Source organism: Coffea arabica, chromosome 11e, assembly GCF_036785885.1.
Source record: "Coffea arabica cultivar ET-39 chromosome 11e, Coffea Arabica ET-39 HiFi, whole genome shotgun sequence".
NCBI lineage: Eukaryota > Viridiplantae > Streptophyta > Magnoliopsida > Gentianales > Rubiaceae > Coffea > Coffea arabica.
In genome coordinates this window covers 59,901,466-60,025,933 of record NC_092331.1, presented here as the reverse complement: position 1 = coordinate 60,025,933, position 124,468 = coordinate 59,901,466, and the positions used below count along the sequence as shown (strand labels likewise).

At 36.1% G+C, this 124,468-nt stretch overlaps 13 protein-coding genes and 1 long non-coding RNA gene across 34 annotated transcripts; 6 read left to right on the top strand and 8 right to left on the bottom strand.

Moving 5' to 3' along the window:
- Window positions 1-4,637: 4,637 nt before the first annotated feature.
- Window positions 4,638-5,946, top strand: LOC140021425 (putative F-box/LRR-repeat protein At5g02700). Its single transcript, XM_072072189.1, has 5 exons — window positions 4,638-4,697; window positions 4,861-5,032; window positions 5,089-5,314; window positions 5,503-5,680; window positions 5,809-5,946. The coding sequence occupies exons 1-5, from the start codon at window positions 4,638-4,640 to the stop codon at window positions 5,944-5,946; spliced, it is 774 nt and encodes a 257-aa protein (XP_071928290.1).
- Window positions 5,947-9,203: 3,257 nt separating this feature from the next.
- LOC113717395 (protein JINGUBANG-like) lies at window positions 9,204-10,768 on the bottom strand. Its single transcript, XM_027242227.2, has one exon. The coding sequence runs from the start codon at window positions 10,707-10,709 to the stop codon at window positions 9,435-9,437; it is 1,275 nt and encodes a 424-aa protein (XP_027098028.2). The 5' UTR covers window positions 10,710-10,768; the 3' UTR covers window positions 9,204-9,434.
- A 3,630-nt stretch (window positions 10,769-14,398) lies between these two features.
- LOC113717394 (metalloendoproteinase 2-MMP-like) lies at window positions 14,399-15,956 on the bottom strand. Its single transcript, XM_027242226.2, has one exon. It carries the CDS (start codon window positions 15,785-15,787, stop codon window positions 14,660-14,662), a length of 1,128 nt encoding a protein of 375 aa, XP_027098027.1. The 5' UTR covers window positions 15,788-15,956; the 3' UTR covers window positions 14,399-14,659.
- A 14,937-nt stretch (window positions 15,957-30,893) lies between these two features.
- On the top strand, window positions 30,894-32,643 carry LOC113716453 ((1S)-1,7-diacetoxy-luvungin A aldo-keto reductase-like). Of its 3 annotated transcripts, none has more exons than XM_072072308.1 (4): window positions 30,894-31,436; window positions 31,590-31,833; window positions 31,939-32,118; window positions 32,194-32,539. In XM_072072308.1, the coding sequence occupies exons 1-4, from the start codon at window positions 31,105-31,107 to the stop codon at window positions 32,290-32,292; spliced, it is 855 nt and encodes a 284-aa protein (XP_071928409.1). In that variant the 5' UTR covers window positions 30,894-31,104; the 3' UTR covers window positions 32,293-32,539. The 3 variants fall into 3 exon arrangements, with proteins under 3 accessions (XP_071928409.1, XP_071928407.1, XP_071928408.1); XM_072072306.1 differs by having other exon boundaries at window positions 30,897-31,436; window positions 32,201-32,643; XM_072072307.1 differs by having other exon boundaries at window positions 30,908-31,436; window positions 32,210-32,643.
- On the bottom strand, window positions 32,635-36,917 carry LOC113716452 (uncharacterized). The gene is made up of 7 exons (XM_027240786.2): window positions 36,398-36,917; window positions 35,355-35,495; window positions 34,899-35,264; window positions 33,949-34,191; window positions 33,561-33,653; window positions 33,178-33,378; window positions 32,635-33,095 (listed from the first exon to the last, which is right to left on the bottom strand). The coding sequence occupies exons 1-7, from the start codon at window positions 36,701-36,703 to the stop codon at window positions 32,883-32,885; spliced, it is 1,563 nt and encodes a 520-aa protein (XP_027096587.2). The 5' UTR covers window positions 36,704-36,917; the 3' UTR covers window positions 32,635-32,882.
- An 8,808-nt stretch (window positions 36,918-45,725) lies between these two features.
- On the top strand, window positions 45,726-48,427 carry LOC140021721 (two-component response regulator ARR6-like). Its single transcript, XM_072073028.1, has 5 exons — window positions 45,726-46,156; window positions 46,275-46,351; window positions 46,462-46,539; window positions 46,666-46,736; window positions 47,807-48,427. Exons 1-5 carry the CDS (start codon window positions 45,871-45,873, stop codon window positions 48,168-48,170), a joined length of 876 nt encoding a protein of 291 aa, XP_071929129.1. The 5' UTR covers window positions 45,726-45,870; the 3' UTR covers window positions 48,171-48,427.
- A 6,588-nt stretch (window positions 48,428-55,015) lies between these two features.
- LOC113716955 (formin-like protein 4) lies at window positions 55,016-57,923 on the top strand. The gene is made up of 2 exons (XM_027241521.2): window positions 55,016-56,276; window positions 56,378-57,923. The coding sequence occupies exons 1-2, from the start codon at window positions 55,147-55,149 to the stop codon at window positions 57,660-57,662; spliced, it is 2,415 nt and encodes an 804-aa protein (XP_027097322.2). The 5' UTR covers window positions 55,016-55,146; the 3' UTR covers window positions 57,663-57,923.
- Window positions 57,924-58,292: 369 nt separating this feature from the next.
- On the bottom strand, window positions 58,293-64,209 carry LOC140020981 (uncharacterized). 3 transcript variants are annotated; one of them, XM_072071662.1, is made up of 10 exons: window positions 63,899-64,064; window positions 63,235-63,347; window positions 62,305-63,018; window positions 61,786-62,196; window positions 61,487-61,548; window positions 61,198-61,269; window positions 60,310-60,406; window positions 60,107-60,169; window positions 59,888-59,992; window positions 58,293-58,688 (listed from the first exon to the last, which is right to left on the bottom strand). In XM_072071662.1, the coding sequence occupies exons 2-10, from the start codon at window positions 63,274-63,276 to the stop codon at window positions 58,647-58,649; spliced, it is 1,608 nt and encodes a 535-aa protein (XP_071927763.1). In that variant the 5' UTR covers window positions 63,277-63,347; window positions 63,899-64,064; the 3' UTR covers window positions 58,293-58,646. The 3 variants fall into 3 exon arrangements, with proteins under 3 accessions (XP_071927763.1, XP_071927765.1, XP_071927764.1); XM_072071663.1 differs by having other exon boundaries at window positions 58,559-58,688; window positions 63,235-63,384; window positions 63,899-64,035; XM_072071664.1 differs by lacking the exon at window positions 63,235-63,347 and having other exon boundaries at window positions 63,899-64,209.
- Window positions 64,210-66,158: 1,949 nt separating this feature from the next.
- On the bottom strand, window positions 66,159-71,192 carry LOC140021561 (uncharacterized). 12 transcript variants are annotated; one of them, XR_011825438.1, is made up of 5 exons: window positions 70,786-71,192; window positions 70,490-70,639; window positions 70,039-70,114; window positions 69,577-69,608; window positions 66,159-69,490 (listed from the first exon to the last, which is right to left on the bottom strand). It is a non-coding gene; the product is annotated as an uncharacterized lncRNA (long non-coding RNA). The 12 variants fall into 12 exon arrangements; XR_011825434.1 differs by having other exon boundaries at window positions 66,159-66,587; window positions 67,296-69,490; window positions 70,490-71,191; XR_011825433.1 differs by having other exon boundaries at window positions 66,159-66,574; window positions 67,296-69,490; window positions 70,490-71,191.
- A 656-nt stretch (window positions 71,193-71,848) lies between these two features.
- Window positions 71,849-72,835, top strand: LOC113715338 (germin-like protein subfamily 1 member 1). The gene has a single exon (XM_027239521.2). It carries the CDS (start codon window positions 71,891-71,893, stop codon window positions 72,551-72,553), a length of 663 nt encoding a protein of 220 aa, XP_027095322.2. The 5' UTR covers window positions 71,849-71,890; the 3' UTR covers window positions 72,554-72,835.
- A 3,257-nt stretch (window positions 72,836-76,092) lies between these two features.
- Window positions 76,093-77,706, bottom strand: LOC113715545 (probable galacturonosyltransferase-like 9). Its single transcript, XM_027239772.2, has one exon. The coding sequence runs from the start codon at window positions 77,457-77,459 to the stop codon at window positions 76,293-76,295; it is 1,167 nt and encodes a 388-aa protein (XP_027095573.2). The 5' UTR covers window positions 77,460-77,706; the 3' UTR covers window positions 76,093-76,292.
- Window positions 77,707-93,246: 15,540 nt separating this feature from the next.
- On the bottom strand, window positions 93,247-99,423 carry LOC113716910 (pyruvate dehydrogenase E1 component subunit alpha, mitochondrial). Its single transcript, XM_027241462.2, has 8 exons — window positions 98,601-99,423; window positions 98,172-98,251; window positions 96,948-97,025; window positions 94,872-94,967; window positions 94,714-94,785; window positions 94,458-94,511; window positions 94,281-94,346; window positions 93,247-93,681 (listed from the first exon to the last, which is right to left on the bottom strand). Exons 1-8 carry the CDS (start codon window positions 99,283-99,285, stop codon window positions 93,637-93,639), a joined length of 1,176 nt encoding a protein of 391 aa, XP_027097263.2. The 5' UTR covers window positions 99,286-99,423; the 3' UTR covers window positions 93,247-93,636.
- A 1,319-nt stretch (window positions 99,424-100,742) lies between these two features.
- LOC140004087 (DExH-box ATP-dependent RNA helicase DExH15 chloroplastic-like) lies at window positions 100,743-109,647 on the top strand. Of its 3 annotated transcripts, XR_011825087.1 has the most exons (17): window positions 100,748-101,328; window positions 102,018-102,193; window positions 102,305-102,418; window positions 102,555-102,663; window positions 102,744-102,830; window positions 102,947-103,065; window positions 103,693-103,840; window positions 104,043-104,642; window positions 104,718-104,996; window positions 105,320-105,526; window positions 105,605-105,970; window positions 106,402-106,638; window positions 107,652-107,872; window positions 108,063-108,162; window positions 108,303-108,449; window positions 108,543-108,756; window positions 109,123-109,647. XR_011825087.1 is itself a non-coding variant. In XM_072071871.1 (16 exons), exons 1-16 carry the CDS (start codon window positions 100,813-100,815, stop codon window positions 108,639-108,641), a joined length of 3,525 nt encoding a protein of 1,174 aa, XP_071927972.1. In that variant the 5' UTR covers window positions 100,748-100,812; the 3' UTR covers window positions 108,642-109,054. The 3 variants fall into 3 exon arrangements, 1 of the variants encoding a protein (XP_071927972.1); XR_011825088.1 differs by lacking the exon at window positions 109,123-109,647 and having other exon boundaries at window positions 100,743-101,328; window positions 108,116-108,162; window positions 108,543-108,773; XM_072071871.1 differs by lacking the exon at window positions 109,123-109,647 and having other exon boundaries at window positions 108,543-109,054.
- Window positions 109,648-110,679: 1,032 nt separating this feature from the next.
- LOC140021113 (paired amphipathic helix protein Sin3-like 3) lies at window positions 110,680-122,165 on the bottom strand. Of its 4 annotated transcripts, none has more exons than XM_072071868.1 (24): window positions 121,934-122,163; window positions 121,794-121,838; window positions 121,532-121,687; window positions 120,830-120,985; window positions 120,534-120,720; window positions 120,353-120,451; window positions 119,998-120,171; window positions 119,677-119,926; window positions 119,086-119,222; window positions 118,697-118,769; window positions 118,056-118,330; window positions 117,808-117,962; window positions 117,340-117,455; window positions 117,008-117,262; window positions 114,981-115,628; window positions 114,772-114,851; window positions 112,697-113,335; window positions 112,478-112,578; window positions 112,258-112,396; window positions 112,007-112,159; window positions 111,720-111,883; window positions 111,540-111,651; window positions 111,258-111,435; window positions 110,680-111,168 (listed from the first exon to the last, which is right to left on the bottom strand). In XM_072071868.1, exons 3-23 carry the CDS (start codon window positions 121,603-121,605, stop codon window positions 111,268-111,270), a joined length of 4,155 nt encoding a protein of 1,384 aa, XP_071927969.1. In that variant the 5' UTR covers window positions 121,606-121,687; window positions 121,794-121,838; window positions 121,934-122,163; the 3' UTR covers window positions 110,680-111,168; window positions 111,258-111,267. The 4 variants fall into 4 exon arrangements, with proteins under 4 accessions (XP_071927969.1, XP_071927968.1, XP_071927971.1 ...); XM_072071870.1 differs by having other exon boundaries at window positions 110,985-111,067; XM_072071867.1 differs by having other exon boundaries at window positions 110,680-111,435; window positions 121,934-122,165.
- Between the last annotated feature and the right edge of the window lie 2,303 nt (window positions 122,166-124,468).

The window sequence follows — 124,468 nt, the reverse complement described above, 5'->3', positions numbered from 1 at the left end:
TTTTTTCCTTATTCGCTTGTATTGTACTACAAGTTAAGATATTTGAAGCAATTAAAAACTGATGAACAGTTTAGCGTACTCCAAAACAATTTGACAATACTTGGACTATAACGGAACACTGGGATGTACAAGAACAAATCATAAAACTCTACCCCCACTCAAATTTTGTACAGCAATATATAATTGGTTTGATTCAAGGTGTTTGGATTAGAGCATTTTGATGCGCACCTGAAAATTGTTGTTTCTAAAAGAATGGTCGGAAACAGATTGAGAGTGTAACAGTTTTACTGTTAACCCGCAGTAGATTTTCTCGAGAAACATCGTGGCAGAGTTATCTAAGTCTAATGCGAAATTAATTACGCAACAATATTGACTTATGACTGTCATTTGGTGGCAAAGAAGTAATTAGATAAGACGACGCGGGTAATTAAGTTGACAAAAATGGCATTAGACTGGCGTCATTTCTGCGTTATGCACAAGGCGTGTGTCATGCAATACAACTAATCCGACATATTAATCTTTGCTTATCCTAGATCGAGAAAAAGTATGAAGTAGCTTGTAGCTAGGTTACTGACGGATTTATCCCATTGACTTGCGCACCGCAAACAAATAACTCGAGGGGAGTAATGTGTTCGAACAATTTAAGATGAAAAAAAAAATAATTACTGATCCTATATATTATCCATTCGAATAATTTACAGTGCATATGCAATTACAACTTGCAAGCAGTACTATAAAACAAGAATGCATTTGGAAGTGAAAAAGGTGAAGGAAAGAAAACTGAGGAACTTGTGCAGAAGCTTGGGGATGCAGAAGTTGTAGAAGGTCAAAGGCGCAAAGGATATATAACCTTTTGTTGTGGGAGCCTCTTTTAGTCCAAGTACACTACATTAAAGGATCATCAATCAATGATCCTCCAATATGATATGCTTCCAATAGAGAATCCTTTTTTTTTCATGCCTGTCGATTAACTTTTTCATTTTCTGGTTGACCCTTGAAAAGTTACCACTTCCGCTGTCTGCTGTTTTGCATTTGGTTTTTCCTGCTTTGGAAGTCGCTGCTAGGGAGGTCTGATGGGTTATAGGTCAATTTGAGAGGCGGGGAGTCCTCTCAATTTGTTGCAAAAAGAAGGCTACATATGCAAAGGGAAATGCCAATTATCCAAAAACTCCGGAGGATGTTCCATAATCATAAGAAGTTTCAAGGGAGATTAACGTAATTTACTTTCAGAGCAATGAACCAATATCTCTATCTATCTATCGTGCATCTGCTATTTCGGAAAATGTTGCGGAATAGATAATTAATCTCATAATATTCAGTTAAACACCTGATGGCAGGAACCTTTTACCTTTTCTGGAGTATACTAGTATATCTTTTTGTAAGCATAGGTCATTAACTTTTTCGACTCATAATTATTGGAGCACGGACTGCACTAGATCTGAAGGCTAGCCAGGATCTAGCAAGTAAAACACTGGGAAAAAGGTAAGCTACATTAGGTCCCTGGCAGTGAAAAATTCAAGTCAATCCACTTCTACCCCAAGTTATCGTATCGCATATATAGTGGTGTCTATTCAATTTTTCATGCAATGATTATAGTTTCATGCAATGGGGCGAGCTAAAGTCAAAAATATTGGAATATTTTACTCTTTTGGCTTGTTAGGGTGGCACAGGGCCAACTGCCACCGCGTTCGACCACATCAACTGCTTCTATTTCTTAAGAACTAGCACTTAAAAGTCGGAATTTGCATCTGATAATTTGATCATCTTAATCTGGAGTTCAGCACAAAGAAAGCTGGAGGAGCGCTTGAGGTGGCAAACATTTCTCAGAATATGACATGATTAAATTTTTGTTACATTTTTTTTCTTGCTTTGATGACTTATCTTCCAAAATTAAATAAGCGTGTTTGGAACGAAGACTATTTGGGAAAAAAATTAGAATATATGATTGTAGTTAGAGATTAAAAAAATATATGATTGGAAAATGTGTCTTTATGGTGTAATTTAATTTTTTTTTGCAAATAATTCCCTGCCCAAACAAAAAAAAAATTTGTGAGTTTCGTTAATATTTATTAGTGATGAAAATAAGTCGGACTGTTGGAGATTTTTTCTGTATCATCTTTTGTTTCTTGTTCTTCACAAGTATACAGTATACTCTATCAGATTGTGCTTCTTCCTTCTCCACGGAGCACCAATATATCTTGGTCTTGAGCCCACAACCTTGAAAAGCATGAGAAACTCAGTTTTTGGAAAAAAAAAAATAAAAATTGCTAACTCATACGGGGCCTCAGATAATAAAGGCTGCTTTCCACCAAAAAGAAATTGCCTGCTCTCTGGGTGACAAAGAATCAGCTGTCCAGCTTGATAAAAATATGCTTGGATAAGTCAAAACCTATGCTATATTTTTGTCATTTCGGTTTCTAGAAACTCCAGTACCAGCTAGTAAGGCCTTTATCCGGGGGAAAAACTATTAAAAAGCCAGTATCGTCCCCGCAGTTATCGTCCTGGTAATTGCGGCAAATGCCACGGTCAGTTTCGTACTCTCATGACATGGAAAGTCTACTTCGGAATTGTGCAAAGGAGACAAATATCAATAGATACGACTCTTGAAAGCACAGGATTTTGAACATTTGTAGGATAGTGTTTGATGACCACCTCCTGAATTAGCTTCAGCAACTCCAACAAATTTCAGGACATGTTGTAATTTGCCAGCCTTGATTGCTGGTGCCAAGCCTCCAGGTGAGGGATGAAATTGGAACACAGTTTATTCCAGGACTGAATCTGATTGATAGGTATGTGGACGTCAGAACAAATTTATCACCAGGGATAAGTAACAGGGGAAATGATGATTGGGATGCCATCTGAAGTATTCTTGAGCACCTTTGCATAATATATTTAGGCGTGCAACTATGTATAGTTGACTCCGCTCCTTAGCCCGAGTCTGCCACCAGTTGTGTCGTTAATTAGTGCCCTCAGCCACGATGAAGAAAAGCAACTTGGACACAACATCGATCTTTGTGCTGATCATTCGGCAAGAAATTGGCTGAGAGAGTGAAGAAGGCAAGGCAAGAGAGTAGGATTATGCTCGAATTAAGTTGTCACATTGTTGGGATGTTGACATATTCTTGTATTTGTTTGTGATGAAGTATGAGAAGGGGTTGCTTTAATTTATGGGCCTCGATTGAATCTGAGAGTGGAATTTATGGTTGGAAATGGTCAGCGGAAAATTTTTTCTGGGACTCCTCAAAGTTTCGGCTACAGTAAGCTAATTTTCCAGATGCCTTCAAACATGGAAATATTTTAAAAATTGATAGAGGGCACTTTGCAACTCACCCCCAAAGTTCGTGGAGGTTCAATGCAATTAATCCTAAATTTTTTAATAATGTGAAAAAGAAAAAGCATCATTATGTTTTGTGGTAATCACAACTCAAGAGTAGCAATAAAGTAATGCATCTATTTTAATCTTTAGACAAGTGCAATTTCAATAAGAGCAACCCCTCAATTGATTTATCCTTGTAATGGTTACAGATTGAACATTGCTAAAGTTGAGAAATTTTATCATGGTTCGGACCAACTACTGGCTAGTCTTTGACCAATGAAATGCTATCAACTGGTCAAATAAATTACCCCTTACAATCTTTACTTGAATTTTATGTAACGTGAAAATAATGAATTCAAGAATCGTATATAAAGTATTTTTAGTGGACAAAAATCAAGCATTAAATTAGTGAAATAGTTGGTCTGAACCATGAGAAAATTTTTAGTTAAATTTAAGGGTGTGTGTCCACAATAAAAACTCTTAAATTGGGATCCACCTCTTTAAATAGCATATGTTTTCACTCAAAAAAAAATTAGTAGTTTTGCGTGAAAAGTAATAATGCACCCACTTTTATTCGAACCTATTACTTGTAAAGAGAGATTGTTTGTGATTTAGTAAAAGTTGAAGGAAGTATTTGTAATCAGACCAAACCTCAAGGGTGATCCGTGCAATTTATTGTTTTAACTGTTGGGTTGCCCACTTCAAAATTCAAATGTGTATTCCCACAGGAATCCAAGTCCACAACCATTAAGCAGTGCTAATTCCTAGTACCAAAAAAATTCCCCACGCTAAACAGTTTGATGGTTTTAAGGATCATTAAGCGTCGATTGAAGTTTGGCCATTCTAGTACGTTGCTTCTGTTAATGAAGACGTCTTGAAGACCATTCCATGCTTTGGTGGTTGCCCCAAAGATTTTCCTGTTTCTTTGGCATACAATTCCCCTGCTCTTGTCCTATTGTCTTCCTTCACGTAAAAGGGTACTTTCAGCCTTGTTCATGTACTTCAATGCTTACTGATTTTGCCTTTTTTTTTTGTGGGAGGCTGATAGCAAAAGAAACAGCTAATTGTGTATAGGGTGACATTGCATTCCATGGAGAAAATTGCGAAAAATGCACCAACACAGTCGAGCGAGAAGGTGAAAACAAGCTTCTCTCCCCTTTTCCTTTGAGATTGTTTATTTTTGAGTCTGTCGTATTGGCCACACTGCTGCATCTTTGAGCTTATCGCTCATCTCTTTTTAGGTTTTCCATTGAAAATCAATGCATGAAAGATGAAGTGTTCATTCTCCTTTGTTGCCATTTATCAAGTATTTCTTTGGAATATGAAATCACGTCTTCTTTCGCTTCTTCTAGAGCTACATCGAATATTGGCTATTGGCTGGGTAGGCATATTACTTATCAAGTTTGCACCTGAGTGTATTTGCACATAAATATCTGATCAAACTCGTATTTCTTGCTGTTCATTGGGTCTTAGATTAAGCTTAACTTTCTTTATCTACACAACTTTTAATTGTTCAAAGTTTTGGAAATATTATTGCTTTTCAGGATTGGATTAATCAGTTGCCCGAAGAAATTCTGAGAAACACATTGTCACTCATGGTGATGAAAGAGGCAGCAAGGACATGTATCCTTTCTCGTAGGCAGAGGAACCTCTGGAAAGTTTTCAGTAGCCATTTGGATTTCGATGCATTTCAAACAATGCGGCTCATATTCGATGGTAAAGAACGGCACATCGAAGCACCAAAATATTGAGATTGGGTTAATCACATGAAGGTTCATTAGTGGAACAATTGAGAATTGCTATTGACTTGGGTGAGTCATACGCAACTGCTGTTGATAAATGGATCAACTTTGCCATCGTGAGAAGGGTCCAAAGGCTTGAAGTGGATCAAACTGCAGCTGCCGGATGTTATACGAGCTCTGATAGTGTCTATACTTTCCCGTCTTGGTTGCTGGATTTGCCTTTTGATTTTCCGAGTTTTGACAGGCTAACATCCCTGTGCTTGAAGTCTCTTTTGATAAACTGAAAAACATCTTGCATGCTTCTCATCAACATGTCTCTTCCTCGAGCAACTATTCGTGGAAAGTCTTCCCCTCTACAAAACTTCAGAGTTTCTGGCCAGTCGCTCAAGTTGAAGCACTTAGAGATTGTATATTTCCAGAAGTTGCAGAATGTTGAGGTTTCAGCTGTAAAGTCTTGTACCTACCAAATAACCAGGCCACGATAAACATACGCTTTATAGAAGTTCCAGAACTCGCTTTAGTTTCCTTTGGTAATGAGTACCGTGAGAAGTTCATTACCAATTCTCCAAGTACTTTGTATCTCGCTCGGCTGGAGAAACTGGAATTGGATTTGAGGCTCATGGTAAGATCGATTTAACAGCTTCTGCATTTTTTTTTATATGTTACTTCTATCTTTGTTTTTCCTAAAATGTTCAATGGTGCTGGTTTAATTTTAACCATTCACTTGTGTGTTTAACACCTTGAATGCAGGATTCAGCAAGATGCGTAGGTTTTCCAACTAATTTTCCAGAATTCAGCAACCTCAAGCATTTTGGAATTGAAATTTGTAGTGCTAGAAGGAGTGGGAAGAGCAAGCTAGGAGATACAGTAACAAGTGTCTCAACATGATGGGATTTGTTGGTCGGGCTGGGATCAAGACTGATGCTCAACTTGCCAATAATTTGCTTGAGACTGCCATCTCACTTAAGACGATCATGGTTGATGGCCGTATTCCTCGTTATACTCGAACATCATGGACTGAAGAGCTTTGTCCAATTCCAGGGAACAGGGAAGCTGCTTTAGCTTCAGAGCAAACTGCCTCGCAGAGCACAGTTGATTGTAGTTTAGCGTTTGAAAAACCAATTCAACAGAACTAATTCTATTGTTCCACCATCTATTGAGGCTGTCATATAAGGTGCGCTTGTAAGTTGTGAATAATTATAATGTGTCGTTGCTTTATGTAAAATCATGTTCGTCCTGTCTCACTACTAATTAAGCGCAGGTCCTTTGAAGTTTGTTACAAGTTCCAGCAAAACAGTACATGCTACCCAGATTCTAAGACGATATGTGCAGTAACTCCCATTTGGAATGTTTGAGTCTCTCTGTTTTCTGTGCGTTTACATCATCCAGGCCCTATAGACAGCAGGAGAAGCATCTTTGCTTTTTTATTTCTACTTTCTAGTTCTAGGAGTTCTATTGTGCTAGTAGCAATAGATTAGGTGTCAATTCTCTTGATTTGACACACACCCGTTTTGGTCATATTCAAATTGGTAATCATCATAACTCGGCAAAAGTAGAGAGGGGTTTCTAATTTTTAAGGAAGAATTAGCATGATGTATTTATGTTAATTTAATCAGCTCAAGTTCACCTAAAACTCCTTTTTGGTGATGGCTCTTTTTAACGTGGCTACTTAATATGCATTTGCGAACCCTGTGGCAGGATAAAATAGGTTCATTAGAAAACAATAGGGATAATTTCACAAACCTCCCTTGAGGTTTCTGACACTTGCACTGAGACCCCTCTAGGTTTTAAAAATTTCACCTAGCTCCCTTGCTTTTCAAATTTGGTAACAATTCAGTCCAATTAGGATTAAAATATTACTATCATGATAGAGATAACATTTATATTTCATGAATACCCTCTTCCTCCTTATATTAGTACAAGATTGCTTGTTAATAAAAACCTACTAGTTTTCCTTTCGTAATAATATTAGTGTAACACTTTTTGAATTTCACTTATAAACATTTATGTATTTAATATAAATTAAATGATTCAAAGTAAAATGCTCATAAATTACTAGTACTTTATTCATATAATGGAAGAAACTCGTAAAGAATTGGTATGTTATGAACAATTTTTTTTTCTACTTTCAAATACTTCATTTATATTAAATACAAAACATACTAGTTTTCCTTTCGTAAAAATATTTGTGTAACGGCTTTTGAATTTTATTTGCAAATATTTATGTATTTAACATAAATTAAATGATTCAGAATAAAATACCCATAAAAATCTGGTACTTGGTTCATATAATAGACAAAGGCCATAAAGAGTTGGTACTTTATGGGATATTTCTTTTTGCTCATAAATAGCTATTACTTTGTTCGTGTAATAGAAGAAACCCATAAAGAGTTAATATGTTATGGGTAGTTTCTTTTTTTTTTTTTTTTTACTTTTACGTATTTAATTTATGTTAAATACAAAACCTACTAGTTTTCCTTTCGTAAAAATATTAGTATATCACTTTTTAAATTTTACTTACAAACATTTATGTATTTAACACAAATTATATGATTCAGAGTAAAATGCCTATAAATAGTTAGTACTTTATTCATATAATAAAAGAAACCCGTAAAGAGCAGGTAAAAAGTGGGTAATTTCATTTTTTACTTTCACGTATTTAATTTATGTTAAATACAAAACCTACTAGTTTCCCTTTCGTAACAATATCAGCGTAATACTTTTTGAATTTCACTTATAAATATTTATGTATATTAATATAAATTAAATGATTCAAAATAAAATACTCATAAATAACTAGTACTTTATTCATATAATGGAAGAAACTCGTAAAGAACTGGTATGTTATGGACAATTTTTTTTTTTTACTTTCAAATACTTCATTTATATTAAATACAAAACATGCTAGTTTTCCTTTCGTAAAAATATTTGTGTAACGGCTTTTGAATTTTATTTGCAAATATTTATGTATTTAACATAAATTAAATGATTCAAAATAAAATATTCATAATCATCTCTACCTTTTTATTAACAAGCAATCTTGTACTAATATAGGGAGGAAGAGGGTATTCATGAAATATAAATATCATCTCTATCATGATAGTAATATTTTAATCCTAATTGGACTGAATTGTTACCAAATTTGTAAAGCAAGGGAGCTAGGTGAAATTTTTAAAACTTGGAGGGATCTCAGTGCAAGTGTCAGAAACCTCAGGGGAGGTTTGTGAAATTATCCCAAAACAATAATGTGGCTAAAAAATGTACAACAGAGAGAATAATCATCGATTTACTGTTCTTCTAGACCCCCTTCACAGGTACGCTGTGATTTTGTTGGGGGGCTTGTCCCTCCTAGTCCCATGACTGTAATGCTAATTTCAAAGGTCAAATAAGGCAGGAATTGGACGTAAAACGTGCAGCAGGTTAAACTAACTTTCAGCCTAACTCCCAACCAAATAATAATCAATTTTCCAAATCAGATCTTGAAAACTTTTACTAAGAAACGTTAGCTTAATTGAGGATACGTAAGCGTAGATTTGCTGCTGCATAAAGCTGTGGTGGAGAATTATAAGTGGTAGTAGATACGGTAAAGAATTAAAAATTGTTCTCTTGGGTTATTGTGGAGGTCAAGACCTATTGGATTGCCTGAAAGGCTGCTGAGGGTATAGCCTGTAATGTATTCCTCCCCTAATTAAAATACTTGGTACTATTGTTGTTCTGTTGCACGTACTATTGGCATTTGGGTATGTCATTCCGCATTAGACTCTCTTGGGCTGGTTTTGTTTCGTACAAATGGCATCTTAATAAAATCATATAGGCTAAGCAGAAACAGACCTCGCATGCATGATATCATTAGATTGGTTTAGAATAATTAATCGAAAATTAGCCTGGGATCTTCGGATTTTGAGTTGACTTATAGATAGAGAAATCTTTTGCACTTCAATTACTTTTAAAGGGTTCTTCTTATGGGCTAATGACATCCTGGTTGATTGCAATGATGGTCTTCAATCTTGTGAAAATGTAGACCAATTTGTCTGAAAAACACAGCTGATAGCTGTAAAAAAAAAAAAAAAATCGACTCTCAAAATTCGATCTCACATTTCTTATAAGATTTAGAGTCTTCACTAGAAATAAAAAAAAGAAAAGGAAAAAAAAAAAACAGGATAATTTTGAACCACAGAAAAACCGATGTTTCATTACAATGCATTAATTCAACTCTCAATCTAATCTATCAGCACTAGAACTCGAGGATTAACAAGATTGTAACACCATATCTCATATGTAACACCATATGTACACATCTCCTATACAGTATACAATAAGAAAGAAACAAGCCCAATAAATGAGATAAAATACACAGACCAATTTGGCATCTAAATCTAAACAGAGGGAACCGAAATTTTCCAAACTTTAATATCGCAATCCAAACTGCCGCTGTAAACCAAGTAAGAAACCACAGCTGAAGAAGAAGAATTATTATCGCTGCTAGCATGATTATTCTCTGCAATTGCCGTCAAACATTTGACTGGACCCCTGTGTCCTTCAAAGACAGCCAAACAAGAGTAGCTCTTTCCAAGTCCTCGCCGCCAAACTCTGACCGTTTTATCCGCTGAGCCGCTACACAGTACCAAATCCGAGACAACAGTCAAACATAAGATGGCCTTTGTATGCCCTCTCAATGCACCCGCAACCACCATATGTCCACTGCTGCCGTCTTTTTCCCACACCACTATCGACCTATCACACGCACCAGAGTACAAAACAGCCCCATCTGAGCTAAGTGCCAATGCATTCACAGCTGACTTGTGTTTGTCTAGTGTAGCCACAAGACTGTGTTTCTTGTCTCCTTCATGTTTTTTCCAAACCTTAATCTTCTTGTCTGCTGAGCCCGTGTAAACAAATCCATCACTGGACAAAGCAACTGCATTAATGGCATCATCGTGTGCATTCCATACTGATTCCAAGCATTTGAAGTCCGAGGTTCTCCAAATCTTGAACGTCCGATCCCACGAAACGGAGTACAGCAAAGAACCATCTGTCGACAAGGCCAGGGCTGATACAGTGTCAACATGATGAACCCATGTGCACTTCTTGTGTCTCCTCACTTGTACATAATTCTTGGCCGAGAAAGCTCTCATGCAACGATCGTTCAACGTTGGCAAGGTTGCAATGCATTTGTACTTTCTCTGTGGTGTGTGATGATCGTTATCGATCTTCCACGCACGAATTTTGTGATCATTATGGGCAGTGAAGAGCTTGTCACCTAGGATTACTATAGATTTGATAGCACTGTTGCCTTGTGCTACCAAGTTACAGTTAGTACTACCATTGATTGAGTAGTCATCGGGGGAGGGGTCACGGCTCCATGCGCGAATTTCGCTATTGGAAGAGCCGCTGTAGAGGTGTTTTCCGGCGAGAGCTAGTCCGAAAACATAAGAGGAGTGGCCTTTGAGGGTGGCTAAAAGGTGGTGGTAGGTGTTTGAGGGCTGTTCAACATTTTGCGGAGGGGATGTTAGAGAAGGAACAGATGGTAAACTTGGTTGTGAGTATAGGGAAGAGTTGGATGATGGGTCTGAACGGTTAGAATGGGATTGATCAGATTCTGCTTCGTTAATCTTCAAATTGCCAGGTAAAGGGCAAGGGAGAACCCCCATTTTTTGTTGAAGATGGAGAGAGCCAATTCTTGACAGTGAATTTGAGATGGACTAAATATCTGAACTGAATTTGGCTAAATATAAAAACTAGTTGGCCCCGGTTGACGCGCAAGATAGAAGAATGGTGCTTGTTAGCAAAAGGCGGGACAGCGATGTACGAAAGGAAGGGTCCAGTACTACTGTTCAACATGAAAGCGTGGAATGGACTACGAGATTTGATACAAAGTTGCACTGAGCCACCTTATCTTTAATGATTTATTTAATTTTTGAGGTTTGCTAGTTTGTATCCTCTTTTAAGACCACTTGTTTAGCAAAATCCAGATTCTTCCCAAAAAAAAAAAGGGGGAAAAAAGGAGCTGGAGCAATTGTGGTTGTGTAAAAGGTATTTTTTCAGTTTGGAATTACTAGCTGATAGGATCAATGATGTTCAAATCAAATCAATTTCTTGCATCTTTGTTTGTGCTTCTACACAAAGCAATCCGGACCTACCACTATTTCACCATCCACGGTCGATAGTAGGCCAAGTATAAAGTGTATTAATCTCAATTCCTTTGGGTGATTTGAGAATTAAGGTGAATAATCTAGACTGAAGCTAATGTGTTATCTTAATTAAGATTATCTTGATGATAGATCCGTCACTGTGCATTCTTTCAATTGCCTTTTACTGTAGTCTGAATTTAGCATGGTAGACTTCACGTCACATCCATAAGCTGTTATCTTGGGCATGGTTAGAAGGGATAAGATATGTAATGTTCATTGTGTTTTTATTCTATCTTTTCTTTCTTTTTTAGGTCAAATTGATCAAAGTGGGCGTGGTCCCGGTGTATATATATCTCAGTGCATGAATTGAGAGTATGGACAAGTAGAAAATTGGAAGAGGAGAGTAATTAAGTATTGATAATCCTTATTACCGATAAGGAAGCTTCATAAGACGACAATTAAATTTTGAAGCACATAGGAGGACTCTCTCTTTGTCATTGCATTAGTTTTGCGACATTTGGAATTTTATGATGTAAGGACTCCCTGTTACTTAATTAAATAACGTAATTAGTAAATGTATATGTATGTGCATGCGCTAGCTTTGTCCGCTTTCGCATCTCTGATAATACTCCACCAATTGGAGATTAGTGCATGGACACCATTTTCGGTCGGGGGTCAACGTACTTCTTCAATATTTATATCCTGTGAATCTGGTCTGTATAATTTGACAATGTACGTATAATTTACGCACACATTTCTTTTGCTTTATAAGATTACGGGTGGGCTTGACTGGTTGGCTTGCTCAAGGAAACACGGTACCTATTACAGAGATATTAATCTTCCGACCCCAATGATTTTGTCTTCTGAAAAAAGAAACATCGGCACACGGTATTAGTTAAACGAGTCCAAAGCTTCCCATTCATTTCACGAGAGGACATACTACAAGTTCTTGGGTTGTCAACGTGCAACTTGCTATCCTTTCTGGATGATAAAGACGGGAGCAATTTGTGATGGAAACGGGAGAGGAAAAGTTTTCGATCCAGGAATCGACAAATCAAAAAAACGGACGTAAATTGTGAAGTCGCATCAGAATTACCCATTTTTGGCCTCTATCCATTCCATTGTGTGCAAGTGAACTATCTGAAGTACAAACGGATAGATGCTAAAACGTCCAGTGTTACTTTTCTTTCTCCCGATTCCGGTTTGTTTGATTTTGTTGCCATTTACCGGCCAGGAAATGATGGGACTGGATGGAAATTAATGGGGTTGGTGGAAGGTTTGTTTTCGTTCCGTACAAAACGAAGCACAGGGATACGCAAGTTGCCAGTCCCAGACCTGTTTTCTTTTTCCTTTCGGCATTTGTAGTGGTGGGGGACCTGAATTTTGGAAATTGATCGTCTAAATGGGTAAAAACTTGCTTTCAAGATTCAACAATTTGACCTTGGAAGTAGTAAGAGTTGTCAAGTTTTGGATAGCCGGCGCATACTCGTTTAATTATGACAGAACATGAACCATAGATACTTCAAATTTCAGTTTGGCTCGGCTGAAGTGTACGAGTTTTATTTAGGCTCAATACAAAACAACAACCATGGAAACTTCCAATTGGTGTCTGTTTGGCTCCATAGAAATTTACAAGTTTCAATTAATCTCAATACTTACCCAACCGTCCTTTGAACTGTTGGTCACCACCAAAAACTTTAAATCTTGGTGGAGTAGGAGGCTAGAGTTCAAATATTGCCTCTTATTAATGTGCCACTATATGTACCTTTTTCTAAATCCATACGGGTACGTTGTGCCTCCATCTGATCCAATGATGGTTCAATTCCCGTAAGTTTCTTTAAGTGCTATTGGACCTCCCCCCTCACCCCTAAAAGTGTATGTTAGGCTTCTTTAGGCCACGTTGGATCTCTCCCCCCCCCCCCCCTTAGTGGGGGCTAGAGTATGTTAGAATAACTGTTGCAGTCTAATAAAAAAATTAATCTCAATACTTTGTTTACTAGTTGGACTTTTTTTTTAAGAAAAAATAAATAAAGTTTGTTAAACTGCACATTTTTTAGGATTACTTTAAATGCTTAGCTGCTTAAGAGATTGGAGAAAAGCTCATTCTGGGTTAACTACAATACAAATTAATGAGAAGGTTAAACTATAGTTATAAAAATTAAACAAAAAATAAAATAAAATACTACTCATGGTGTTGTGCTTTTCAGTCCATTTCCTCACCCTTGCCGTGGGCTGGATCAAGCCATTGCTAGTTGGGACTGAGAAAGCTACAATTCCTTAAGGATTGTTAGAGGCCCACTGTCAAACCCATTTTATTTGAGATTTGCAAAGAAACAATTTGTAATTCCAAACATACTCTTGAACGAAGGAAAGCGATGTAAGAGACGAGTCGAGTTCGGGAGTTGAGTTCGACCACTCGAGGTCAACTTGAGTTACAAAATTTAGATTCAAAACTCGAGATTGAACTTGTCAAATTCTTGAAAGTCGAACTCGAGCTCAATTTTATTTTACCAAAGCTCGATCTCTTGCAAATCGATCCCAATCAAATTTAATTTGAGTTTAATTGAGCTTAATCGATTGTAATTGAGTTTGGAAATATATATTTACATTTTATATAATTTTAAACAAGGGACAAAATAAACATCTCATACTAATAAATAAAAAAATTAATATGTGTGTGTGTGAAAGTGAAACTTAATTGAGCTTGATTAAACTAGACAAACTTTCGAGTTTTACATATTATGTTTGAATTCAACTTGTTAAACAGCTTGAATTGTTTAAACTCAATTAACGCATGTTCGAGTTCAGACTTTAACGAATAACTGTGCTAGCTACTCAATTCAACTCGACTCATTTACAACTCTAAAGGAAGCTAATAGATTTGCATCCTATAATTTACGTTTTAGTATCAATTGTTCCCTCCTAAGATTTGCCATAATCATCAAAATCTTTACGTACATATTATCATCTTATTTTGCTGCACCAGTTAATTATTATACACATAACGTGCGAGTCTTTAACATTGCTCGCCAATTGCGAAAAATCATTTAGCATGAGTTTAGCAAGTTCAACCTCGCTTCTCATAATTGTAACTTGGAAACTTCTTTTGCTTTTGTTGGTTTTCTTTGTCGGCCTTTTCCCTCAAAGGAGCAAGGACTTGTTCAGACTCAAAGGAGCAAAATCCAAGGATGTCTTGTTTTAGTTTAAACTTTGGTCCCACTAAAGTAACTTTCTATGAATTACTAGGGAGCAAAACAAATAATGGAGTAGTACAATATTTACATGCTCGTTTTGCACATAGAAATGTAACAACTTTTCCACACGCCACAACAAACAAATACATATGGGCAAAGTCTCCTGTAAATACAATGAATGAACGGTAATCACTGAATTACTCCTAATCCGTGTCTATCCTTTAAAATAATCATGTAGAGAGAGTAAAAGAATACTACTAGGTAGTATGAAATTTACTACAATAGAATAATCGGCAACAGGAATAGCCCAGCAATCAGAAGAATCCGTGATGATTTCAAGCCCCAGGACCCGTTGGAGTCCCTCTCGTTACTGGGCGTCAAAGTTGTTGACCAATTGAAATTCGGGTTAGACCCGTACAACATCTGGATCCCCTGAATGTCATCTTTGGTGAGCTCCACTTTCCTGGTGGCAGACCCAATACTCGGGTACATAATCGCCTCCCCAACCGACGAATGACCCAAACCCAACAAATGCCCGATCTCGTGAACCGCAACTGACTCCAAGTCAACGGCTGAAGCCAAAGACGGGGCACTCAAAAAATCGCCGTCGATCACCCAATTCTCGTCGCCGTCCAGATGTAGCCTCCCACTCGGCGGCGAAAACGCGTGAGCCAGAGTCCCCAGAACCCCGTCAAAGGGCTCCCCATCGCCGTGGTCCCCACTAAAAATCCCGATTTTGATGTCCGCAAGGCTAAACGACGCCGTCTCGGTAAAATTCAGCGTCGTCACCTCCGACCATCGGTCGAATGCGTTTGCAAACACCCTTCTGACAACGTCTTCCACCTGATTCTCCGGAAGAAAAGCGTAGGTTAAGTCCGTCTTCCCCGCCGGCCAACGAGGCATGCCGGGGAAAAACGAGTAATGGGCAACCGTGTGAGGGCGGAGAGAGTTAGCATTTGCTACTTTGCCGGAGTTCATGGAAGTAGTACCGTTGACGATATCGGGATTGCCGCATCTCGGGCGAGTAATGTGCTGCAAAGTGGGCGCGTCGAGCTCACCGGTCTCGTTAAGGTTGAAGTTTCGCTGGTAAGTTTTGAGAGCAGTTCCCAGGTAATCATCGAAATCATCGGTGAAGTTAAGGAGAGAAGTGTTAATGTATCCGAAACGTTGGAAATATTGTTTGAGCTTTGCTAAGCCGTCCACTTTCTGACCCGTGTGGCAGCCTAGGAACTGATTAAATGCATCCCAAGAAGTTTTGTTTGGGATTAGAGATTTGGGAATGGAGGAAATGTTGGGGAAGAAATGAGCTGACGTTGTTGGAGTGAGCGAAAAAAGTAGCAGTAGAAGAAGAAAAGATGATTGGACGACGATGATGATGGAAGAAGAAGGGATGATTCTTTTCATTTTTTGATGGAGCTGCCTCCAGGCAATGGAAACTTAGCAGTGTGGATCTGGACGGACGGTTCATATATGTGTTTCGGAAAAGGATGCCAGGGCCAGGGGTATTGCTATGCTATTTGGCGGGTAATCATTATTGACTCTAATGGCGGACAATTGTCGTGCAGAGGCGCGTTTACATATATTACTATTATTTATTAATCCGAGTTGGAATTGTTCCGCAGATTGTACCCATTTTTGTTCCTTGGAGTTGGAGTGTTCATACTTCATGCTACTAGTCTTACAATTAATTGGACTTATTTTTTTTAAAAAAAAAAAAATCTAATCATAACTAAATAAGTTATTTTGTGTTTCGTTTGGTTATTGCATTTCAGTGTCAATTGTAATAATGGTACTGCAAATTGTTAAGATGGTATCTTCAATCGCTGCTTTTAACTAATCTCGTAAGAACGCATTTCTTTAATGCACCCTCAAAGGTATAACAACAAATGCAACTGAGGTTTCTTTATTGATTAATAATCTAATCAAATGCTCCAGTAAGAGACGGCAACAGACTGAAAATTCCAATGTGTTGCGAGGAACCAAAATACTAGTCCTTATGCTTGTAATGACTTGCAACCACACGCGCACGCGCACAAAGAAAAAAGGAAAAGGAAAAGGTTCCTTGGTGACTAGTTTCTACTTTCTACGATGCCTCGTTCACTCTTGCTGCGTAGCGAACTAAGCAAATTGGAAGTTCTCTTTTCTCGTTTGCAGCAGTGTCGTTTTGTCAACTCGTACATGAGAATGAGAGGCCGAGACATCAGGTGTTGATCTGTTTACTTTTCAACTTACCAAAATTTTGACGTTTTCATTGCCTTGTAGTAAAAATATATATTTTTTTATATTTATTATAAATGTAGGACTACGGTCAACAACACTGGAGGTTAAAACTGTTGGGATTTGTGGGATACACGTATATGATTGAGGCTGCGTTTCGATTGAGTGTTTTTGCACCTGTTTTTGAAAAACTGTTTTTCACATTTCAAATGCTACAGTAATGTGTATTTCAAAAACAACTTAAAAAACACCATATCCAAACAATATATCAAAAATAACTCCAAATATATTTCAATTATGTATATTTAATTTGTATATTTTAATAAGTATATTTCAATTTGTATATTTTAATTATGTATTTTAATATGAATATTTCAATTATATTTTAATATATTTTAATATGTATATTTCAATTATGTATTTTAATATGTATATTTCAATTATGTATATTATATATATATTATATTAATATAAATATATTTATTTCAATTATGTATAATATTATATATATTATATCAATTGAAATAAATATTATATATTTATATAAATACATTTATTTATATATAAATTTATTAATATATTTATTCAATTTTGTTTTATAATATATATTAATATATATTAATATGTATATTTCAATTATGTATATTATACATAAATTATATTAATAATAATGTATATTATATATATTATACATTTCTAATATTATATATTTATACATACATATTATAAATATTTTATTTTATTTATAATATATTTTTATTTATTTATAATATATTTACATAAATATTATATGTTATATAAATTATATATAATATAATATATAATATATTATACATTTATATAAATGTACATTTATACATAATATATAAATATTTATGTATATTTATAATATACATTTATATTATGTATAATATATAATATAATACATTTATACATTTATATTAATATACATAATATTAATTTTACATTTATACATAATATTAATACATGTATATATTTATATTAATTATAATAATACATTTCTACATAATATTAATATATATTTATAATTTATTAATTTATACATTTATATAATATTCATTTATAATTTATACATTTTTAATAATATACACTTATACATTTAAATATACATTTATATTATGTATTATATATAATATAATACATTTATACATTTATATTAATATACATAATATTAATTTTACATTTATACATAATATCAATACATATATACATTTATATTAATTATATAAATACATTTCTACATAATATTAATATATATTTATAATATATTAATTTATACATTTATAATAATATACACTTATAATTTATAATATATTTATAATATTCATTTATAATTTATACATTTATAATAATATACACTTATACATTTATAAATATATTTATATTATGTATTATATATAATATAATACATTTATATATTTTTATAGGAATATATAAATATCTATAAATGTATTATAAATGCATATTTGTATAACAAATATAAAATTTATAATTTATAATTTATACATTTATATAATATTCATTTATAATTTATTCATTTATAATAATATACATCTATACATTTGTAAATATAAATGTATTATAAATGCATAAATGTATATTTATATAAAAATATAAATATTCTAAATATTCTAAAAATACTCCAAAATATGTTTCAAAATTACCTCTAAAAATAATCCAAAAAAATCTACAGTAAAAGTTTTTCATATAGTTTTTGAAAAACAACCCCAAAAACAACTAATCCAAACGGACTTGTTTTTCAGATTCAAAATGCTACAGTGGTGTTTTTGAAAAACAAACCCAAAAACAGCTAATCCAAACGGAGCCTGAGTTTTTAGGCCACGCAAGTGGAGAGGAGATGCCCTGGGGGTTGGCTCGGGTGTCACCGGTAGCTTCTTTGAATCCTGAGTTCGCGTGTTTGAGTCGTCCCTCCTACAATCCTGTATATTCTTGGAGGTAATGTGCACAAAAGTAGGGAAATTAGTCTGACAAAATTGGAATACTCCCTGGATCGAAAAAAAAAAAAAAAAAGTGGAGACGAGATCATAGGTCCTCAATCATCTCTGGAGTATAGTTCAAGGAGATCAACTACTAGGATATTTCCTTTCTTGCATGTACCAGAGTGTAAGCCGTCCAGACCTCAAAGCCAGTCCTATTCTGTACGCCACTATTTTGGCTCAAGTACGGGTATCCGGTGCGGGTCTAATTGTGATATTAAGAACTTTTTAAAAAGCGAAGATGGTCAATTTTGTATCTAATATTTTTTTTCACTAGGGTCAATTTAGTTCTTTTTTTTTGTCTTTGCCTAATTTGCTCATAAAACTTAATTTTTGAGTCGAATTAAGTCCTTATGCAGTAACCCCACCTCTTAAAATCGATCAGCCTCCTCCTTTTAATTTGACTGCTAAACAAGGTATTTTGGAAACTTTGGACATGGGTCGTAATAAAACCATATAAATCAAGAAGAAATCATATACTCCCTCCGTCCCACTTTGATAGTCCTATTTTCCTTTTTCGTTTGTCCCAAATTATAGTCCACTTTCTAATTGAAGAATGTAGTTGTATTTTAATTTTCTAAAATACCCTTATTCAATGTAAGTTGGTTATTACTATAAAACTACCCTATTTAATGAGAGTTGATTCTTTTTTTACCATCATTTTAAGTTCCCATAAAGTTGTACTCTAATTAATGTGAGGATATTTTAGAAAAATAGTTACCTAAATTGATTGTTCCAACAAAGTTAACTACTTTTTATTAAATTGTGTGAAAAAAGTATCAGGACTATCAAAATGGGACGGAGGTAGTAGTATTTAGGGTACTTTAAAATTTAAAATTCTTTGAGCTATTTTTAAAATTTTTTTAATTTAATTGTTTACCCTTCCCCTGCCTCATCTTTCCATGCTACCGCTATCACCTCTTTCCTTCGCTCTCCTCTCGGTCGACTACTACCTTCTATCACCTCCTTCTTTGTCAACCCATAATTCCTTCTTCCTCAACATCTCTTCCTCCCACCACTGTTTCGCTTCTTTTTTCTTCTTTTCCTCCTCTTTCTTTTCTATAATTCTTTTACTAGCAGTCTTCTCCAACCCCTCTCTCCCTCCCTTTTCCCTCCCACTACAAGGCTCTCGTTTTCCTTCCTCTCGTAGATCTATTTACGAAGCCAGATCCAGTAGATTTGGCCAGATCTAATCTTCGCGGGAGAGAAAGAGGAGGGGAGAGGAATGTTGGTGAAAGAGGATATGGAAAGAGAAGAAAATGAGGAGGAGGGAAAGGTGAGAAAAGAAGGGTAGGAGAAGAAAGAGAAAATAGATGGTGTGCACTAGAGTTTGGTGGCAGGAGAAGTAGAGTACCCAAAGCTTAGGATTGTAATCGAGTCGAGTCGAACCCGAGTATCGCCATACTCAAGCTCGACTCGACATGCAAGAAGGCTGCTCGAGCTCGAGCGAGTACTATTATTGGAGCTCGAGCTCGAGCTCGATGCTTGCTCGCAATACTCGAGCTCGACTCGCATGGGCTCGAGTCCATGCGAGCCTTATCGAGCTCGAGTTATTAAAATTCATTTTCTTGATAATTTTTGAACTAAAAGACATTATTGCCCTTTTTAAATTTTTATATGACTTGAAATATTTCATAAATTCGATAATTCTTTTGGGTATAAGGGTAATTTTATAATAATAATATATTAAATAATTAAAATTAAAATGCTCGATAAGGCTCGTCGAGCCTTCGAGCATCGCTTCTGGATGCTCGAACTCGACTCAATAACCTTATTGAGCTGCTCGAACTCGATTTGACCAAGTTCGAGTCAAGCTTAGTTGGCGAGCAGCTCGGTTCGATTACATCCCTACCAAAGCTCTCAAAATACCTTTATTTAGTTATTAACTCAGAACTTAGATTATTTTTAGATAGTGGCGCAGTTACAGAGGCCTTACTACATAAATTTTTAGATAGGAGTTAGATTATTTTTAGTAAGATTTTACATACCAAAGGATGTATATATATATATACACACCAAAAGAATGAATGTTATTAATATAGTAGAACTATAATTATCTTGAGGCTAACTGATCCAAAAGTCGTTTGCTTCACGAGTTGACCGGTCAACTGGTTATTAATCCGATATTGAGGCCAAATTTGTTTAGATTTGCAGCATGGCTTGAATACATTGATTAGAAATGATCATCTTTTGTAGAGGGGTAAATAATGAACGGAATTAGAATGTAGAAACTAGAAAGGAAATAAAATGCCAAGCGGTCAACATTTGACATTTTTGCGAAATAGAAAAACAAATAAATACATAAATCCCAAAGGCGGAAGAAGTTTAAAGACATCGGGCCGTCGCTATTTTATTGCTGGAGCCACAGGAAATGAAGTTTTGTTTCGACCACGTAAGTGGTACGTAGCGTAGGCATGGAGAAACTTTTAAACAGAAGCATCTGCGTCAGGACTTACATGTGTTCCTGGTCACAATTCAAAATTTGCATTATATTATAGTCAAGGTAAAAGTCGAAGGGAACCAAAGTGTTATCCTCCTCTATTATCATACGCCACGACAACAACTTTCTAAAACTTTTCCTTTTTTTTCCATGGATCCTTATCTTCCTCCACCAGAAGCTTCCAGAGAAGATACTAGTAGCATTTTAGATGTATCGATTTTCAACTGCCCTCAAACTTCTGGAATGCATTGAAAAAACGAAAGGGACCTCCTATTTCCTATTATATTCTAGAAGTTAACTTCTTTCCATTTTTCAGGATACCAACTTTGAATTCCTCCTCCTAGCTAGTTTACACCACATAAGTTGTAAGTCTCAAATGGTGAACCCAAAAAAAAAAAAAGTCAATAAATAGCTACTTTATCTTATCCTAGTCGATTCCCTGCAGCTTCTTAAGAGACCGTCCAACTAAAGTTACCAAAACTAAGGAGATTTGGCTTAATTCAGAACGACAAAACAAAACAAAAAAAAAAACCAAGTTTGATTCGCTGCAAAATACTGTATTACGAGAAAGTTGGGTCTTCTAAAATTTGCTTGACACATAATCATAAGTTTTATATACGCAAAAGTTGCGATCTTTCCTCCAATGATTCTATATATATTATGTATCCAAATTTTACACATATATCATGCATCTAGAATGTTAGTGTACTTATTGTTACTGTATGAAAAATTAATCCTATTCTTAATATATATGCAAGAAGCAACCCTGTTTGGATTGTAGTTTTTAGAAAAAAAATTTATATCACAATTTTTTATATCACATGCTAAAAAAGCTCTATAACAATTGTTTCCCAAAAAGTCATGAAAAATTACAATCGAAATAAATTTGGACCCATTCTCGGATGGTTGCTGACAAAAATAATCAACCTTGCAGTCTTTTCATCTTCAAAACTCTGATTTTTCAACGCCTTATCGGTATCGCGTGTAGCCGCGGGTAGAAGACTGGGGGTCATGCATCAGGCAGCCATGAAATTAATATAATTGAAAACCGTCCAACATAGCCATATAAAAGACCAGCAACCCCATGAGAATTGGACGACCATAATCATTCAGAATCCTATTCGAATACCTCTGCCTCTCTTTGCTCTATCGCTCTTGCTTTCTAGTGGTGCCTTGTTCTAGTTTAACAAGAGAAACAAGCGAGGTCTTTACTTCAATGGAAAAACACGCAGTTTTTAACACAAGCGAGACCTCATGGGCAGATCAGTGGGATCCCGAGCCAGCTTATAATGGATATTACAACAGCAACAAAAGCAGTTCGACGTCCAAATTCTCGAGCAAGGTCGGTGACACGTTCGGTAAAACAAAGGACGTTGCTTCAACAGGTGTGAAGAAGGTCAAGGAAGGAACCCGTGCTGGCTTCCACTGGATCAAAGATAAGTACCAGAAAAGAGTCCAAAAGAATAATTAGTGGTAGTTTCTGCTACTATACGTCTTATGAGACATGATGGATCTTCTTGTATTATAATACTAATAGCAAATTGCATGTTTAATTTATTTTTGGTTTGGTTAAAGACAGATGACAATCTGATCTTAGTATATAGGAGTCCTTATATTGTATATGTGGCAGATTAAATTCTTTTCTTTGTCATGTACTGAGGTGTTCATTTGATACGTGACCTTTAGCCTTTTTCTTTCCCCATATTTTCATATTATTGCAAGCCTAATTTCTTCCTTGTTAGTTTTTGGTGTAGTTTATTCCAAGAAAAGTGGTCAAGTGATTTCAAATCATAGGTACCATTTTCCGGAAAATAGTACCAAAAATTCCATTTACCATCCATGTAGTCCAATGAGTGCTTCCAGGAATGCAATACTTTGCATGCAAAATTGCACACGATCCTTACCGTTGTCCAGTACTCATGTGGCTTACAGGAATATCCTAGATTGGATGCCTCTTGTGTAATTTGCTCAAAAAGAAAAGGGAGGAAGAAGCAAGGAAACGGGATGATGAGAAAAGAACCACAGATCCCTTGTTTCTTGACAGTATTTGATTCTCAAACGCAAGAATCTTCCTAGCTAGATTAATCGACCATCCTATCATCCCAAAAGAAAATAGAATACCGCTAGAAAGGGAAAAAAAACAGAAATATTACAAAGGACAAAGCAACAGCCAATCGTTTCGTCTTGGAGAATTTTTTTCCTTTTATCAGCCAACGAGTTACCAATTTTATTTACCAAATGGTAATTTTATTTGTGTAAGTCGTCAACATATTTTTCAACAATTTTTATATATTACATACATCACATAAAAAAAAATTAACAGATCTGATATCGGTCAGCACGGCAATCCAACCTCCCAGTAACGAGCAATTAACGACTTAAATTAAAGCCGACTTTACCGGCAAAAGCAAAGAAACTCCCAAGGTTTCTAAACAGACTTATCTATCTGGAGAGGATTTTGATATTAAATTCTTAATCAGAAGCTCTTTATTGTAGCAACATCTGCATCATGGCTTACATAATCTCTTAATCCCAATTGGCTAAATAATTTTGGTGCCTTCATCCCTTGGTCCAACAAACAATGGTTGCATAACATATTTGGGGAATTGAACTGGATTTCAGTCAAAATCTGAAACGGTCATGGGTACATATTTTTAGAGACCGCCGCAGATGTCATATGCTATATAGTCGTAATTCAAACCTGATAAATAGCTTAGAGTAAAACTCGTTCAATTTGATATTTAGCAGTGACGTTGAATTTTGTCAGGGATATTGCAAGAAGTGTTCTAACTGTATCGATGACCTGGTACTATATCTAAGCCAAATTAGTTTATTCTGTTTAGATCAGGGCCTTTTGGATGGTAGGTAACCAATTACAGACTATTTTATACTGTTGGAAAGAAGGACAACCTTTATTCAGACGTATCAATTACTACTATCTTCTATTCTGCAAGATTAGAGGACTCCTGCGGCTGCAAGACCAAGGCAGGCACCTTTCTGATGTGGAATTGCAAGAGGCCTCGAGCATGCAATTTTCTCCAACAAAGTCCATCGTTAAAAACAAAGAAAAACAGCTAAATTATGCACGAGCCCAAAAAGTCGTACGCGCTTGAGTTGAAAAAACCCAACCAGGCTAAACTTTTCCTTCTTGGAAACTTCCAAATTAGCATATAAAAACCCAAATCCGCCTCTCATGACCGAGAAAAATCTTTAAAACAAATCCCACGTACCTCTTCTATTTCTCTCAACTCTATCGGCGTTGTTCAGCTTTGGAAAAATCTGCGATATGGCTTCAAACAGTTCATACGAGAACTCGTGGGCTGATCAATGGGATCCAGAGCCACTTCATGATCATAACAACATCAACAAAGACTCAGGCGCCAAATCTTCTTCCAAATTTTCGAGCAAAGTTGGCCACAAATTGGATAAGACTAAAGCGGCAGCGTCCACCGGGGTGAAGAAAGTCAAAGAAGGGGCCTCCGTTGGTATTCACTGGATCAAAGACAAGTGCCAACGGAAAACCCAGAAATAAATAGTCGTGCCCTCGTGAGATCTCAACGGCATGGCTGGGTTTTCTTTTATTCCGGTTCCGGTTATAGTTATAATTAAGAGTACTTTTTGGGTTTGGTGATCATCCATGTGTAAAACTTCCCCGCGCAGTTTATATGATTCTTTTTTATTTGCGTTTGAGATCTTCTTATGTACATATATATATATATATACATATGCTAAACTAATAGAACCATTATACCATACCGAATGAATATAGAGTATTTGTTTCGTTGCCGCAAAGTTGCTTGCTTCTCTTCTCTGATTCTTCTTCTTCTTCTTCTTTAGTTATGATGTGATTTCCCAACTGGTCATAACTCAATGAGATAGTGGTATTATTCAATTATGGATTCAAATCTCCATGCACCAAGCATTTGTAGCGTTTGGAAGAGGAGGCCATGGAATAATAATATCAATCACCAAAACGTATATGTCCAAATTTAAAATTAAATTATCCCAGGAAAAAACCAGAGTTGTCAAAAGTATATGGAAACCGAATCAAATAAAATATGGAAATTACCTCAAACAATAAAGAATAATAAAATGTGGAAATTAACCAAACGGGAAGACTTGTAAAGGCAGGCCGGAATGACGCGCAATTGGGCTGTGTGCGTGGTCCGTCCTGTTGGTCAACAGTCAAACTTGGGCTGTATGAATCCGCAAAATTCATCAAACGACTCATCTTTCTAGTTCCTATCCAAACGCGCCCCGTCACCCGTGACCTAAAGTTGCATCATTACCTCTGTTCCTTCTAGATGGTTACAGGAGGACCAAAGCTATAATTTATTGTACTGATGATGAGATTAAATTTACCATTAAATATAAGATAAGAATTATTAATAATTAGATAATTTTTAAATGATTAGATGATGGAACTAAATTTAATTTGATTAGAATAATAAGTGCAGTACTCAAAAGGACTTTATTTGTGTTCTTAATTTCTAATAATGGTTGGGTTGCCAACTCTTTAATTTTCGGAAAAAAAGAGAGTCCTCCATAGATGCACAACATTCAAACTTGCCATTATATTTCTGTTAGAAAGAATGAATATACCTTTAGCAACTTGACTATTGCTGCCCCCCCCCCCCCCACCAAAAAAAGAAAACAACAAAAGGAAAAAAAAAAACCAACAAAAGAAAACCACAAAAAAGTTTTAGGTAAACTACTTGCGTCTTGAAAATTCATTTTTGGTCACCAGATCGAACAAATGAGAATTTGCACAGGCAGTAGTATTATTTATGAAATATTATTACCAGGTAAACGGTAAAACCAAGACCAAACAAAGTATATGACATTTTGGGTGGGTGATATTGCATGACTGAGAATTTTTTTGCCAGAGCAATTTTTTCATAAAAGATAATATTATTCTTGTATTTATATATTTTTCCTATTTGATCTTACACATTTTTTTTTGTATTTATTTAATTTTCTTAATTAATTTTACGTTTTCAAAAAATATGACACCTGAAATACAACGGGTGAACGGACCCCTTCAAATTATTGGACCAAGTTCATTAGTACAGCTAGAACAGCGAATAGAATGGGAGGAAACTAAGCACTATTTATGGCAAGTCATTGCATGCACGAAGCCACCAACATAAAAAACTTAGTATCATCTGTTTTATCACCCTCCAGCCTCCACTCCACATATACATACAAGGAAAATATATAAAGCAAATAACAACCCGTTGCAATTCACTGTACCGAAAGCCAAGCTAAATATTTGTGAGGCCGTCCTTGTATCTTCTTCTCTCCTTTTCTCTGGAGAATTAAACCTTCTCTGAAACTTTTCTTGAGGTCAGAAGTTATAAAGATACGACGATGGCCACATCAATTGACTTGCCGGAGAATCCCTGGTCGGCGGCCAATCAGAATAAGGCCCCTAAGAGTCCGCGTCAGCCTAAGAGACTTGGTGGTCCGTCCCCAAAACTGTCGAGGAAAGTTAGCGAGAAATTTGAGAGAACAAAGGAGGTGGCTTCTGCAGGGATGAAGAAGGTCAAGGAAGGAGCCTCCACCAGCGTCCATTGGATCAAACTCAAATACAATCAAACCAAGCTGGCTCAGAAGAAATGACATCCTACAAAATTTTCTCAAATCGTACAAAATAGCTCGTGATTTTATGCACGCATAATTTCTCCATTTTCTTTGATTTACGAAGTTGTTTAATTTAAGGTGTTTCTTCTTTTTTCTTTTTTTTTTTGTCGGTGAGAATTTGATTGTGTTGATTATAGTACACATATTAATTATTTTGGTTATTCGCTGTATTAGTCTCGTATTCTACTTCTATATGGTAAATTAGGAGATAATCATTCGAGCTCATACGTCTCATTTTGTTTTTATTTCATTTTGCTTTTATTCGGTCTGGGTAAATGTTTTGACATCGTTGGAATTCTCATTTTCGTTATATATGAATGCTTGTTTATCGAGCTATATTTTCTTCACTCGGCATTTTGTTTTCTTGGTGAGTCGATCGAGAAGTGGACCTTTGCTGTAGATTTTTTTTTTTCAAAAAAAAAAAAAAGTAGAGGAAGAAATCCTCATTGATCATTTGAATGTGGAATGGTTCAATTGCCGTTGTCAAATGATGCAGACACGAATAAACAACAATATTTCCAACTTTCCACGTTGAGCATTCTAGAATCTAGATAGTTAATTAGTAAAGGTGACAAGAACATAGTATCATTTTCTTTTTCTACACCATCACGTTTCTGTGAATTAATAAATTACAATCCTCCAAATATATAGATTTTCTTTCTCATAATTTTCCTTCAAATTTAAAGCACACGTTCAAGTATGAAAGGAAAGAAGGAAGAAAGAAAGAAAGAAAGACTTGAGAGGTTGTGACACCAATTAAATTCATGTCTCTTACCGGACACGATTGACTATGAATAAAAATTCTTGGTTTTTATTGTACTCGTAACGTATCATTTATGTCCAAATGCCCATAGAAATGGAATTAAAACGTGCTTAAGAGAAAAATCAGTTGGTCAAGCACGACACATGCAGTGGATTTGAAGCAATGGTACGTCCAAACTAAGCGTTTCTCCAAATTAACAGCAGGAAGTCAGGGCTCAATTAAAAAGTAGTTTACATCCAGCAGGACACCGAATGATAAAATTTGAGGAAAAAGTAGAAATTCTTATGGATTTTAAATATATGGGTATGATACCCCCAATCTAAGCGTTTCTCATGAGACGGTGTTCACGAAATTTTGACAGGTTTGATGGACGAAATAAACGTTAATGGAAATAAAAGAAACGATCCCAAGTCAACTCAAATGTCGATAATGTAGCTGGATTGTTCACCTCTATATGGTGGGAAGTTTCCCTTCAGAATCGGAAAGCCCACCAAATTGATAATCTTGATCAACAATTATGCTTCCTTCTTCCTCTTGCCCATTTTCTCTTTTTCCATCGTCATTAAAGAAAATATATTAAACAAAAGAGAATGAGGGAGATCGCTTTCTCATGATTGGCTTAGCCTAGTAAGTGATTTTCCTCCCTCCCTCCCTTATTATGGGCTGGTTATAGCCACCGAGAGAACACCATGGCCTCTACATCGGATGGAATATTTGAGTGGATTCTAGGAATAACCTTGCTACTTTTGATGTTAGCCCTTTTGATTGCCCTTTTATATTTAGCACTTAGCGTCTTCTGTAAAACCATACAATTGATCAGCCAAGAATGCTCCAATAATTCAGGTCTGCACAACAACAATGTTGCAAATGCAGCTGTGTGAAACATCGCTGCTGTCCGTCCATAAAGAGGAATTAACAACATCTCAACTCTCAGTGAACATCTTTTCATTTCCCTTATGCCAATCACCCTGATTGTCCCAAAATTAGATGTAGTTGTCAAGAACTTAATTCTTCATCTTTAAAACAAAGAAGATTCAATTATCAGGCTTTCCATTCTCTCTTCCATATCCCACCCTTCTTCATCCCAAACAATCCCCTTCGAATATTGCCTGATTTCTTGCTCTTTTGAAGTGTATATGACTGCAATAGATGTCATTCAGAATGTAATGATGTTCTTCCAATTTTATAGAGGTCAAAGGTTTTGAGATTTAGAGCTCATGCATCCATGGCATGAGTGACCAGGTACGTGTGAATATTAATTTAGTTGGGGCGATCAATGCATGGCTGTGGGTGCATGGCAAAATTATTGTCTGCAATATCATCATCATCATTACTTTACAATTTTGTGCTTTTCCTTGAGGTAATTAATATGAATGCAATTTTCCCCCCTTCTCTTCTCTAGAAAATGTCACTTGAACTTGTCATTTCCTCTAAAGACTAATTAATTTGCAGATTTTCTGGAGTCACTCCACGAAGGTAGTTTTATATGATTCTGCAAGTAGCTGTATATGATTTTCTTTTCTTTAATTTCTTTTTGAGTGTCATTCGTAAAGAGAAGCCTTCTGTTCTTTAGACATTTATCCAAAACCAGCTAGAAATCAGATGCCAATTCCAATTGTCTAAAATGCCTAGTTGCTGTTGTTCAGAAGTTGTGGCTTTGCATATGGAAGTCGTGGTCCAAACACTGCCCATCCATGCTGACCATTTTGGAGTACATGATTGAGAATTTATGCATATTCACCAGTTTTTCTACGCCTCGCCGCGCATGGTGGGTGCCCAAGGATAAAATTTTACATGGCTGCATAATGAATATAGTGAACATTGGACTTGATCCTGGATCCTGATCTGAAAATTGTCAACAAAACAAAAATCACCTTGTTGATATACTTTGATGAATGCTCCCTGTAAGTGAAAGAATGGAGGAAAATAATCATTAATCAATTAATTAGACCTACAATCAAATGGAATACTCGACTAATCTTCCTCCCCATTAATGAATATTTCAAGCTCGACCCGTAGCAGGTTTTAAAGAATGAAGCACTAAAACACAGAATACTAAAGTTAACAAAGGAATTAGGTGCCTCAAAGAGCAGGAGACGGTAAAGGCAGGGATGTTCGTGTTTATGAATGTTTTTATGTCTCTGATTTATCACAGTATATACATCATAGTGGATTTTCTTTACTTTTTTCTGTTATTTAGGTTAGGATAATATATTGACAGAAGAGTTCTTGATTGTTGTCAACACTAGTGCTTGAATGCTTGATCATCTTTTTTGACACCAAGTTTGTATATTTACGTGTGTTTCCGGTGCGGTTGTGCCGGTGTCGCTGCTACTGCGTATGAGGTTGTCCGAAGCCAAGGGTAGAACAATAATAACTCCTTCGAGTGGCAATGAAAACTAATTCATTCAAGCCCCGACACATCAATTTAAACGGTGCAAAACGATGAAAAAAACAATGTTGCACTTGCACATACACCGGTGCAGAGAGACGACTGAAGAAGCTTCCGGCGAAACCATTACCTACGACAACCAAAATTCCACCTATCACTGTCTTTAGCAGTAGCGAATTCCGCAATCGTGATCAACTCCTCCATTTTATCTGGTAGAACTCAATGCTGGATATGCCGTAGCATGTAGAAATCTCAAATTTTCTCGCCTAAAGTGATAATGATCAATAAATTTTCCCAGCAGACCTGGTATATATCACCTAAAAGTCAGTTTTTAGGCATCAATAATTTTTTTTTTATCAATGATACTTTAATCATATGATTACTTAATGTGACAAGCTAAGCTAAGGGTTTTTTTTTTTTTTTTTTTTTTGACCAAGCACTAGGTTATCGATCTCTAATCCTACTTGTTACAGCTTACCTTAACAAAACAGAAAACCACTAATTACATTTCATATATAACAACACACAATGATAAATTCCTCGCGAGAAAGCAAGACTTGTAATTGACTTCCCAAAGAACTGCCTTAATCAACTAAGGCGACAAGTCTTTTTGATTGGCTAATAATTGCATAAATGCATTAGAGAAGTTTTGCCAAGAATTTAACAAGACAATTGCATAAAACCAAGTTGCAGGATGGGAGCAATCATCCTAAAGATCTTTCCAAATAGTGTCAGCATATTCTGTTGTAGTCTGATCCCTAGGCTACACAATAAGAGAGAGAGAGAGAGAGAGAGAGAGTGGGTGCCAAACTTTTGTAACTGTTGTAACGTAAATGAACTGAAAAGTGAAAACGCTCATCTTATTCGCTAGCTCTTTGCATGGCTTGCGTTTCTTCTCTGTGGATCATCTGACTTTTAGTGCAAAATCAGTTTTTTGTTCACCCTCAAATTCTGGAATTTTTTCCTTTTCTTGATTAAAACGGACCAAACTGCAAACCCCCTAAGAAATCCTCAGCAGTTATCGCTGGGCCGCACAACACTGTGGTTTGCCTTGCCTGCTATAATAGTAGCCTTAGTGCATTGAAACACATCTCTTTGTTTGATTAAGAAAAGCACACACGTTAGTTTGACGGTAACTTATTTTAATATATACCCACTAGCGGGTCCACGGTCTAAAATATTAAACACTTGACTGAAGAGGAACAATGCATTTCTGTGCAATCTCTTTCTCGTCAGTCAATCATCCAGATGGCTGACAAGTCTCAAATTTTGGCTATGCCTGAAATCAGCCTCGGGCCTGAGGTCAGGGGAATGCCTGTTTTGGGATTTGGAACTGCAGCTGATCCCCCGGTAGACGCCGAAACCACCAAGCAGGCAGCCCTTCAAGCCATTGAGCTGGGATACCGGCATTTTGACGCAGCTGCTCTTTACAACTCGGAACAACCTCTAGGAGAAGCCATCATCGAGGCAATCAACAGAGGCCTGATTAAAAGCAGAGAAGAGCTTTTCATCACATCTAAACTATGGTGTAGTGATGCTTATGCACCAGATGTTGTTCCTGCTATTCGGAAAACTTTACAGTAAAAAACATCTTTTTACTCCTAATTCGTTTTACCTATGGAAATTTTTCCATTTGGTTAAAATAAATTTCTTGAGCACAAAATTTTTCATAGTTGGACAAATTGTGGGCTATCTAAAAGCTTTATTTGGCTTTTCGTTACCAATTGGCGCAGGAAATTGAAGATGGATTACATTGACCTCTATCTTATACACTGGCCAGTGAGTTCTAAACGAGGAATATACGAGTATCCCATAAAGAAAGAGGACTTTCGTCCTCTGGATTTTCAGGCTGTCTGGGCAGCCATGGAAGAGTGCCAGGGACTTGGCCTTACGAAAGCCATTGGAGTTAGCAACTTCTCCAGCAAGAAGCTCGCCGATGCCCTCTACACTGCAAACATTCCCCCTGCTGTCAACCAAGTAAGTTTCTAAGATAGACCCGCAGATAAGTTATTCAAGAGAAATGTCCTCTTTACCTAAGGTAAAAAGATGATGAAAAAGAACTGTTGAAATTCGATGTCATAGGTTGAAGTGAATCCATGTTGGCAGCAAAAGAAACTGATAAAGTTCTGTAAGGATAATGGAGTTGTTGTAGTTGCTTATGCTCCTTTAGGAGCTGTAGGAACCTTTTATGGAACTAACAGGGTTATGGAGTCTGAGGTGCTAAAAGAAATAGCTGAGGCCAGAGGAAAAACTGTTGCTCAGGTTCCCACACATTCACTCTTATCAGTTTGTTTTATCAATTCCTCAAAATTTTTGCAAGTCCATAGTTTGATTTAGAATAAAGAGCTTGCAGGTTTCTCTGCGATGGGCTTTGGAGCAAGGCATTGGGGTGGTTGTCAAAAGCTTCAACAAGGACAGGATGCAGCACAACCATGACATTTTTGACTGGGAACTGAACGCTGATGCATGTAAGAAGATAGCTGAGATCCCACAGGGCAGAGCTTGCCTTGGGATAGACTACACTTCACCCCATGGACCTTACAAGACAATTGACGACATCTGGGATGGAGATGCATAATCAAGTCATTTGAAGACACAACAGTGTTTTGACGTGAAGTCCTGCTTGTAGCAGATCTTTTACCATTATCATCGCTATGATATATATTCAGTTTATATGCCTTCATTACATCCTAAATTCCAGCATTATGTTCTGGAAATAACGAAGAATTCCATTGTAAACTTCATATGGCAACCTTTAAATGGAAAATAGACTAAATGTTTAAGAAAGAGCGAGACCCTTATTCCGTCGATGATAAATACGTTCACCAATCCTAATTGTGAAGAGCGTGATCCAACTAAACTATGTACAAAGGTTGATATTTCAGTAAGTACCGAGGAAGAACAGCACATAGAGCATTCACATGAAGCAATAAAAATAATGAAAGCTTGAGCGACAGGAGAAAGCATTTTCCGCGGACGTCACTACATATGAATAACACAGATAAATACGGGCTACAGCTGAAGTCTTAACAACGAACAGGCCTCTGATAAGTTGGAGGTAGCGAAGGACAATTCTCATTCATGTTAGCATATGGCTCTAAAGTGTTGTACTGTGGCAATTCCATCCTGTACTCCCCAAGAATCTGGCAGAACGGGAGCATGTCATCACCACTGTTGCACCACTTTGGAAGCCGTGTCTGGTTGTTCTCAAAAATCTTGAGCATGTAGGCATCTCGAATCTGTAAGGGCAAAAAGCCATCATAACAAGAGTATAACTTCGCAATGAAGACAAAATGCCCAGACTTTAGCCTAAATACTCACAGTGAACTCGGTTACTTGAATAGAGTCAGCAATAGGACCAAATACTCCAGCTTCCTTGTACATCGCCAGAATAAAAGCAACACAAGTCGTTGATTTTCCATCACTGTATACCCACTCATCTTGTTCTGGAATTGTAAGCAGCTGATCAAAGCTTAATCCACGCCTCTCAGTCTCAGCAAGAATCTCATACAAGTTTAGCTCCTGCCAAGAAAAGATCATCAGAAATCAGACATGTCATGTCCATAAGCACCGCTGCATAGCAGGTTAAGTCAAGAAGATGCACGAGGCAAAATTAAAATGCTTTCAATTAATTTCACCACTGCACAGTCAGAGCCTTACAGTTTGATCAAGAACTTATCTAAAAAAAATAAAATTTGATTCACCTCAGTCTCAAGACGCTTATTCAGAGCCTCGTTCCACATATTTGCAGCATAAGTTGGCTGCACTCTAGTCCACATAGACATGACAGACATCACCTGCATAAAGCCAGCTAATGAGGTGCAAAGTTCACCAATATATCATTGCTTCCATCATTATCTTTATTCATTTCAAAATGAGAGAAAAGATTTTTATATAGTGTTCTTATAAGACCAAATGAAATGAGCAAGAAGTTTCTACTACCAGTCACAATTGTTTATGCAGAAACATTTACATAATGAAAACTTCAAGAATGTGCCATTCTGTTAATTAACTAGTATTGAGTATGATTATATTTAAACACAAAAATCTTAAAAACAAAAGAAAAAGAATATTGTTAATGCATGTGCATACCAAGTGAGCATCAAGAGGCGGTGGGTAGTTGTCAGCTACAGTATCAATCCAACTGAAAATCATGTTATGATAACCATATGGTTTGCCTGACATTTTCCTTGCATACTCCCAAGCAGCAGTAGAATTAAACTTGGCACGAACATCAGGATGTAAGGGTAGCAAAGCTATATGAGGATTGGAATCATCCTTAAGTGCCAATTGCCACCATTCATCCCAGGGGATAACAACTATAACTTCTTCTCCCTGCAACAAAACCCAGAAATTACTTTGAGACAGACTAAATAAAAAGAATGTCACAATTCATATATAGTCAGAATGGTCGAGTACAAAGACACAATCATGCCCTTTAGATACAGGGTCTGCTCCGGCATAACATAAGTACAATATACAACAAAATATTCGGACTCAAACACCTGAACCAGAGACAAAATCTTGACAAGACAATTGGTGACATCAAGCTTTTAAGGGTACTCCTTCATGTAACCGAGAACATAAATTTTGAAGTAGGATTTTAACTAAATAGGGCTTGATATACACTATAAAAAAAAGGAGTGTTTTTCAAGGTAATGCTTCCCTGACAAGTCTAATTTCTTATTAGATTGGAACGATGCTATAAGGTTAAAATTCTGGATTCAGGGATGAAGAACTATGACCTCATTAAGTTAATCAGCTGTGCACTCTAGAGTTGCACAAACAAAACACAGTGGCTTCATTGCCAGATTTCAGATGACGACACCCATGAAAACATTTCTTAATTCTCTAAGATGAATTTAATAAGCGTAGAGGATTCCATTTCTCTCTCTGTCATGATGCCACTTATGTAACCACAAAAGGGTACACATTAGAATGGGTAAAAGTGTTACCAACAGACACACTGTTCTTCCATGAGTCTCCATGGCCTACTATTTCCCTTATTTCTGCCTGTTAAATAAGAATTGTCTTTTGCATACCTTTTCATTCTCATGTCCAGATTCACCCACCCAAAGATTACCCAATTCATCTTTCAAACAAACTGATGTATGACCAGCAAAGGCACCAGTGACCCACTTCTCAAGTGTTTCAAAACCACCCCAACGACCACGGATCTTTGACACAGCTAGGAAATCACCAGAATGAACATCATGTGGATTTATAGTCGCCCTCCATGGCTGAGGACGTCTTTCAAATGTTGCACCCATGTGTTTCTTTAGAAAATTTAGGTTAGCATTCTGGCCCCAAACCGTATTAGAGAATAGTGGCAATACATCAACTAATGAAAGCATCGTCCCAAGCATTCCCGAGGGCATGAGAAATACAGAAATTCCATGCTGCTTTACCTGCTCAATGTTTGATACAAGTTAACTTTACAAGGTATAAGGAGTAAAAAGCAGGTCTTTTCCAATTTAAAACATCCAGAGTGCACATACATATTCCTCTTCAGCATGTTCCTCCCAAGATTCTATTTTCAAAGTATGGTCTCGAGCAGAAAAATAGTAATCCCATGTAATCCTATAAGGGGTTGCAAAAACATACAGATCCATACATGTCCAGCTCTGAGCTTCACCAGTCTGCAGTTACACAATGGATGTGAACAAAATGAGCTAAACATCAAAATTAAGCACATAAATATATCTAATGAAGAATGCACGCACATAAATATATATAACGAAGAATACACAGCAAAACAACACAGTAGACCATACAATAAAAAATGCTAAACTAGCAAAACTTCCAAAGAAAAATACATTTCCTAAACGAGAGAAATCTGGTTAGCATCATATTATGTTGAAAATATAATATAGTGTTCCAGAAAGAAGCACGAAAATTTTCTTGTAAGAAAGGAAGCATAGACCAAAAGCTATTGGAGGCAGAAGGAAGCTATTCCATCTTTTCTTCACTTGGTCTTTACCGAGTTATATGCCATGTGATTTTCACCACAATGTTAACCAAACAATTGCACCTTTCATGTTCGGGAAATTACCATTCTTTTCCAGTTAAAGCAGCTAAGACAATTTATGGATACAACTGCAAGTCCTAACATGATCATGAGATTTTATAGTAGCATAACACAAAAAATCATCTAAATCTTTTCACTTCTCCACTCTCTGGAACAGATTGCACTAGCTTTAGTCTTTTTGTCCCTCAGAGTAAGCCAGCAGCAAGAAAATTATACTCAAGCACCTTCCACTCTCCAAAAAAAAAAAAAAAAGTATAAATCTTTCCCAGTAATTCCACGACTTACTGGTCTTTTAAAAAAAATGAAACTTTTCCAGTGATTCCACCAGTACTAGCTTACAAGTTACTAAACTCAATTACTCAAATACTCTCCTTATCTTGATCCTCAACCTATAGTGCTAACACAGTTTAAAAATTACAGATTCTGCAGAAACATAAGCCACAAATGAAAAAAAAACCAGTAAATCACAAATTTATTCCGTAATTTGTAGATGCACAACATAAAAGAACAGACCGAAAGATAAATAACGGCGCCGCCGATGTTGCGATCGCCAGAGCCGGTGAATTCAACCCGAGCTTTGTTGTCCAAAAAGCAAGCACCTTTCCAGTCAATTGACCCATTATGGGGAGCCAGCGACCCAAGGTAAGACGGCATCAAATCCACGGCACTGTGGATACTGTTCATCACCGGCCATGAAATCTGCCGGGGTAACACTGGAAGAACATCTTTGACCGTAAAGGGCACTTTAAAAGCATCCCCAAACCCTAACCGTAAAATCAATATAAAGCTCACTACCCACAGTTTCTGGTAGTTGATCATGGTTATTGTTGTTCAAATAGATTGAATTTTGAGTGGAATTTTGTTAAATTAATCGCGAAAATTCGGGATTTGAATCATTGGGAGTGGAATTTGGCGGATTAGGGATTTAATTGGGGATTGATTTAATAGTTTCAGCAAAAAGAATCTTCTTCCTAGGCGTTGTCGGAGAAGACTGATAAATATTGTCATTCTTTGTTAAATTAATTTTTCTTTTACTTTTCGTCCTGGGGCGTGGGGAGTTTGCTGTCCTAATCATTGGCCCTCTTTGGCATGTGATTTTTTCATGTGTTTGTATAAATTTTTACTGTAATTTATTTATTGTAGAATTTGTAAGAAAATTATTTGATGTGTAGCAAGTAGCAACTATTTGAGTTTAATTTCCTTTCTCAATTATTTTGTTTGAAAAAAAAAAGATTTTTTTTTTGTGATTGATGTTACTAGTGTAAATTAGGATTCTTTAAAGTCAATTAAGAGGTTGTCAGGAAAAGGGTTAAAAAAAAAAGAGAGTCAATTTAGGAATTGAAAATTGAATCATCATGAACCTTTTCCTGAATATTATCACATGTATCACCATCATCCGTAATGGACGGATATAACTAATGCAATCCATATTGTGGTTCATTTACCGAGTTAGGATAATTTCAGAAGCTTCCTCTAAAGTTTTTGACAATTTCAGTAACCTCCCCTAAAATTTGAAAAATTATAAAAACCTCTCCTAAAGTTAAGGCTTTTTTATAACAAAATTAGTCCAATTAGAAAAAGTACTTTAAAAAGAAAGATGAAACTTTTATTTCATAAATATTCCATATATATGTATATTAATTATATTAGTAAATGAATAAAAATAATTAATACACACATTTCATTATTCAAAAAGTTCACATTTAATAAATTAAACAGCACAAATAAGCAACAAAACTACACTAATGATCATAAGATTTAACAAAACAAACTGATCATCTCTTTTGACATGATGGTTTAATCTGTTACAACTTTTCTAAAATTAAGAAAACTTTTTTCTGAAGTCGCTTGCGAATTGGAATTTGTGAAACATGATACTATATTCCAATTGAAATAGAAACATTTGGCTAGTAAAATAGCAGTAGTGTTTTGGGGCCAAAAAAAAAAAGTGCAGGATAAATCATGTGCTTGATTTATTGTAACTGAATACTTATGCGATAAACATCATAGGAAAGACTCCTCTCAAAGGAGCTTGTGGTAAAAGTTTCTGCTATGAATTAGCAGTTGTAAATTTAAATTCTCCTACCTCATTTTTGTTTCTTAAATCTCACTCTCCTCTCCCATTACAAAAAATTAATAAATAACTCTAGAATCAGCTTAAATTCAAACTAATTATCTGAGAGCATTTTCTCTATTCTTTTACAATAATGTACTGCTTATTAGTTATCATCTCATTTTTAGGTAATGACTTGAGAGAAGGGGTCTTTGAGGTATGGACCTTCGGGGAAGGGGCCTCTGGAGAAGTAGGCTTGGGTGGATGGGTCTTGAAAGAAGGGGGTCTTTGGTGGATGTGCCTTAGGAGACTTGGGCGATTGGGGTCGAATGGTCTTGGGAGCTGGGGCATTTGTGGTATGGACCTTTGGAGGGTGGGAGGGAGGATGGTGTTTTGGTGCTTTTGGATGATGTTTGTGATGGGGATAAGGGGGATGGGCATGAAGCTGGTGGTGGGGATGAGAGGGACGGGGAGGATGATGTTTGGATTTGGGTTTGAGTTTGTGTTCGGGCTTGGGAGGTGTAGCCTTAGCAGGTGGATAGGCTTTAGTATTAGCAGGCGTGTGCGAATTCTCATCGTGCTCAGCTGCTGGGACTACCCCAGTTACGTCCAATCATGGACATTGTGGTGCTGAGGGTGGAAATGATTTTGTGGAAATGGGTCTGAATGCGGAGCCAATTTGGAAAATCCAGGCTCAAAGGAAACTGCATGAAGCTGCGAGGATGAAGCCACCGTGAAGTCAGTTTACCCATGTAATGTTGTAGCTTCGATGTTCAAATTAGTTTTAGGCTTTACCCTGAAGACAAATTGACATTGAGATGGTTCTATTTATACGTTCCCAACAGCAAAGTGCCTCGGCATCGCAGTTACCTTTGCACTAAATCCTGTTGTCTTGTCTTTAACAGTTACATTTAATTGATGTAATTAATTTGTTGCTTTATTGTCTCGTCTCTGGCACTTCAGCCATAACATTTCCAAATAAAAAGTGCAACGTATTTAGCCCTTCTCAAAAATAATAACAATAATAAAAGAGGCAAAAAAAAATTTATTTTTGTGGTATTTCAAGTAGGGTAATTAGTCCATGACGATGAGGTTTTTCTTGTTTTCCTACCGTGAATTTTTTATAAAACGTAGTAATTCCAATTTCAATTTTATCAACTTTCATGCAAAACCATACACAGACGTCAAAACTTGATGTAGCTTCTACTTTGTGTTTTGTTCAGCCATTCAGGACCAAATTGCTATCCGCAAATGGAATCATATCTTCTTCTCTTTTGCTGACTGAGAAAATAAATCATATATAAGTTTTTAACGCGTTTTTCAGATGCTTTTTGATTCTAATAGTTGTTCAAGTTTTCAAATAATATTGCTAAACATTAATTTATTATATGGCAGGGTGTTGACCTTTGACATGTCAAACGTGTTATTTTTCAACAAGTCAAAACCTGGAAAATCATTAATTTAATTTCTGTCTCCACTAGTTAAGTGAAGAATACAACGAAAGACATGAATGAACCAGTGGCGGACCAAATGTTTTTGTAACCCGATTGCCAAGTCTTTTTTTTTTTCTTTACAACATGAATAATGCATTTACATATTAGTTTCATCTTATATACAATAATCTTGGAACTTAAGCATAGGCCACCAGTTGATGAGAATTGGGAGAGAGGAGAGTTGAACTCCACCTTCTAGGCTTGACGGAGTCAACGTAGTTCTTCTAATTAAGTGATTCTAGAGTTAGATGGTTATGTGTCGATTGATTACATTGCTGGGAAATTCTGTCATCCTTTTGGGTATAATACCCGTGATTATACTTCAATAAACTTTTGACGCATCATTTAATAATTTAAACTTTTAAACTGTCAAAGATCTGATATTTCTTTTTGTACATTGAAACGATACATTGATACGTAACGGTATGATACCCGAAAAAGTATCGTAGAACTCCCCTACTTTACTACCTTAATATAACTAAAATTGTTGGACATTGCTAAAGTACATTATCATCTACTATTTTCATGCAAAATACATTGTGTGACCATAATAATAAACTAAGACATAAATCTTAGGAAATAGAAAAATATGATATAATTTGCTAATCGGTCCTATCGTGTAAACTTTAATTGGCCAGTATTACTATAAAACTGAGCTTTTTTGTTTAATGACAGTCACATGCCATTGAATTGAAGCAGTTGGAATTAGGTTCTCAATCGAATCGGCCCATACACCTTCATAATCAATATAATGTTCATCAGGACATTCAAATCAGATTGCTTTTATACAACTTCATAACTCAACTACATTCACCCTCCATTTGAAAATTTCTCATCCCTGTCATGCATAATTCATAGCATTACTGTTATAGCCAGCCAGCAGATCGCTCTACACTAGCATTGACTTTGATATCAAATGCAATGATCAAGCCGCGACGAACAATGAACTCTATTTTGTGGCCTTCAAATTTTTACACATCTCCTTTAATTAACAATAAATAGGAGTCACAAAGTGCTTTCTTCCATTTAGTAAAAGTAAAATTAGGCATAGAAATGACTTAAACTGATTGAAGTTAATATATGTGATTTATGCGATTTTTAAATGGTAGATCATGTGTATTAGCGAACTAATTGTTTGGACAGTGAACTTTTTCCCAAAAGATTTTTCTAACGAGCACGTCAGGAGCATTTACTAAGACACTAAATTTATTATGTGAATACACGCACTCATAATTATCTTGAAAAGGGATTTGACTAATGAGTGCCCTATAACATTTTCAATATAAAAAACTCCCTTATTTGGTATGCTTGTGCCAATAATAATGTTCTCCGTCCAATAAAATACCATAAAATGTAATCCTTGGATTTAATTATTAATAGTATGTCTATTAAATTGTACGAATCCTTAGTTCTGATAGAGTTAACGATAGAATTAGACGAAGTGGTCTAAAATTCGCATCTTTGATAATTTAGTAGATAAAAATACATTATTAATAATTAAACAGCCAAATTTTTTGATTATTGAAAAAGTTTAGTTACTAGTCGAATAATTTGTTCTTTTAAAATTAACCTCTCATGTGAAAGTGGTGTACTGCTATAGTACTAAACAGTAAAGAAGGGCACGTGGCAGGCAAAGTGGCAATTGTGAAGAAAAGCTGCAAAACGAGCAGTGAGATTAGCACTGAATTAAAGAGCACAACGAACGCCAAGAATTTCAATTTGGGCGATCTCATCTCGTCTGACCACGCCAAAGAAAGGAGGAAAAAAGGAAGGAAAAAATCAATCTTGGGAAACACAAATCGCAGCCTGCCCCATCACCTCAACCCCCCCAAAACACCCGATCTCATGAGATTTGATTTTGTATTTGTCCGAGATATTAAAATCGCAGCCACAGTCCAACGCCCCTTAAATTAAAAAGGAGATTTGTCGTGTGGCTGTGGCCCCGCCTCAAGATTTCCTTGCCCTCCCCAAATCTCTTCCTTCTTTATTACCCACCTTCGCCTTCTGTCCTCCTCCTCCTCCTCCACAGATATATCTCACTATTTAATTTAATAAATAAATTCACCCACCGATTCTAACTTCACAGATACAACTCCACTAGCTCCACGCCGCGGTTCTTTTTTATTTTCCACACCCAGATTTGCCATCATGGAGATCAAGCCAGCATTAACAATCAAACCTTGATCTTCTTATATATTAAAAAAATTGTCTTCTGCACGGATTGCTGTTTATGATTTTCTAGCTTTTTTAGATACGGAAATGGCACTAATTTATGTTATAATAATAAAAAAAATCTTATTTGAGCTTTCAATTCTCAAAACAGATTTAGCCCTTATTTAATAATCTAATTAAGTAATTAATATTTTAATATGCCCATACGCATTTGATAACAAAAAAATAAAACATATAAATTAATGGTTGCTCATTCTTACTGAACAGTATACTAGTATTGTTTAATGTAACGTATGAGGTGAAAAAAAAAAGGTTTTGACAACTTTTTTAGGAATAAAAATGCGACATAATTTATCACATTTTTGGCTGCTCATTCTTACTGAACAGTATACCAGTATTGTTTAATGGTTGCACCAATTTAAGTCGATTTTCTTAGTTAAATAAATGGACAGAAGCAATTTCTTGTGAATCGCAGTAAAGCGAGCGTGTAGAAGAAGACCACTGGTGGTCCGTCAGCAGGATGACTCCTGACGAATTGTTCCCTCGTTCACTGGGATCTCGTGCTTGTGCAACACGTTTTTAATATTCTAAACACTCAAGATATTAAACATAAAAAATCTTTGCTTCATCCAAGCAGGCAATTTTCTTTATTTCTTTTTTCACTTCTTGTCATGGTTCAAAAATTACTTAATCAGAGGGCAACTGGAGAAACGAAACTTATGCCAACAGTTGTGCTAGCCAGGACGACAGACCAAAATTTATTATTATTTTTTTAAATCATCACTTAATTAGTGATTTGTGAACATTGTTGTTTTATGTGCCTAATTTTCATTGGATTGAACAAAGCAGTTATTTATGTTAATAAAGTGACAGCTCTAATAATTATCGTTGACATTATTCAAAAGGTTCACTTCCAACCAGACAAGAAAAAGAAAAAATGACGCATGAAACCTTTTTTTTTTTTTTCTTTTTTGGCGAGCAAAGCGTGAAACGAGTCAAAACATGTTATTTCTTTTTGTTTTGTTCCTCACTTTTACACCTTCCTTTCTTTATTTTCTTCATTTTTTAAAATTTTATACGAAGCACTTATCATACTAATACAAGTATTAAAAGATAATTGATGAATTTTAGGCCCATTAACAACAACAATAAATCAATCAGTATTGAACTTGATATTTGGGTTGTTAAAAGAAAACTTTCAATCGTAGACATAAAAAGTAGACATTTGCTAGGATGCAGAAATGTGAGCGCTCATGAGTACGAATTGCACCAATCCATGCAGATACGGTTCTTAGCTGCTGCTGGCAATTCAATCGTTTAGAAATTTATGGCCTTGTTAGTAAGCAAATTTTTGGTTAATTTTTTGTCTGTTACAAGTTTTTTAACAACTCTAACTACAGTAATCTCAAAAAATTTATCAAAAATTTTAAACTATACACTTTAAAATATCTAAAAATTTATACATTTCAAAAATTTTTTCTACAACTTCTATAATAAAATACAGCAAAATTTTAAACAAATATCCAAAAAACTCACTTATAGCCTATATATTGCTACTTCAGAGCCATAGATATAAAGTCATGATACCAATAATCTCTTTGCTTTATTTGGGAAGCAATTTATTCTTTATTCTCCATCGAAATTGACAAGGACGATTCGCAAGCTTATAGCGTGATTGTTTTTTCACCATCACAGGACTCTGCCATGACGAAGAAGTACAAGCATCAATCTTTAAAAGCTTTCCCACTTCCTTGGCGATCCACTTTTTTGAACGACCCAATGGTTAAAAAGTTAAAAAGTGCATTTCCTCATTTTTAATTACTTATTAACCTTTCTTGATCGCGAGGGACGACGTTGTTCGATGGTAATTGGTCTACTGAAATACCCTATGAAAGCGAGAAACAAAGACAAATATTGGAATAAAATACCTGTGACTTTTTGGCGCTGGACAAAGAAGCATCATCATGCACCAAAGTCGTTTCCCGAATACAGCAAATGCATCTTTTGCTGTGGGCAAACAGATTCTGCGTTAACCTCTTGAACAGATTCTCTACTCTACTGACCTTAATAAAATGATGATAGGAGTAATAGCTGTTCCGTCGAGACAAATAAATATTAATTACTCCTACATAAATAAACAAAACAGATTCAATCAAGAAAGCAATAAAAAGACAAACCTAGGAATACAAAAAGGGAGACAGTTGGAAAAAAGTTCTTTTCTACAATAGGAAATTCGTCTTTGGTTGTGGAATCTCATTGATCAAATTATTCTGCACAGAAAAAAAAAAAAAAAAATTTCGGTGCATGGGTAATGCATTATCTGATTTAAGAAAAATTGAATCCATTATCCTGCTTATGTTGATAGGCGTATAATTCCATTTTTGCAGCTTTCATAAAAAGTATAAGATCAGCCTATTTTGAACACGTGCATTTGTAAACTAAAATCTACATAGTCAATGCGTAACAAATTTTTTTTTTTTATTTGTAATTTTGGAAATTAGCATGCTCAAGTGGAGATGAGCTATGGCTAACTAGAATGGCTTTTGTTGAGATCTGAATGTTGTTAATATTTATGTGAGGATCCGAGTGTGTTTGGATAGTAAATTATTTGAGATAATTTTGAAAAAAAAATATTATAGTACTTTTTTGATGTGATGTATGCGAGATAAAAAGGTGATTAAAAAATATGTTGATGATGCAAGCAAATCAATGCGTGTAAATAAAGTATAAATAATGTACATTCCAAACACATAAAAAGATGGTTAAAAATATGTTTATAATATAAACAAAATATTTTCTGAAAAAAAAAAAGAGACTACTGTGCATCTTTTTTTCTTTTTTTTTTTGGATAATAGACTACACTACTTTTCCAATTTTCACACGCCTGGACTCCGTAAACGTGTTTACAACAGTAGTCTGTCTTGTGTGTTTTTCTACTTTTCTCACTTCTTGATTTGACGGTCCAATTCTCGAGGTTGACCCCAGGTCAAACCCAATTCACTACAGAACTTTCCGCACGAATACCAAGTCGTCATAAAACAATTAAAATCAAATTAGCCTCCTGGTGTTCTCCTCTTTCTTTAAGATCTTCATGGGATATTGACAAATTGTTCCAGAATCTGATTTGAATAAGATAGGGGACAAAATTTTCTTCCATCCTAAATCTTTTTTGAAATTTGTAGTTGGGGTAAGTATTTCCAAGAAATGAAACCAATATGAAGATTATCTCCACACGTCCTTCTGGTGGGCTAAGTTCAAAGAATTGGCCGTCATAAATCCCAGCTTCAAATAGCTGGTTAGCATTTTCTTTTTTGGTGTCTGTCACAAAGGCAAACCATACTTGAAAGGGATCCTAAAGATTTTCATATCACTTGGGGTCGTGGGCTATGCCCATTGAATTGATGCTCAAAGTTGCATTCTGATACGCTGCCCAAAAGGGGGAAAAAAAATAGCAAATAGGATGGCTTCTATATATTTTTTATAGTCCACCTCACGGTGACCAATGGACACTGATTAAGATTTGATTTGATGTATTTAATGTAAAAAGATAATTGAAAAAATATTTTCATGAAAACATATAAAAATTTTTTCTTAAAAAATAGCAATCCCTTTTAGGAAAGCGTCTAAATATAAGGAGTTTATTAATTATAATTGTGTGTATTGATATGGTAAGTTAAGTATGATTTAGTTGTGTTAGCGAATATTCAATAGACACCGTCAAAAAAAGTTTGGAAATTAATAAGTGTCAAATTATATTCAGACTTGTGATTAGATCGAATCGAAAATAAATCGAGGAAGCTCTTATTAAACCTAACATGGATCCACGTACTTTCCACCCTCTACATAAAAGCAAATAGTACGAAAGATTTATTACGAAGAAGATGACACACGTCATTTTGTTAATTGTTACCATGTAATGACCCAGTTTTCCTTGCCTTCCAATCAATTTGTGGTCATCAAGATCTCACGAGAATAGATAAAATCTCAATTTCTCATAGTACCATGCCACATAGTATCTTGATATGGGAGATCAAATCATATCAAGCTCCCCAAAGTGGATATCAGAATCTGAGCCGTATGTCTTACTAAATATTAAAAGTAGATTTTCCCAGATTTGATTTTGAACTGTCTTCGCCACACAGTCATATATTCATATACCAAGAAAGTGACCCGAATCATATTTGATTCAGACAACAAAATATTTGACATTTCATTAACAAATACTCCACCCCCCATCATCAGACCTCTTCATGTGGAGTATATAACTTATGAGCTTCGCCAACTCCACCGAATCAAATTCAACAACACTCTTTACTTCTGCCTCTCTCATTCTCTTTTTTCTGACCTTTTTGGTGGCTTATCTCATCTGGGCTCTGAGCAATATGGCTAGAAATGGAGTTTTCTCTAGGCGAAGAAGGCCTGAAAGGATGGAGGAAGCTGGTGATTTGTCGGTTACTTCGTTAGGATCACATGAAGTTCATGTTCTTGCTGTTGATGATAGCCTTGTTGATAGAAAAGTTATTGAAAAGTTGCTCAAGACTACATCTTGCAAAGGTACAATCTTTACCAGTATAAAACTCTGGCACCCGACTATCTCTGTTTTCTTGAGGGATAGATTTAAGGATTTCTATAGTTTAAAATCTTAATGAGGTGTTTTGGAAATTGTAAACAGTTACAGCTGTGGATAGTGGGAGGAGAGCTCTGCAATTTCTGGGATTGGATGAGGAGAAGAGTTCCGTTGGATTTGATGTAAGCAAGATCAGTGTTTTTTTTTTTTTTGGTGGCAGATATGAGGTGGATATTTTATTTTATCCCTAAATGCTTGGTTTGCTGATTCGTTTAGCTTGATTTGATTATAGGGGTTGAAGGTGGATCTGATAATCACAGACTATTGTATGCCTGGGATGACTGGCTATGAGCTGCTCAAAAAAATCAAGGTATATATACGCATCCCTATCTTTCTGATTTGCGTTGTTCTCTTTTTTTCTTCCTTCTTTTATAAAGCTTTGTATAAATGTAATTACCTGCGTCAATAGGCTCATATTTTTCGATTTTGTGAACAGGGTTCTTCTACTTTCAGAGAAATTCCTGTTGTGATCATGTCATCCGAAAATGTTTTGGCGCGAATTGACAGGTACTTTCACGTTTCTACCTGTGAATTTAACCAATTTTGAAAAGGGAGTTGTCAAATGTTGATCTGATTAGCAAGTACAAAATCAATCTTGATTTTGCCCAAATCATATACATATATATGAACACAATAAAACCGATAACTTGATTGCATGCTGATGGTTAAAGTGGCAGAGTATAAATATGGCCTGCTTTATTGGTATCTCTGAACCATATGCGGTTTCTTGACTTTGAATATCATGTTCTTTTAGGTGAAAGTTGTGCCGGCTTATTCATGTTGGAAATAAACAAATAAGCGGTTTGCATTTGTCATCTAGACTTAAAAAAGTAACTTTTTCGTGTGCTGGTTGGAATGAGTTCGCATTAAAATAGAACTGTACAAGAATCATATCTACAGATACACCTCTTTTAAAGATTGCCTTTGTTATTTAATTAGGCGATGGTAATAATTTATCTGACTTGAATTGTGTAATACTAGCAGGGATCATTTTTTTTTTTGGGGCAGCTAATAAATCTCCTTAATGTGACTGAGATTAATCAATCGACAACCACTTTTTTCCCAGAGTGTCATATTAAATTGCATCTCTTAAAATGATGAAATACTAGTTGAATAGGAAATCATTTCCCTACATCTCTTGGTCCAGTTGTGGAAACAAAGAGACATGATTGGTGGGGTGATGTAAAATAACATGTCATTGGGGTCAGTGGTGTCCAACTAATCAATAAATTGGAATGTCTAGAATTTGATAGGGCTTGGGACCTCCTTGCTTGGTTGGGTTTGGGTTGGTATTGGAATTTTGCCTAATCAAGAATTTTCTTTTCATTGTTTGTCCTTTTCTCTGGTTTTGAGAGTCACGAACAGAAATTCCTAGACAATTCCATAGAATCATCACCATGAAGTCTTAAGAAAGTCAAGGGATGTCCTTACCTGTTTATTTTTTTCTGTTTAAGGTCCATAATTCGCTAAGAAAAAGTCAAAAACTACTAAGAGAAATGAATAACTGAGCCTGATTTTCCTTTCATTTTGAGTTGCCATTCTCTGTTGGCTGAAGTTTAGCTGCTATTTGATGACAGATGTTTGGAAGAAGGCGCTGAAGATTTCATAGTAAAGCCAGTTAAATTAGCCGATGTCAAGCGTTTGAAGGATTACATGTTTGGAGAGGATGGAATTCTTAAACAAAAAGGAGGGTTTGGCAAGAGAAAATTGCAAGAGACTTGTGTTGATGATCCATTATCATCCTCACCATCCCCATCCCCATCCCCATCCCCGCTATCTGATCTCTCATCAACTCCCTCACCAACACAAACGTCCACTTCCTCACCATCATCGCCCATATCATCCTTGCTGTTGCCTTCAGCAGATTCATCGCCGACTTGCTCGCCTGTAAGGCTTGATTCCCCAACAAGGAGGCTTAAAATGAGCAACACCGACTGCTAATAGCTGATAGCTGATAGCAGCGCAAAAGAACTTAAAAAAAAATTATTTTTTTGATTTCTTTTTACCCTAGGCAAGCTGGAGGCGCATGCATGGTTTACTACAAGTTTTTCTCTGTTTTCTGTTGGCTTTTGCCATTTTTGGGCCTAATCGGCAAAGCCTACCCACACCCTTTGCTTGTAGATTTCTATTGGCTTGCCATACTCTTTTCGGCCTCGTTAATTCTATTAATCATGTTAATACTGATTAAATTCTAGCAACCTAATCTACGTCTTAGGACATCTTCCTAATTATTAACTTTTTTTGTGATTAGCAATTATCATGTTGTCTTGTGTGGTTGCAAAAATGTAATTTTACCAATACAGAGCCATTCAGGCTTCAATTACAGATGTTAGTCAGAATGATATGTTGGCATTATGAGAATGATATGATTCGGATACGATTTTATTTCATGTCAATTCTTGTCTGCTAAAAGGAGCATGGGATTAGGATTTTGAGCTGGACAAATATGTTTGATGTGTTCCCTTTTTCTTCTCAGCATTTGGGTGGGTGTGAGGTTGTGGGGTTCCCCGGATTCAGCTGCTGTTTCTGTCCCGTCCACTTGTTCTCATGGGATTTTGTAAGATGCCTTTGTTTATGTTTCCCTTTGGTGTCACAAACTCTTACATTGGATTCATCCATCATCAATTCGGCAAATCTATCTGCCCCCTCTGCCTAACAATAACTGCATGCATTTGCGCTACCATCATCGAAATTCCATAGCTGGGGATAGGTTTTTTACTAACTAACAAACTAGTGTATTAGTATGAACAATTTGACCCGCTGGAACTGTTACTTGAAGGCTTCTTGAATGGTCTTTATCAATGAAAGAACCCAGAAACAAAGAAATCTCCTTGGGATGGTGTTTTCTTGAAAAGGGAAAGTGGCTTAGTTGGAAATATGCACAAATTGGTTTGGGTTGAAATGATCGGTTTCTAGAATGGCCTTTGTGGACCTTCGGCTGCCCGGTTTGTTTGGTGAGTTTGGATTCTAGAAGAGAGATTGGTGGTTGGTTATGTATTGTTTTTCCACGGAGGTGACGAGAAATTTGGACTTTTTTTTTTATTATTATTTTTACCTTCTCACTCCCCAAATATTAGGCACAGAATTCAAATTCTCGATGGGACCGAGACGACTCTGAGAGTCATCTCTAGCTACAAATTCTTGAAACTTTGCATCCTACAACAAAAATTTTTTTTTTTTGATAAAAGTGACAATTTTATTCCAATTGCGGCAAGTATATCAAACATGACACAAAATACATAAATTTGACAATCAACGATACAACAGATCTAAAAAATTAAATTTGACTATGATATTGAAATTTCAGGAGTATCTTCCAACCTAATAATTTCCAAATCAAATAAATTTGTGTGCATGTCATTTGATAAAAATTGCTTCAAATCAAAGAAAAAAATTTATATTTGACTCCCAAATTTAGTTTTTGAAATTTATCAAAATTTTTATTTCACCCTTCTAAAAAAAAAATACTCTCATAAGAATATTTTAGGAGAAAATAAAACTCCCACTAAAAAAAAAATTAAGGGAGATGACTAGGACTCGTGTGAGAGAATTTATTCAAACAAAGAAAATAAATATAAGGGGATAATTATAGGAAAAGGCTCCCTCTCATTAGAAATGATTAATAATCTGCTCTCTCCCATAGGAGAGTTTTATGAATTTTAGATGGTAGAGTTTTAGAGAAAAGGAAGAAAGAATGAACTTTGGAGAGAAGGAAGAGAATAGTTGCCACAGATTTTACCGTAGTGTCTAAGTTGAAATTTTTCTAGCAACAGTAGTATTGCTACTTGCGCTAAATGTTAGAAGCGGATAAAAGCCAAGCCACTTTAAATAGTAAAACTGTTAAATAGACTTAATTGGGACCTCAAAGGGACCTAGAGTAAAAGGCTTTGTCCCTTTCGTTTATTTAATTAATTATTTTTTTTTGTTTTTAATTCACTATCCCATTAGTTTAGCTTTCACAATTTCTTTTTTAATTCGGGTGAAAGAGCCATCATAATTTTTAGGGATAATTTCAGAAACCTCCCCTGAGGTTTATGACATTTACACTGACCTCCCCTGTGGTTTGAACAATTACACTGACCCCCCCTGAGGTTACTAATCCTTTGCAAATTTAGTTCAAACGATTAAAATATTGTTTTAGAGAGTGAAATTAGAATTTTGTACCAAATTTGCCCTTTGTACTACATGTCCAATGAATGTCAAAGTACTACAAATCAATTAATAATTAATAAACTTTAAGGAGTATAGTTTATAGGCAAATACACATTACCTATTTAAAGTACCGGTTCTTTACGGGTATTTTACTTTCAAACATTTAATTTATGATAAATATATCAATGTTTGTAAGTAAAATTCAAAAAATGTTACAATAATATTCTTGCAAAAAGGAAATCGTTAGGTTATTTATTTAATATAAATTAAATATTTTATTTTTAAAAATGGCCCATAAAGTATTAATTCTTTATGACTTTCATCCATTACATGAGTAAAGTATTGGCTCTTTATGGACATTTTATTCTGAATCATTTAATTTATGTTAAATACATAAATATTTGTAACTAAAATTGAAAAAATGTTATATTAATATTTTTACGGAAGAAAGATTGGTAGGTTTTGTATTTAACAAAAATTAAATATTTGAAAGCAAATACTAATCTGTATTTGAGCGTAAATATTTGAAATTCAAAAAATGTTACAGTAATATTCTTGCAAAAAGGAAATCGATAGGTTATTTATTTAATATAAATTAAATATTTTTTTTTAAAAAAGGCTCATAAAGTATTAATTCTTTATGGCTTTTATCCATTACATGAGTAAAGTATTGGCTCTTTATGGACATTTTATTATGAATCATTTAATTTATATTAAATACATAAATGTTTGGAACTAAAATTCAAAAAGTGTTATATTAATATTTTTACGGAAGAGAGATTGGTAGATTTTGTATTTAACAAAAATTAAATATTTGAAAGTAAATACAAATCTGTATTTGAGCGTAAATATTTGTATTAAATTAAATGTTTGAAAGTAAAATTTTCGTAAAGAGTCGGTACTTTAAATAGGTAATGCGTATTTGCTTATAAACTATACTCCTTAAAGTTTATTAATTATTAATTAATTTGTAGTATTTTGTCATTCATTGGACATGTAGTACAAAGGGCAAATTTGGTACAAAATTCTAATTTCACTCCCTAAAATAATATTTTAATCGTTTGGACTAAATTTGCAAAGGATTAGTAACCTCAGGGGAGGTCAGTGTAATTGTTCAAATCACAGGGGAGGTCAGTGTAAATATCATAAACCTCAGGGGAGGTTTCTTAGGTCACGTTATTTATACGTTATGCACGTCTTAGGTCAATAATGGCACAACCGTTGACCCCAATAAAGAAAAATGGATTCAACGGCATGATTCGTCAGTTGTCATCCGGATCCATGGCATACTGCATCACTGCTGTCTAATTTAATTTTAAAAAATTATTTGGATCACTTTAATTTCGATGAGAAAGAACAAGATGAACAATTTCTGTCATTGGGTTTGAAGGAGGACTTTCCAAAACTACTGGCTTCTGAAAAAAGAAAAAGAGAAGAAATTGAAGTGTTTCTAGAAAACAAAAGGAGTCTAAACAGCTTCCTTCGAACTGCAATGTGCAAGAGTATCCGTTTATTTTTCTTCGGCCCACCCCAAAAAAACCTTCCCAACAAAAAAACCTACCCCAACCACACACACACACACACAAAATTTGAGTGTGTTTGGACTGTAAATTATTTGAGATAATTTTGTGAAAAAATACTGTAGCACTTTTTAAATATGATGTATGTAACATAAAAAGGCGTTTGAAAAATGTGTTGATAATGCAAACAAATCAGTGTGTGTAAATAACGTATAAATAAAGTGAAATAATTGACAATTCAAAAATTGTTTGGAGAGAAGATTGTAATGTAATGTCACCTCATTTCACAATACTTTTAACCATTAAAAAAAGGGATAATTTTAGAAACCTCTCTAAGGTTTTCAACAATTTCACTCGATTTCTTTAAAATTTACATAATTGCAAGGACCTCATTTGGTATGATAAAAAAACAATGATGCCCTTCATTAATTGTCAACTCAATGAAATACTCTATAAAAAATTAAAACTTTTTTATATCTATTATCAACAAATAATTCAAACTATAGTTTTTTTATTTAACTTTCTGTTCTCTTCCTCCTACATCTATTTTTCTTCCAAACTCATTTATACCAAATATGTACTGCCGCTACTAACAAATTATCACACATATCATCCATCATTGCTTACCTATCTTGTTGTCTATTTCTAATTTTCTCTTTTTCGTTATTATTAAATAGTTACTTTGTACCCACTTTTGTTTCCAATTTTTGATAGACATTAGCAAATTAAAATTGTCAAATGACAAGTTGAGTGATGATTTCATTATCAAATTAGATGGAGATGAAGATAGCGGCAGTGATAAAGAAATAAAAATTTAAAGATAAGAATTAGAATAGAGACTAAACAAAAATTATATTATTAGGGTTGTTATGAAAAAAATGCTCCTTGTATATTTATAATTGCATTGTATTTCTATCTTTGATTTGAAATTATTCGTGATGTTTCTCTTATAGAGAGAATTTGATTGATTTTGACCTCTGTGCGAATGAAATTATATTGAATTTTGATATTAGTAGTGGTGGTTTAGACTATTTTGTATTAGGGTGAGTGGTGCGGGGTTCGTGATTTTGATTCCCCATTCCAACTACAGAATTACAAACCAAACACTCGATAAGTATTCTTCCTTTCTGCACGAGATTAATTCGCACTCTTGCCTGATGTTCTTTCTAAAAAATTTTTCTCACCCTTTAGATTAGTTGTATGTGTAGTAGGATCTGATCATCTCATTTCTGTTACTTTCAACACCAAATGAAGAAAGATAAAAGAATACCTGACCGTCGTACTTGGACTGAGGCCACCGGACGCCAGCATCATAACCACACAAATCTGAGTACGAACAAAAGGTAGAAGACAATGCACCAAATTTTCATTAGCAGTTAGCACAACGGTTTTGGAAAGAAATTACAGCTTCCAGAATGTGAACAGATAGGTGAAAAAGTGGAAATTACAAATATCCTTCTCATTAATCATCATGACATGTTTGACAGAAGGGAAAGAATTATGAGGACTGCTGCTGACTTTTCATATCATGACTCATTATTGAACGTTGGGACAACGGATCTATGCCTCAGCCTCGCCAACTCATTTCAGAGCCACAGGGAATGGGAATCGGGAGGAAGCCGGCGACGAAGTCTGGGTCAATCGGTAGCACCAGTGCCTATCGCCTGAGCGGTTTGACCGTTTACTTTGGTCCATCGACCAAACGGGTGACGGTGATAGGTACGTCATCAATTTATTACTCCCAACCACCTCGCAAAAGAGTAGATTTCATTCAAGTCCATAGCTAATATAAGTAAGGTGTAAGGTCGTCTTTTTCAACGGCCTCCTACCCAAAATTTAGTCAGTCTACTGACCAAATATCGTGGCCTACCTTTGGTCTTCTGCATTAAAGCACTTAGGTGAACCACTTTCTTCCTCTTTTCAACACAATTCTTGCACAATTTTCCAAAAATATATGTATGTTAATTCCTGATTTCACCCTTTTTCAGGTGGTGAAGGGGATTTGTGCAGATCATGGCACTAATTTCTTATTTGCGTTCATTAGAAGTTTCTTTTGTACTACGAAAATATTCTTCTGCTTCTTCGGACATAATACCTACTAACACTCTCTTGGCATTTTCGTTAATGAACAGAAGAAGCTTGCAAACTTTTACCCAGATGGCTGTTTCGATTACAGGTTATCATGCACTTTCTCCGTCCCATTTTAATAATCCTGTTTTCCTATTTCGTCTGTCTCAAATTATAATCCACTTTCTAATTGAAAAAATATAATTATCTTTTAATTTTTTTTAGAGTACCCTTATGATTCAACGTAGGTTGTCATTAATATAAATTACTTTATTTAATATAGCAGTAAGTTATTATTAGCATAAACTACCTTATATTTAATATAATACAGGAGTATTAGTTTCGATAGTACAATCTTGGTTCTGACTTTTCCAATATAACGTGTAGGATATCGCAACCCCTTCTTGTTTCCAGACACAAACTAATGATTTTACTTTTGACGCAACCTTGGTTCTGACTTTTATCGAAATTTACGTGTAAGATATCGTAATCCCTTCTTGCTTCCACACACAAAATAATGAAAATGATAGTGAGTTTGTTTGGACAATAAGAATTTGAAATAAAAATTTCAGATTTTGTTTTGCTTGCATCATACACACAATTTTCAATCACCTTTTTATTTCACATACATCACATCACAAAAAGTACTACAGTAACTGGATCAAATAAATCATCCAAATAAATTTTTATCCAAACAAACTCAGTGATAAACCAGTCAGGTCACATACAATTCGACAAGGCAAAGTGCGAAAGTCGTAGTCGTTCGAAAATTCTCCAAATTGGAATCAATCTAGGCCGGGACAGTGTAACAGACACATCTACCGTCCCCCCAGCTGCATAAATTTTCAAAATTTGGATTAATCAACACATGCCAAGTTCCTTAATTATCAAGATTCCCTTTAATACACAGTCATTAGTTAATTCCGTGATTGATTTTGTCATCTAGTGGGAGCATATTAGTCATTTCACTGCAGGGAAGAAGGGAAAAAAATCCCGGGAAGTCTTAAAATACCGGAAACGCCAACCACTCTCCTTTGAAAGCGTCATCTAAACCAAAAAGCCACACACGGTCCACGACACGGGAGGCATTTACAGTATTCAGCAATGCCCGAATTTAACCAAAATCTCCATTCGAACTCATTCGAGCTCTGTTCAATTTGGTTCAAGACATCACATTCATGGCCGCAACTCTTTGTCCACCAAAAATTCTTTATTCATTCTTGCTCATCATCCTTTCTTCCATCCCTCAATCTTCATCCCAATCTGCTTCTCCTCAGAACTTAGAGACTTTCTTTCCATTTCCTCTTACACCGCCACAAAATCAGCCGGTTTTGCCACCGCCCAGTCCGACCAGCCCGGTATCACCGCCGCCGCTGCTTCCACAGCCTCTACCAGCAAGCTCACCATCAACATCCAAGAAGACAGTTGGAGCTGCAGTAGGCATAACGGCAGCAAGCACTTTGGTTTTATCAGGGCTGCTCTTCTTTTTATTCCTTCGATACTCGAGGCGTAAGAAGGATGAAACTACTTCTAATCCATATGCAGCCAGCCCTGTTATGCCACAAAATGGATTCACGAGGTTTAATGGAAATCTTAAGGGTGTGATAGTCGACGAAGATGGCTTGGATGTGATTTACTGGAGAGACTTGGAAGGGGAAGATGGCAACAAGGGATTTGGAAAGCAGGTTCCCAAGAATTTAAAGGCAGAAGAAAAGGTGGAAGAAAAGAATGTAATCGCTAAAGATGATCACAAGAAATATGTTCCGCCTGGCACAGAGGTCCCTTTGCTTAGAGGAAAGTCTTCAACCTCCCAGAGTCCTCTTTGGAATGATACAAGTCAAGATAGTGCTTCAAGACCCTATGGCGGGGTTTCACTCATGGCAGTTGGTAAACAAGACTCATCAATTCAACTCGGACCACGTACAAAGCCAATACCATCAGCACCAGAACCAGCTCCTCCTCCTCCTCCACCACCACCACCACCACCTGCAGTAGAAGCAGCAGCACTGCCACTGGCCGCAGGGGCTGTTCTAAAGGGAAAAGGTCCTTTACAGCCTCCCCCTCCGCCAATCCCTCCTCGGAAGGGTCCTACTCCTCCACCCCCACCACTACCTAAGGCGAGCAGCTTGGGTTCTGTATCAAAACCCCCTCCAATTTCGAAAGGATTCGCAACCGATAGTAAAATGAAGCAGCCCTCAACAGGAGAAGGCGATGGACAAGTGAAACTGAAGCCGTTACATTGGGATAAGGTGAATCGAAATGTTGATCATTCCATGGTGTGGGACAACATTGAGGGTGGCTCCTTCAAGTAAGGATCAATTATCTTTCTAATATTGCCAACATTTTAATGGACCAACTTATCTAGTGGATAACAATTTAACCTTGTCTCCGTGCTTTATTCAATTTCAGGGTTGATGGTGATCTCATGGAAGCCCTTTTTGGATATGTTGCAACCAACAGAAAGTCTCCTCGAAGTAATGAATCAACCCCAAAGGGAGATAAGCAAGGTCCATCCCCTCAGGTTTTCATCCTTGACACAAGGAAGTCCCAAAATACAGCAATTGTGCTCAGGTCTCTTGCCATTTCGCGCAAAGAGATTATTGATGCTCTCGTGCAGGGAGAAGATTTAAATCTGGAAACTCTAGAGAAGCTCACAAGAATTGCTCCAACAAAAGAAGAGGAATCAGAAATTCTTGCATTTGATGGAGATCCTACAAGACTAGCTGATGCTGAATCTTTCCTATACCACCTCCTTAAATCTGTTCCATCAGCTTTTACTCGATTCAATGCAATGCTTTTCAAATCAAACTTTAAGTCGGAGACTCCTCACCTCAAGGAGTCTTTTCAAACACTTGATTTGGGGTGCAAGGAGCTACGTGCTAGAGGACTTCTATTGAAACTTTTGGAAGCTATCCTTAAGGCCGGTAATCGAATGAATGCAGGGACTTCGAGGGGGAATGCTCAAGCCTTTAATCTCACAGCTCTGAGGAAGCTTTCTGATGTGAAAAGCACTGACGGGAAAACTACATTGCTCCACTTTGTGGTGGAAGAAGTAGTGAGGGCAGAGGGAAAACGTTGTGTTCTTAACCGTATGAACCGAAACAGTAGCCAAAGCAGCAGCACTGACAGCTCAGGTCGCGAAAATTCTCAATCAAGAGAAGAGAGAGAGAAGGAATATTTAATGCTCGGTTTGCCAATTGTAGGTGGTCTCAGTGCTGAGTTCTCCAATGTGAAGAAAGCAGCGACAATCGACTATGATGGCCTTGTTAAAGCCTCTGCAGCATTAGCAGCTCAAATAGCTGAAATTAGGAAACATGTGCAAGAATGTGACAGAAATGGAGGAGGATTTGCAAAAGAGATGAAAACTTTCCTACATGCAGCCGAAGAAGAACTCAGAAACATAAGAGAAGAGCAGAGCAGAGTGATGGAACACGTGAAGAGAACAACGGAATACTTTCAAGCAGGGGCATCGAAGGATAAGGGGTGGCAGCCACTTCAAATTTTTGTTATAGTTACAGATTTTCTTGGAATGGTGGATAAAGCTTGTGTTGATATTACTAAAAGCCTGCAGAAGGGAAAACCTGCATCAGCTACTAGTGCTGGATCATCGTCCCCTGAATCTCCAAAGACTAGGCCATCTGTTAAGTTTCCAAAATTGCCTGCTAATTTTTTGTCATCTAAAGAGCAGTTCTAGTGATTCAGACGGTGATTGAATAAGCCCTTGAAAAGTTCAAGGAGGATCCAGTTCTGTACATAGTACATTGACAAACGGACAGCAGGAAGGCACAAGTACATTTAACCATTTATCAGGGAAGTTTCTTCAAATGTGAGATTCTTTTCCATTCGTGTCTTGAATTTTGGTTTCTAGTTAGGAATTCATTTTTTATGATAACAATCATTTGATCCATTTTATTAAGTAAATTGTCGACAAGGATATGGAGCTTTCCATTTTTCATCGACTTGCCTTTGGTGTGGCTGCAGCCATAGAGCCAGTAAAATGGTGGCATCAGCCATCAAGGGAGACGTTTATTTGTTATTTTTTGTTCCTGCAGAAGGGAAATCCATAGTATAGTCTGGAATACCTCCTGTGTCTACCACTTGATTCAGAACAGTATTTGTATCTACTGAAAGATGGAAATAAGAGGAATAGGGTCTCGAATGAGAAATCTGCAATGCGGGATTAATCCAATTCTGCAACTTAAAGAAAAAAAAGGGAAAACAACAAGGTGAAGGTGCGACCTCCGCTTCAATGCTGCAAGTCCTTTTCTTTTCTTTTTTTTTGGGGGCCGCCAAGGGAAAACTTCAAATTTTACACGCCAGGAAATGGGGAACTTTGAAGATTTTTTGCAAGAATGAATTCCAATTAGTTTAGAACTATACTTTAATCACTACAGGATTTCTAAAATTGTATGTAAACGAGTTATTCTGGACAAAACAGCCTCTACATCTATCTCTATACAATTTCTAAACAGCAGAAATACAATACATGTAGTAGCGACACAAACTAAATAGTTTCCCGTCTCCATTTAGCCTGACCAGCATCACCTTTTATCATAAATCCTAGCTGCTGTTTGCATACAGATTTACTCCTTTTGTCGGCTCCGCACTCTCGCAGTCATTTTGCACTTCAAAATTGCATTCACTGCCACTGAAAGAGAGCACGGTACAAAAACATGCTTCACCTCTTCGATGTAGGTCGATGAACAATCTTACTCTCCTCCTGAAAATTTATCGTTGTGTCGAACAAAGGGAGTGGTGCATCAGTTCAGCAATTTATGACAGAAAAAAGGAAAATATAGTAACATATGCTACATGCATAGCTATCCCCCAAAAGTAGGAATCAATTACTCAATCCTTCTCCTCTTATTCAGTTTCAACAGCCTCCCAAGTTGTACAAGGTGCGTCTATCAACCAGAAATCCCACAACTAATAGTTTGGGGGAACGTATTGACACCATAACTTCTATTATACGTCAAACTCAATTCCAAGCAAGCCTATAACTTTTAATAGCACGGTATACTTAAACTTAAAATCCACACTGTATATTAAATTACCAATCTCTCTGCACAGAGCTGAAAGTTCCTTTTGGTGGAAAAAATTGCCCCCCACTTGGTCTGAACCATACATCTATGATGTTTATGGAAAATATCATGTAAACCTAATCTTTCGCAACGAGTTGGCTAAGTAGTTAGTGTTGCATTTCTCCAAACCTATAATCTCATCTTCTCATCAACTATTTTTATCTGAAAACTTCCCCTTGCTACCTCTGAAACAATTCCCCTTCTTCCCAAATTTTCCTAACTACCCTTCTTCCCCATTTTATCACATGAGATAAAATTGAAAAGCAAACATAGATGAGAACAGGGAATTTTGTTGTTGTTCTTGTCATTCTCCGGGGAAAATAGGAAAAGGAGTACAGCCTAAACAGATTCACCAAAATTTGTACACTAACGCAAAATCAAGGCAGGGGATCGACATGGGCACCTGGCAATCATTGATACCAGGGACAAAGATGAATATAGGTTAGGTTACATATTCAAGAAGAAAGACATAAAAAAGACAATGGTTCTTTTAGACATCATCCAAAAAATGCAGAGAAAGTCCTTTACAGCCACTCTAAATATCTGAACCAAGACTCTCTAAAATATATGAGCAGTGTGTCTTCTTCCATACCTCCTCCTTATCCTTTTGGGAGGGCCCATAACTTACCTACTTTACCTTTGAAGTGAAAAATGAAATTCTGACCCAAATTTCATACTGATATCAACTAAGCCACCCTTTCCCATTGTATGCTCTTAAATCATCTTGATTTGCACCATAGTTCTAGTATTTCATGTCTTATTCATTAGAATTATACACAAAAAGAACAGGAAACAAAAGGCTAAAGCGACAAAGAGAAGTCAAGCTCTTCCAAATTACCTTTACTGAGGGAGTCCTGGCACTTCCTTGCCCCCTGTAAGAAACTGGCGCAAGACTGGCCTTGGATCTCAGTCCTTGTCCAGTATTTTTCACTCGGGCCTCCTCCTAAATCAAGTATGTCTTGTTGAGTTATTGTTCACATGTATTTAAAGCAAATAAATCAAGTGATGCTCAAAAAATGAGAAGAAGCATTCGCTTTAATTAGAAACTTAGGTCTACCTTTGTTTTAGAGCTAGAATGTGGTCTTTCAGCCTCTCTGACAAATGACTTTTCCCCAGGTTTCTTCAAAAACATCAGCAAATAAATAAAACACATTGCTCAATGGACACCAATAATGGAAGATGAAAATCTTAATTGCTTATTGTGAAAATAATTGTGAATATACATGTGAACTGTGAACAAATTTGGGCTTTAATCCATACCTCTTTCCATTTTTCAGCTCTGGCATCATGTCTCACACTGGTTGAAGATGAGACGGTTGTCACACCATTTTTGTCTACTCCTGAACCTCTAGTAGACCTGTTTATGACAGAGGTTATAATGAAATTCCAAGAAGGGAAACAAAAGCAAAATGGGACCAGACATTGAAAAGATATTTTATGGGAGCATTTATAGAGGTATAGAAAATATTCCTAAAGAAGTTGGACGGCCAAGCATCACTCCCCCCAGGACCAGTTGCATAGAATTGTTAGAATTGTAAAGTAGGAGAGGGTGAAGAGGCTAGAAGCATGATCAATTGATAATGTTGGTACCCTCAAACTTCACCGATCAATAGTTTGTATGGGGGCACAGCTGCAGTTTTTATTTCACCAAAGGGTCAAAGCCACAATCTCTCTAGCATGTCCATCTCAATCCAGCTAAATCCTATAGTAGATCATCCTTAATCTATCTTACCTTGTCTGCACCTAATTTTACTACTCAATTTAAAACAATAAATTTGGAAGTGTTTTTGCAGAATATAACATAGTAAACAGGTCCATCAAGTAATCATAGTCTTTATAAATATCCACAGAAGCAATGACAGGAAAGGAAGATATGAGATGGTATGTTAAATTTAAACCACATCAAACAATTACAACCACGAATTCTTGTAAATTCTAATTGCAACCTAGCTGTTCACAAGAAAAAAGCCACATGTACCACAGAACATGGAAAAAGGGCAGTTAAGAACGTAGCCAAGATACAACGTTGTTTGTATCCATGTAACAAAAGGGCAGCCAGAAAAAGTAGTCATAAAAACTGAGGAATGGTCAGAAAAGCAATTTAACACTAAGCACTCAAACTGAGAGCAAACGAGCACGGCATCTTACCAGGATGACACAAGATTTGAGGTGATCCCTGGCCGACCTCTTTGAATAGTCTTCTCTGCAGACTTCCTCAGTCTACAATCAAAGGCAAAAAGAAAAACATTCACTAACCAGATTGAAACTTAAATAGCTCACAACTCTCCAGCGAATGGCAGATTAATTGACATGAATACTAATGAATGTCAATAGAGACAGTAAAAATGCATGAAAAAAGTAGAGATATAAACACCATTGGAGGAAATTAAGGAATCTGCTATCTATGTTTTAGCTAGAAAGCATGATAAAGAATTACCCTTCATTCTCCTTTTGAGGAGTCATAGTAGAAATTTCCTTCACAGGACCCTTATATGACACCTGCCGAAACATATAAAATCAATATTCTATGTAACACACAAGTAAGCAAAACTGAAAAGGTGAAAATCACTCATATGTCTGCGTCATTGCATAGGCTAATATGTCTGTTAAACAAAAAGACTAGCATACTGTATCTGTATGAAACAAAAAGATTAGCACGCAGTAAGCAGATCTGTTTCATTCTCTCTTGGGATAACGAAAATAAACTATTGCACCCAGATATCATAAATGACAAACCTGCTTGGACCAACTAGGTAACCCATCATTTGGAGATTTTAATTCATTGTAACTATTTTGAAATGTCTTAAATGCCCGCCGAACAATGTCCTTATCCCCCATGCTCTCCATAATCAAGGATTTTCTGGTTGTAGTAAGAGAAGGCCCAGAACTTCTTGGATCCAAACTGAGAGACATATGAAGAGATGCCGGCATTGTTCTCCTTTTTTCTCCAGGAGTATTCTTGGCCCTTGGCAATGATGACCCACTGACTTTCTTTGTTGTGGATATAGACGCAGGTATCATTGTCGATTTTGACAATTTCGGAGTAGAAAGTTGTGGCAACTTGGTAACTGGTGAAGTTCTGGTTGCAGGTGACACTACTTTCTTTTTTGACCCAGCCGAGGTCTGCTCCTTTCGACTTGAAGTCATCTACAAAAAACATGGATTAGTTTCAATACACCAAATTTAGCTTCAATGGAAGTTCAACAAAATTGAAGGACTTAAAAATAGCCATAAGTAGCACTTTTCAATCCTCACCTTCTGAGAGACATTTCCTGAATATAACCTTGGGCCCTTGCTTTTGTTTAGTGGGGCTTTCTTGACCTTATGATCCACCTTCGAAAAAGGTTCTTCCACGACTTCCAGTGAGCCGTTCTGAGAAATATCTGCTTCAGCCAATACTGCTTCTCCTCCAGTGACTTCAGGTTTAGCTTGATTACCTATCAGTTCTTCATTGCCTGTTTCTACATCAATTGTTTCAGGGTTCTCAGTAGTTCCATTCAACTCTTCCATAGCTTCCTCAACTACTAAGCCTTGACAATCTACACCTACAGAAACATGCTCCTTTTCCACCTCAACAGTTGTGCTATTTGATCTATCCGTCCCAGCAACATCTGGCTCAACATCTGCAGCTGAGGTCCCGCCACCAGATAAACCAGATTCACCATTAGCTACAGCTGTGTGTTTGACAGGATCCTTGCTGCTTGGTTCACGTGAACTTGGAGGGACGGATTCCATTAACTTTTCCAGCTCTAATTGCTCAGACTTTCGAGCAGCAATTTTCTTGTAATGAGCTTCAAAATATGCCTTCTTTTGAGCAACTGACCCAGGAGTAGAACACTTCTCAACTTCTTCCAAATACTTATTTGGTGAAAAAGAAGACCACTTTTCCCAAGAAAGTGAATCACTCTCAAACCTACCAAAGGATACTGATACTTGAAGAGACGCAGAAGAGGACACAGATTCACCCATCTGATTGTTACAACACAAAATCATTACTTCAAACTAAAACGGTTGAAGCAAACTTAGATGATAACTCCATCTTGCAATTATGAATGAGAAATCAACCAAAATCTTTAATAAGAAAAAAGAAAAAGAAAAGGGAAAAAATTTAAAGCACAGGAATTAGCAACACAATTACTCAATTGGGCCATCTTCAATTGATCATCATAGGACAAAAGTTTTTACCTTTTTCTCAAAAGTTGGTCTTTCAATAACTGACTCACCCATCACTTCTCTAATACCAGTGAAGAATGACCCCAATTCTGGCAAAACAAGGCAATGGATTTGCTAACCTAGGCCTGAGAAAAAGCATGGGCAAACTGTGGATACAGCGAACTGAACCATACCGAAGTGAGCAACCAGAATAAGCAAATCATAATGAAGACAAAAAGAAGACCAGAAAAATTGCAGCCAATTCAGACAGGTCATGTGCCGAGCTTCTACTATTTTGTTTTTGACTAAAGATTATCGACTGAGAATTTTACAGTTATGAAAATTCTTGTCTGTTTCTGGGACTTCTAGATATCTCCTAAAATGATCACCTTAATCACTAACCATGAGTACAAAAGTTGTTGTGACTTTTCACAACAATGGGTCTTTCAAGAAACTTTTTCAAGTTAAAAACAGTTGAAAAAGTAGCAATTTTTGCTGTGCATCACATTGTAAAAGGAAAATTAAGGTTGAAGACTAAAACATTCACCAAATATTTAAATGGGTTTCTTTAGTTTAAACACTATCGGACAAAAGTTTGGAGATTAAACAACACAGAGTGGACTAATAATTCACTAATTGAAAAGAAAAAAAAAAAAGTGAAAGAACAGGAAAAAGAAGACTACAGCATGTTGTTTACCTGGGGTCTTAGTAGATTTTTTTTTCCCTTTTTTTTGTCTCCTAAAGACTGGAAACCCAAGTGGGGATGGAGGAGTTTGGTGATGATGAGCGGTTGATTGAATCGGGCACTTTGATGAGTTTGACGATGGGGATGGGGTACAAGCCTACAAGGCCCACTGGCTGGAAGTGTTGTGTGAATTGTGATAGTACATGTACATATTTGCAGTGGGCAAAACTGGGAATTGAAGAGAAAGACAGGAACAGGATGAGCGCAAGTGTGGGCACGTGACAGTCCTGTTGATCCACAATTATGTTGGTAACTAACATGGGACACGTGTGGACCCTCTGTATTTATTTAATTTAATTAATTGATCAGAAATTTGTTCAGTAATCAATTACAAAACTGCATTTATTCTCAAGAGAAAAAAAAAAAGACATTATAAATCAAAAATCAAAATTATGCCGTGAGGGATATGTTTAATTTAACCAACTCCTAAGAAGTAATTCTTCTGAACCGACAGCCATTTAATCTTTTGGTCACAACTCAAGAAGTGATACTCCTAACCCAACAGCCATTCTCTTTTTTTTTTTTTTTTGGCTGTCACATTTAAATTGATTATCACTAGGTGGAAAAGGCACACCTAATTTCTGTCCTAACTCAAAGAAAAATGTAAGGAAAAAAAAAAAGATGCAAAGTTATTGAAAGTATCACTGGTCCATCAAGTGTGAAAAAAAGGAGTAATAAATCCTCAAGAAATAAATGTTGTAGAGACTTTTCTCCATGATAAACTATACCATAATTTCCTTCAAAAAAAAAATTATACCATGAATGGATTAATCAATTGACTGCTTCCAAGTTGCTAACCGCGTTCATTATAATTGTTATATATACTCAGATCACTGTCAAGAGACTTATGGTTCTGGGTCTGTTTATCCCTCTTTGATGGGCCAAGATTAACTTAGAAGACAGGGAAGCATGTGGCTAATGGATAGACTTGGGCCCTACTGAACAATTTCCAGAGCGAATGCACTTTTAGCTCCTCAGTAAACATCAGGAACTGAAAAGCAAAAATTCATTTCAATCAGAAACCCAACCAATGAAATTTTTTTTTTTGCCCTCCTCCTTGGGGACTAAGCTAATCAGTCCCACTCTGCCAATGCCCAATTGAAAACCTTCTTCAGAGTATCCAATCAAAGCAAAGATGAATTAATTTACTAGCCGAATCGGGCGTTCAGATTTTGTTATTTGCACTCCCATCATTTGTTATATCATACTAGGAGGGGAACACCGCGCGATGCGCGGTGTAATTTTCAAGTTTGCCCAGAAATGTTCAATTATTTAAACTGAGATATTCAATATAAAAAGTTACGTGAAGGTGCATCCAAATGTTTGTAATTATTTTTTGTAATTTTATTAAGCAATGAAGAGAGGCACAATTTCAGTCTGGTTGCTAAATGACAGTCATTTTTGGTATGCTGACTGATTTGGACAGCAATGGCAATGTCATTAGTTTGAAAATAATATAACACTGTGTAATGCTGCCTTATATTTTTTATGTGCACCAAAATCTGTGACTTTGTAGCTCAAAAAAAAAAAAAAAAAAGAGAGCAGTGTAGTATTGCAGCAAGGCTTAGCCTTATTTTTAGACTCTGATACAACCAATCCACTATTTTCGTAATTGCATCAAATTAACCCAAAGACTGAAAGAAAGACCCATTACTTTGTAGTACAATAACCAAAATGGCTTCATTAGCTTGTAACTTCCAGAAATCTATGGAAAGCAAAAGAATTGTGCTCACATATCAACCGTAGTGAGATGAACTGCATTTGACCAAAAATGGAGGAGGATTACCTAATGCAGGTGTATCTTCTCAATACATCAATAGCATAGGGGATGGTCAACTACTCAATACACAAAAAAAAAAGGAAGTTTCACAGGCCTCGATGCAATTCTACCCTTGATCATTTGATGCATGTCAACAGCCAGAATCCCGTAAAAGGAAAGACAAGCACATGAGATAATGTAAAAGCCTGCATTTATGAAACTTACGACCAGTAGACTGCATTCCAGAGGTTCTCATTACACATCAAAGCTGTTCCAGCTCAAAAAGGAATATAAGAAAAAGAAGAAAAAAGAAATGCACAGTGTAGTATTGCATCAAGCCTTTTCCTTGTTATTAGAATCATACACTTCAAAATAACCGAAAGACCGAAAAATGCATTACTTTGTAGTACAATAACTAAAAAGGTTTTCATTAGCATATAACTTCAAGAAATCTAATGAAAATAAACTGTGCTTACATATCAACCTTAGTGGGATAAATTGTATTTGATCAAAAAAGGAGGAGGATTATTAATATAGGCCATACTTCTATCCTCTCAATACATCAGTAGCAAAAGGGATGGTCAAACTCTTGGCACAAAATAACTCATCCAGTTACACAAGATTTTAAACCAAATAAAAATATTATGATAACACCATCCACGTGAGATATAATGCATCAAGAGCTGACATACATATACAGCATGTAATGCAAAGATCAGATAGCTACAGTTAGTGCAAAATCTAGTATCCAGGGTCATACGCTTCAAGGCTTTGATCTTGATAAAGTTTCAAGGGTGGCCGATTCTGCTTCCCACATAAATAAACACGTAGTTTTGTTAATCAAATGGCAGAGGCATTCTTGAGTGGTACTGCAAAAATCCACTTCATACAGTTAAATATTAGTAACAATTACCACATTCTTCAAAAATATATCATAGATTTTTTTCTTTTATCATTGTCACTTCCATTTTAATCTAACTTTTTTCACTTACAGGAACATCAACATTAGCGCCTATCTATGCAATTACCTATATGGCAGACAAGTTTTTTCCATATAATTATCCCTGAAGGCAAAAGTATGGGGCAAAGGATTTTGTACAATTCATAGGTCGGGCCATACTGCACCAGTGTAGCCAAAGAATAAACGAACAATCTTCAATTACAATATAAAACATGCAATAACTACAAATGAACAATTTTCCATTACATTATTATATACACAATATAGACACTGTTGTAAAAAAAAAATTCCATTCATAGAGATGGTTATATTAAACCGAAAGGTGAAAGAAAAAAAGTTAGAATCAGCATCTTAAAAGTAGTAGAAGGCCATTATTTGCTTTATTATATGCCGATAATTTTAATACCTAATTCCATCATGAAGAGCCCGGTATCCATCTAATTTAACACCAAATAAGGACACAAAGAAATGGTTCGCAAGTTAAATAGTAGAAAAGATAATTAACAGAAACTTAATCATTTTCTCATAATTAACAGAAACATAATCAACAGAGACATCTACTAATTATTAGTATACAAGCACATCTATTTGACTAAGATATTTTTTTAAATAAAGTGTAAACAGCTTACTTGTCTAAAGCTGAATTATGCTAAAAGGCCAAAGCTTGGGCTTAGACTGACTGGTACTAAACGAAGCATTACCCCTATAAAATTCAACCCAAAAGTTAACAACAATAAACAGGAGCAAAAATAAATTGTTCATATGCAAAATGGAAACAAGTAGAAAAAAAGAAGGCTATAAAATGTTACACAAAGATAATCACCAAGTTTTTAGCCAAAGACATTGTGCTAAAATTTAAACAACCCATGAATCCAAAACTATATGGTCAAAGAAGGAAAAGAGATCTAGGGATTTTTTCTTCTAAATAATAGGTTTTTTTGGTAAACATACACCTTTCGTAACAGCATTTGTGGCCAAAGTGTTATCTACCAACCAATCTAACAAATTTTGCCACTTTAACCTCCTTTCCCACAATTAGTTGAAAATTATTCAAAACTATAATTAAAAACTTCAAACTAAAGTCATCAAAAGATGAAATAAGTTCAATTCCATTGGAAATTGACAATGGCAGAGACATGAAAAAGAAACAAAGAAAATTAACAATTTAAGTTATTTTGAAAATCCCAAGCAACAACTAAACAAGAGCTGGGAAATTTGAGCATATAACATGTCGAGTGATAACCAATGCAATCTTGATTTTGAGCTCCAAGACTCCAAATGATCAAGTAATATAGTACAGCATAAACTGAAAAGCATGAAACTTTTGCACTAAAAGCCAAAGCCAACAGATGAGATAACTTATTTATGGCTTGGTTCCTAAGCTTAAATGACACCACAAATACAGCAATAATAAAAAAACAACAGCCTCATCAATCCATTTTAGCTGCGAGGAGTAAAGACAAGTTACATTAAATAGCTATCAATGATACAGTCAACCAAACACAGTAGCTCTAGTATGGTAAAAGAATATTGAAATGGTCAAATAATAGTGAATTTCCCAAAGAATAGGAAACTTAAATGACCAATGCCTATGTTAGCGCCAAGTAACCCAAGGGTCTTTTCTTGAAACTCAATCTCTAGCTTTTTCTTAACATTTTAATCATTACAGTAATGACCATAATCATTTCAGTATCAGTATTTCAACTTGCACTTTTTCGCACACCTTTCTTCTTTTCTTTTACGTCCCTCCTCACACTGCCAATGCCTCTCATCCTTTTTTCAACAAGTTTATACCTATAAATATTGAAGTTCAAGAAATGAACCCAAAAGGTTAAAGATGAAATATACAAATTTATTACCAAGTAAAACTTACTCTAACAACAAAAGTGTAATCAATCTATAAAATTAATCAATGAAAAGAAACTAATGATTCGTTATTCAAAAGCCCATCAAAAGAAGATGACATTTTCACACTACAAAATAGTCTATCTAGATAGCCAAATAAGGAAGCTGACATGCTATGGAGTTCCAAATACGGATGTGCACAATATCTGCTCAACCAAGTCACCTAGTTTAAGGTATTCTCACATATCAATTAAACAGAACCTGAATTAATTAGAACTTATACTATCATTAAAACCCAAAAAAGGAAAAACAACAATAAAAGGTGAACAAACACCTACTTAAAGGCTATCTTCACCATTTGTTTATTCCTGGACCACAAATAAAGATTGCTTCTTCCTGTAGTGGATACCAGAAAAAGAAGAAAGAAGAAAGAAAAGGTCAGAGATAAAAATCTGACGGGGAAAAATTTATCCCTGAGAAATTGCAAAGGCAAAGTACCTTCGGTTGTGTAGACAATCATCTCTCTAGTCTTACTCTCAAACATATACTACTTTAGAAATATTGACTTGTCCTAAAAGATGCAGAGACAGAAATTGCATGAAGACCAGGTCTCATATTCAGTGAAAAAACAAGCAAAGAACAAAAGGATTCAACTTTTAACTGAGCAAAAAATGATTCCTGAACCAGCTTAGAGGTTTCTTCGGAAAATCTTTAAACTTCTCTGTAAAAGTCAAAGTGAAAAGTCTTAAACTCGACCCTTTTGTTCCATATTAGTTAATGTTATTTATCATTTAGCTTCTGATTTAACAGATGCACTTGATATAATTTTGGCAGATTTCATTTTGACAGGTAAAAGGATTCACTCAAAGCTAGTATTTAAGAGAAGAATATTAAAATCTAAAAACAAAAGGCCCAAAGTACCGTGAAAAAAATAGGAGCAAGAGTTTTACCACAATTTTTTGCCATCCTCCACAAATTTCTGTCATAGAGGGAAAGAGGGAAGGTCACAAATTGAAAAGGGAAACAAACCAGAGCAAAAAACTTGTGGGCTAAAAAGTTTCTTACCACAGAGGTTGTTCTTCCTTTTCTTCCTCACTCTGTAAAAATGCAAATTGTAATATGAAAGTATAAACGAAGTAAAAAGACGGGAAAAATCACAGATGAATGTGCGCCAAGAAAAGAAGCAATCAGTGTTTCTACAACAGGGGCTCTAGAATGCATAGGTGTTTTAGGGATTAAATGCTTCTAGAATGCTTTAAGAAACCACTATAACTGATACTTTCTGTCAAACAGCACCAGAAAAAATGTTTATAGAGGAAAACATTGATGTTCATGCCTATTTTTTAGCTAAAACCTAATAAATTCATCTTCCTTTCTATAAAAATAATAGTATAATCCAATAAAATAAAATATAAAATAAAAACTTCAAGTGATTTGAGAGTAGAGACCGAAATTAAAAGGACGAAGGTTTTATCGGCAAAAAATAAATAAACAAATAAATCAATAGATAAATAAAGCAGAACAGACCTTTGGAGGACAGAAAAGGATGGAATATATCCACAAGTACTTGCATTTGCATCCCATAAAAGTTTTCATCTTTTTCCTGCAAAGATAATACTATAAAAATTAGGAAATCGGATAAATAAAACATAAGAGACATAAAATAAAATAAAAAATCTTAAGATATAAAGATTAGAAGATCAAAGTTCTTATCGCTAAGAAAATAATTGACTAACAGAGATATTAAACCAAGCTTTATTAATTTTTAAGCAAATAAAGACCATTGGAAGAACAGAGAAAAGTTGAGTAACTCTACAAGTTATTTGTACCTCATCTCATCTAAAAAGATCAGAAACAAAAGCTAGAAAATTGAAGATCATCTGTGGCTGTTGTTGACCTTAATTTTTAGAGAAAACAATACAGAAAAAATCGGAGAGGTATGGAAGAATTGTTGGTCCGCCGGTGACTTCTCTCTCACCTTTTGCTCCGTTTCTACTTCCCTATTACACCTGCACACGAGCACCTGGAACTTCCCCTCTCCGTCGGAAAATGGGAAATAAGGTTACCATCCTAGAAAACAGGACTTGGTTCAACATAGAAATCAAGATGTGGGTGGATGGCTCTAGGCCTGATAGGTTCAGGAAAATTGTTAGGATCGAACCAGGCAGATCTATAAGAGTAAAGGCCTCAGCTTTCAACAGCGATGATGATCCGGGCGGCCCTGAATGTGTCATGCTACTGGTTTATGCAAATGGAAGTTGGACAGGAAAATACCTTCTTCCTCAGGACTTGTTCGCTTATGCGGCTGTCTTCTGCTATAGGAACCAACATGGTCAAGTCGTTCTTCGAGCCAAGAGAGCAAACTTCAACCTCTTCGCAATCGTACAGAAATCAGAAGAGGAAGAAGATAAGAATTTGATGGTAGTAATCCTCGAGCCACTAACCAACCTTCAATTGATGTGATTTTCTCTGCTACTGCACGTCTTAGATTGAATCCAGTGGATAATAGGTTGAGCTCAGCAACAAACAACGGTGCATCTGTTTTTTAAAAGAAGGGCAAAATCGTAAAACCATGGAAACCCACATTGAGCCCATCACTTTCGTCTCAGCAAGTCAGCACATTGAGCCACATTGAACTCAGCAGGTCAGCTGGTCTTCATTTTCGTCTTTCGGACAAAAAACAGTTGCACTTCTCCTCCCAGCGGACAAAAGCAAGAATCTGAATTCTCCTCCCAGCGAAAGCACGCGAGCCCCACGTGATGGACGACGACCCCCCAGCGAATGAAATGTAGCCACATCAGCACAACCAGCAAGACAAGAAGAATTACACTTCCCAGCAAGAGCACACGAGGCCCACGCGATTGACGGCCAAATCTCAGCCAAAAAACCGAAGGTCCTTCTTCTTCTTCTCTTGGACAAAAGCAAGAGAAGAAGAATTACACTTCCCAGCAAGAGCACACAAGTCCCACGCGATTGACGACCAAATTTCAGCCAATAAAAGTCAGCCACGTCAGCAGAACAACCACCACCCTCAACAATCCCATTCGCGCTTTTACTATATAGGTTGATAATCTATTTAATAAATAAAAATTATATAATAAAAATGATAGTTGGAATGCAAATAACAAAAAAGAAGTGAGAATAACATCTTCCTTTTATGGATAAAGATATATCTATGGTCAAAATCACTCGCTGTCATTGCTTTCTTTTCCTGGAAACTGGAATGCTCAGAAGCTACTCAATCTCTTCCCCAAGCAGGATGTGTGTCCGATTAACAAGTAAACAGTAGTGTATATAAACACAATAATGTCACTTGTTTGTCAGACGAGCAGTTCTCCATCGCATAGCAACAAGTGGAAGCTCCCTGTTCGTTTCAAGCATGAAAATCAGCTTTGTTCTTCTTCAACTAATTTTGGGCCCAATTTTTCTTTTGGGCTTTGTCCGTTCCGACCCAGATCCGCTTCAAGACTATTGCGTCGCATCCGCAGAAAATCCTCCCAACTTCTATGGTAATGGGGTGCCATGCATCAATCCGGACCAAGCAATTGCTTCCCATTTTGCGACGTCTGCTCTATCAACCCCCGGTGATACTCGCAATCAGTTCGGCTTCAGCACTTCTCTAACCAACACTAATAATTTACGGGGGCTCAATACTTTGGGCTTAGCCATGGCCCGACTGGATATTGCACCTGATGCTCTGTTGCCCCTGCATTCTCATCCAAGGGCCTCAGAAGTGACCATTTTGCTGAAGGGCTCCCTCTTTGTGGGCTTTGTCGATGCTTCTAATCACTTGTTCACTAGACAATTACGCCCCGGTGACTGTTTTGTATTTCCAAAAGGGCTAATCCATTATCTCTACAACATGGACAAAGAGGAAGCAGCATTAGCGATTTCCGGGTTCAGCAGCCAAAACCCCGGTCTACAAATCTCATCATCTGCCGCATTTACATCAAATCCAGGAATCCCTGATGAAGTTCTTGAGAAAACATTTAAGATACACGGTCCTGATGTGGCTAAGATTAGGAGGAGCCTTGGAGGATGACTTGGCTTTTAATCTAATGCTTCTAGAAATTGTTTGCTTTTGAAGCTTTATTTTGGGTGGTTGGGGATTGAAAAGTGCAGGTTAGGTATTTGGATATTTTTAAAAAAAAGGACTTCCCAACTACGGCTGTACAATTATATACTGGTACATCTTTTAGATTGCCACTTTCCATGTGTCGCATATGTATAGAAAAACTTTTTGATTCCACTCATCAAATCATGGTCCGGTGGCTATCTTCCTATTGGTAAATTCTGGAATTTGGCCTTGCAGCGTATCCGCCAATGGGACAAAAACTGGGGCCTGTATTCTTTCTTTTTATTGGAGTGTTAATTATTGATTTTGTTATACTATAGTAGTAGTAAATAAATTTGTGGAGATTGACTCAAATAAGCCTTTTTGTTTTGTGGGAGAATTTCGTGGTGACGCCTAATGATCGAGTCTATTTTTTTTTTTTGGTTATCAAGGAGAGCTAACCAGCTCAAAACATAGATACTAAACGCAAGTTAGTTACTCCCACAATATCCAAGTTCATCCATCGCTGAACTATATCCGGTGGAGTCTATTTATTTACGGGTGAAGAAAAGAGATTTTTCAGTTGTCTTCGTCTATTCGTTAGTTGGGATGACTAAGCTTCCTGTGTAGAAGTTTCATTATCGTTGACCAGAAATCATAGGAGAACCTGCTTAACAAGGAACAATGATGTGTCAACTTATCAATTTAAGACACCAATCAATTTGGGTTATTAACAGGGTGCGAACAATCCAAAAAAAGTTTGCCAATGATACAAAATTAGACTTGTGGCAAAGGACTAAAAGGTCTCCGGCCAAGTTTTCACATTTTAACTGTGTGCGGGCTTTTTGAGGTTACTAGCGAAATAAAAAAAAAATTTTGAAAAGGTAGCAATGGTATATAGTTTTTTTTTTTGGTAATATGATATAGATTAAGTTTTTATTACGCTAATAATTATGAACGTACGGTACATGTACAAAAATTAAATTTCACAGCTGTGAACGTATTCCACGTATGCATATATAGGTTTTCGTAGGAAAATACACCAGAAAAGATAGCCTGTGTATGTAAGTTTACTGAGGTTGCTTTCCTGAAAAAAAGAAAAAACTATAAACAAAAGGTGAATAACAAAAAATATACATAAGGGCAAAACTAGTTGTTTATTTTTCAGCAAAGATGGTGATTTTATCAACAATTTATGATAAATACGAGAAATACTACAAATTATGTAACAGGTGCATATATATATATATGACATCTGTATTGAGTTTTGTATATATGAGCAAATCATAAAAAGTCAAGTAATAGCATATCCATTTGACAAAGACTACAGATCCAAGATACAAGTATACAAACTAGGAAATTAGCTGTAATTTGTTTTTTTTTTTTTTTGTACTTGAAAAAAAAAAAAGGTTTTCAGTAGTGTAATATGAGGCGATAAAATCAACAAAAGTGAGAAGGGCGACAGGGGATAGATAGCATATCTTCCTTTCTTCCGGACAAATTCAATGGAAACCATATCGTAAAAAGTTGGAACCGCCGCTTGGCATTTCCAACAATGCAAGTTATCATACTAATAATAATAGATGCATTCATTCTATTAAGTGTAAAAGTATTCCAATCGTCAGAGTCGAATCTGATTCCCAGATGGTGTTTAATTTTACTTCAACCAAGTACATATCCATGTGATGAAACGCCAAATTAGGAATTTTATCCACTATCCTCCCCGTAAAAAAACATAGTAGAACTGATTAACTAAATTCACAAATACCAAGGTTTACAAGTTGAAACATTTTTTTTTTATTATTGAAGCTACAAGTTGTAGCATGCTAACTCTTCTTGACTTCCTCATAGTTGCAAAATTTTAATGATTCTTCTCAGTGACACAAGGTCACATGAAGCTTTTAAGCTTTGAATGGGTCTTTACTTTGATGGAGTATTTATTTATGATGGCTATAGATGGTAGTACAATGGAATATGCCCTTGGCATTCATATGCTTCTTCTCATCAATTGGTAACGTCTCTATGTTGCCAACCACATAATAACTTCCTGTTGAGTTCAGACATCTGCAGTACGATTTTTTTTTTTTTTTTTTGTGGGAGAGAAAAATATAATGGTTTGTTTGGATTGCTTCATATTTCCCCAATTTTATTTGCTTACATCATCTTTACAATTTCCAATACACCTTTTTATCTTCCCAATATCTTTTTATCTCACATACATCACATCACAAAAAGTGCTACAGTAAAAATATCCCAAATAATTTACAATCCAAATATATTGAGTTCAAACTCTAAATATGGAGTTGAGTTTGATGATCATCGAAATTGAATCTATCCAAATTTTTTATTTCAATGAATTTTTTTTTTAATGACCATGCTCAAAGAATATACTTTTGGGCAATCATGTTGAGTTTGCAATTTTCCCTCAGAAGATACAAACTATCAACTTGCTTGTTTTCTGTAATTCCATACAGATATAAGGAAATAGCTTTTTGTGAGGACTGATTTAAGTGTGTTTAGACAGAGCATTATTTGAAATAATTACTATAACACTTTTTTGTGATGCGATGTAATGTATATGAAAATAAAAAAGATAATTAAAAATACAAAAAGATGGATTGCAAAAATGTGTTTATGATACAAGCGAAACATTATTATTATTTAGAATAATTTAGCAATCCAAACACACTTGCTATCAGTTGTGAAAGATAGTTCTCTCTTGTACATTTCATCTAATATAATGCGATGCATATAATTTTCAAGTCAATTCTCCGAGGCTAGAGACGAAGAGCCCCAATACTTCACGAAATTCCCAAGTGTAAAGAACTGAATTGCTCCAGCCTGCATTCATCGGATGGTATGGCGTGGAAACAAAAGGTTAAGTTGAACACCGCTTTGAATATGGAGGAGAGGGGGGGGGGGGGGCCCTAAAGTGATTGAGAACAACTTTGAAGTGAAGACAAGGTAGGGAGGGAGGGAGACTGTCTCATTGCTTGATAGCTGGACACTTGCTCTGCACTTTCTCTTGTGTTCCCATTTCATGCTATCTTGGCTTTAAATTTTTGTCAACATCCTCCCAATCATGTCGTGCAACAATACCCAACCGCAACCAAAAAGATTTGATAAAACTAGTCCTCCCATCCCATCTGTCCAACCATTACTTTTTTAACTAACGAACGAGAGCTTCTAACGCACAATATTGTATGATTTAGAATTTTTGCATCTAATTAATGCACAAAAAAAATATACGGTACCATATTTCCGATGAGCTTACTATTCTTTCGATAGATCGGGGAGGGAGAACCCAAAAAAAAAAAAAAAAAAAAAAAACACCCCTCTCAAGATCACCAAAGATCTAGCTAGAGAAAGCTGAGTGGCAACATAAAGAAAACAACTGTTTGTCATTCATCTCGCATTACTTGTCAGAGACTCGCGGCCATACATACAATAATATCTCAATCACACCCAAAATTGTTCCAATTTAGGAACGAACCCACAACAATATCAAGAAAAAATGAACTGTAGAATTGAACCCGAAGAAAAATAGTCTTGTGTATAATATCTATAAAATTCCACCAATATCATCAATTGATCCCATTATTATTTTTTTCTTTTCCTCCCAACTAATCAATCTGTACATAGCTATCAAAGAATCTCTGAATCACCATGCTGGAAAAAGGGCAAAAAAATTGAAAATGCCAAAAAAATGTGGGAAAAAAAAATCAAATCAAATCAAATAATTGGAATATCCAATCAAATTCATCCCCTGCTGTAGCTGTTGATGTAGCTTCACTCTTCTCTGTTGATTAGGCTTGTATAAATCATGAGGCTCCCATAAATAATCCAAAGGACAAGGTTTCTTCTCATCGAGTCTCGCCCATGGTTTACCCTTCCCACTCCAGTGCAACAGGCTCACCGGACCAGGATGGAGAGGCCTGCAAGAGCCCTTGACATTGTCCCCACCTAGCCCATGCTGGTTCCACCTGTGATCAATGGGCTCCACATTCCCACCAAACACCAGCAAGAACGGCGGCAACGACCCCAGCTCATATATCCTCTTCTTCTTCTGCACCTCCATCCAATTCTCTATTTTCCTTCTGTAGTTACCTTCTCTCCATTTGACCAAATCCATCACCATTACCCCCGTGTTAAAATAACACGGGTTCTTGGACCCGAATATCCGGGATAAAACCGGATCGGACCAGAAATAATCCGTGAAATACTTTGTAAAATTCGCGTGGCAGTACTCCGGCGCTCCAATAACCCGCGATTCACTTAACTGAACGTCCCAGAGCTTCTTTACGTCATCCACGACAACCACATCCGAATCCAAATAAATAACCCGCTTCACACACGGATCAATCATGTCACCCAGGTAGTTTCGGGCGTAATTCAACGGGTTTTCAAGTGCCGATCGTATTGAAGATGATATTAAGTTGACAACGCTATCCTCCCTAAAGATGTAGACTTTGAAGTTGAGAGAAGGGAATATGGACCTGACTATTCGGGTCAGGACCCGAGGACTAGCCGGGTCAAACTCGGCTGCGACGAAGTGGAAGAAAACGTGTTCCGGACAAGACGCGTGGCGGAGAACCGAATGAACAGCGGCCATGGAGCCCCGAAGGTACTCCAGGTCCAAAGTCATCGCTACATGAACCAAAGACGGATTGCAAAACGTCAGCGTTTCGTCGCTAGTCACAGGACACTCCACGCCGTTCCGGTACTCCGGTGCTTCAGTGAACCCAAACTCCGTTTCAGTAGGCCAACCGCCATTATTGGGAAAAGAACGAATAGCAGACGACATCTTTAACGGCGTGTGAAAAATCATCAAGAAAACAAGCAAAACTGAAACTGAACGAACCCATGAGTTGAAGTGAAAAGGCAAAAGAACCATATTTTCTTGGTGGGTTTTTTCTGGGTTCTTCTTAGTTTTCGGAGACAGAGACAGAGAAGAGTGAACGAGATTTGTGCTATTAATGCAAAGGCATTGTAGTACAAGCAGAGGAGAAAAGGAAACTGTGGTTCTTTTCTTTCTTTGTTTTCTCTAGAAGTTCTAGAGAGGAAACAAAGCAGGAATGAATGGTAAGTGAGCACTTATATATGTCAAGACTGAGGAGGGAGACGTGAAGACGTGTGAAAAAGAAAGGTATACTAGTAATAGGAGGAAGAAAAGAACACGGTGAATTGGCAGGCAGTAGTATAACCTTTTAGGAAAGGAAAATTTCAAAGAATACCGGATTTCTGTTCCATATATGAGGAAAAAGGAAAGAGAGAGAGAGGAGAGAAGAAAAAGAAAAAGAAAAAGGATAATTTCATATACCTCCCTTGAGGTTTTTAACCATTGCAGAAACTCCCCTCAATTTCTAAAATTTACACCTACCTCTCTTGTTTCACTATTTAAGTAACATTCTAGACCCAAAAGGCTATATTTTTTTCCAAAATTCCTATAATGCGCTTGAGTTATAATTTACAACAAAAATGTAAAGGAAAAAAATAGTTTACAGTTTCTATTTCATTTATATTTATTTTCTATCACTATTACCTACTTATCAACATCCAAATCATCACTAACTAAACATTTATCTTTGTTTAAATATTTCTCTTTTACTTACAAATTTCTGATGTAGACCATTGTATCAACTATAAATGTTACATCATATATCAAAAAACTTACCTACAATTTCATAATAATAACATATTTTACTTAATATACTACAATATTCATCAATATTCTTAAATTTCAATTCATGGCTGCCACCTTTTAATACAATATAATCTAAACCATCACTACTAATATTAATATCCAATATATTCAATTGGCACATAGTTCAAAATCAATCAAATTCTCTCTATAGGAATAATATTAATAGTTGTAAATAAAAAATAGAAACACAATGCAGTTATAAATATATACCAATAACACATTTTTTCATGATAACCATAATAGTATAACTTATATTTAGTTCCTATTCTATTTCTTATCCTTAATTTTTATTTTTTATCACTGTTACTATATTCATCTCCGTCTAATTTGATAATGAAATTAACACTGAATTTGTCAGTTGACAATTTCAATTTGCTAATACCTATCAAAAATTGGAAACAAAAATGGGCGCAAGGAAACTATGTACTAATAATGGAAAATTGAGGATTTGGAATAGATAACAAGATATATAAGGATTGGTGGTTTAATGTGTATGGTGATTTTATTGGTAGCGATAGTACACATTTGGTTGATAATAATAAATAAATGAGTTTAAATAGAAAAGACTGTGGTTTGAATAATTGATTAATAATATATGAGAGAGTTTTAATGTTTCATAGAGTGTTCAATTAGTTGACAATTAATAAAAGGTATTATTATCTTTTTATCACAACGAAAGAGGTCTCTGTAATTATGTAAACCTCAAGGGAGTCGAGTGAAATTATCGAAAACCTCAAGGGAAGTTTCTGAAATTATCTGAAATAAAAATAGGAAGTGGGGAAGGCAAACAATCATCTATAAATGTGAGTATGGGATTGCAAGGAAGAGAGACGGTTCTTAGCAATCAATTTTCTTACCGGGTTCTTAGCAATCAATTTGGCCGGGATTTGATTGCAGCCTTTCCTTATTTCAATAATTACATGTACCTAAAAAGTGCAGAACAAGTTAAATTAACGGTTAAAAATCAATTTTTCCATATCTATTTTTACATCTACGGTAATTTTTTACTTTTACTATCAATTTTGATATAGTGGCATTTAATAGTAATTGATACCCGATGATTTCCATACCTAAATACGATTACTAAACCTTTACTTGAATATTGAGTTTTTTATTACCAAATTTATTGTGCGGTTTTTCTTTCACTCGGTCTTCTAATGCTTACCATTAAATAATGCTTGCAAATGACAATCCTTTAGATATATTCATTTGTTTTGGGTTGTTGTACGCTTTCATTATTCTTTGAATATAGACAACTTACCATTGTGTGCGTAACATTACATAGTATTACACGAAAGGAATAGAAAAATTCATCATTTTCTTTACCATACCAAGTTAGTATTGTGCAGAAGAAAGGCAAACGGATGGTGCAATTAGAAGAAGTATGACAGTAGAATTGAGACATAAATTTAGCCCTTGGAAAATTGTTTGTTTGGATTGAGATGATTTCAAATAAAATAATTTGCCTCACAAATTCCAATCACCTTTTTTTATCTTTCTAATTAGAAAAGTACTATAATAAAAATTTCAAATAAATCATCCAAATAAATTACTATTCAAACAAACATAAAATTGTTTGTCATGGCAAAAATTTTATGAAGAATTAATAGAATATATCTCATAAATTCATAATAAGTATTGCCGTATGCAATAGAGAAAACAACATCTTTTTATTTAAAAAATATATACAAATTGGGAGTTTAGACGGTCACTATCCTTATACAAATACAAAATTGCAGATATGTATGACAATTATTAATGCCATCACTGCAGATTGAAGATTTAAGAAATACATAATAGGTAGGAAGTCATGTCATGTTATTGAAGCATTTGAAAGGAGCATGACAGCAAAAAAAACTACTGAGATTTGAAGAGATCATTGAACACTTTTTCTATTTCTATTGTTGAGTAATCCCTCAAGTACGTGGAAGTTCATAATACGAAGGAGGACATATATTTATAGTTGGTAAATGGTATTCTTGTAATCATTTAATGCATTCTAAAATTTATTTTTGTAGAAAAAGACATAAAATTTTTTTTAGGCAGTTAGTTGCAAATTTGGCAGTTGCTTTTTCCTTTTCCTGATTATTGACGTTGAATTAAACATAATGAGCAAACAAAGCCAAGCGGATATGTCTCTTTGCTAGCTATCATCACACGACCACGTTTTATTACGTACTTTAGTTAGCATATTTTGGAGTCCAGAGGGCAAAAGCACAAACTTGCTACATATGCAAGCTTGGATTCGTTGACTTTGCATAATTTCTGAACAAGTTTTCAGTTTTGAACTCAAGGTTATCGCGGATTGATGATGTATTTGATTCCAAAACAAATTATCTAATTTTTAAGTTTATTCTGAAACTCAAATTCCAAAATATATTATGCTTTTGTACTAGAAAAAAAAAATTAACATTAACTAATCTCCAAAGTATTTCCTTCGTAAACAACGTCAAACTTATTACTTTGATTGGTACTTGTTTTAATAAATAACCGTAAAGACGAAGTTACCATTTAGTCCATTGCAAAAAAAAAAGAAAAATCGAAATCACTCAGCATCCTCAAAAGATTGAACGCTCCTATTTTTTTTTTTCTTTTTTAATGACAGGTGGAGTTGGTTTTCGAACTGATAGCTAGACGAAGTCATCAAAAGGAAACTAAACTAGGCATCAAGGTGAGAATTTACCCCATCATTTTAATATATGAAAAAATTTTTGGGTAGAATTTGGGAAGTGAGCAGTAATAGTCAAATAGTAATTCTGTCCACAAAAGAAAAAAAGAGAGAAAGTCAAATGTCAATATTATAATAGTATTTGAAAAATTTGTGTTGGACCAAGCCAGCTGAGATAAAAAGGGTAGCGAGCTCTATGAGTTCCCATACGGCAAGGAATATTCATGGCTTTGCACTAATGCAATGGCCAGCTGTAAAAAAGCGAATAGTGCCAGCTGGGTTTGGTATCGTGAGTTGTGAGATGATGTTGACGGCTGCGATCACCCTGGCACATAACATTGGTGCCACGTGATCACGTGTCACCAAGTCTTCCAACACCCCCACCAATCACTCTACAGACTATTTTTGTCCCTTTATTAATTTTCCTATTACCAGAAAAAGAACAACCAAAAAAAAAATATATATATACATATATATATTTGTGCTGGAATGTCATGCTGGTCCTATTGCTTTCACGTTTCTTCTTTTCCATTCCCTTGTTAGCTAAAATGTAATGATTGGTAGGGTTTCTATTCTAGAATGTTTGTTGTCCATGGAAAATTGGTTCCAAGAAATTGTGTATTGTTCCTTTTCCCCACTTTCTCTCTTTTATTTTCTTTACTTTCTTTTACCTTTCGTGCTTCTATTTGGGATTGCTGTGCATTTACAAAAATAAAAAATAAAAAATATTTTTAGGATGTTTGGTACCTAATTTTGTGTTATTTAAGGGATCTAACTTTTGATAACTTAAAAGTAATTTTGTTAAAATTACTTGTATTAAAAGTGCTTATTCATAAGTCATGCAGGCCAAAATGGTACATTCCATAATATGCTGCCAACAAGGATAATGAGCCAAACCCCAATTATTCATTTTGATAAACCATGCCTTTGGTTTTTTTTAATATGATACTATACTTTTGTTTCTTGCATTTATATGCCCATAAAAACATAAGTTTAATTATTCCGTAACCATAAAAGCAGAAAATAAATCTCAAGTACGCAATAAGCACATCATGTTTGCCTTCCCACATGCAAGTTCAAATTATGATTATTATGCTCCGATAATTATTTTCTGCCAGCTGCAGATTGGTGCCTACCTTTTAGAGAAAATTAATGAAAATTCAACCAGAGTAACAAAAAGAAAATATTCGAAATATACCGCAATCCATATATTTATTATTATTAATCTGATTCAACAAAAGCTTCACTACTGAATATTTTTAAAAAAAAAACAAAAAACCGTTTAAACTGTAATGGTTGGTTTATGCTCTGTCTAATTCCCTTCTCGGCTGGAGAAGCGGGACCCACTAATTAAGTATATATGTTTATGGCTCGCCAAACTCAATTTAAGCTAATTGACAAGTGGTACTTTTCGGACAAACTTAATCATAAGATTACAAAATGTGGGTGGGATGGTAGTTTTGGAAGCTATCCGGTTTTTGATTTGCAGATTCTGACGCCCAACTTGACATTAATTAATCCATGTGTAGTAAACTAATCAAAATTTCTTTCTTCAAGGCATTTTTTTTTAAAGTTTGGGGTGCTTAGCTGACTAATCAGATTTTGTTTCTTGGAGCCCTTTTTATTGTCACAATTTGGTATATATAGGGAAAAAATAATTCTTATAATTTGTGGATATTAGGCATCGTATTTTTGTTTACCTGACTAATCCAATAAAAATATAAGAGTCAAAATTTTCCTACATATACTAATTGTCACAAAAATAATATCATGGTGTTCGAAATGTAATTAGTATTTTCTTGGAGTGCATTAAAATAAATAACAAAAGAAATTGGAAATTAGCAAACTTGCCATTAATTGGGTAAAATGAGGTCGCATGAGAGTCTAAATTGTTGCCACTTTTTTGGCATTTGAAAGGAAGGGGAAAGGATGAGAATGGCGAGGGGCTTTTCAGCCCTCCAAAGGATTTGCATGCAATATTAATGGTCCTAATCCCTGAAAAAATTGCAAATTATATGAAATGGTCCTAATATATACCGTAGAATCAAAATCGCAAATTATATAGATGAAACAAAATTGTCATCTTGAAATTAAGACGACCCGATTATTAAAGCTTATAATACTAATACTTCAACTATCAAAGAGACAGATCAGACTTGGGCGACCAATTGCTGCCTGCAGGTGATTGTGATATAGAAATATAAATTAATATTATTGAACAATCAATAATAAAATATTGGGATAATTTCAGAAACCTCCCCTGAGGTTTCTGACAATTTCATTGACCTCCCCTGAGGTTTCCACAATTACACTGACCTCCCCTGGCAGAACTTGGGACCCAATTGCTGACATGATATAATGTGAAATTACTAATATACCCAAGACATTGTGTTTTATTATAAGACTAAAATCTGATAAATAAGTCATTAGGGCCCAAATTAAAATTTTCAATTTCATTAACCAACTTACAGTTAATCTGGCTAATTAGAAACGCATTTAACGAACTGGCGCCAATTTCATTCACCAATATGGCGCCATTTTGCTGATTGACATCAGGGACAAGACAACAAATCAGTCTTTTATATATTGTGAAGAAGGCATCAAGAGAAGAAAGGAAAATAAGAAGAAACGTAGTGAAGATGGAAGCTAAAGAAACCTGCAATTTTCGTTCAACTGGTGAGGCAGTGATGACAGCATTCTAATTTCATGGTTTTGAAGCAGAAAGGAGGGAGTATAAAAGGCAACTTCTAAGATTTTTCTACTGTAAATCACAAAAATAACAACAAAACAGGTATGCAAGCTCTATAAATTTTCAGAAATATGATTGAATATGACCTATTACGTCCAGACTGTTACTTCCAGAACATGTAAATTTAGTTAGATGAACTTAGTTAGATGAACATGAATTTAGTTAGATGTTAAAGTCAAAAGCATGACAAAAATCATCATTTGTTACGTTGATCATAGTTGTTCAATGCTTGATAAGCTGAATAGATGATATAGTTTGATAAGTTGTGATCACTAGTACATGTAGTTAGATAAGTTCATTATCTGTTATGTTGACCATAATTTTTGAATGCTTGATAATCTGCAATAAGTTAGATAAACTGTCTATTCTGCCAAATCTACGTTTGAGATCTTTGAGTTGTGCCCTGTTCTTCATTTATTGAGTAAAAGTGTTTCATTATCATAAAATCATGTTAATGGTTGTTAGTGCTGAACTATTAATGTTAATAATGTAGGATGGTGAACATTGGTGCTTATGACATAGTTGTGCATTACAAGGGAAGAAAACTGAGGATTCCGAATGTTGATCCTGATGGCTACTTGTACATTAACTTGCTATATGATGTTGCTGACAAAGCATTGAGTGAAATGCCTGGAAATGCGAATATGATTATACATATGAGGCATGAAATTCCTGGAACATGTGAAATGCGTGATGTTAATGACGACAAAGCAGTAGTTGAGATGTTTAAAATGCATCAATCTGGAATTGTAATCAATTTGCATGTGTATGAAATGGAAATTATTCCAACTAAGCCTGATAGACCTTTAAACCATAACAATGATCAGAACAACCAAGAGAATTTAGGCATTGTTCCTTATGAAAGGGTGGTTGTTGACCTTGGAAATTCTGATGATGAATTTGAGGACTCTAGTTCTGAAGAGTCATGGAAACATGTGCTTGATAACGATAATGAAGGTGATATAGATGATGATAGAGTCTCAGTGGAGAGTAGTGACTTGAGTGATACTAATTTTTCTGATTTTGAAGAAAATGAGGATTGTGAAGTGGTTCCTGATTCCGAATCTGATCAGGAACTTGATCCTATGAGAGAAGTGATGAGATCAAAAATGTGGGTGTACAATCCAAGAGAGGAGATTGAGTTTGAGAAGGGCCAATTATTCACCAATGTGGATTCCTTTAGAGCAGCTTTGAAGGATTATGTCATCCAAAAGGGATTTCCAGTGGTAAGATTGAAGAATGAGAAAACTAGAGTGACAGCTATTTGTGGTATAGATGGTTGCAAATGGAGAATTCATGCAAGTCCTGTGGCTGATTCTATCACTTTTATGATTAAATCTTACCAACCTGAACACACTTGTGTGATGGATAAAAGTAATGTAGAAGCCACATCAGATTGGATTGCAAAGAAGTTGGTGCCTTTGATGAGAGATCATCCTAACATATCTAGCCAGGGCATAGAAGCAGAGATGATAACTAAGTATGGTATTAAACCAAGTTACATGCAGCTTTTTAGAGCAAAAAAGAAAGCAGAACAGGAGATTCAAGGAAACTTTAGTGATTCTTATGGCAAATTACCAAAGTATGCAGCTCTTCTAAGACAATATAATCCACAAAGCATTTGCAAAATACATTATGATAGGCCAAATCTCCTTGTAGAGCCCAGATTTTTAAGAATATTTGTTAGTTTTAGAGCACAAAAAACTGGTTTTCTTGAAGGTTGCAGGCCATTCATTGGCTTTGATGGCTGTCACTTGAAGGGTCCCTTTGGTGGTGTTTTACTCACAGCAGTGGCCTTAGATGGGAATGATAGTATATTTCCAATTGCATTTGCTGTAGCTGAATGTGAAAACAAGGAAACATGGAGCTGGTTTTTTCACTTTTTTGAGGAGTTTTTTGGACCATTCAACAGCCATTTAACCTTTATGAGTGATAGACAAAAGGTACTGCTCAGAACAATCTACTTTTTATTTGGACTTGTTGAAGGATCTGAAAAAGCTTTTTTTGACTCATCTATTTGCTGTTTTAGGGGCTCAACCTTGCTTATGAGGAGATTTTTCCAAATGCTAGTGGTAGATATTGTTGCAGGCACATTTGCAGCAATTTCAAGCAGCAATTTCCAGGCATGCTGCTTAATAGTTTCTTGTGGAAGGCAGCAAAGAGTTATGATCAGATAAGTCACAATGAAGCAATGTCAACCATTAAAGACATCAACATACAGGCTTACAAATATTTGGACAAAATTCCCAAGAAGGCATGGTGTAGATATGCATTTGCAAAAGAAATTAAATGTGACCATGTCACAAATAATTTCACTGAATCGTTTAATTCATGGGTTGGTGATCTCAGGGGCAAACCCATACTTACCCTTGTTGAAGGTTTGAGAAGGAAGTTCATGAATAAAATGCATAAAAGATACCAAAACGGATGCATATTAACTAACAGAATCACCCCAAAATTTGCTGAAAAGCTCAAAAAAATTACTCAAGCATCAAGGCATTGTACACTAAATATGGCAAGTGAGGATACATTTGAGGTTGGTGATATGGACAGATCATTCATAGTCAATTTAAACCAAAGGACTTGTGATTGTGGTGCCTTCCAATTAGTTGGAATTCCATGCAAACATGCTGCACTTGGCATTATCTACAAAAGGGAAAAGTTGGAAGATTACTGCGATCAGTGGTTCTCCAAAGACATTTACTTGAAGGCATATGCTTCTATGATTCATCCTATACCTCATGAAAAAAGGTGGCCACCTATGGATGAAATTACCCCTAAGTTTGTACTGCCCCCTCCTTTGAGAAGGGCTCCTGGTAGGCCAAGAGTTAACAGAAGAAGAGAAGCTGATGAAGGACCTTCATCTCAGCCAAAAAGGTCTAGTACCTTAAAGTGTGGAAATTGTGGTCAGTTTGGTCACAACATGAGAACATGTCAAAGAGCTCCTGTGCAAAGAAAGAATCCAGCCTATACTCATGCTCAACAGGTATCATCATACACACATTTGTACAAATTAAATGTTCTTTCTTGATTCAACATGCTGCTTATGTTGTTTACCTCATGGTAGATGCCAACTAGAAGAGGGAAACCAGGCAGAGGAATTGCAAATTTAGGACTACAAGGATCTGTTCTTTGGGTATAAATCATATTTGAATTATGCAATTAGTCTACAATGTCACTTAGTCATATTACTTTAACATGTAAATTTGTTATGACAGGATCATACACATGGGAATGTGCCTATCGTGCATTCAGGTCAAGGTTGCAATTCAAGTCCTTCCACTGGAAATGCTGCTACAAATATTCAGGTTAATGTACAGACAGGTGTAATTGCCTCTAAAAGAAAGGTACGGGCTCTTTTGTTTAGTTCTCCAATCTAGTGCTGCTACATATGTATTCAATAAAGCACAAGCTCTTTTATTTTGAACAATTGCAGAGAGGAAGGCCTTCAAATGCTACTTCGACAAATGCTGCAACAGGTTCTCGCAGAAGAGTTGCACCAGAACTTGCTCAAGCTCCTGTGCAAGCCCCTGGTGATGCTCAAGCTGCTACAACTGTTAGGATGAACACAGCTGCAACTCTTAACTCTACCAATATTAGCACCAGCGGCAGTTTTAGCTTGCATTTCTAATGGAAGCTATTATGCTTACATTTCTCTTCTTTTGTACTTAGTGGTGCTTGTGAATTATAGTTCATTAATATGCTGCCTACTCATGCTTTTGTATCTGGTGTTGTGTGAAACTATGACTAAACAATGGCTTTGCAATCCTCACCCTCTGCCTGTATTGTTCAAGGCAGATGGTGTTTTGGATAGTCTTGGATTGCATTTCTATTTATTTAATGTATGGTTATGAAATCTGAATTGATATTACTCTTGGATTGCAGTTTTAGTTTGCACCTTGTTACTGTTAAGACCTCATAAATGACTATTTTAGTTCTTAACTTGTTTTGTTTAATGGATCTGTAATGTTGCAACTTGAGCAAATGACAAGTAACTTAGTTTTTGCATTGCTCATGAACCTGATCTGTAATGTTGCAACTTGAGCGGATGACAAGTAACTTAGTTTTTGCATTGCTCATGAACCGGTTCAATTCATTCTTTTCCACCTTAGTTTCTGCAACAAATCACTCTTTTCTACCTTAAATATTGATGCTTAAAGTGAAAGTGGCTTCCTTCTTAATGCTGGTCCACAATATGTTGAAGATAAAAAAATCTGTTCGATTCATCCAAAGTCAAGGTACTGCCGTGGTGTTCTAGATGCAAAGATCAGGATCTATGATGTTGGCATGAAAAAAAAAGGAGTTGATGGGTTCTCATTCTGTGTTCACTTTGTTAGTTGAGAAAACAAGAGAGAATGTCTCCAGTGAAGCACTTGAGGCTCCTCTGTTGCCATTTACATGAAATTTTGTTTGTTTTTGGTCTTGTCACATTTTTTTGGCCTGAATTTCAGGGAATATAGCTCAAGTTCAGCAGCACAGACTATGTTAAATGGAAGCAAGAGAAGCATATTGTTCCAGACGGTGTTTAGGACAAGATATGTTACTGCTATACAAGTTCATTTTAGAGCTGTCTTTGCTTGTATTGTTGTTCTTTGATTGTACTCTTGGCTTTTGGTTGTAAGGCTAGTGCTAAAACTTGGTTTTGTTCAAATCTTGCAGCTTTTTGGTTGCCATGGACCATTGGCTAACTGTTAACCTGGAAGAATGTATTTACAAGCAATTTCTTAGTTTACTTCATTAGCATTTTGTCCCTAGTACTGATAGATGATTTACGTAGCTTTACAAAAGATAGCAGAAGCCATCCGGGAGTTGAAGCTCCAAATCCCCTCTTCTCTTCCTCTTTCCCATGATCAAAGTAATTGGATCTGAGTTTGTTGTTGTTTTTACTGTTGTCATCCTCTTTTTGATTAAAGTAATTTGGCGATGGAGTTGGGAAATCTGCTACTTTTTTGCCTTGAGGTACATGCACCAGAAGAAGAAAGATTTTCCTGGGATTTTGAAGCCGTCTTCACGGCTGAACTCCCTACTTATAGCTACCAAATTAACTACACAAAATACTGCACTGAGTAGAAGGAAACTAAAACACTAAGAACTAATAAATGATGGTAACAAGGATCCATTTACTCTTCTCCTCTTTATTTTTCCTGCATTTGTTGTATGTTGTTCCTTGGTTTGAAAATTCTTGTGGAAAAATGTTTTCTACATGATTGCTCACAGTAGCGCTTGCATCATAGGAAAGGAGATTACCAGCTGCTATGCTAGGCATCCCAGGACAAGTAATATTGCTGGTCCTTAAATTTCCTGTTTCCAGATCGTAAAATACTAACTGCAACATGTCATGGTACCCCAATTTAGTAGTCATCAAGATTTCACTAGTTTTGTGCGTTGTCCCTATGACTTCAAGTTTGGAAACTGGAATTCTTGGCAATTTGATTACATTCTTAGCCCAATTTTTATCCTTCTTGTTGAATATCCATAGCTTCAACATATTATGACAAAATGGTCTTCTATATACGATGGCAAGATCATCTCCAATCTGAGTCACTTGACGAATTCTTTTAGTCCTTTTAGGAGGAAAAACCATCCCAAACTTCTCCTCCCCAACATGAAAATATTGTATATCTCTTTCACCATCCACGAACAATTCATCTTTCCAATAAATACATCCATCCACGCAAATTGTCCCCTTCTTGAATTTCTCCAGTAGTGGTTTGTTGCTCATCGTCCTCCACAAATTCGTTCCAGTTACATGAATCCTCCACTTAACTTGCCTGCCGAATTCCAAAGTGCAGAGCACTTTATATTCCTTCCTTCCTATGAGGATCAAATCCCAGAAACATTGATGGATAACGGAATTGTAGTGGACGCTGATAAGGGAGCACTGCAGCTTTGTGCAAGGAAATGGTCAATCCCCTCCTTTCTCCTTATTTCACTAACATCCCCTCATTTTTTCTAATTTATTTTTGGTTTTTTTTTAGTTTTTATTATTTTACTAATATAACTTGTAAACACTTATCTCAGGGGCATTTATGGAAATAAATTTCCCTCCCTTTCCTGTAAACACTTTTTTATGTTTACTTTTGACTCATGGACTGATTTTGTTATAAAATCCTAAACCTCAGGGGAGGTCAGTGTAATTGTGGAAACCTCAGGGGAGGTCAATGAAATTGTCAGAAACCTCAGGGGAGGTTTCTGAAATTATCCCTAAAATATTCCAAACTAGTAGGAAGAGTCATGAATGCTCGTCTTCTATCGCGTCTGTGTCACAATCGGCCATTATTGTCATTGACTCGGTCAAAACATTTATCGTGAAAAATACAACATCTGACTCGGCGACTCCAATCACCTTGCCCAGGTTACAAGTTTTTTTTTAAAAAAAAAGAAGTAAAAATATCATCTTACAAGTGGCCAGCGTTACAATCACTTGTCCAATCGGGTGCCCAGGTTACTAGTGAAAAAAGGCAAAGCAAACTGCTTAGGAAGTTTTTGACAAAAAAAAAAAAAAAAAAAAACTGCTTAGGAAGTCCAATTTGCTAAAAATTGTACTCCCTCCGTCCCACTTTGATAGTCCTGTTTCTTTTTTCACACAATTTAAGAAAAAGTAGTTAATTTTGTTGAAAAAGTAAATTTAGATTGCTATTTTCCTAAAATACCCTCACATTAAATAGAGTACAACTTTATGGGAACTTGAATTGATGGTAAAAAAAGAATCAACTCTCATTAAATGAGGTAGGTTTATAGTAACAACAACTTACATTGAATAAGGGTATTTTAGGAAAATTAAAATACAACTATATTCTTCAATTGGAAAGTGGACTACAATTTGGGACAGACGAAAAAAGAAAACAAGACTATCAAAGTGGGACGGATGAAGTATAATTTACCAAAAAATTGTACTACATAGAAAAAAAAGGCGTGAAGATATCTGAATCGTAGAGCTGGACCTGGTAAATGATCTTAACTTGGATAAACTTAAATTATTTTTGTCAAACGTAGGCTGTAGCCAAATTTATAAGCTGGACTTGTTCTAGTGCAGAGATCAAATTCATATATAGCGATGTACGTAGCAGGTCCCAAACTTCTAGCATTGATTTTTGACGTTTTAAATGGTTTCTTATACATTTGCTTCTAGAAAATTTGGGCAATGCTCAAAACTCCATATTTTAAACTTTCGTGTCAGCCAGTAAAATATCTATACTCTACTCTAGTATTACAACAACAACAACAGTTTTAGCAAGACGAGAAGCATGCAGTCTGAATTTGTAGCAATTTTATTGTAAGAATCTGAGAGGTGGGAAAATAGAGCTGGAGATGCAGTTAGGAGTGGTGGACCGGTGGTGTGCAGAGCGCAGAGGTGCATTGGATTCCCTGAGGGCTGAGGGGGGGCTTGTTTTGGTGCAGAAAATGGCCAAATCAAAATTCAAAACTAGTACTAGTACGTACCAAGTCGTGGTACGAGCAGTAATTTATTTAAGGCTAACAAGGCCCACACACACACACAGAGTTATCATGATTGATGTGCTGCTAATAATAATCTGCTATGCTACAAACAACACAACACAGGGGTTGAGTCGATCGAGTGCACTGGTGCGGTGCAAACTGCAAACCTGTCGGAGGGTGGTGCAGCATTTCTTGTCCCCATTCGAGTTTTTATATGTTCTGACCGCCGGCCCAGAAGGGAATAAATGTAAAACGAGGCGGAGGAACTAACAGGGAAGGAAGTCCAAGCCAGTTTAGCATTGTCGCTTACTTAATTGGTCTGGGTAACCCAAATCCAACTTGCCAGATCATTTCAGGATCCTCCTGGTTTTTCTTGATCCTCTTCCTTTTTTTTTTTTTTTTCTTTTAATGCCTTGTTGCATTTAAATCGATTCTGTTCCATGATTACTCATATGCACTGGATTATTGTTGTATTAAGCTAACCATTAAGCCAGGTGTAACTCCCCTTGTGTATGACTAATAATAGCATGAAAGTAGTGGTAATATTTGGATTGCAGTAATATTTGATACGGACCTGGGGTGGGCAGACGAATGAAAGGAAAGCACTAGAACATCTACTTCGGTATAATATGACCCGAGACAATAATGTCTCATATCTAACTCTATTATGGTACGTTTTCGAGTATTGATTGCATCTAGGCCGGTTAACAGGCCGGTCCGGGTTGGAATTCATTATTCCAGGTCTGGACCCGGCATACTGTATCAGATTTGAATCCGACCCATTTATCCGACGAGTCTTCTATTCTATATTTCGGATCCGGATTCAACGGATCTCGGATCCGGGTCGGATTTACCTGAAAAAATCTATCAAATCTTACAATTTCTAATAAAAATGAGAACAAATATATTTGTAAACTAATTTCTAACTAATACAAGAAAAAATCAAATAAGAAAAGAAATCAAATTGACCTTACTCAAATACATCATCATAATCAAATTATATTGATAAATATATATTTTTTAAATTATTAATCCATTTATGTTCAGATTCGGATTGGAATACTTTATTCCGTATCTGACCCAATTTTTTTTTTTACAAAAAAGGATTCGGGTCGGATCCGAATCCGAAAAACGGAATTAAATCCCTACCCGTGCCCAAAATACAGTTGACAGGCCTAATTGCATCCGGTGGAAGTTGAAAAGGCTAAAACAAAAACTCCTTTTCGAATGTGTAAGTTTTGAAGATGGCATGATTCTAACTCGAATAATTTTTCTCTACGCCATAGTACTACGCTGTTAACTTAGGCAGGGGCATTGAGGAGGCTGTAATTTACCATCTCGTACACTGCTGCTGGTTCAATTTCACCCAATCCCGCTGTCTGCGGGGTTTATCAATAAACATTAATATATATTTGGCAAAAGATGTTATGGCATGTGGACATATTTGCTTCGCCTAATTTATTTATTTCGTTTTTAACCACTCCCAATTTTCCACAGATTCTGTCATGCAGAGCCAACTTGTCTGGAGAGATGTGCCTGACTGTACCCCCACCACCAGCAGCAGCAGCAGCAGCCAAGGACCAAACGCTAAAAGCTGCTTCGCTGTTGCAAGGCTTTAAGCGCATCCCCACAAATGTTATCCCTTTCCGTACTGCATTTTGTGGTACTCCTACATGCTTACCCACCAAAAAAATAATAATAATAATAATTTTATGGTACATACTTGTATAATAATATGATGTTAATAAGCAAAAGGGTGCAGCATACCAGGAGAGAACCTTTTCCCCTCCCAAAAAGAAAAATGTATTTTTATATATAAATTAAAAAGGCTGGACGACCAGCGGAAAAGAGAACGGGTTAACGAACTTACCAAAGCCACATCCAAGAATCATTTGGGAGTGCTCAATTTTAGACGAGCGTGTCTACACGCATATCATTCGCATTTCTTATTAAAACGAGTTTGTGATCTAAACAAACATTTATGGCAGCGGCAAAAATGAATAAAATGCATGATTTGTAAGGTCTTCCACAAAGGGCCATAACATAATGCACCTGTAGCGGTCTGGCGGCCACTTCAAAGAGTTGTAAAGGTGAATATCCACCGACGACTCTGGTGCAGCTGTGCTTTTAACAGAAATAAAATTTCACTTGAAAGTAACAGAGAGACTCTTTTAAGAACCTCACAAAAAGAGACAAAACTCCCCTGCAGAAATGCAAGCGTGACAATTGCTTTATGCATATCAATACATCCCACTTCCTCGAAAAAGAAAACAGAACAGAATGAATCTCGTAATCCCCCAGCTTTGCTTTCCAGAAAATCACAACCACTCAGCTGTCAAAAAGAGCACTAGGGAAGAACCGTTCCTATCCAAACAAAGGAGTCGATGAATACTGCACCAGTCCTCCCAAATATAGCGTAAAACTTTCTATTTTTGCAAGTATTATTGTCTAAAAATGTTCTTCTTTTGCTTCACATTGGTCCTAGCAGGTGGTTCCTTCAAATTTTTGCTTCATGGAAGTGCAGCTCTAATTTCTTTCCTGTCCGCTCCAAAAGACTGCAAAAGAACGCCTTCAGTTAATGCAAATACAACCACCATATTGAAACTCTGCTATGCAACCACCAATAGAAAATTCCTCTCTTTTCTTTCTTCTTCACCTTAATTCTCATATATTTTTTCCGCCCAGACAAGGAATAATGATAACAGGTACAACATAACCTATATGATATTGGCTGAAATTGAATAAAAAATCTTTCTACAACAAATTCTGAAATTACATAAAAACATTATTCATAAAATACCAGATCTCCTGTTGAGAAATAAGTCTCACGTTATCAATCATTTTCTGTTTTCATCCATTTCCATTGCCATATTTCGGAACAAAATAAGATAAAATGTGGCCTATTGTCTTTTAGGGTAAATCATATTACACCAAAAACAAAGTTATCCAAAGATTCCTTTTCATTTTGTATAATCGTGCAAATTAACATTGATCAAGCACCCAACAAAGAAAAATACCCCAGAAACTCTCATGCTAAGCCAAAAATAAATCAATATTTATGCTCAAATTTGAACAATGATGACTACAATCAACCAGTAGATGCGAGTCCAAACAATGACACCTAAACCGTACTCATAGCTGAAATCTATCATACCTCCACCCCGTATCCTTTGACATATACGTTTGTGAACAGTTCAGAAGGCTCAGGCAGAGGGCTCTCCTGCAAAGAGAGAGAGACATCAGCACTAGCTCATCTAAGTTAAAAGTAAGCCGAGTATGAGAAGGTCGAAACCAATGATACACATTATAGGTGCTCAGTCATGATTCTCACCTTTGCTTTTGCAATGGCTTCATCAACTTGTTTTCTCGCTTCTTTTTCAATATCCTGGGTATGGAAAAATTCAAATACATCAGCAAATAAACCAAAAAAGCAACCGTCAATCATGATATCCCATTATTCCCCAAAACTCTTTATGCATGTATTCTTGAAAAATATATGCAATTAAAAAAAAAAAGACAGATTAAGTGCCTATAAGAGGTTGAAAATTCTGAAGCCATTAAATCAGCATTAACCAAATTAAATTAACCTTCAGCTCCTTTTCATTGGCTATATCATATGCTAATAAGAGCTTCCTGACTCTTTCAATTGGATCACGCTCCTGCAGTAAAAAGTAGTTGATTTATTAAGTTTGTATGTGAAGCATCAAGGAGAATATATTTCTAACACAATAGGAAACATAACAACCTGTCTCACGCCAGAGATCTCATCACGGGTTCGGTATGTACTTCCAGGATCAGACATAGAGTGACCATGGTATCGATAGGTGTCCATTTCCAGAATCTGGACAATAACCAAGAGGACAAAGGTTAAATAAAATGAAATTTCTTCACATTCTTTAGCATTAGTAGTTTATGGATTCTTGGCAAATGATAAAAGTAATAGCACAGATTCTACCAAATAAAGTGACAAACTGGCTACATGAAGCAAGTAAACAGACAGTACAAGCTACCAATGATACATGCAAAAGGTTCAAACTGCTTGTCCCATGTATTAACAGCTATATTGCATCAAAAATTTCAACCAAAAGAATAAGCACTTAGTCCAAAATTTTGTTTTCTATAAGCTCCTTATGGCATCACATAATCTTTACTCACATCCATATATAACCTTTTACCCCCATCCAACTTATGCAATAGTGCACGATGATGAATGAAGAATAAAAGCACCTTGCCGGGCATTAAGCAGTGTGATTCAGGAGAATGTAAATTTCACGTGCATTAGACAAATATCAACACAACCCTAAAAGTTTTTTGCTCCTCAGTGAACGGAGACAGTATAGTAGATGCACTTTGAATGCTCACCAACCAATCCAAGCATCTTTATACTTCATATAATTTAAGTGTGCTCCGTAGTTAAAACACACCCATGGCTGACATGGAAAACAGAATTGACCATTTAAATAAAGAACCACAATATTTACTAAAAGACTTGGTCATTGGATGCTAATTCATTAACTTTATCCAGACGATCATCTTGAAATTAAAGTCATCCTAGGTTTAAAATTAAAGTTGTAGGATGTAGAGATTTTGTGCCATGCTGCTGAAGTGAAACTCGGAAATTTGAATTTTCTTTGTTTCCAACTACATTAGCTATTAAATGCATAAATATACTTGACAGGCAGATAATTTACCAAAAGCATGAATGTCGAATAGCACAATTACTGACACAATTGGAGAAAGGAAATAAGCATTATTTTTATGGGTATTCTACATAGTCATTTGTGCCACAAGGATCTTTTGTTTCCTGTTTAAATTACTTGCAGAAATAAAGACATTAAGATGCTAGTAGTGAAAGATGATCAAAATTTCCCAATATGACTTTGCTTCTTGCATCTTATTTGTTATTATAAACCTAGAGTTTGTCAAATATTTGTTATTATAAACCTAGGGTTTGTCAAATAAACCATCACTCAAGCTTTTCTCTTGGTATTCTGACTAAACTACAAAACATTTCATGTGGGTTGAAGGAAACTCTGTTCTTCTCAGGATACTGTGTCAATTCTAACAGTTGACTGATAAAAGAGTTCATATTGGGATGTTGAATATTAAAAATAAAGAGTGGAAAGGAAACATAATAGTATAATACAAATAATCCAAAATAATGACTGGCCTTGTGGTAGACACGTTAGACTCTTTAGTAGGCCAAAGCTTAATCATAGGAAATGGATAATACTCTACTTATTTGTTCTCTTCCAACATATACTGCTTTACGCTTCTATTCAACCATCAAACTTGATATCATTTTCATACATAAGATTCCATGGATACGGCATAGCATTTGCTAACTCCAGGATAGGTCAACAGTCATAAAAGCCTCAACAGCACATAAAGAGTAGTCAAGTTTTTCCCTTGCAGCATTTAGGATATGAAAAGTCTAGTTATAATATCTAGAACCAAAAGAATTAAGCACTATTTCAAAACTATATCTGCATTCCTTATGTAAATGCTTTCCAACATCAACTCTCTTCACCCTTGTTAGTAAATAAATCAATCAATTACAAGATTGCAACAATAAGATTACAGAGACACAACAACATAGACCAGCAACTAGATCCAATAATAAGTTCCACTATATCATATCTCTTTATCCTCACTTTTGCTTGAAGATGAATTAAATAAACAATGTATGATCTTATTGTCCAGACTTAAGGAAACATCAAAGTATAAATAAAGGAAGAAAGGAAAATCACAAGAGTTATCTAACGAACATCTACTCAATACTTAAAAAAGTACAGGGAATAAGCTATGTAGTTTTACTCACAATTGGCCCATTCTTCAGGGCATGTTCCTTGGCAAATCTGCATGCCTGTTTCACAGCAAGGGCATCCATACCATCTACCTGTTCTTGGACAAATATATAGAATTAACGATAACCGATATGAACAATGGAGAAACAAGAGAGAACAGACATGATTGCATATCATTCCATGACATTCTTATTTTATTTCTTTAACACTTTCAATCGACCAATGTCTTTTGAGATTGTCAAGCACTAAGCCTACTGATTTCCTGCAGTATAATAAACCAAAAACTATAGGAAAGATCTGGAAAAATGTGAACATTCCTGTAGCACACCCCTCTCCCCAAGAAAAAAGCAAAGCAGAAACAAAAAAAGATAAACCTTTTCCAATTCACATGCCCGACTCAGGGGAGAAATCCCAAGTACAATCATCAAACATAAAGAAAACAACAATATCAGAGGAAAGAAAGGTACCATCTATAAATTAATAATTTTCGAATAAACAAGTCTATTACAGTTTTTTTTCATAGAAACAAGATAAACAAATGATGTGAACCACTATAACTTTCTGTAAGATTCTAAATGAACAGATCAAACTGAAATATTAGTGGAATTAATCCCTTTATTCATTTAAGTGTGCTCATACTACCTTCAATTCAAAATCAATCAACATGAACATTATATGGCAGTTGAAAAATATCTACCACGTTGAGTGACATTCAATCTATCTGCAGAACTCGATATGTAAACCACCTACAGCATTTACAAAGAAATTACTTTCGAAGCATCATGTCTTGTTATCAAAGTGAGCCTCCCATTTAAAGGTTAAAGAAAAAAACTTTTTGACATTTCATCAACCTAGTTATCAAAGCAAAATCTTTTATTCAATTAATGACTGCCCCACTTTATCTTATGTTGTTGTCAACCAAACTTCAATTGCTTTATAACCCCAGGCACATGACAAATGCCATTTCCTCCAAAACAAGGCAAAAACAGGGTGGTAATTATCACATTACTTCATAAACTGGTATATTGAAAATGCTGCTGCAATTTGCTCCATGGTACTATTGCATTTTATTACAAAAGCATTGAATCAAATTTCAAGAATAACTTTCTTAACAAACTGCTTTGATTCAAAAATACACTCTTACAACTTTAGAACTAAAATATGTTAACTAAAACTAAATGAGTAAGTAGCAATAACAGAAGAAGCCAAAAATTAAACAAGTAAGGATGTTAAAGCACCTTCAAACCAGGAACATAATCCCCTCTCTTGTAGTAAGCTGGACTTTTTGCTGCCCTCCATTCTGCTGTCCCCATTCCATCTGTCAACCCAATAACAGATTACTTCCTTCAAATTTTGAATGCATTCCAAGACATTTAACAGATACACAATACCTAACACGTCTTCCTACCCGAAAACATTCAACAAAAACAAAAACCTCCTCTTTCAAATAGAATACAGGACAAGAAATTCTCAGAGAAACTCATACACATGGAAACTCTAACACCAAACAACAAATCAAACTGCATTTTACTTTTCCACAAAAACCCGACAACCACAAATATGAGAGAAAAAACTACATGCTAGAAACATAACTTTTCGAGCTATAAATTAACAACCATGAATGCAATAAAAAGAACAAAAGAGGAAAGGTATTTTGGGATGTTTACAGTGATTGTTTTCGCAGACTAAAATGGCAGGCAGATCCCAAAGAGCAGCCATATTCAAAGCCTCAAATAACTGCCCCTGATTCGCGGCGCCATCACCATACAAAGTAAAAGTAACATTCTCGTCATTTTTATACTTCTGAGCAAACGCCAATCCGCACCCCAAAGGAATCTGAGCCCCAACAATCCCGTGTCCTCCGTAAAATCCCCCTTCCTTCTTATAGAAATGCATCGAACCCCCTTTCCCCTTGGAACACCCATCTTTCCTCCCCATTAATTCAGAAAACGATTCCAATAGAGTTCCCCCGCGGCCTAGAAAGATACAATGGTCTCTGTAGGCAGTGATGATACAATCCTTTCTCGTGATGGCGGCTTCCATGCCGACCGCCACCGCTTCCTGGCCGTCGTAGAGGTGGCAGAAACCGCGGATGAGTTTGGCTTTGTAGAGAGAGTCGGCGGCAATTTCCATCCGGCGCATCAAGGCCATGTCGCGGAAGAACGACATGAGTTCTTGTGCTGTGGTATCGACGGAACGGGAGGGCGGGTCGATCTTGTGGCCGGTGAAGGGAACGCTGGTTTCGACGGTGATTGTGGAGGTGGAGTCGGTGGAGATGTGGCGGAGGTAAGAGATAGCAGGAGTTAGGTGGCGTAGGAGAGCGGTGGTGGTCCGGTGAGTCGAGAGGGCCATCTTCAGCTGTTGGTTTGCTTGACTTTTTTTTTTTTGTTTTATTCTTTTTAAGAATGGGCAGACGGGAAATTTATATGGTGAACAGGGAAATTATGACGGGTGTCTGTTTGGTTTGGTGGGAGCGTTGGAGAAGAAATGTGAATTAACTATATATTCCCTATAAATAGCAAAATGAGAATTTCAGCTATAAGCAGTATTCGATGGGACGGACGAGAGAGACAACAGTCCAGAGTTTGTACACTTGCAAAGATTGAATGCTACAAATATAAACTTTTGGAAAAAAAAAAAAAGAGGAAATGTCCAAGTAAAATACTACTACAGTATAAGAATCGAATCAGACTGGAGAAAAGCAAAATAAATGAGAGAAAAAAAAGCATATATAAATCCATAAAGCAAATATATAGTGTAGTGATCTATCATCTATCCCACTATCAGGCCCGCCGTAATATATGTATTAGTTGGACCGTCCTTTAGTTTTTACAAACAATAATTAAATCGTCCACCCAAGACTGAGTGGGGCTTCAATAATTGCATAAGACGCAAATCAATTTTAAGATTATTATTTTCTTTGTTGGTAATTTGTTTGCATAGCATACAATTGGTGATAAAGTTAAGGGCAAAATATAAAAAAGCTCCCTCTGGTTAAATTAACCTATGAAAAAGACTCTTATGGTTTTAAATCATACATTTTCAATCCCTCATGATTTGAACTAATTTGAAACAGCAACAGCAATCGTCAAAACTAATAAAGGTGGACTAAATGACACAATTAACCTAATATATATATATATATATATATATATATATATATATAAGCAATAAAAGACTTTTTAACAACGATCTTATTAAGCAAACTTACAGAAAAGCCTTCTGTGATTAAACCAACCTACGGAAAGGCTCTTTATGATTACATGTTACTTTTATTTATTTATTTTATGCACAAGAATAAGGTAAGTTGTATTTGAAAGTTTTTATTTATTTATTTTGTGTATAGAAATTTATTTTGGAGTATTTGTTTATTGTATGTATAGAAATAAAGAGAGTTGTATTTGAAAGTTTTGGGGAGTTTTTGAATATTTTATGAGTTCTAAGGGGTTTAATAGGTATATTAGCTAAAACATTGATTTAAAAAACAATTTTCCATGTCAAACAACCTGAAACTCTTTAATTTAAATGATTGTTGTCAATTTTTCACATTAGTTCAAACCACGAGATATTAGATTGTATGACTTGAAATTATAAGGGACATTTTTGTAGATTTGTTTAACCATATGGGTTTTTTGATATTATAACTCTAATGGTATAATATGTATATCAATTAAAAATTATTTTTTTGTACAAATACTCTCAAAAGGAGCACGTGTATTTCAAAGCCATTAATTTAGATGATTTCCGTTGCTTTTGTAAATTAGTTCAAATCACAAGTTGTCAGTGTCTACCTTTTGAAATTCATAATATAAATATCCTTACAATTATCTGTTTCAATAGAGACGATAATAAACACAACAGCTCATTTTCTCTCCCGCCATGCCCGCACCCTGCTGCATCTTCTCCCCTCCCCTTCTCTCACTCTCCACACCGAAGTCCTCCCCATTTCTACCCTACCAGACTCTCCTCCATTTCCGAGCCTTCAATTTCTGCTCGCCCAAGACTCTTCACACCTCAAAAAACCCTCTCAAATTCGGCAAAACCTTTTATAAACTCCCTAAATCAATTTTCCCTGCCGAGTCTCAAGTCTCCGACGAAGAAGATGAAGACGAAGGCGAAGAGCAACTAGAGGAGGATGATAATGAATATGCGGACGACGATGAAGATATTGCGGCTGATGAATACGACGGCGTGCGACACGAGGTGAGCGAAGAAGAGGAAGAAGAGGAAATTGAGAGTTTTTCCGTGGTGGCCGAGAGTAAGGAGTCCAAGCATGAGGAATTCAAGTGGCAGAGAATCACGAGGATTTGTAACGAAGTTAAAGTGTTCGGCGATGAAATTCTCGATGTTGATGAGCTCGCTTCCATTTACTCTTTCAGAATTGATAAATTTCAGGTTCCTTTTTTTTTCTTTTGTCTTCTTCCTGTTTAATTTCCTTAAAAATTTAAGCTAAATTAAGCAATTGAGAAAAAAACTAATTCATCTTAAAATTGCGTCTGACGATTATTATTTGAGCTGAGCTCAAACGTAGTATATTTTGCTTAAACTTGTGTTGAACGATTATTACTTGAGCTCGACTGATGTATTGTTGAGGTAAGCACTCGTGTTGAGTTCGCGTAGCTCGATTTCTCATACGTGAACTTTAAGCTTTCTGCTTCTGGAGTTTAGTTGGAGCAGAGCCTAAAAGCTTTTAAAAATCTGAACTTTGTTCGGATTTGATTGGTCAATAAAGAACTCTCGTACCAACTTGATTTGAATTTCTAGTCGCTTGTTTACCTTTAGCCTCACATAAATGTTTAGAGATGAAGCAAAATGGAAAATAAATCGAGAATTTTGTGAATCTTTTGCAGCTATATGCTATTTAAGTGCATAATTCTTGGTATTCACGGTTATATATTGATAGACGCACACACCACTTTATTTTGCATTTACACTTTTACAGTAAACTGTATCACTGCGTGCGAATTTATTAGCACATTTTGTGTGATTCAAGAACATATTTTGCAGATGAACATCTGGTCGTCATCTACTTGTTTACGTGTTATCTAATTGTAGAAGTATAAAGTTTTGGAACCTGTTTGCAGCGATCGGCAATTCAAGCATTCCTGAGAGGATCATCAGTGGTGGTTTCTGCACCAACCAGTAGTGGGAAAACTCTAATAGCAGAAGCTGCAGCAGTTGCCACAGTGGCCAAAGAAAGAAGATTGTTCTACACAACTCCCTTAAAGGCTCTATCTAATCAGAAATTCCGTGAATTCCGGTCTGGAATTTGATTAAAGTAATAGTTTAACAATCAATTTATATTTTTATCGTTAATTTTGTATATTCTTGTCTGAGACATGTATATCAATTATTGTGGGCCTATTCGAAGTGAAGCATTTGGTGATAGTAATATTGGGCTCATTACTGGAGATTCAGCTATTAACAAAGATGCCCAAGTTGTAATTATGACTACAGAGATTTTGCGCAACATGCTGTATCAGAGGTAAATCATAGTTTATCTCTGGCTAGTGTTCTATTGTTTCCACGTACCATGCGAGAAAAGTTTGTCAAAACTAATTAAGATTCATTTAGTTAGAAAGATGATATGCTTTTCTTTAGTTAACATTCTCGCCTTCCAGTGTAGGAGTTGTTTCATCTGAAAGTGGACTTCTCCATGTTGATGTGATTGTTCTGGATGAAGTGCATTACTTGAGTGACATATCTCGGGGTACAGTTTGGGAAGAGATTGTGCGTGCTTCTCTCCCATCAGAAACTCTTTATGGTTTTAGTTATAGTATATCACATGAATTGTTCCAAAACTCTTTCAGGTTATATATTGCCCAAAAGAAGTGCAACTTATATGCCTCTCAGCAACTGTTGCTAATCCAGATGAACTGGCTGGTTGGATTAATCAGGTAAATGAATTACCCTTGGCAGATGTAGGTGCGGTCATAATTTTACTAAGGACTCATTTGACAATGGAGCGATTGACTTTGATCCTAATCTTTTCTTTTACATTTTCTACTGTAAGATTCATGGTAAAACCGAGTTGGTGACATCATCCAAGCGTCCGGTTCCTTTGACTTGGCACTTCTCAACAAAGACAGCTTTGTTACCTCTTCTTAATGAGAAAGGCACTGGCATGAATAGGTAGCCTCATCTTCTTTTGCTGGTCCATCAAAAGGGCCCTGCAGTCTTCTTGTGCTGATTGTTGTTGCTTTTTTGTACATATCTCATGTTTCTGAGATTTTAAACTCCATCCTGCTGTATTTCATTTTTACAAATTTTTGTGCCCCTATTTACTGTGTGTCTGGGCATTGTTGGGGGCCTTTTTGGTTTATGATCCATTATTAGTTAATCATTTATTTAGTGATAAAAAATGCATACGATGAGGCAATTTGGTTACTCACCCACCTGTATATGCAAGTTTCTTATTGTCATAGAGGGTCTTTTATCAATTTCTTATAAAAATAAGGGTCCCATTCTCCAACCTTGCCATGGGAGCCAAGATCTTCCTCCTATTTGATCTTCCTCAGAACGTTTGTCATGGGATCCGCACCAGAATTGAGTTTGATATAAGACAGAACAGTTGGTGATCAGAGTTCTCAAGTTAGCATTACTTCCTCTGACTATTCACTGAACGTATTTCATGCATCTAAAATGTGTTTTTCAAATGTCTCTTTCCTGATATCCTCAAAAAATGGGAAAAAAGGAATAATAAATTTATACTAATTATTTTCTGTGTTGCTGGTACTTTCTTTCTTTTGATTGGGACAGGAGGCTCTCACTAAATCGCATGGAACCTGATTCTTTTGGAACTGATTTCTCCAAGGATGAAAGGCCCAGGAGAAGGAACTCAAGAAAACATGAAAATGATGTAACTACACTTTCAAAGAATGGTGTAAACACCACTCGCCGCTCACAAGTATGGACTGAACCTTAGCTATGCAACTTTTAGTTGGCAACAATACTGTTGCCATCTTATTCCGTGGACATAACACATACTCGTTTTTGAAAATGGACATATCAGTGTTACTATCATTACTTCTCTCTCTCTCATTCCACTATCATCCTCATTTCATAATTTTTTTCTTCCCTGGTCCATGGTTTTACTTTTCTTCTTTTAGGTCCCTCAAGTTGTAGACACGTTATGGCAGCTTAAGGGATGGGATATGCTTCCTGCAATTTGGTTTATCTTTAGCAGGAAAGGATGTGATGCAGCGGTGCAGTATCTTGAAGACTGCAAGTTACTTGATGAGTGTGAGATGAGTGAAGTTGAACTGGCACTGAAGAAGTTTCGTGTTCAATATCCTGATGCTGTCAGAGAATCTTCCGTGAAAGGTCTTCTCCGAGGGGCTGCAGCTCATCATGCTGGCTGCCTTCCCTTATGGAAATCTTTCATAGAGGAGCTGTTTCAAAGAGGGCTAGTTAAGGTTGTTTTTGCCACGGAAACACTTGCTGCTGGAATTAACATGCCAGCGAGGACAGCTGTAATTTCGTGTCTTAGCAAAAGGGGTGAAAGTGGACATATCCAGTTAAGCTCAAATGACTTGATGCAAATGGCTGGCCGTGCTGGTCGTAGGGGCATTGATGATAGAGGTCATGCAGTTCTTGTTCAAACGCCATATGAAGGCCCTGAAGAGGGCTTCAAGCTTCTTTTTTCTGGCCTCAAGCCTCTTGTATCACAGTTTACTGCTTCTTATGGAATGGTTCTGAATCTTCTAGCGGTACGTTATTTAATGCAACATCATATTAATCCAGCTATCTTCATGTGATGGACTTCATTAAACGTGACTATGCAGGGTACAAAAGTTAGAAGTAGAATGAGTGAATCAGATGACATAAAAGTCTTACAAGCAGGCCGGACTTTAGAAGAAGCGAAGAAGTTAGTTGAGCAGAGTTTTGGAAATTATGTTGGGAGCAATGTTATGCTTGCTGCCAAAGAAGAACTTGCTAGGATACAAAATGATATAGAGATGCTGACTGCAGAAATTACTGATGAAGCTATTGATAGGAAAAGCCAGAAACTGTTGTCTCAATCAGCATATAAAGAGATTGCCACCCTCCAGGAAGAACTAAGGGTATGTCAGGCTTCCGTACTTTGCTTATGCTTCTAGTTTTAATGAACCTCTACGGTCTGTTAATAAGAATGCTTTGACAGACTCTGTGTATGGTCTCTGGTTGACCATTTTCCATTAAGTTGACACTCATTCAGTCATTGCACTATAAGTACTAAATTTGTCTTCTTTGTCCAGTGGATTACTTTTAGCACTTGAATAATCTTTTGCTGTCCTTCTCAGCAAGTTCAAGAATTCTCAGATGGTTCTCCTGTCACAAATTTCATTAGTTTTTTTTTTTTGGGTTAGTTTAGGTTTTGAATTTAATTGTGGCACTTTTTCCTTAGGCAGAAAAACGTAGGCGGACTGATCTACGAAGAAAAATGGAATTGGAGAGACTCTTTTCTTTGAAACCACTGTTGAAGGAGCTCGAAGATGGGCACTTACCCTTTATGTGCTTACAGTATAATGATACTGATGGGGTTCAACATCTGCTTCCTGCTGTCTATCTGGGGCTGCTTGATTCTCTGAATGCTTCCAAACTTAAAAAAATGGCAAGTGTGTTTAACCTTTTTTTTTCTTTTCCTTTCTAAAGAGCCAGTATGCAATTATGTCTTGCTGCTTGTACGCAGGTCAGCAGTTCAGATTCGTTTGCACTAAGTTTAGACAGACAAATTTATCAATCAGGTTATACTGGATGCAAACATGAAGTTGCACCATCTTATCATGTGGCTCTTGGTTCGGATAATTCTTGGTATCTTTTCACGGAAAAGTGGATAAGAACAGTTTACAGGACTGGCTTTCCTAATGTTCCCCTGGCTCAAGGTGATGCTTTGCCTCGGGTAATCATGACAGAACTTCTTGACAAGGGGGACATGCAGTGGCAGAAGCTTGTCGAATCTGAGCTTGGGGGTTTGTGGTGCATGGAAGGATCTCTTGAGACGTGGTCTTGGAGTTTAAACGTGCCAGTCTCAAGTAGTCTTTCACAAGATGATGAGGTAACTGTGATAGTAAAATGCTGCAAACTTTGTTGAATTCCAACTACCAAGGAAATTTCTCTTCATGCATTTGTGATGTTGTTTGGTAGGGGATTCATTGTTATAACTTTAACATCTAACTTTACCTGAAAATACTTCACTTGCATCATTTAATTGTTTCAAAGATGTATCTGCAGTTATATTTCTGCTTAAAGCACTTTGTCCCATCTAGAAACCTCACCCTAGCTTATTTGCCCCAACAATAATCTGGTTACTGACCTTCATGATATGTGGCTCACAGTCTAGGATGAAAACAGTGTATCTGGTTGAGACTTTCACTTGAGCTAGGTTTCCTGCATATTTTTGTAATCGTGATTCATTCATCAAAGAGTTTCTCTTGCACTTTTTAATGAATACAAGCTTGACAAGTTTAACTTTTAATGTATTGCTAGGTACTAAAACTATCTCAAGCATACTATGATGCAGTACAAAGCTACAAGGATCAGAGAAATAGAGTCTCCCGTTTAAAGAAAAAAATTGCACGTAGCGAAGGCTTTAAAGAATATAAGAAGATAACTGATTTTGCCAAGTTTACTGAAGAAAAGATTCGACGTTTAATGGCCAGATCAAAGCGTCTGACTAACAGAATCAAGCAGATTGAACCTTCTGGTTGGAAGGAATTTCTGCAGGTAATATGAGGAGTTATCCATGATTTGCTTTGCATTCTGGTCATAATTGGAGTTATTCATCGTTAGTTGTGATTTCCTCTGCATTTCCTAGGGAATATATATATGTAACAAGCTATACCCAGGTGCTGTGTGCTGGTTATGTTTCTTCATATCTTTGTCACTGACAGGCTTATCCTTCTTCTGACGGCAGTACGCTAATTTCTTAGCTTAGTCTTTGTGGTTATGATCAACTTCCTCCAAACCCAGACCTTTGTTTGATGTCGGGAAAAGAAATTTGCATGATATTAAGGGTTCTCTATCTTCTTGTTTCATCATTCTATTGGACTTTTTCGTAGAATGGTTTTGAATTTGAGTGTCCACCCAGCTATCTTTGGAGTGGTATCCATTTCTTGACATTGCTCTGTCATCCAAAGTTTCCAGTTCTCCTGTATTTCGTGTCATTTCTGATTTTCAGTGGTAGAAATAGTGCACTTGATTTTTGATATGTTTTGACAAAGATAAGAATGTAAGAATTCTTCCACACTTAAATAGGCACCAGAGTTGGGCAGTGAAACTCAGTACTTTACAATTGAAATGCATTCACTAGCACATTCTGGATAATTCATTTTGTAAATTGATATAGAATTACTCAAGAAGTTATTGCTCATTTTCCAACATGTTTTGAGGAGTAAAGGATGCAATTCATAGATGTTTCCTGTCTATTAAGAGTGCAGGAAAGCTGTTTCATTCAGAATAGTTGACCTGATTTCTGTTTGTAAAACGGTAGCTGTTCAAAAAGTTGTACTGCAAGACCTAGAAATCTTTTGCTTCAACTTTTGAGAATAGATAACTGAAATTTCCTCTTAAAGTTCCATTTTATTTATTCATCTGTATTTGATTGGTCAGTTACTTGATAAAGATAATTATATTACCAAATATTTTCTGCCAAGGATTACTTGTCAACTTTATCAGAATATCCTTGGACAGCTAAAACTATGTTTTTCCCCCCTAAACAAGTTCTTGACATCTTTCAGGTCAGCAATGTCATACATGAAGCTAGGGCCTTGGATATAAACACACACGTCATATTCCCCCTGGGTGAAACTGCAGCTGCAATTCGGGGAGAAAATGAACTCTGGCTTGCTATGGTTCTTCGAAACAAGATATTGCTGGATCTAAAACCTGCACAGTTTGCTGCTGTCTGTGGAAGCCTAGTTTCTGAAGGGATTAAGATCAGGCCCTGGAAAAATAACAGGTATCTTTGTTACTCTCAGATGAGTATGTAATCTCTTAGAATTCTGACTAGTTTAAGATCTCTGGGATGATGTGAGAGTCCAGAATAATGGTTCCTATTTGATTCAGTAAGTAATTATCTTATAAGTGGAGATTTGCATGGTTAGTAACAAAAATAATAATGCATGTATAACATTTTGTCTGGTCTGCAGCTATATATATGAAGCTTCCTCCACTGTGACCAACGTAATCGAATTTTTGGCAGATCAAAGAAGCTCACTCTTAGAACTTCAGGAAAAGCATGGAGTAATGGTGAGTTGCTAAATCAAGAGCTGTCTCAGTTGCTACATGAATATTTGCTTAAAAGCCTGCACCAAAGCCTGCACCATCCTTTCTTTGCTGCTCTTTCCTGAATTACACTTTTATTACTGGACCATGTTTTTGGCTTACAGATACCTTGCTGCTTGGATAGCCAATTTTCTGGTATGGTTGAAGCCTGGGCTTCTGGTCTAACTTGGAGAGAGATTATGATGGATTGTGCGATGGATGAAGGTGATCTAGCTCGTCTCTTACGTCGAACAATTGATTTATTAGCACAGGTATGTTGCTATTGACACACTGTACTTACACAAATAGTGTATGTATCAAATTCCTGGCTCGGCCGCTAAGTATTGATTTTTCACGATTGGCAGATTCCCAAGTTGCCTGACATTGACCCACTACTGCAAAGCAACGCCAAGGGTGCATCTGATATCATGGACCGTCCCCCAATAAGTGAGCTGGCGGGGTGAGCTATGACGAGGACATTAATTGGAGAAAATTATCTAATTGTGGGTGATGGTGTCCATTTCTACAAATTTCAAGGGACTGTTGATGATGGCAGACAAAAGCTACAAGAACATGCAGGTGAGGTGTGTGGCAAATTATTGGAAGGAAATGAAAAAGTTCCATACTTAGTTGCATCAGTAGAGGTCCTGAAGGAGACTACATAGCATAAATTGGTTGATGTTTGAGACTTCAATTGAAGTTTTTTGAACTCACACGTTACATCCTGCCACTAATTTGACTAAAATGGAAAACGTTACATTTGCCACTTACTATTGTAAGAGGAGAAACCATTATCATCATCAAGGGGTAGGTGGGGAACCATTGTTGATCCCTTTTAAAAAGGAAAAGAATAGGAGAAACCATTATTCTTACATAAGACGTGTTTACATTTATTTCGATGATTTTTTCTTACTCTTTTTATCAATTGTTGCGACTTTTGAACAGAGATCTTTAAGAAGATCTGTGAAGAGCATTGAGGTGTGTGAGTTTACCTGCTTTGAGCAGGCAGAATGACATGGTAAAGTATCAACTGCCAAGATAAAGTATTTTGGTGTTCATTTATCTGGTCACCTGAAATTGCCTTTAAGACGCAGAAATTGGCGTGGAATCCTATTTATTGCGAATATGCAGTTACTCCTTAGACATGGTGGTGAAACCGATGCATGTTTGCAATCGACAAATGTGCATTCTACTGTCACTTTTATCCCTATGCCATGCTGTTCGGGGGGGTGGGGAGGTGGTTGGGTGGTTGCTGCTAATTAGTTACTTCCGTTATTTAGTCTGAAAACCAGATTCTCAGGAATGATATTCGTATAGATAAGTAGGCTATAATTATAGGTTTTTGCGCTTTGTTAGATTCGTGAACAACAAGAAGCCGATGCTTCTTGGTTTGTGGCTGCCTAACCGTACTTCTTCGGTTGAAATATACTGAATTCAAACCTGTCAATGGGAGAAAAGAGGAGCTATGAATATTGATGGGGGCCGGTGTGGTTGGCAGGTCCGCTGCACCGTCCAGTGCAAGGCCCCAAGATCCGGCCCATCCAGCCCAATCTTAGGCCATTTACTGCATGGGCCCGTTGGCCCTGCAACCGCAGAGACCCTGGATCCTGTCAATACAAAATCAGGCCCAGCAGTTGACTTTCATAATTGAATAGTGCACAAATTCTTTGTGCATTTTTCTGCTGCGCTGCTCCTGTTATTATCATATATCAAAAGGCAATAATTCTGTAGGCCTTTTCTTTTTGTATTTAGGTGTTGAAGAAGGCAACATAGCTGCCTATCAAGTTCCACAGCCACCAATAAAAGGGGCTTCCAGTTATTGACGTACATTTTATGTTGTGCTGCAAGAATGTTCAGGTGAAAATTAGCGACAACTGCAGAAGTTGGTATAAGAAGAAAAGCACTATCTGGCTACAAAAGGTTCCTATAATATATAATGCTCTTTGCTAAAAAGCGTTGATTTCTTGGTGGTGAGGGGCGTCATAATTGTCACAAAAAATTATACCATATGAGCTATGCACTGAAATAACAAATTTATACAATCAAACAAATGCATAAATTCAAACTACTGCAAAGCAACATTAACTTGCACGTTTTAGGGGTTAAAAGTACCTAAAATTGTTTTATACCAACATTCATTACATTAATTGCATTAGCATACACATTAGTTTTGTTTGTGCATATACATTTTAGAGTACAATTGTGGCAGGTAACTATAGAGGTTATGGATCTTGCTTGACGCCTGAACATGTAACTTACCGTCGAAATGGCTATCACTCACTTATCCAATTACCCCTTCAGCTAGTCCGATCTCCTAGATCAATAACTTGGACCATAGATGTTTTTATCTTAGGGCCGTAGCCACAAATATTTTTTTATTATTTCCCCGCAGTCTGCTGGCATGCGAAGCGAATTCAGCTCCCGTAGCATGCAGTTTTCGTTATATCTCACCCCTTAAAACTCCAGTTCTCATGAAATAGTCATCTTAAAGAAAATTAAAACTAAAGGCAAAAACAATGTACTTTACTGAATAAAGAGTTGTTTTAGTCGAAAAGAAACCAGGACATGTTTTTCCTACACATGCGTTCTGAAAGCAACTTGAAAAGAAAAGGCCTGAATGGTCACCAACAAAAGGTATGTATCACGGTGCCAATATATACACATCATTGCTATCTCCAAGATTTGAACAGAAAATGTAACTCCTAAGCCACTAGTATCTCTTTAGCTCATCCTTATTCATTTGATGAGAGCTAGATTACATGACAAAGCAGAGATCAAGTAGTATATCCACTTCTGGTGTAAACTAATTTCGAACACCTCTACCTAATGTGCATGGTTCACCACTGAAGAATACACTGACAGAAATATCAGGAGCTCTATATTCTGTACTCTGTATTGAAACCAAGAGAAAGGAGTCAAAAGAGAAAGAAAGATACCGATGTCTGAGGTTTCAGATCATGCAAGATACTAGGCATAGCTAACTCGAAAGTTCTGTAGTACATAAACATGAAGTTATTAGCATATATAAAGGCTAAATACTGTGAGAGATGCACATTCCGGAGTAAAGGACGAAGATACACCTATCAACTGTTACTCCTGCAGAACTGCATATTGACTAAACAGCAATTTGTCCCAAATTTTATTGAAAAAACCATTTGAAGACTTTGCATGCCCATTGCATGAGCCATTCTCATGCGAAATTCTCCTCTTCTTCCTCCTCCTTAACAAAAGGTCTTCAGTGTCTAAAACATAAAATACCTACAAACACAAAGAGGACACATAACAACCACTTTTAAGTTTCTACGAATCAATAGATTGCACTTGTTATTTTGTGCTTGAACTCAATGAGTAAAATAGAATACCTTTGATGTGTTGCAATTAATCTTACACTCCAGACCATTACGCATCACAAGTCCCTTACTAGCCTCCATGAAAGCATCATTTTCATCTAAATGCATATATTTCCGCTTATTTCTAACAAAATAAGAGTCATCAGTGTAAGCATAATTCATTCTACAAGTTACAATGTGTTGAAGTAGTACCTTCTCAAGTACAACCCAGGATTGACCTTTCTCTCAGGAACAACAACAGACAGAAACTCTGTCAGATAAGCTGCAAAGTTTGGATCCATAGAAACAGCATTTGAATCTGGTTTATCAAACGAACAGTCCATGAGCTGTATAGACAATCTTGTTGGCACAGATGACTGCAGTAGAATCATACAGATTACTTTAGAAGTATAACCTTATGAGGAAGAGATCATCCTGAAGAGGAAAAACAAATATACTGTTTTGAAAGAGAAAACCAGGTAAAAGTTGCAATAACTTACACATTCTATTCGATAAATGTTCTCATCATTAAGAAAGACGTGGACGTTTTCATTGTAGTAGCAATCAACAAATTTTCCCGGTTTTCTTGATCTCTCGTATGCTTGTAGTTGAAGAAGTTTGTTGTTCATCTCCTCGGTTGCAATAGTTTGTAGCTAAAGGAGACATCAGAGGCATTTAACTTCAGCTTACAGAGTACAGAAGGTCATAAATTAAGGTCACAAAGATAGATTACCAGTAGCATGCCACTCACCTGTTTGACAAGTTTATATATAAGCTTGTCCAATGTAAAAAGAAGATAAGATTGAGTTCCAATAATAGCCCGGCAGTCATCCTCAAACTTGGCATTATCAGCAGAACCATCTAGTAAACTGTAAAGAGCATTCATAAACCTGTAAACACGAGAGCTTTCAATTATAAGAATGGTGGTGGCCAGAAAGTCTGTCATAATGATTACCATGTAAATGAACTACCTAGCATAGGAGTCTGTTGGATTTGTATCATTTGAAACCCTCCATTTATTTTCAGCAGAAGAAGAATGCAACTTTGCCTTGTGTATTCTTTCATACAGTATCTGTCATATATCAAAGAACAACATTCATGTGAGTGAAAAAAAATTGCATGTAAAAGCCCAGAAACTGATCCAGTCACACAGGAAGCTGGCATTTGCTCTCAAATAACAAAGTACTTACATGGTGAAGCCTGAAAAGCACATAGAAGGAATCATTCCCGTAGAAGATCTGATAACCCTTATCCCCTTCAGGTGATCCTGGAGGAATTAACTTTGTTAGAGGCTTAGCTGCCTGCAGAAATCGTTCTGAGTGTGGCAAAACAGCTCCATCCCCTTCAACATCATGAGCATCTGCTATTCCTTCTGCCTCAGCCTCACTTTCAGCCTTGTTATCATTTGCATCATTCTCTCCATCTTCATCAGGCTCTTCAGGAGAGCACTCCTCTCCATCAGCAGATTCACTTGCTGAAACATCACCATTTCCAGAAGCGTTCTCACTGTCCTCTGATGACCTACGAGCACTTTCTTCACCTTCATCATCACCATCGGCATCATTTTCTCCTACTGCATCTCCGCCACAAGTTTCTCCTCCTCCAGTTACATCCTGATGCTGCGTCTTATGAGCATTAACCTTTGCATCACGTTCCACCTCTTTACATTCTGCAAAATTATCCTCCTCAAAATCACCAGTAGGAGATAATTCCCCTTCCTCTCTCTCCATTTTGAAGTGGGCTACAGATTCTTCTTGGAATTTCTGAATTTTGAAGCCTTCTGGAGCAGTAACAGCTGAAGATGACTCAGGTTGAGTACAATCAGCATTCTGTGAAATACACAGTGTCCAAAACTAAGATTAAAAAACAAGAAGTGTCAACAGATGCTTACAAAATTCAAAAAAAAAAAGATCCATTGACAGATCAAACTCTAAGTCAAGAGCCATGTGAGCCACGGCTGAGCTCAAAATATTGCAATCACAAAAGATCATCTCCGATATGGACTTTTAAACCCCACAAATTCACAACACAAACCAGCTCAGCTTCTAATCTTGCAGCATTAACAGCTCCAATTACTAAAATTGAGAGGCATCAGATGTTTCAAGGTTAGGAATTTATGAAAGAAGCAGTTTGTTACAATTCATGTAGATTGTGAAGTGACTGAAGCTTCTTCTTCTTTGCCTTTTTTCTATTTCACCTAAACTGTATCCACAGCAACTTAAAACCAGATTGATTGAGCCATATTGAGTCCTCAAAGATGCAGTCAAATTGGTGTGTAATCAGCTGGATCAGGCACATACCCCCACCCGCCGGGTTTTTACTGAACCCTGGGTCTCATTGTTGCATTTTAAGTTTTATATTCTAAAGGTTTACAGATGTTCTTAATTGGTGTGTGTATGTCGGAAGGAAGGGATGCTTAAGTGAGGTCACGGGCTTTAAAATAAGAACAAAAATTGCAAAGATATCTTTTTATCGGTCTGCAACAATACTTGTCCCTTAATATGGTAAAGAAAATACTTGTCTGTTTTACTTGAGAAAGTAAGTTCAGCCCATAAAATGAGTAACCGACATAGTGAATGATTTTTCAAAGGCTATTCACAAGTGAAAGGCTTTTTTTTTTTTTGTGGCTATTTTCACTTGGATACAAGTATAGAAATATAACTTTTTTGACCAATTAGTAAATAAAATATTCCTGCAATGTATAGGCCTGCAAACCATCAAGAAGCACAGATGAACTAAAATATAAGTATGCTAACTACAGTGATCTATCCACCCATGAAAGACAGCTGGCTTGTGTAGCAGTATTTACCAGGTGTGGAAGAGAGACGTCTAACCCACAGAGAACATGCTGAGACCATATCTACTTCCCAAAAGAAACTATTGATTAACTTGTAAAAAGAATAGCCAAATATGAGGAAGGATTAGTTCCCCAGCGAGAAGTCAATTTGAAGCACTATTGGGTTTCACTATAGATTCTACATGAGCAACAACAGATGCAACTCAAAAGTTTTAAAAGCATGCAACTTGTTTCTTAAAAGCATGCAACTCCTGTCCTGTGTGAAAATATTTTCTCCTTTTTCCAATTATTTCAAACATAATTTTCTATCCCACCACTTTAAAAGACCACCTTATTAATCAGGTGAAGATGTTTGGTGGACAGATGGGGGAAGGGGAGCACAGACTAAGTTCCTAAACAGACAAAAAAAAGAGTGTCTATTTATCAACTGGATTATTCATTCCTAGCTAAATACACTACAGGTCATACCTGAGATTCATTACTAGCTCTCATCTGAAGCTCAATTTCAGCAGTGACATCACCAGGTTTGCCAGGAGTAGCACAGGATCCTAGAAGTAAAAAATGCATCACAATTTCGATTATGAGAATTTAAATGATGAAAGCAATTAGAAATGCCACAATGATTATAGGGAAGAAGCAAAGCGTCCTAAGTTGATACATCATAAGAATTTTTGTACCTGAAGCATTTTCTGCATTAGCTCTTTCATGTCCATCAGCACTAGAACTCGTTAGCTGCTCGCCAAGAGAAGCTAGCTTGCTGATCTGAGAAAATTCATCTGCCACAATGCCATCATTGCAGATCTTTGCAGGTTGTGAAGCATTGCCTAAACTGTCACTCTTATGTGCTGCATCATGTGAGTCATCATCTTTAACTTCATTACCACCATTTCTTGAAGTTGAGCGTTCAGAGGGAATACTTTCCTCTGTAATTTTAGAAGCATCTGACTGTTTGCAAGCAATGGCAGATGCACTGCCAGGAGGACTACCATCACTCCCACAAACAGTATTGGTAATAGTTCTAACAGAACAATTGCTAGCCTTTCGAACAATCTCAGTGTCCTCACGCTGAGGCCTGGAGCGAACACCAAGCATTGGTTCCAGGAAAGTGGTCCAAATCTTCATAACTTTATCCAACTGTTCGGAGGTACAAACTTCCCCACAAGAATATTTGATCAGTTGATATAGGTCTTCATGGATATCAGGATCAGGATACTCAAATTCCAAGTGAGGAACTAAAGGCTGTCTCCTTCCAGAAATTGTAGACAACAGCATATCATCTTCTTGGCTCCTTTTATCAAAGATTTCTCTGATCTCAGCTAATAGTGCTGCATCAAGAAGAGCAACATCAGTGAAAGGAAATAACGAAAGAGACAATTTGGTCCCAGTCATTAGCTAAACTGAAATTTGGGAGATCTGAGACAACTTCTTTGGCTGTGTCTCTACTTTCTGTGATCAATACTTCTCCAGAAAAATTAGCCAAAGAAACATAAATCAGATGTTAGAAAAATCAATGCCATCTTTTATATCCATCAAATAAAGCAACGACTTTTAAAACCAAGGACTTCTATTAGATTTAGAATCTAATTCAAGAATTTTCAGAGGCAGAAGAATCCAAAAAGTTGGAGCAAGAACACTGAGTTTCACATCAAATTTGCATGTTTTAGGTAGCAAAAAATGAGGATTAAAGAAAAGGGGCAAAGGGTAAAAATTTTCTCTTGTCATATGCAGAGTAACAGGCAGCGTTAAGGATACCAGAAATGAGATCACAACAAGAGCTAGATGGTGTTCTGGCAAAGCAAGAAGAGATTAGGATCTAATCAGCAGAGAACATTGTTGGTGGTAGTGAGTAAACTCTAGACCATGCTGTAGGGTAGAGAAGTGAGCGGCGTTTAAGATAGTAGCACCTGACCTAAGCACATCTATGCAAAAAGTACATAGTAATTGAAATAGTGTACTGGGATATTATAGGAAAATAGTAGATAATGATGTTAGGATGCTTTTAATTAACCTAGTTCTTTTCTCTCACTTGAATTACACTTCACCTGTATGCCTTCTCACTATAACTTATAATAAATGCTTAACAAGAAAATGGTAAGAAATTTAAAGATGAAACTCGATAATGAGTCACGGCGGTTAGGACTGCATATGGAAACACAGACCCATTTGCAAACTGAGATGTACAGCTATATGAAAGAATATAGAAGAACTGATTGCAACAACGACGTGAACCCTGTTTCCACGGCTATTAGATATACCAGCTCCATTCGAGAAAAGTTTATTGATTCTTCCCTTCTTGTGTTGCACCAAATAAATTTCCATACAAAGTTAGGCATATTTGTTAATACATTTGTAACGGAAAAGGTCGTGGCTTGACACGTTTCTTGCTTGTCTGTTAAAGTTAATACTGACAAGCTTATTGGCTACACATGTTTCATGCTCTCTTTTGTTTTGTTGAAAATCTCACTTTTTTTTTATTAGGCATATCTATGTGGTCAAAATAGGACATTCATTCCCCAAAAAAAAAAAGAAGATATGTGAAAAACTATATTACCTTAGTTACATATATTAACTCGCAAGACTTCCTGTGATATCTTTGTTCTTGTAATAATTTGCAACAAGAACTACTAGCTTAAAGAATGAGCATGGCATGGTTAAAGTATGGAAATAAATTATCCTAAACCCAAATAAAGTCAATTTAAGTTACCTTTAGTGCTCAAGCTTTTCGTGTCCTGCTGTTTAAAATAGAAGCTGCGATGATCAAGTGATTTATGATAGTTCTTCGCATAGATTTCAGCCCATACTTTGTTAAAGTCAGAACGACACTTTGCCCACTCCTCTTGTTTTTGTTTTAAGCGAGTTAATATAACTGGCAATGCAAGAGGGGCATTCTTCCTCAGCACATCCATCACGTCAAGCCCATGGTCACCATACAGACGTTCAATGCACCTAAGATTTAGAGCTACAACAAAATGAAGAGATGAGCACTAAGACTGACAGCATCGTTCTTGCTTACTGCAGCATTTAACAGCTGATTACCAGTAAAGTGGTCTTCAACACAAATTGGACTCGAGTCATCATTCATCTTGTCTAACAAATCTTCAACACGTTTTGTTGTTGTATTCACCGACTCTATCAACATATCCAATTCAAACCTGTCAACAATAGTTCTTTACAGATTACTAAACCTTATGTGAGAAATATATAATGGAAGCACAAAAGGTATATCCAGGAATATTTGTATATAGTAATAGACAAGGGAAAGTAGAAGCTTAACCAATGAAAAATTGCACAAAAGAAGAGATAAATGATAACAGTGATGAGTAATCAATGCATATTTAAGTGAATGCAATGACGAGGTAAGTTGACGCCTATTGCAGATGAAACCTCAAGAGGCAAAAATCAGACAGAAACAAAATGACTGGACTGATGAAAAAGAAGAGGCAAATAATGAGAAATTTTTGCATAAAAGAATAACGTAATAAAAATGTCAAGACAGTTTCTAACCGGTCATCTTCACAACGGAACAAGCTTTCCTCGTATTGGTTCTTGCGCATGTGTTTGAAAGAGTAATCCTCACTTCCAGAAGTGACAGATACCCAATGATCATTTAGTACTTGAGCGCCAATTTCAGTTCTGTGGCTTGCTGAAGGAATTGGATACTGTACAAAGGTAGAATCAAATAAAGAATGAGCAGAAATGCTTCTTAAGTGAAACATCTTTGACATAAATAAACATTACTGAATGATGCATACATTCTTTGGAAGAAGTCGATAACTGGGAGTGCAGCGCTCACAGTTAGAAAGGTCAAGTTCTTGAATTGGTTTTGCCAAAAACTTATCCTTGCTTGCATATGAGGAGATCCTGGGCCCAGCAACATCTTTAAAACCAAAGGCCAACCCTCTGTCAGATCTGTCCCTTTCTCTATTACTATGATCTTTATCTCTCTCTTCCCTGTCCCATTCTCTGTCTCTTTCTCTATCCTCTACCTTCACTGATCTAGAAATTTGTCCATCATTCCACAAGGATCCTGCAATGTACTAAATTAGATGGAGCTTATGAACCTTCCATGAATCCATCAAATTATCAGACACACAAAGAAAAGGGTTCAACATTTCAGTGATTTCAGAATTCTACCAAGGGCAACTGTGGTTACAATTCTCCTATATCTGTTGTGGCACTTATCCTAGGTAAGTAACTGAGCACTAAGCCAAAAAACAAAGAACTCTTACTTACGTTTACTCATAACAGCAGCAAGACAAACATCTACTAAAAAGGTTTGATCAGATAAATGCAGGCAAAAAAATCAAGGGAAGACGATTGAACAGTTTTACAAAAGAATATAATACTGTCAATAAGGAAAAAAAACAAAGAAAATGTGGAAATCATATATTACCAGTTTTATCACGAGCTACAAATTCATTGAATTCTTCCATAAGGTCTGGATGTCCTTCAAGCAAATTAGCCACCTGAAACAATGAAAAGTTTTCATCCAAATTCATGATCATACAAGCACAGGTATGTTCTGGGGTTTACTCAGTTTCAGAATATTTACAAAAGCCACAGACTGAATGATTAACATTTGTACTTTAAGAATCCATATATAACTTTGACTGAAAAAAGTCAATTGCTAAAAGATTTTCAAGCCTTTTAAAGTTTGTTAACTATGAATCCACTAAAAAGACATCCATTATAGGCATCATATCAAGACAGACTTCCAACAACTTTAAACTTGGACATTGATAGAAAAACTAAACGTAAAATGGAAGGGAAAAAGAGTGATACCTGATTTTCCAACTGGGATTTTGTGATTATTTCATTGCCGTAGTTGTGAAGGCACCTCAAAAATTCCCGGTAATAATCAGAATTCAGTAATCTCTCCTTCACCTTCTCACGGAAAGCAAGCGCTTGGCCTTGCATGCCTGGCACGGTATAGTAGGATCATAAAAGTGATAAGCATTGATAGTAATTATAGTTGGCCAAAAGCAAGCGATGGAAACATCTAGTTAAAATAAAATGCACGGGTTTATAATACATATTTCCCCACTTGTCACTCTGAAAACAACAAAGAAGTATTATTAAACCTTGTTTTCTATAGATTACTACAGTTACATAGCATATACGTCCATGAAAATTGTTCTCCTTCTTTCAGTTGGAGGAAGAGATGATGATGTTTTACAAGTTCGTAAGAGATTTTTACTGTTTTTTGTAGTGCTGATCTTACTCTGATGGTGTAGTAACAAATGCATAGAGCCAAAAAAAAGTTTTTTATTTTTTAATTACAAAAAAAAGGAAGAAGAAGAAGAAGTAAGGACACCTTCACGCTCATGTAAGAACTACCTACTCTTACAATATTATGCTCAGTATCTACTATACCTTGATGATAGTAAGCGCCATCAGAATCTTCCTTGAGACCAGATTTCCTCCTGTGAGAAAAATGATGTGTCCCATCATCTAAATCCCTAGCATCATACTCTTGTTCTCTTAGCTCTCTGCCTTCTCGTCTCTTCTCCTCTTCTTTGAAACGCCTCCTCAGCTCCTTGTCAGATCGCATCAGTACTTTCTCAGGATCCCGATCCGGTCGATCAACACTTGGGTCATAGTCCCCATATGCTGAAGAAGGTTTCTGTAGAGAACAGCATTAACAACTATGCACACTGAGAAGAAATAAGAAACTGTATCATTATTTGCAACTACCTTATCAAAATGCATAGGCCTTGCCATTGTCATGGGAGAGCCTCTGTCATCACGACGCAGGGAAGAATTCCGACCAAGCTGAGCATTACGGGCAGATGCTGCAGCTTGGGTCTCAGGTAAAAAATGAGTGAACTCAACAAGAAGGTCACTGTGGTCACGAAAAAGATCAGCAACCTGAAAAGCAATGATGTATAGATCATACCATCTTCATCGATGACAATCTTAACAGAGAAAAATTGTGTTACTTAAAATTTAAAATCAAATGAATGGGAGCAGGCACACAAGGAAACATTAAAGGTTACAAAATAAGTAAATTGGACAAAAAAAAAAAAAAAGAGAAACAAAAGAAACATACCTCCTCATAAACCTCTGTGATTTTTTTATTCTCCTTTCTGTACATATTCAAAATGTCAAGAAAAGATTTATACACATGGTCATCACCTTGAAATCTAGTCTGTAAAACAAAGACCTTCAGATGTAAGAACATCAATGTTAAGACTACAGTTTGAAGTTCAACCAAAGCACAAAACTTTCACCTTAATTTTGTTCACAAAACTGATTGCTTCTTCAAATTCAACCGGCTTCTTCAAAGGAGGTGGTTCATTCTCAGGTGGAAGGATAATTTCATATCCCTTTGGTAAAAAGGTATTGAAACCCAAAATCAGGTCTCTGTGTCCTTTAAATAATTCCTTCACTCTCGATATGACACCGGATGTGTCAGTCCTACAAGCAAGCCATTCAGGAGTATAATACAAGAATAATCAATTAGCAAGCATCAAGGAAGGAACAAGAATGTAAAGAAAAGTGGCACAAACCCAATAAAGTCCCAAACCTTTGAGCTTTAAAATCCTTCATGACTTCAAGAAACTCATCATATTTGTCTCGTCTGTCTTGAAAGATGTCCTTTACAGCCTTGAGATATGCCAATGCATCATTAGTCGTTAGCTTCTGTGCGCCACTTCCGCCCATCAATTGTGATTGCCCAGAGCTTCATTATCAGAAAACACAAATTGGTAAATCAATCACTTGCAATTATAAAGATTCCCAAATTATGTCCACACTAAAGCAAGCAAGCTTTATAATTATTACCAACGAAATCCGATTTGAGCTTTACTTCTTCATAAATGTGACGCATATTAAAGAACAGTTCCCATTTCTACTATGAGCTGCTAATCTTTCTATAAAGATCTGATCTTTTACCTACTAGTAACATTGCATTCACCACGTGGACATTATAAAAAGAGCATTCCAAAGAAATAGAAGATGAAACAGCGATTGCTAAAACAGGTAATATAACGAGCACTGACACGGTATTGAAGACTTACTAATAAAACCATAATTAGCTTAGAAGAGCTACAAACTTCAATGTCGATAGACAGTTACATCTTCTTACAAGGAAAAAAAATGGTTATTTGAGAATCTAATCATCAAAACACAACCACTAAACCCAATAGTCACATATAATTTCATGTAAATGAAAAGCGAAAAAAAATCCAAAATATAATTCAAGTGAAAAGATGATGAGACAGCTTACGGTTCAGCCCGAGAAGACATCATAGGGCGCTTAAGTTGAGAACTCGTATACGTATCATCTCTTGACCGCTTCATCTCTCCGTTAATTATTCATCAATTTCGTCAAAAAATTTTATTCTTTTATTCACTCCAATTCCAGGAAAAAAAATCAAAATTCCTGCAACATTGAAATAAAACAATTGAGAAACATACTCATTCAGCAAACAGATCTAACAAACCACGTAAAAAACACAATCACTCAACGTAACAGCCATAATCCATACCGTTACAGAGATCACTCACGAAATATCGACAAATCCTGCAAAATTCTGTTCACAAGTTTCTCATTACTTGAAATTCACGAAAAGCATAATTAAACAATCATCCAAAACAAAAAATGTGGGAAAAAGAGTTAAAAATTTACGCTGAGATCCTTCAACTTCTGAAAAAAAAATCAACAATAGAGCTTTCCGGCTCTGTAATCGTCACCTGTTTTTAATGAATTTCAATTATCACTGTTCAAAAGAATAATATTTTTGCATATATTTATTCATATATTCAAGAATTTGAGCTGGTTTTCTGGGAGGGAGGGAGGGAGAGAAAGCTATGTTTTAGTGTGTGTTGTGTGCGAAAATTTTTTTTGTGTGCTTTGGTTTGGTGTTGTAGTATGGGAAGGATATAAAAAAAAAGTATGGCAACGGAAGCATACAGGGGGAAGCTTGGGGGAGACGAGGGTAGAAGTGTCAATTCGTAGGTACTGTTTCTAGTAAGTTGTTGACTGGAAACCGGCGGTAGGCAGTGGCAGGAGTCCTAGGTGGAGGTGGAGGGGTATAAGAGAAAGGAACGTGGTAATTAAAGGAGGTTATGAAGGGTGTTTTAAGAATTGGAAGATTATTTAGTGTGGATAAATATTGAGGTGATGTGGTTCAATAGGAGACTATTTGAGGTGGTGCTTAGGTAAGTTTTGGTATTATCGGGGTTTCTTTTTTTTTTTTTTTTTTTTGATCTTTTGTTCTGGGAAAAAAAAATTAAGGAAATTAAGGCGGTGATTTTTTCAATTTTGGGCAATGCTAAGGGGCAGAATTGTCTGATTAAGGAAATAGAATTGTTTGGCAATCGTGCATGTTGGGTTTTCTTAATGTACTTGAGTTGCCTTTATGGGGAATCTAGGACTCCAATTGGCAGGGGATGGTATAATTTTGGTTAGATTAGGAGTTTTAGTAAAAAAAAAATATATACTGTAAAAATATGATATGTATGAAGTAGAAAATAATAAAAAAATATGTTTGCAAAGAAAGTAAAAATATTTCTACAGAAAACTACGATTCAAACAAGGCCAAAATGTCCCAACTTTTGTTTAGTACGAGGTAATGAGCGGACTAATCATCAAATTGCTTTCGAAAGACTAATAAAATTTGGATTTAACCCCTGTAATATGAGTTGGGTTGGAATAAAAGAATATCTAAGTTTTCGTTTTTTAATTAAACATTGTAGATTCTTTGCAATATTTTATTTTAGTACGGGTATATATAACAGGTGTTCATTGGTACTTGTTAAAATATATTTAAAACATCATATTTTTTAAAATGTAAGACTAATTAGAAAAAAAATAAATACAAAAGAGGGTATATAAGATTAAATAAGAAAATTATATAAATGTAATGAAAAATAATAATTATTAATCTACGTATATACATGGTAGAGTAATTGAATTTTATGCATATTAATAAGTGCTCAATGGACACCAGCTAAAAAAACTCTTTTAGTATGAATAGAAAATTAAAATGGTAAAAGCAATCTATACCATGTCAATCTGGATCAGCATCAAACTGCATAGAGGTTTTAATTAGTTGCGAGGGCAATTTTTTTCCACCAATATGTCATAAGTAATAACCGAAAATTCTAAAACTTTTTCCATGGCAAGCTGAATTTTGATCCATTCTGAAAAGTGTAAGAAGAAAAATTGGGGGCAACATTACATGACCTTCTCCACATTTTTAGCGCCTGTTAAAAGCAAGGGCCTATCTATTCCTATTTGCTGATCTTAATTCTCAAGGAATGTAACCAAGTTGCCTCCTACTGGCTTTCCTTTGGATGGGCCTCAGTCTGCTTTGCTGGAGAAGCTTGACAAGAATGTGCTCCTGCATCTGCATGAAATGGGGTTCAATGGGAACCATGTGATTGGATCAACTGCAAAAGGCCAGCCCATGAGATGGGGTCAGCTTGTTTGTGAGATCTTAGGTTTGTGTACCCAAGACTCCACGATTTAGTTTCGTTGGTGTGGATGTTCTCAAACTTTGCCTTTTATCCTTGCGGCTTTCTTATCGTAAGGATTGCAGTCTCCCGTTAAGCCCAAAAAAAAGAAAAGAAAAGAGAAGAAAAGAGAGAGAGAGACAAACGAGCTTAGGCAAATGCAACCTATTCTTCCCATTAATTACAAGTAATTAGGATAGAGAGACAGTGAAGAAAGTCAACTGTCTCGCAGTATAGGCATCTGATTTTTTTTCCTTTAATGAGCTAATTTTTCTTCTATCAACTGATGTTACGTTTTTCAGATATTCATCGCTTTGTTTGAATTAGCTGTTTTTTGGGATGTTTTTAAAATATTTTACTATAACAATGTATATGAAAAAATTTTACTATAGATGTTTTTTGAAATATTGTATGGATGAGATATTTTTTGAGTTATTTTTGTTTGTGTATTATTGTAGCATTGTATTTGAAAAACTTATTTTGAAAAATAGGCCAATCCAAACAGAGCTAATGAAATTTGCGTGTTGATAAACGAAAAAAAAAGAGAAGAAAGATTATGATAGGTATCTTCACATTGAAAATATTTTTATGAGATTGTATATGTTTATGATTTCAAATATACCCCTGAAAACATGTTCCTTTTACGTCCGCAAATTATATCTCTTCCAGGAGATTAGTCCCAAGGCCATGAATATAAGTCCCAACA

What these genes read in the sequence shown, in the direction of transcription:
- LOC140021721 (XM_072073028.1), top strand. Translation starts at nt 45,871, where the DNA reads ATGAGCTTCGCCAACTCCACCGAATCAAATTCAACAACACTCTTTACT. An exon ending in AGAGTTCCGTTGGATTTGAT is followed by an intron (nt 46,352 to 46,461) that starts GTAAGCAAGATC and finishes ATTTGATTATAG; the next exon opens with GGGTTGAAGGTGGATCTGAT. An exon ending in GTTTTGGCGCGAATTGACAG is followed by an intron (nt 46,737 to 47,806) that starts GTACTTTCACGT and finishes ATTTGATGACAG; the next exon opens with ATGTTTGGAAGAAGGCGCTG.
- LOC140020981 (XM_072071662.1), bottom strand. Translation starts at nt 63,276, where the DNA reads ATGGGTGAGTCAGTTATTGAAAGACCAACTTTTGAGAAAAAG. An exon ending in GACCAACTTTTGAGAAAAAG is followed by an intron (nt 63,019 to 63,234) that starts GTAAAAACTTTT and finishes TGTAACAATCAG; the next exon opens with ATGGGTGAATCTGTGTCCTC. An exon ending in CCAGGACTCCCTCAGTAAAG is followed by an intron (nt 58,689 to 59,887) that starts GTAATTTGGAAG and finishes ATAAATTTTCAG; the next exon opens with GAGGAGAGTAAGATTGTTCA.
- LOC140021425 (XM_072072189.1), top strand. Translation starts at nt 4,638, where the DNA reads ATGAAATCACGTCTTCTTTCGCTTCTTCTAGAGCTACATCGAATATTG. An exon ending in GAATATTGGCTATTGGCTGG is followed by an intron (nt 4,698 to 4,860) that starts GTAGGCATATTA and finishes ATTGCTTTTCAG; the next exon opens with GATTGGATTAATCAGTTGCC. An exon ending in AATTGGATTTGAGGCTCATG is followed by an intron (nt 5,681 to 5,808) that starts GTAAGATCGATT and finishes CCTTGAATGCAG; the next exon opens with GATTCAGCAAGATGCGTAGG.
- LOC113717394 (XM_027242226.2), bottom strand. Translation starts at nt 15,787, where the DNA reads ATGAAAAGAATCATCCCTTCTTCTTCCATCATCATCGTCGTCCAATCA.
- LOC113716452 (XM_027240786.2), bottom strand. Translation starts at nt 36,703, where the DNA reads ATGATCAACTACCAGAAACTGTGGGTAGTGAGCTTTATATTGATTTTA. An exon ending in CTGGACATGAGAATGAAAAG is followed by an intron (nt 34,192 to 34,898) that starts GTATGCAAAAGA and finishes GTTTTGTTGCAG; the next exon opens with GGAGAAGAAGTTATAGTTGT. An exon ending in ATAAGCGTCTTGAGACTGAG is followed by an intron (nt 33,379 to 33,560) that starts GTGAATCAAATT and finishes TTTTCTTGGCAG; the next exon opens with GAGCTAAACTTGTATGAGAT.
- LOC113715338 (XM_027239521.2), top strand. Translation starts at nt 71,891, where the DNA reads ATGAAAATCAGCTTTGTTCTTCTTCAACTAATTTTGGGCCCAATTTTT.
- LOC113715545 (XM_027239772.2), bottom strand. Translation starts at nt 77,459, where the DNA reads ATGGTTCTTTTGCCTTTTCACTTCAACTCATGGGTTCGTTCAGTTTCA.
- LOC113716955 (XM_027241521.2), top strand. Translation starts at nt 55,147, where the DNA reads ATGGCCGCAACTCTTTGTCCACCAAAAATTCTTTATTCATTCTTGCTC. An exon ending in ATTGAGGGTGGCTCCTTCAA is followed by an intron (nt 56,277 to 56,377) that starts GTAAGGATCAAT and finishes ATTCAATTTCAG; the next exon opens with GGTTGATGGTGATCTCATGG.
- LOC113717395 (XM_027242227.2), bottom strand. Translation starts at nt 10,709, where the DNA reads ATGGGGGTTCTCCCTTGCCCTTTACCTGGCAATTTGAAGATTAACGAA.
- LOC113716453 (XM_072072306.1), top strand. Translation starts at nt 31,105, where the DNA reads ATGGCTGACAAGTCTCAAATTTTGGCTATGCCTGAAATCAGCCTCGGG. An exon ending in GCTATTCGGAAAACTTTACA is followed by an intron (nt 31,437 to 31,589) that starts GTAAAAAACATC and finishes CAATTGGCGCAG; the next exon opens with GAAATTGAAGATGGATTACA. An exon ending in TTCCCCCTGCTGTCAACCAA is followed by an intron (nt 31,834 to 31,938) that starts GTAAGTTTCTAA and finishes TCGATGTCATAG; the next exon opens with GTTGAAGTGAATCCATGTTG.
- LOC140021113 (XM_072071867.1), bottom strand. Translation starts at nt 121,605, where the DNA reads ATGAAGCGGTCAAGAGATGATACGTATACGAGTTCTCAACTTAAGCGC. An exon ending in GGCCTATGCATTTTGATAAG is followed by an intron (nt 119,927 to 119,997) that starts GTAGTTGCAAAT and finishes TGTTCTCTACAG; the next exon opens with AAACCTTCTTCAGCATATGG. An exon ending in AATCCCAGTTGGAAAATCAG is followed by an intron (nt 118,770 to 119,085) that starts GTATCACTCTTT and finishes TCATTGTTTCAG; the next exon opens with GTGGCTAATTTGCTTGAAGG.
- LOC140004087 (XM_072071871.1), top strand. Translation starts at nt 100,813, where the DNA reads ATGCCCGCACCCTGCTGCATCTTCTCCCCTCCCCTTCTCTCACTCTCC. An exon ending in TGGCTGGTTGGATTAATCAG is followed by an intron (nt 102,831 to 102,946) that starts GTAAATGAATTA and finishes TTCTACTGTAAG; the next exon opens with ATTCATGGTAAAACCGAGTT. An exon ending in GTCTTTCACAAGATGATGAG is followed by an intron (nt 105,971 to 106,401) that starts GTAACTGTGATA and finishes ATGTATTGCTAG; the next exon opens with GTACTAAAACTATCTCAAGC.
- LOC113716910 (XM_027241462.2), bottom strand. Translation starts at nt 99,285, where the DNA reads ATGGCCCTCTCGACTCACCGGACCACCACCGCTCTCCTACGCCACCTA. An exon ending in CCAATGAAAAGGAGCTGAAG is followed by an intron (nt 94,512 to 94,713) that starts GTTAATTTAATT and finishes TTCCATACCCAG; the next exon opens with GATATTGAAAAAGAAGCGAG. An exon ending in AAGCCATTGCAAAAGCAAAG is followed by an intron (nt 94,347 to 94,457) that starts GTGAGAATCATG and finishes CTCTCTTTGCAG; the next exon opens with GAGAGCCCTCTGCCTGAGCC.